Consider the following 121,731-nt stretch of genomic DNA (forward strand, 5'->3'; position numbering starts at 1 on the left):
CCGCTTAGCTTCAGAACCTTCTTGCAGGTGTGTGGCATTGTTGCAACAGCACAGCGTAACTCTGGGTGTCAGCCAGCATTATTAAAAATGAACTGAATATAGGAACTAGAGGTGTACACGAACAGGCCAGTTCGGTCCAGTACCCCCTCAAACCCCTCCCCCTCCCAGTTCCTTTTGGTACAGGAAGGTTAGTGGACCTTTTACTAAAAGCAAAACTTTTTTTAAAGCTTACCCCACCCTGGGAGGCTTCTCCAAGGTGGGGAGGGGGGCTCCCCTGCTGGCCCTCCTCTCAAAAACGGCCCCATTTGGGCATTCTTTGGCCCGTTCGGGCCTTTCATCCAGCACTGTGGCCATATTAGTGGCCACCACGCCTGTGCAATGGGCCTCTTGTTTAAAACAAAAGATTATTTTTTTAAAAAAAAACAACTTAATTTTAAAAAGATCCATGAACCCCCCAATCAGGCCAGGGAGGTTTGGTCCAGGGCCGAGCCAAACTGGGGGTGGTTCAGCTCAACCCCAAGCTTTCAAACCGAACTGGTTCGACTTTGAACTGGTTTGGTTCTGAACCTGCTCGCACATCCCTAACAGGAACTGCAAAGCAATACAGAAAATAATTGTGTCTAATTCAGCGTTTGTGCTCAGTCATTGATTTTGGAATGAGGAGTGAAGTGCTTGCTACCGCTCATCCTGTAATGTTCTTTTTTGCTAGTGCTATGCAATGGGCAGAAACTCGTGCATGACCTCAGTTCATGCCCTTAAGCAAGATCAGCTCTGCATGATCACTTTGTGCCCTCCAGCAAGAGGAATGAGAGCCCTTGTAGCTGTTACTTTTGCTGTGTGTTTGCTGATTGTACTTTTATTCATGTGTTCAGCCACATCCTGGGCAGAAGATGCTCAACAGCCTGGAAATGACTGGCACTCTCCTGCCTACTCTGACTGCACAACTGGAAAGCAGAGTTGATGAGATCCAAAGGAAGGTTCAGCCCAGCCGGCATTCATCAGCTGTCAAAAACCTGTCCCTGCTCAGGAATGGAAGGCCACAATAATCTCTCCCACAGAATGTTTTCTTTCATTTATTTCTTTAAAATATTTATACCCCACCCTTCCAGTACACTACTGCTCAGGGCAGCTCAGAACATTAACAAAACAGATACAATGTAAAACATGAGACTAAAAAATTAAACAAATTAAGTTAAACTTAAAAGCCCAAGTTAAAACAATTAAAATTACACTTCTTTAAGTTTCAAATTAAAGTTATATTAAAAGCTAGAAACTGAGAACTATAAAAAACTAAAGAACCTAGCAGATATAAGCAGCAGATAAAAGATTTAAAGGCCTCTTCAAAAAGATGTGTTTTAGTTGTTTCTTAAAAACAATGAGAGAGGGTGCATGGCAAAGCTCTTCAGAGAGGGTGTTCCAATGCCAAGGGGCCACAACCGAAAAGGCCCTGTCTCTAGTCCCCTCCAACTGGATCTCTAGATCAAGTTTCAGCTTGTTTACCCCCCCCACCCCATTCAGTCCAGAATAGCTTCCAAACCCCGGTTCAGAGCATCCACTCCCTACCTGGTATCTGCTGACTTAAAAGATAGGTAGAGCTGGGTGTTACAAGCATATGATGACACCGCAGCCCACATCCCTGGATGAAGTCTCCCAGAGGCTTCATGTAAATGTTAAACAGCATAGGGGACAGAATAGAACCCTGTGGTACCCCCACAGGCCAAAGGCCACGCGGTGGAGCAGGCATCCCCCAGCACCACTTTCTGAGTAGGAGCAGAGCCACCGTGTAACCGTGCCCCCAAGTCCCAACCTGGAGAGACAACCCAGAAGGATACCATGGTAGATGGTACTGAAAACTGCTGAGAGTCACACTCCCTCTGTCTGTCTCCCAGGGTAGGTCATCTACTAGGGCAAGCAAAGCAGTTTCCATTCCATGTCCAGATCAGAAGCCAGACTGGAAAGGATCTAAGTAATCAGATTCATCCAGGGCTGCCTGGAGCTGAGATGCCACCACACTCTCCAAGACCTTGCCCAAGCAGGGGAAGTTAGAAACTAACTTCAAAAGTTATTTAAATCATCTTGGTCCAATGACCCAGAAAGGGACATTTCAGCCTTCTATTATACCACAGAAATTATACTGAGGTGTCCCTTGTACACATTTTGTAAGGCTCGTGCATCCAGTGGAATAAAGTGTACTCTGGTTCATCTAGCAATATTCTTTCCTTCTTTTCTCTCTCTCTCTCTATCTCCAATCCATCCCATATCAAGGGAGTGGGGTTTGTCACCACACATTACCCTGGCCCTCTTTCTCTGCCACATTCTCAAGTGACAAAAATGGCCAATTCTAGCAATTTGGGGAAGCACACTTCCACATTTAGCCCTGTGGTGTAGTGGTTAGAGTGCTGGACTAGGACTGGGGAGACCTGAGTTCAAATCCCCATTCAGCCATGAAACTAGCTGGATGACTCTGGGCCAGTCACTTCTCTCTCAGCCTAACCTACTTCACAGGGTTGTTGTGAGGAGAAACTCAAGTACGTAGAACACCGCTCTGGGCTCCTTGGAGGAAGAGCAGGATATAAATATAAAAATTATTATTATCATCATCATCATCATCATCAAAGTGTTGCATGGACTGACTACAAGAAAGCCTTTGATTCATTGCCTCACACATGGATACTAAAATGTTTAGAAACAACTGGTGTTAGCAAAAACATTCAGATATTTATTTTAAAAAGCAATGAGCATGTGGAGTACACAGTTAACAATCAATGGCGAGACACTTTGACAGGTTAGCATTAGAAGAGGTATTTTCCAAGGGGTCTCACTATCCCCTCTGTTGTTTGTAATCGCCATGACCCCACTTTCACAAATACTAAACAAAACAGGCCTCGGATACCAAACATCTAAAACACCAAGTCAAATCAACCATCTGCTGTACATGGACGATCTGAAGATGTATGGAAAGTCCCAGTCAGAAATTGAATCACTGCTAAACACTGTCCGTATATTCAGTAGCTATATAGCAATGGAGTTTGGACTAGACAAGTGTGCTGCATTAATAATGAACAGAGGAAAAATAACAAAAACAGAAGGAATAGAAGTGCCCAATGGAAGCAAGATCAAGAACCTGGAAGAGAAAGAACTTTACAAATACTTGGGCATTCTCCAGGCTGATAATATTGCACACACTGAAGTTAAAAGAAAAATTGAAAGTGAATACATCAGGAGATTTAGAAAAATCCTCAAGTCCAAACTCAATGGCGGAAACACCATACAAGCCATAAACACCTGGGCTATACCTGTTATCAGATACACTGCAGGAATAATAGACTGGACCCAGGCAGAGCTAGAGACGCTAGATTGTAAGACCAGGAAAATCATGACCACCAATCATGCTCTGCACCCCCGCAGTGATGTCGATAGGCTATACCTCCCTCACAGCTCAGGTGGAAGAGGAATGCTGCAAGTCCATCAAACAGTAGAGGAGAAAAGAGGCCTGGAAGAATATGTCAAGGACAGTGAAGAAGATGCACTGAAAATGGTCAATAATGCGAAACTATTCAACACCAATGAAACAAAACAGGCCTACAAGAAAGAGCAAGTAAAGAACCGAGCAGAAAAATGGAAAAATAAGCCCTTGCATGGTCAATATTTGCACAATATAAGTGGAAAATCAGACATCACCAAGACCTGGCAATGGCTTAAGAATGGCAACTTGAAGAAAGAAACAGAGGGTTTAATACTGGCTGCACAAGAACAGGCACTAAGAACAAATGCAATAAGAGCAAAAGTAGAAAAATCCACAACAAACAGCAAGTGCCGCCTTTGTAAAGAAGCAGATGAAACCATGGACACCTAATCAGGTGTTTTAAAAAGATCGCACAGGCTGACTACAAACAAAGGCATGACAAAGCAGCAGGGATGATACACTGGAACATCTGCAAAAAATACAAGCTACCTGTAGCTAAAAATTGGTGGGACCATAAAATTGAAGAAGTTGAAGAAAATGAAGATGTAAAAATATTATGGGACTTCCGACTACAAACAGACAAACATCTGCCACACAATACACCAGATATCACTGTAGTCAAGAAGAAAGAAAAACAAATCAAAATAATCGACATAGCAATATCAGGGGATAGCAGAATAGAAGAAAAAGAAATATTAAAAAATCACCAAATACAAAGATCTACAAATTGAATGTGAAAGGCTATGGCAGAAGAAGACCAAAATAATCCCAGTGGTAATTGGCGCCCTGGGTGCAGTTCCAAAAGTCCTTGAAGAGCACCTCAACAACATAGGGTCCACAGAAATAACCATCAGCCAATTACAAAAAGCAGCTTTACTGGGAACAGCCTATATTCTGCCATGATACCTATAACAACAGCAACAACATTGACAATAAAATTCTGGCATCCCAGGTCCTTCGGAAGGACTCAATGTCTGTATAAAACAAACCAGTCAATAACACCTGTCTGTGTAAACAAGAAATAATAATAATAATAATAATAAATAACAGCACCAGCATTTCAGGAGATATCTCATCATATGGGACAAGGACAGTCATCCTGCAGGAACCATCTCTATAACACTAATACTCTATTATGGTCAAGGATGCTCACTCCTACTGAACAGATATATCCAAATAAAGAGGCTCTGGAAATAGCATGAGGCTCTGAGCATTTCAGACTTTCTTGGATGCAGGAGGAGAAAACTTATTTGAAATATAAACTACCCACAAACCCTTACTTGCTTTGCTGGGTTCCAAAGGTCTGGATGAGGTACCGCCAATAATCCAGTAGTTCTGTATACAACTCATAAGAGTTCACTCCATGATCCTTCATGTATCAGAAGAATCTTGCTCCATTCCCACATTCCAGGGCCCACATTCAAATCTGTGGCCCCATATACATGTAACAAGAAACCACAGTTAAATGGGGCAGAGGTTTGAATTCATGAACATCAAATGCATGCAACTGCAGTTTCGCGGCAAAAGTGACCTGCAGTTTGCCTTGCCAAACGCCAGTTTGAACCATGGGTTTGTAGTGAGTTTCTCCATCATAACCAGAGGGTTTGGGGCACCAGTGTTATGTCCAAACGTGGCCGCCGCCATTTGAACATGTCCATCTTTAATTTTGCCCAGAATGATGACCTCACTCTACTGGGGTCACAGACAACCGGGGCTCCCCTCGCCTGCGATTCCCTGTGGCAGAAGTCCTGCATATGGCGCAATTCCAGTCCCAACAATTGTGTCTTTTTTCACATTCAAAAGATTTTTGTTTGACATTTTTAAAAAAACAGAAGCCTGTCCTCCAGCCCTCTGTGCCCATAATATATTAGTATTAATATTCTCTGCCCAGCAGCCTACAGGCTCTGAGTGGGCAGGAAGGCACAGACTCTCGCCTCCTCCCTGCGCCTATTCACCCCCCACCCCCAACTGCAGCATTTTGAGGCCATAGCAAAAATTAACCCTAAACCCACTCACCCTTTCGCAGAGCACACACGCACAGGTATACTATGCTTTCCCCCTACATAATCTCAAGTCTAGGAATATAGGAATATAGGCAGCTACCATATACTGAGTCAGACCATTGGTCTATCTAGCTCAGTATTGTCTTCACAGACTAGCAGTGGCTTCTTCAAGGTTGCAGGCAGGAATCTCTCTCAGCCCTATATTATGCAATTCAAATGCCTTGGATGGTTTGTTTGCCTTTATTTTGAGGGCTTCATGGATGGGCCCAGGACAGATGTTCTCTCTCTCTCTCTCTCTCTCTCTCTCTCTCTCTCTCTCTCTCTCTCCTTCTTTGCAATGAAGATTGGGTCATATTGTGACTTCTAGCAGCAGCAGCATCACTTTTAATCAAACTAGGATTGCTTGCATCTACAATAGGTTGCGCTGGTGCCATAGGCTCCGATCTCTTGCAGAAATGTCAAAAAAATGTGCCCCAAAAATTGTGTGCCATTGTTGTCATCATCACTCTTTTACTTGTGTAGGTGGGAGGGGGGCAAAATCTTGCTGTTCCACCAGCAGGACGTTGTTTCGCACCCTTCCTTACTTAACCCGCTTTATGGCTGGATGCCACAGATGTAGCTGTGTCTGTTGCTTGTGGATGAAAAATGCTTGGGGGAGGGCAGGCCGGGCACATTTGATGCTGTTGTTGGCCCTAGTCTGCTGCCCTAGTCTGCTGCATCTGTGATATCACGCTTGCTTGCTTCCTTCCTTCCTTCCTTCCTGCTGGCTTCTGCTGTTACCCTGCATTGGGAGGGAGCGCGTGGGGCAGTGCATTTCATTGTTGTTTCACACTGTTGTATGTAGATCAATTGCACTTCGGCGGGGATGGTGGGACACAATGGATGTGGTGAATGTGTGACACAGTGGATGTGTGTGACCTTTGGAAACCTTGTTCTTTGCAAGGCTCTGCTGTCGTTGATGATGTGTACAGCATCCACCCTGTGGGACAATGGGGACAGACAGTACCCATTTCTGCCTGTGGGTGCCTCCTAGGAGTGCCACAGTGGGTTGGGTGGTAGTGCCCCAATGGGTGCCTGCTACCACCCAGATTCCAAAGGAATTGGGAAAGGGGGTGATTTTAAAAAGAATTTCTGAAGTTTGTGCAACTTTGGGGCAGATTCAGGGCAGAAAAGGGGGCTTCGGGGGCATAAGAGTGGGTTGGGTGGTAGTGCCCCAATGGGTGCCTGCTACCATCCATATTCCAAAGAATTTGTGAATGAGAGTGGATTCATTGTTTGTCACTGAAAATGAATCCACTCTCATTTGCTACCAGAGAATCTACTCTCTGAACACCTCAGAAACAACAAAACCTAGTACCCCATGTGCTTGTGGGTATGGGGGTGGTTGGCACCCTATGTGCACTATACCACCCCTCTCTCTGGGCCACCCCGGTGCCCCACAAGTGGAGTTATGGGGCTGCTGAAACCCCCATTGTACCCGATGTGCAGATCGAATCTGGAGTGATTTGGAGGGGTCAGATTCAGACCTAAAACAAATTGGAGGTGTTTCAATTTGGGTACAAATTGAAAGAAAGAAATCAATTTGTGCACATCCCTATTGGGAAACACTGTTAGGCTGATCTTTCGCTGCACTGGTGCATCCTTACGTCAGCTGCTATGTTTTGTGTGAAGTCTTCTGCTGTATCCGATTTTATGTAAGTGATAACATATTGTTCCAAATGCACTGCTGATTAAATATAATACTCTGACCCACTCTGTCTTCCACACTAAAGACCATTTTCTTTTCTTTAAAGACCACTGTCTTTCACACCATTTTAAAGTAACATGAAAGAGCAATGTTGGAAGTTTGTTTCTTGGCCAATACCATGTGGATGGAAAGATAAAAAGAGCAATGCAGATGTGGTTTCTACTAAATCGATGTCTCTGCCCTTTAAAATGATACCAAGCTCCCCAGACGTATGTCTTCCAAAGAGGTAATTTTTCCAAACTTGTCTCAGCAGACATTATTTTAAAACGTAGCACATGGGTTATACCAATGCTGATTTCTTCTAAGTTCAATATGCAGTCTGTGCAATGAGTCTCAATTTTGTTTGCATAATAGCAATGTGTGCATGCGTATTCAGCTAGCTATAAGGTTAGCACCTGATCAGTTCCACAATCTGCAACAAAAACCTTTAATAAGATTTACTCTTGGCTAATTCTTTTTTTCCTTTGAGGCTTCGTTATATAGCTTCCTTTGTGTTGAAATCAAAGAGATTTGTTATATAAATACAGCAGTAAGGTCCAATGAGGAATCATGTTTTGTAAACAATCTATGGGAACAGGTTTTTGTTGTTTTGTTCTTTGCTTAGTTCTCATTGCTACAAGAATTTGCCACCTTTCCCAACCTAATTAAGCTATTCTCTCATAACACGCCTCTGAATCAGACCTATGGTTCATATAGCCAGTAGCAATGGCAACAGTTCATATTTGCAAGTGGGAGTGCAGAGGGCCAACCAGTCTTCCAGTTCGTTGTCGCAACTCATACAGATCACAATATGCCATGTGCAATTACCTCCCATAAGCATGAAGTGAGCATATGCATACTGCAGCAAATGGAACTGTAGCCAGGGAACAATCTATACTGTGATTCAGGGGTATTAATTACATGTTGAGGTCATTCACAAAATCAACAACTGTGTTCTACCTGGGTTTGGGAGCTGTGTGTGCTCCCAGTTTTCAGCTGTGTAGAAGCAAGGTAAGAGGAAAACCTAGATAGAAGTTATTGTGTGGAAGCAAAGTAGGAGGAAAACCTGGGTAGCTTTTCCTCCTACTTTGCTTCCACATTACCAAACATTGGGAGCACACACAGCTCCCAAACCTGGGTAAAACACAGTTTTTGATTGTGTGTTTGCCAGTTAATGGTAACTCAGGAGAATTTGCTGGAGATAATTGGTAAGCCAGAAGGGATGCTTGAATCTTGACCCAGCCATGATTCTCCATCATAACCCCTTCTCTGAGGCTTTCTTGCCCCAGCCAGAGTTATTTCTGGCTTCAGTGCCAGTGGGGGGTAAATGGAGGGGGGGACTGTGGCAAGGTATTGTGGGGAAAATGTGGGCACAAAAAATGGTTTAGAGCCCTCTCCTATTCATGGAACTTTCCCTGAAAATGCACCCTGCCATTTCATTTGCATTGCAAGGTACATGTGAGGTTGAGATCTCTGTGATGTGTTGCTCCTATCCACACATTTGTAATGTTTTGTTCCTATCCACACACTACATGCAGAGCGCACTATATACACCCATCACATGTTATTCACATGCTTGCCTTGAGACTGAATCCCCAAAGCCTAGAAAACCACACAATCAAATTATTCTGCACACAAACATTATACACACACATTTCAAACAAGCCCAGGACATGTCAAACGGTACAAACAACACACCTCTTTCTTAGTGTTATGTATGTGTCAGGGCTGAGCCCTGGGCAGCAGCTACTGGGAGCACAAGGCTCAAAGTCAGGACCAGGAGAGCCAGAAAACCAATCAAGGCTCAGGGATCAAACCAGTAGCCAGATATTGGAAATGCATTAGAGACTGAGTTAAGCAGACAGTCCAGAATCAGGGTCAAACCAATAGCCATGGTCAAGAACACGGCAGAGGTCAAGTCAAGTATGCGGGTGAACAAAGCGAGCAAGAGCAAACAGAGCAGGAACAAGGAGATCTAGATGATCTAATGATCTAATGAGGCTCAGACAGAAAGCCTCTTATATCTGTCTGCTACAGGGGGAGCCAGTGGTTAATCCTCACCCTGCACCTTGCCCAGAACCTAAAGGCTTTAAAAAAACAAAAACAACCTGCTGCAGTGCAGCAAGCTGCCACATGGGGCAGCAGCGTGCAGAGCCTCAGATAAGGCAGGGCAGAAGAATCACCATCTTCAGATTTTTTTTATTTTTTTTTAAGGACAGCAGTACCCAAGGGTGTGCCTACAAGGCCCCTACCATCACTACAGTGCTGATGTGCTCAGAAGCTTCTCCCACACTGAACATGCTTGCAGCATTTGTCTGCAGAGACAAATACTGTAAATGCGGAAAATGTGGGGGGAAGGCTTCTGAGAAGGTCTATGTGAGGGTGGGGCTTGCATTTGCACTCTTGCTTACATTTTCAGATGCTGAGTTTAGTGTCATGTTGAGACAGTTCAAGCAAATGGTTTCCTGCATGAACTGACATGGTAGATTCAAGGCATATGGGGACTTCACCACCAAGAAATGACTGTGTTGACCCGTGAATCTGTAATTAATAGACAAATCCCTCTTTTCTCACAGGAGGATCGGTGAACTGCAACTTGCCTTTATAGACCTGTAATCCATTGTCATTATCTTGTCCAATACAGCCTCCACAGAAAAAAAGCTTAAGGCCAAAGAAGTGGAACTGAAAATAGCAAAGTAACATTTTAAATACTTTATAGCTGCAACAGCAGAAGTTGAAGATCAGCCTCCAGAGTACTTGTGAGACATGGAATTGAGAATAAGCAAAGCTCATCGAGTAGGAGGGTGAGCAATCAAATGAAGACAATTTCTTTGCCACGTGCTTCCCAGAATGGGTATCAAAATCACAGTTTTTAAAAAATGTTTCAATGGAAGGGACTGATGAAAGATTAATAATTAATTTTTGGAGTAGCGATACTGTATTTTTGAAATGTAAATCTGGTGCACAAAAGTGGTGCATGATGATAAGCAGGAGCAACAAGGGAGAATGGGATGCAAGAGGATCTATTGCTCAAAGACAGAACGTCAAGAAACTCTTAGATTGGGTCTTTATTCTTCTGTCTTTATGCAAGCTGGCAAGTGAAGGCCAGGATATTCAGCGGATGTTTCTGGGACTGCATCAGTGCAGCACAGAACAATATGAAGTACCAGGTCAGCCTTCATCCTTCCACAACAAGTTGCCTTCTCCTCCAGAATGCTGCTGAATTTATTTTCTGTCCAGTGGTGAAATTGGTTAGTGTATTAACTGGTCTCATTGTTGGCTAGTACTTCTATTTACATTATTTTTCCCCCTGCTTTTAAGTGAACCCCTTTTGAACTATCCCTTTTTGTACTTGGTGCTGAATTCTTACTCTTTTCTTCCCCTCCCTGCCCTGTTTACATGAGGACTTTGAAAGCCTCGTCACCGTAAGCTCTCCAGAGAGTTGTGCGAATTGCACTACTGCTTCATTTGGAAGAGACACTCATCTCTGGGGCCCCATGCTGTGCAAGAGTGCATCAAGGCCAAGTAAGCCCCTTGATGTGACCTCATGCTGTGTGCCTCTTTTGCACTGTGTCATGTGTTGTGGCAGTTTTCCCACAATGCACTCTTTAGTTCAGTGTCAGGGAAAAAGAACAAATAATCAGAAACCATCACAGGCAAACATGCTACCCGCATGGCAGAGAGCAGAGAAGCTTTTCTTCCAAATGCCCCAAATTTGCTTGCAATCTCCTGCCTTGGTCTATCTGAAGCATTCCACCCTTTACACATTTAAAACTGTTTTTCATATCAAATGCTCTGCAGTGTTTGGAGGGCTTAGAGAAACTTCAGAAAGCAGGGTAAGAAATTCAGTGTACTGTAGTTTTCTTATCTGGAGAGCTGATGGTGTGGTGGTTAGAGAAGAGATGTGGGTATTTATGTATATATCCTGTGTTTTAATTACAGGGGTTGCCAGGATGACTAAGAATACAGAGGTATACAGTCATCACTATAAAAATCAGAACAATAATTGACTCTGATCAAAACAGTCAATGAATTACAATTCAGCAGCTGCAGTAGCAACATTAAATCATTTTAAAACGTTTTTCATTTATTTCTTTAAAAAAAAATCAAAGAAACCTAGTGAACAGACAAGTGGATGGAGCTCTAGATACAAAGTGCTACAATATTTTAAAAAGCCGTTTCTTGTTGCCACCCACCTCAGCTCAAACGGTGGATAGCACTCTGAGCAGGGCCTCTGAAGATTTTAATACCTGGAAAGGTTTGTTTCGGTTCAGATTGTTGCTTGGTCAGGATGTGGGCATTTCATGGAGGAGAGGTCTATCACTACTAGTCTTGATGGCTATATGCTATCTCTAGGTTCAGATGCACTATTTCAGTGGCAAAAGAGGGAGTATGTCTTTATCTCCTGCTTGTAGACTTCTCATAGACATCAGCCGGCTGTAGAATCCTGAGGAAAGAGTTGTGGCACACAAGGACCAGGCAGAGTTGTGGCACACAAGGACCAGTCAGTGGAATATAATTAAGAATGTTAATAGTTTGATGAAATAAGTATGATTTACAGAAAGGCAAATAGACTGCTGTCTACCCTCCTCCTCCTCCTGCTAATCAAGCTGTTCCAGACAGTCTGATTTCTAAGGGGTGCAGGCTTGGTATCGACCACTCCAGGAACTAAACCATGGGTAGAAAATAAAGCCTCTTAAGCGACCAGGGAATGTATTTTAACCTATTTTTTAAATTCCTGGAGTGGCCGATGCCATGCTGGCACCCCTTAGCAATCAGACTGGCTGGAACAGCTTGATTAGCAGGCTGCTCTAGCCAATAAGACCGAGGAAGGGAGCCACAGGTGAGGGGGAGGGGAGGCAGGTTATGAGGAAGCTCTCTATTTGGAGGATTTGCTGCCTGCCTGTACTGGTAAGTTTGAGCATAGGAACATAGGAAACTGCCATATACTGAGTCAGACCATTGGTCTATCTAGCTCAGTATTGTCTTCACAGACTGGCAGCGGCTTCTCCAAGGTTGCAGGCAGGAATCTCTCTCAGCCCTATCTTGGAGAAGCCAGGGAGGGAACTTGGAACCTTCTGCTCTTCCCAGAGCAGCTTCATCCCCTGAGGGGAAGATCTTCCAGTGCTCACACATCAAGTCTCCCATTCATATGCAACCAGGACAGACTCTGCTTAGCTATGGGGACAAGTCATGCTTGCTATCACAAGACCAGCTCTCCTCTCTGCTTCACTGTTAGCTGGTTTGTTTTGGTGGCGGGGATGCAAGTTTGTTTGTTTTTGGTGGCAGGGATACCTGGCTTTAGCTTCCTTGAGTTCTCTTTTCTGCCCTTCATTCTCCTTTTCCCCTGCCCCTCATTTTCTGCTTTCTGCCCCTTCTGACTTTTAGCCCTGCTTTCTGCTTTCTCCCCACTTTCTGGTTTCTTCCTTTTCCCCTGCTTCCTGTTTTCCCCTGTTTCCAATTAATTCTTTTTGCCCGTGATTTTCTGCCTCCCTCCCTCCTTTCCTCCATATCGGTGGGTTTTTCCCCCACCATCATGGAGGAAAGCATGGGGAGGAAGCTCCCGCCTTGTTGAGTGGGCTCTCCTCTGCCCCCCACCCTAGCACCCACCATCCGCCACTGCTGTATATAATGTGTGTAACATTTCGGCCATAGGCTGCACCTGAAGAGAATTTTGAAGATCATTATAGCAGAGCACTACAATTTAAGATATGAGGTTTCACTGCCTTAAGGAGTGGAACCAATGAACTCTATAACTCAGTACTGACCTCATGGAGCACATTGCTTCTCTGGGATCTCAGGGTTTCCCAGCCCAGCACTCAAACTTCTTCAGCTAGCAATATCAGTGACAGAACCTGGAATGTGACACATTCAATGATATTAACAACTCAGGTTTCTGAAAGGTTAAGATCTATACCACCACCCATTCATCCACAGGTAGCTCAAACAACCACAAAGCTAACTTACCAGTACTCCTGACCTCTGCCTGGAACTTCCAGAAGAATCCCTGTCCATCAAAGAGCAAATAAGAACAGAAAAAGAAAGTTCATCCAAAAATAAGAATTGCCATAATGGAAGATAAATGACTTGAAAGGCAAAAAGTTTAAGCCACTTGGAACTAACAAGAATATTGATTATGTTGTTTTCAGGGGCAAAGGCTACAATGTACTTTAGAGAGTGTGGGGGGGGAGGGTTGAGATTTCTGCTCCAATGGCATCAGAAAAGTCTAATAAATATATGTTGGCTGATTGATCATTTCATGTTATTTTTGCACCCTGTAATACTGCAAATTATTTTCCTATCTCTATAAATATTCACAGTCCTGTTTTAATACAATATCTTCCCGTTTTCCCCTTCTACTGACTCCCATGATGCTTCACTGTTCTGGATCAAATATTTTTTTTAGAGGAACTTATTCCAGAGTAGTCACGTTTTTCTAAAGTAACATGTTTTGACTATGATTAGTCACTAAAAAGAGTTTCCAAGAAATTGCCTTTGGTATGTGTTACAACTTTCTCACTGTGTTGACCTAACCTGCCCTGTAAAATACAATAAGACTAATTTGCAGAAGTGCTAAGCTGAGGTCGTTAGATATGTTTACCAGCCATATTAGGTGTAACAAACATATTTACTTGAAGTCTTACAAAAACACACACACACACAGTTGAAACCATAACCAAGGACGACTCTTTATAATCACAACTAATAATGTACCATGTAATGGCAAATTCAACATAACATACTATAAAACGCTTTCCAAATGATAATGGCTAAATGATAAAAATACCTCTTTAAACCTCTTTAAACAAATAATTCAATGGGATTTAAAGACTTAGCTTTTCATGGATTAGAACCAATGGATACTATTCTTCGAAGCCCACTTTGGACGGCATGGCAACCCTCAGTTACACTCACCTGAGGTCAGCATTCTTCATCATCCAAATGCGGGATTTCCCCACAACTGCAGTTCTGTTGCCACCTTCAAACTGAGGATTGATCTCAGTTTGAAGCTGGATAGCTTGCAGGAACCAGAGCTCTGCTGACCCCATTGTAGTTTTTGAATGCAGTGACCTGGGGTTTCCGCTCAAGCTCCTCCCACATGTACATCCTCTCTCACACTGGGGCCAATGGTAGCCGGTAGAGATGTGCACAAGCTGTTCGTGCATTCCCTGGTGGGGCAGGCAGGGATGCCTAAAAAAAAACATGAATGGCATCAGCACGCACATGGCCAGGGCACACAATGCTGACCGTGCAAATGGCCAGCGCACCTGATTGAGGCTGCAGGAAGGAACACTGAAGCCATGTGTGGCTGTTTCTAAAATGAGTGCCAGTGTGGTGGAAGTAGCAGGGAGGGAGCAAGCAGGTAAGGAGCTCCTTAGGTGTTTCTTAAATGCACCTTCCTACTGTCCATCATGCCAGCTCAAAAGCCAGTGTTTGAACAGGTTTGGTGCTCCAGAAAGGGAGTGCCGAACCTGTTTGTGCACATCCCTAGTTGCCGGGCACTCAGAGGAAGAGGGAAGGGGGTTGCAGGTGGAGGCTTTGAAACCGCAGCTACCAGATCATCTCCATTATGATTCTTGGTCTTCGAGGTGAACCTTGGGTAAGCTTACCGTCTGTTTCACTTGTCGTCCAAATGGGCCCTTAGTGTTAAGCTTAACACCAGTAACATTACATTTTACTCTCATTTTACTGTAATGAAAGACACAGAGGACTGGGTCTCATGATCCGTGAGACCCAGTTTTGGGAAGTGAGTGGGAAGAGCGGGCTAAGCCCACTCTCCCCGCTCACAAGTGGGGAGGGAGCCCTGGGCAGCCAGATCAGCTGCCCACACAATGGCCGGTTCCAAGACAGAGCCAGTGGGGGCTGGGGAGCTCGGGGGCTGCACAGCCCCCGGAAGCCCCAGTATGCCCTGCGCGAGTGCACAGGGCATACTGGGGAGACCCCCAAGCCGGGAGGCTGCTTTTAAGCCTCCCGGCCAGGGGTCTACTCGTGAGTAGCCACGGCGCAGAGCCACACCATGGCTACTCACAAGCAGATAGCCCTGGTTTGAGGAGCACTCGCTCCACAAACCCGGGCTAAGGGGTGGGCTACAGGAGCGGGTTAGCCGCTCCAGGACCACCGGGCTCGGCTGCAAGCCCGGTGGTTCTTACGATCACAAAAATCGGGCTAGGATTTTCCTCGCCCAAATTTTGTGATCCTAAGAATAGCCCCAGAGCCTTCCTTCTATCACTGTTTTAAACTCTGGCACTGGAAAAACAGACTGTCCAGGTTTTTAAAAGAAACTTAAAAAGTGAGAGGTCATTGCTGAGAAAAAGTAATCTTCTGATGTTCTCCACTATAAATAACAAAACAAGAAACCTTTATATGTGCAGCCATGCTTGAATTGTTACAGTGGAGAAGTGTTTGACCTCTAAAGGTGTATGTACAAATAAACAATGAAGATTACGATGGCTGGCATCCTGACTAACACAGCACACGTGTAGTGCACTGCATTCCAGACAGCACAGCAGTGGGGAGAGGCAGATGTGGAGGAGGAGGAACTTTTTGAATTATTACAACCTGTTTTATGGTGATGAGTAGTTGTAGTGCTCACCACTAGCGATGTTTTGGTTACAGATAAAGTTCAGTAGGAGTCAATCACATTCATAGTGCAATCAACATTCATAATAAGTGATGAAATGTGTGTGACCCCTTTTCCTGGTTATACAATATTGTGATCTGAGAGTTGGAAAGATGCAACATTCCCACAACAAAATTACTATTACCTTGAAGAAGAAAATCTACATATCCGTTTTGGGTATTTTCGGATGCATGTATCCTTTCCATGCGGAAGAGCTAATGTCCCGTATTGAGGGAAGGGAAACTTAAAGGAAGAGCAAGCCTACAAGATGATAAAGTGCATGTATTTATTTGTACTGCAAAGTATGCCTGCCACAAAATTGCCTACTCTCCTATGAAACCTCTCCCACATCTCTTCCTTCCTTCCTTTTCTTCTGCTATTGGAACCTACTTTCAAGTACAGATGTGCAGTTATTGTGAAGGTATTAACAGATTTTTCAAAACAAAAATGCTACCTATCAGATTACTTTCCCATTCTGTTTCTTTGATCTTTCCTTTCAACAAGAGAACAAAATCACTGGTTCTTCTGACAAAAATGCTCCATTCATTGTTTTAGTTGTTGCTTTATGTGATTAAGACTAGCTAAGGCTATTCACATGCTCTCCACTCTGGGGAGCCCCCCCCCCCGATGTCAGGAGGCTTGTTGTAGCCTCCTTGTTGGGGGCTACTCGTGAGTCAGTGCAGCACAAAGCCATGACATGAACACTTAACCCGCTTTTCAGGTGGCTTTGCACCCAAAACCCGAGCTAAGAGACTGACTACCCAGGAGGGTTTGCCACTGCTCCACCGCTGGGAGCTGCACAGCTCCTGTTGGTCCACATGTGTGGTTAAAATCAGGCTGGGTTTCCCTAGCCCCATTTTTGCCGTGTGTGAGAATAGCCTCTCTGTGTTTTAGATGCACCCCTGGAGATTTTCATCTCCCACAATTATCAGTGGATGTGATACCCAAAGCATGAAAATAAGCTGGGGTTCTAAGCATCCATTTTTGCTGTATAATCTGCAAACTCGGGTCCATTGATGAGGCCTTTATTGAAGCTGAAGCCAAGTTCCTCTGGGCCAATGTTATTTTCACTTTTAATTCCAATTCTATTTTAATCTGGTGCTATCTAGATTTGGATGAATAGCTTCTTTCAGAGTAGAGATTATGAAAAGATGAATTTTGGACCACATTTTCAGATAGTCTAAGTCATTTATTAGGCCTGGAGTTTCAGATGCCCCTAATGCAGCTATGTTAAGCAATGTTTCAGCAGCAGATGCTGCTATTCAGCAGCAGGTGGGAGCCCATATTGAAGCATCTGGAAGGGTTTAAAATGGGAGTTGGATGTAATAAGCTGGTCAAGTTGATAAAGGTCCCTTTTGGCCCAACTGAACCATTTCATGGGTCTATCTCCTACTTTAACATGTGGGTTGCCCCACAGTATGCAACAAGCTATAGTGTGGGTAAGACTCCTAAGGCTAAGACGGTTTCAGTGAAGACGATTACTGCCTCCTCCACTTCCTAGACTAGCAAACTGGGCTGAGAGATCAGTGGGAATCAGCTGACTGCTGCAGCCTACTCAAAGCCCCGCAGCTGGGTGTGTCTGTTTCTTTGTGGGTTTTTTACCATATAAAAACTCTCAGCTACAAGACAAGACAAAATGAAAAATTCGATACAAAATCTTTCATTTAAAATAAATAAAAACAAGTCCACAATCAAAATGGCAATTAATTAAACAAAATCTAAAAGAAAACAATCTTATAACTCTGGAAGGCCAACTAAAAAGTGAGTCTTAAGGACCTCTTGAAGGCTAATGTTGTGGAGGCTCAGCTTTCTGTGGGGAGTACATTCCACAGCCTAGAAGCAGCTACAGAGAAGGCTCAGTCCCAAGTTGCCACCAGATAAACTGGTGCTGTTGGTGTATTGATGGAGCTTTTACCTTCACCATCCACCCACTTCAGAGCATGGCAAGCCAGTCCCCAAAAGGGATCTATTCCCATACACCTCCATGTCCCAAAGCCTTGAGACAAAGCTGGGGTGGGGCGCGCAGGTGCATCGGCAACTTCCGGTCATATCCAGAAGACGGGGGCGATGGGGAGGCAGGGAGGTATGCTGCCACCCCAATGGGCTTTCCAAAACACAGACACCAGCAGGGGAATAGCAGCTGGAGGAGTAAGTGCACCCTCCCCCACTCTTAAAGCAGCACCCACGCTGCCGTTGAACTGGCAGAACCGCCAGTTCTTCAAACCAGTTCGGAGGCTCATAAAGGGTCTCTGAACCCATTCTGTGCACATCCTTAGAACACATTACCACTAATCAGTGTATCCCACACTGATCTGGATGAGTGGGTGCCAAGCTAATTGATACAAAGGGACAGCACAGGATTGGTTTTATTTAAATAGTCCCATCTGATTATCATGACTTGGCCCAAGTGTCAGCTCATCAATAGTGCTGCAGCAGCTGCTGCTGCTGCTGCAGCATCTCATCTGCATTGATTACCAGGTACAACTCCCCTGTTCACTGAGACTGTGCTGGGAGCCAGGTGGAAGGAATAGCTTTCTCAGTGGACTGAAGCTTTAAAAAGAATGACAACAGTAAGTGATGTCTACATCTCCGTTCACAAGTGAGATCTAATAACGCTTTAGAGTTAAATAGAGGTTGTCAGGAATTCTACCCATGGAAGCATTTTCTTCATTTCACCTCCCTATCTTTCCCTGCAAATACTTCTGCCATATATATGCTCTGCTCTGCTTAGTGAATATAACATAGCATTTCTATGAAAAGTATTTGTTCCAAAACCTGCAAGAAAGGTATTGGGTCTATTAATTTTAATTTTTATTTTTATTTTAAAATGGCCAAGTCTAATTAAAGTTAGATGCATTTTAACATTGAGGATGATCTTCAATGTCCACTGCATGAGTCGTCATGAGACAGCAGTATAGCAGGGGAAGGTGGGGTCAGTAACAGGGAAACCCTTTCCACAGGAGGGAAAGGAAGAAGGCATACTTAGAGACTTGACCATCCCATAAATAATATAATTTGTCATCTCCTTAACTTCATCCCTTTGAAATCTAATGAAGTAAGGACAATGAGGGTGCATGACTGGACCTTCTCAAATGCATGTCTCAAAATCTGGAACACTGCCCAGGGGATACCAGTCTGCCATAAGTGATCAGCACCCTTACAAAACATTTCTTTTGACTACTATAAGTTTGAATTCTATGTTACTGCTTAGGTCAGTGGTTTCCAACTAGGGTTCCTCCAGATGTTGCTGAACTACAGCAGGACTCCCTTAGCCTGGTTTCAGCTGCTTATGAGAACAGCTTCATTGTTTTTATGTTTATAGTATGTATAGTACTATAGTATAGTAGTATACTCCAGTGACTGTTGCTGGTGTCTGTCTTATGTTTCTTTTTAGATTGTGAGCCCTTTGGGGACAGGGATCCAACTTATTTATTTATTATTTCTATGTGTAAACCGCCCTGAGCCATTTTTGGAAGGGTGGTATAGAAATAGAATGAATAGATAGATAGATATTTAGTGGATGGAAGCCACTCCCTGACTGAGTGGCAGATGTGGGGTAGAACTAATTTACAAATAAATGAATATTAAAACCAATGGTATCCATCTTATGGGATCCACCTTATTTATTTATTATTTCTCTGTGTAAACTACCCTGAGCCATTTTTGGAAGGGTGGTATAGAAATAGAATGAATGAATGAATGAATGAATGGAGAGAGAGAGAGAGAGAGAGAGAGAGAGAGATTTAGTGGATGGAAGCCACTCCCTGGCTGAGTGGCAGATGTGGGGTAGAACTAGTTTACAAATAAATGAATATTAAAACCAATGGTATTCAAATGGCTTAACCTTGGCTGAATTGTCTCCTACTTTAAGAAGAGAAGAGGAAGAAGAAGAAGAAACAATTTGAAAATGGACTTTTAACAAGTCACCAGCAATATTCTGGCAGAAATCACTGGCAACTTGGAGTAAATTCATGCAATCATTTAGAAACAAAACATTAAATAAAGGGCATAAACAAGAAATGTGTGCATGCAGTTCAGCTTTGAGTAAGCCTGCATATAGTAAGTACTGTAAACAAATTACCCTGCTTATAGAAAGAAACTGAGAACATGGATATGATTCCCAATTGCTTTAAAGCAGGTGACCAGCCTGGATGTGAAACAGAAGCCAATGGCCAGATTGAAAGCTGAAAGTTAACAGGTTTCAGAGTTGCAAATCATTTACTCAGTCGGACAGGACAATTAAACAGACAGCTCAAAATGAGGGAACCAAAGACCTGTGGAAATGGCACAATGATGAAAGAAACAGCCAAATTGTATAATTATCATGAAAAATAGCCCCTGGATATGGTGTGATTTTAGAGAACATGGTTTAATGTATTGCTAGAGAACCAGGCAGCAGGAATTCCTTCCCTGGCTGGACAAAGTCCAGATTCATGCAAGAGACTTTTATGATAACAGCATGTGCTGCCTGCCTCAGTGGAAGTTAAAGGAGATTGTCCATAGGGCAAGCGGTAGTTGAGTTATCTATAAACTCATTTCTCTCAGTGCTTTAGGGAGACAAAAATCCTTTTGACTTTATTGAATGAGCGTTTCTGTCTAATCCCCTGCCAGCCCATTGTTAGCATTACTAGTGGCTGCAGCGACGACCTCCGAGTTGACCTGATCTCCCTCTTTGGAACAAAGTCACAATTTCTAGAGACAAGATGTAATGATACTTCTAATAGTGGTTTGAAAGAATGAGGCCTTCATGTCAGCACTCTTCTGTGCAGGGAAGAGAAGAACCATATGGAAACTATGTGTGATTATTATAGCCTTTTAGGTTTTGAACAATTAAGACAGGCTCTTTATCTCTCTCTCTTTTTTAAGTGCTTTCAATATGGAATGGGAAATCTGTTGCGGGTATATACTCAAATTGCAATCTGAATACAGACTTTCTCTTTTTAGGGTACTTGTGTATGAATTGTGTATGAAGGGGATTTTCAAACTCATGTACCTCAAAACATGATAAGGTTGTTACCTCCCCCAAACTGGGTGCTCTAAGCGACTGGCTCAGTGTCTGATCAGGCTTCCTGTAGACACACGACTTGGACCCCAAGGAGAAGAGTGCACTCATGCCCTTTTACCTGGATACAAGCCTAGGGGAAAACTCCAGGCTACCTGGCAGGGCTGCGCCAGGATCAGCCTCGATCCCAGCACTTCACATGAGCAGCCCTATCCCAGTAGGGCTGCACAACCCTTGGTAGGACTGCTCATGTGAACAGCCTTGATATTTACCATCAGAAAGCCTAGAGTTTTACCATCATCTGGTGGTATTTTTTCCGCCATCAGCAGTCACCATGTACTGCCACTGGTTGTGTTTGGTGGTATCATTGTGGAACTGGGTAATAGAGTGGGTAATAGAGAGTTTGTCATAAAATTAGTGGCTGGCGTCCTAACTAATGGAGCACTAATTAGAAGCACTGGTGCTTTTGAAAAGTTCAACTAACTCAACTTCAGAGCTGGCTCAGCAGTGGGGCAAATGTTTTTGAACTCTTCCCCAGGAAACACTCTGTGCCACCTGCAAATATATCCCTGAAGGTCATGCAGCCCTCATGGACGTATTTTCAGATAAGAAAGAGGTCTTCTGGGGGAAGAAGAGGTAACTGAAATTACACACACACATACAATAGTATCAGTACAGCATTAGTCTGGAATTCTTCAGAAACACTGATGCAACACTGCTGATTCTCCTTTTGCACTTGAGCTTTGTTACAATGTCAGCCATTGTCTCTCTGGAAATGCTTTGCAAAATTTGCCCTCCTGCAAAATAATGAAATCACAGAACATGTGAGCCTCCATTATATGACTTGGTTCCAAACCGTTTCTGTCGCACAGTGGGAACACAAATAGTCTGAATCCATCAAGGCTGTCCCAAAAATTACATCATACATCTTTCATATTTCAGTGACTGATGTTGTCATGAGTAACAGTATCACTTTTTTCAGTTCTACTATTATGTTCTACTCTTTTGACTTTAAATGGACTTTGAACTCCTATCCTTTCTCACATGCTTTAAATGGTTAGAGTATTGTCTTTATCTCCATCCACTTTTTAAATGGGGAAATGAAACAAACAAACACTAGAATAGAAACTTGCCCTTTCATTTCATACACACACACACATTAAATGCTTGTCACAGATCCTTCTTAAGGACCTTATGTAAGCTTTCTGGACAACCAACAATGAGGCGCTTCTTTTATTGACTCTATTGCATATTCTCTGGTGACAAAAATTATAGGAAAGTAAATTAAGAAAGATACAATTTTTAAAAAGAAAACAGGTCAAGTGTCTCAAATGAAGTCTAATTAGAATAATGTCACACAAACCCTGAAATGAATCTTAGTCTTTAAGCAAATTACAAGAAGGCATATGGTGGGGTGGAGCAGAACAGAACAGAAAAGAACAGAGTATCTCTTGGCTCATACTACTATAATTAAAATGGACCTGCACCTTTTCTTTTGAGCATTTTAGGGATTTTCAAAAGAAGGAAACTCCTTTTACCCCAATTTTAAAATCTGATAGCTCCCCAAATACATGTCATCTAACAAAGGTTGAATATTAAAGGGCCCTTTTACACAGAGGAGGTCGTAACAATGGAGGCAACCTTGACTCTGAAGCCTATATTGCGTGCTGCAGCTGCGGGGGCTGTGTCTGCCAGGACTCCTTCAGAGTGCCTTTCCAGCCTGAGCCTCAACTTCAGGACACCACCGCTAAGAGATGAAAGCGTGAGAGACTTAATAACCATTCAATGCTTTTCCACTTTCCCCATGTATCACAATTACAGAAACACCTGTTCTAAATAACTGTGTGAGCTTATCGATGGTGGAAATGCACAGTGCTCAACAGCCCTCAAAATTTCTCATTTAACTTTTATGGTGGGTGGTCTGGCAGTAGCAAATTGGGTGCCGTGCAGGGCATGTTGGAGCGCAGGTCAATGGTTTGTTTACAGTGCCAACAAAATACATCTGTGTTCCTATTACTGACTATATGTTCCTGGTTCTCTTTATTAATAGTTGCCAGAATTAAATGTCCCAACAGCATTGGGGGTTTTTTAAGGAAACCCACACAGGGAAAACCTAGCATATATAAAATCCCAGAAAAGAGGAAACCTAGCATATACAATACAGACTGTATAAAAATCAGAGCAGGGAAAGCAAAATAATATAATCAGATATTTGTGTGAAATGTTATGTGTATTACTGGGTGAGAAACATGAGCTTTACCATTAAGGATCTTTTTAGACCTATTCATGCAGCAAAGTAAAAAAGACTGTATGGGTTAAAGGTGCACTGTTGCCATAAAACATGAGCAGTTAAACAGTGCTCACTTACAGAATCTTGCAGGACTTGAGCCCTTTTCACACTGGAATATATACATTCTCTAAACACATAAAGGGAGAGAAGGATCATGCCCAATGGCCCTCCCCAACCTCTACCTGTATGTCCTGTCAAATGTGTACATAGGGTTTTATTTCACACAATAAAACATTTTTTTTTAAAAAAAAAGTTTTATCTATATATGAATGATATATATGCCAGGCTAAAAAGATGGTTGATGGTTGGTGAATATGTGCCCCTTGTTGCTTTTGCTTTAACATATTCAATGCATTTGACCTCAGATTTGCATGCTTTAACTTGTAAGTTTCTTAACAATTCTTTTACTAATTTTGAAATGCATATCTTGCTTGGATGCCCAAATTGGCAATGCCATAAACTCATTCAGTCTTGGTGTGCACACTCACTCGCAACATTAGCTAGGTCTCTTTTGCAGTCTATTTCATACAGTTTATCATCTTTCAACAAGCCTTTCATCAGAAGTTTTCCTCTTTTGAAAATAAAGCAATGGTCCCTTCTGAAAAGAATTCTACATCCATGCCTTGTAGCTGTTTTTACACTCATTAAACTGTTTTGCAAACTTAGAACATAGTATGCCCTGGAATATATACTTCATTCACTCTATTTGCACCAAAATTACACTTCAGAAAAACTGTCCTTTTTCCTTCTGCAAAAATTTGCTGCACATTAGCAAAGTGTATAGGACTTTTATGTTCCATGCTTATTTCAGAGAAATCTTACAAATTATTGAAGAAATGTGAAGTAGTTCCACTATCCAAATATATTTTGTTTCTACTTTGTCTTGCATCAAATTATCAACTCTGTGCAGATGATTTCACACAATTTTTCATCATTATGAAAATGATGATTTCAACATTATGAAAATCAGTTCATCATTTTCATTGTTTTTGCTTTTGCATAGGCAAGTTTGTTTCTTAGAAAGTCCTTTTTTCCTGGAATTTAGTCTTATTTCCTTTTCTCTGTTGAGAATAATTCCCTTGCTTTTTATTAGGACATGTATTCCTTAAATGCAAGGTGCTTCCATATATAAAACATTGCCTACCATTAGCAACGCTGTAGGCTTGATTTTTAACTGATTCCTCCCTTTCTGTTTGCCTTTTCATATTAAATGCTTGCAAATGTTCCTGCACAAAACTCAAAGTTTCATTTTCTTTAATTTGCAGAAAATTGACAATATTCTCATATTCTTTAGGCATGGTATTAAGCAAAAGTTCAATTTTTGCTTGTTCAGGCATATTTATCTCCTTCAATTCCAGCTCTCTCAGTATGAAATGAGCAAATGTGCTGTTGCAAACTCTCTCCCTCATTGAATCTTTTGTTACACAACTTCAGCATGAGAGAAACTTGAGTATCCATGGTTCTTTGTTCAGGTTTGTGGCCAGAAACATCAGGTCGCTTTTCTAACAGAACTGAGATTTCCCACATTCGATTTATGACAATGACTATTTATATACCACTTTTCAACAAAAGGTTTCTAAAGCAGTTTACATAGTTATAAATAAATAAATGGAATGTCCCCAAAGGGCTTACAGTCTTAAAAAAAGAAACATAAGATAGACACTAGCAACAGCCATTGGAGGGGTGCTGTGCTTGGGATGGATACAGCCAGTTACTCTCCCGTGCCTAAATAAAGAGAATCACCACTTAAAAGGTGCCTTTTTGCTCAGTTAGCAGGGACCACAAACCCTAACCTCTGACATGTTTGCTTCCAGTTTGGTGATTTCAGCAGCACATAGTGCACATAGGGTGCCAACCACCCCCAAAAGGACAAGCCCATGGAGCACTGGGTTTTGTTGTTTCTGAGATGTTTTTCTGAGAGTAGATTCTCTGGTAGGAAATGAGAAGGGATTAAATGACAAACGTTGAATCCATTCACATTCCTACCAGAGAATCTACTTTCAGAAGAACACCTCAGAAACAACAAAACCCAGTGCCCCATGGGCTTGTTGTTTGAGGGATGGTTGGCACCCTATGTGCACTACACCACACCCTGCTCTGGGCCACTCTGGTGCCCACCAAGTGGAATTATGGGGCTGCTGATATCCCCATTATTCCCTATGGAGAAAAAGCTTAAAGATGTGCTTCAGAAATTCTTTTAAAATCATCCCTTTTGCCAGTTTCTTTGAAATCTGGTTGGTAGCAGGCACCCATGGGGGAACTACCACCTGACCAACTCTTCTGCCCCCAAAACCCCTTTTCTGCCCCGAATCTGACCCAAAGACATACTTTAAAAATCACCCCTTTGCCCAATTTATTTGAAATTTGGGTGGTAGCTTCCACATATTGGGCATAACCACCCACCCCACTTTTTTTGCCCCTGGGACCCCATTTTTGCCCCAAAGTCAATTCAGAAAATTCAGGTACAAATAGAATCTGGGTTAATTGTGGGGGCAGATTTGGACCCTAAACAAATCAGGGGTGATTCGATTCAGGTTCAAATCAAAATGAAAAAACCAATTTTTGGATATCCCTATTCATCAACATCTTCACACTGAAGGACAATTTTCTGTAGTTTGTTTCATTGAGCAGTGCAACAGTGGAATGCCTCCCCGCAGATAAGTAGTCATCTTGTCCAGCTTTCTTGCCTACAAACTCTTTGTTATCTCACAACTAGGCCCATAACCCAATGCTGCAGAGAAATTACTTATCCTCTATAAGTAACTGTATAGGAAGCAAATTTAACGGAGGAAGAAGAGCTTGATATTTATTACCAACTACAACAGGCTAAGAAATAATAATAATAAACAGACTAACAGTGTCTTATGCAGAGAGAAAGAACCTCTCCGTTTGAATTCAGGACAACAAGTGAAGAGCAGACAAACATTGTGACTCCACCCCCAATGCAAGTACATAGATACACTCATATTTAAGAAACATGGCCCATACAAATAATTGAGACAATGTCTATGGAAAAATCCCAATGCTTAAGAAGAGCCCTGATGGATCATACTAGAATGTGGTCTAGTCTAGCATCCTGTTTTCCACAGTGACCAACCAGATGCCTCTGGAAAGCCCACCAGTAGGAGCTGTAATTGTGCACATGGGTTCCAAGAATGAGCACCAGGCAGCAAACCCCCGGAGCCCCTTTTTTGCCCACCACACATGACACACGTGGCACCCCTTTTCTCCGTCATGCCTGTGGTGGCAGCAGCAGCCTCCCTGAGCAAGCAGCTCAACACTCAGCCACCACTGCTGCTGCCGTCATGCATGATAGGAAGAGAAGGGGCACCCTGCATGCATGGTATCAAGAGAGGGTGTGCTGCAGAGTGCTGTGGGGAGAGGTGCACCATTGGCAGCTGCCACAACCATTTTGGAAGAGGCCACCTATGCCCTCCCTACATGGGCCACCTAGGCCCACCCTACACTACAGAGGAGATAAAGACAATACCCCTCACTCACCACTCTCCATTATAATGATAGGCTAGCAACAGACCATGTGTGGAGTGAGGACCTGCTTGTGGCAAGGACCCATGAGGATGTAGTGCATCTCAATGTGTTCTGTATATACACCTTACATGTGTGCATCTGCATGCATGCACACAGACACACACACTCTCTCTCTGTCTCTCTGTCTCTCTCATGGAGTCATGGAATTTATTTATTTATTTATTTATTTATTTATTTATTTATTTATTTATTTATTTAATATACTGCCCTTCCAAAAATGGCTTAGGGAGGTTTAAGGACAGATCACCCCATGTAGGTGGATAAGTGGTTTTGTGCCCACCATAACAGTGGCTGTCATCCAGAATAAGCATTCATGCACTAGCCCTGTGTGCATTTACGGGTGGGGGGGGGGGAGGTGGCATTTTTATTTATCTCCCATTCTCTCTGAAGCCAATTGTGACTTCTGAAAAATGTGTTCCTCAGAGTTGTGTCACTGAAGATTTTCACGTGTCACAGTGGGCTTCAGAAGAAAGGGGAAATCAATGAAAAATGCCCTTCCACCTTACCAATACCCCAGAACCTTCAAAGTGTTAGCAGCATGAGTGCTGGATTAGTCTGGATGTTGGACAATAGCACCAAGCTCAATGCTTTGCTGTTTCCCATAGGAGTAAATGGCAACCATTCCCACACTGTCAATGTTGGAGAAATTAGAAGGGTGTACAGAGGGACATCTCTGAAGCAGTGACTAAACCATGTCCATACTGACCACAGCCACCAAGAATCAGCCTTGGATACATTCAGGTTTGATGGACTCTTGGGAACTGGCCAGGCAATGCCTTTAATGGGAATGCTTTTTTAGTCTCTTAAAAAGAAATTCAAGGCTGCAGTATTTTGAATAATGTCGTACCTTTGCCTCAAAGAACTTTCTCCACTTTCCTGGGTGCAGTTAAAGCCATCTGGTGTCAGCTAAGTACATGCCGGGGGCGAGTGGAGGAGTGCAATACAGTTTCTGTTACTTTGGCTTTTCTTAACACTTGGTCTTCACTTACACATTATGTTGATGGTGCAAACAATTTATAGACACATGACAGTAGTTCAGAAGAGTGAAAACTAAAAGGCATTCAAGTTGCAGACTTTTGTCATGTTGCAGACACACTTAGACAACAAAAAACATTTCTATTTTCTCCTTTCTATTTTCAAAAGTGAGAAAATTATCTCTTAGAAGGGCTTACAGTAAATCTAACACATTTTCAAAGCTCTGTTGTTTTTTTCATGCCTTTAAAATATAGTCCAAAAACCTTTTTTAAGAAATAACTTTGGTATGAGAATGCCAAAGTTCAGTATCTTAAGGCCCCGTTAATTTAATGGAAGAGAACTAAGCAGATGCACTTATTCTGCTTCAATAGGATGCATAAGTGGCTAGATCATATCCTTTAATTTCATCTCTCATATATCATGTGTATCTCCTTTTCCTACTCCAAAACTGTAAGTATATTATTTATAGGGCTGGTTCTCATGACCTAGGGTGGAGGAAATCCAATGCCTGCTTCTCACAGACTGGAATTGCTTCTCACACATATTCACTTCCTGGTCCTCTGCCTGACATTTCTGCCACCCATATATTCCATTTGCAGGAGCATGCATGATTCCAGAATCATGGTTGAGAGTGCCTCCAACCTACTTCTGAGCATGAGTGTGTGTGTGCGCGCACACGTATGCGAACTCAGTGGTGGCTGGTCAGTAAAGACAGGAGGGGCAGTGCCCTCCCCAAAACAAAAACAAACAAGCTAATAATGGATCAGATGTACCAGCAGCCAGGGAAACTCTGAGCAGGGAGCTTTTTCCAGTCCCTCCTCTCCTGCTTGTAACTTCTTGTTTTGGTCTTGCTGGCTGGAACAGCTGCTACTCAAGCTGCTCCAGCCAATCTGTTTCCTAAGGGGCTCCTCCTGGCATTGCCCCAGGAAGAACTAAAATAATGGGTTAAAAATGCACTTCCTGGTTGCTTCAGGGAGTATATTTTAAAATACATTTTCTCCTTCTTCCTGGGGCAGTGCCAGGAGGAGTCCCATAGGAATCAGATTGGCTGGAGAGCAGCTTGAGTAGCAGGTGTTCCAGCCAGTAAGACCAAAAGAGGAAGTTGCAGGCAGGGAGGGAGGGCCTGGAGGAATTTCCCTGCTCTGGAGGATTCCCTGGCTGCTGGCAAGTCTGATCTTTCACTATCTTGTTTGTTTGGTGGGAAGGGCCATGTGATCCCTGCTTTCTCCCTTCTGTCCGCCTTTGCCCTTCCTTTCTGCTTTTTGCCTGCTCTTCTCCCTGCTTTTTGCCCTGGGGTTGTGGGGTTGTTGTTTTTTTGTTTTTGTTTGGCTTTCTATCTTCTTCCCCTCCAAAAAACCCTTTTCTGTGTTCTACTTTTGCCCGTGCTTTTCTGACCTGCCCCCTGCCACTTCTGTTTTCCTCAATGCTGGGCGCTTGGGTAAAAACCCAAGCCTGCTGGTGTGGAGGAAGGCGGGGTAGGCTTCTGCCTCTGTGAATAGGTTCTCCCCTGCACCCCACCCCCCACAATAGTCCAAAGCCCACCAGCCACTACTGTATGAACTAATGGTGTGTTTTGATTTCTGGGTTTTTTCTCAGCCCTTATTGTAACTTACAATAAGGGCTGAGAAAAAAATCAGAAATCAAAAGTAACTTTTTGTGTCTTTATAAGCCACATATCAGGGCTGCAGTTCCCAGCCATCTTTTTTTTCAACCCCACAGTGCTGCATCCAACACTCTTGACAATTGTTTCTCTGGCCCTGCACAAATTCAGAATTGTTACAGCCCACTCTCCAAGCACTGATACATCCATTGGTAGGGTTTAGTTCTTTTGCAGGAGAGAGAGCCCTGGAAACTTATCGTGATTTTGAAACATCTATTAATTTACCATTATGCAAGCAGAGACCCTTGGAAGCAAACAGATGCCTAATACTGGCAACACAATTGCTGGTCCTGCATCAGATTCCCAGAGAGCAACTATTGCAACTCTGTTACCCAGAAGGAAGCTGTTGCAAGACATAGACCATACCCTGGTTTTAGCTAGCTCCAGATGAAACCTCCCAACTCTCTGCCTCTGCTTCCAGCTGTTTCTCTGCCCCACCCTCAAGCTCCAATAGGAGTGATACTCCAACACTGGAGCAATTAAGAAAATTCAGCCCTTTTGCAAAGCCCATGAAGATCCATCAAGTTAGCCATGGCAAAACCCATAGCCTGATCATTTCTTATAATGAATTTATTTATTTATCTAATATATTTTTATGCCTCCTGATATGTACATCTCTAGGCGGTGTACAAAATTTAAAACACAATATAAAATAGAGTAAAAGCAGTTAAAATCTCACAAAATACCGTGAAAACAATCTCATAAAACAAAAACAAATTAAATAGTTTGAAATTAATTTCAGTTTAAAGCCTGAGAAAGCAGGTGCATAATTGTGTGCCATGACAATTAAACCACCATCCTTATCATAGCATGTTGTCTGACATCCTGCAGATTTCCCTCACATGCTTAGCATTGCATTCTTGAACCCCCCCAAATATTTAAGGTTAAAAGCATCCACAAATCCTTGCTGGATTAAAGCCCCTACATTTACAGGGGTGTGTGTGTGTACATGCGTGCGCGCACGCACACACACACACACACACACTTTATAATGAATTTGTAAAAAACTTTCAAGATTTTAATCAAGTTACAGAAGACAAGTGCATCTATGCCTTGTTTAGAACTTTGTTTTATCTACCTTGATTTGTGATGTTATTATTCATTTATTATAAATAAATTACCATTATCTCCTAATCACTTAAATCATCACCTTTACTGCTCTCCTTCTATGTCTGTCTAAGACCTTGGGGACAGTGTTAGTAATTTGTCTGATACTCTCACAGCAAAACATTCCCGAAAATCCATTTTAAAAAATTATTAATTAGTTTTAAATGTTATCAGATTGTCGCAGTGTGACTGACCTATTGCTTTTTAATTACCTTGGCAGCTTCTGATACTATTAAGTATGACATGTTGCTGACCCAGTTATAGTTCCTTCCTTGGCTTTCATCAGCAAAACAAAATTAAAATGTTTTCCTTGAAAGGAACATCTTTCTTCTCCTAGATCATGAAAACAAAAGGACAGCATGAATTGGATCATGTCCATGACCTTGTTCTGTGATCCAAACTCTGAGTTCCATTCTTTCTAAAATGTCTGATGAAATGTATTGCATTTATCAAAAGAGCTTATTCTCAAGTGTTTCTGTCAGGGGCGTAACAAGGCTGGAGTGGGCCCAGAGACAAAATTTTAAAATGGGCCCCTCGCTGATACACACACACACTTCACAATATATAGTGCACTCACATCCCCATTATGCCAGCTTCTCTAGAAAACTCCACTCCCTCGCTTTAACCCCGTCCCTCCACCCTCCCTTGGGGAAGAGCGCTCCCTGCTCAGAGTTCCTTCTGCAGACAAGGACTTTGCTGCATGCATGCCGACTTTGCTCCGAACTTGGGGTTGGCTTTTCCACTGCACCGAAGCTCTGCAGGTGTTGGGGAGTCATGTGACTTGCCTCTGGGGGGCCCCTAGAGGCGTGGGGGCCCCCAGGCAGCCACCTCCCCTTGCCTAATGGTAGTTACACCCCGGTTTCTGTTTTTCTTAACTTCATGAAATCTCCCCTATTCCCATCATATCATGGGCACCTACAATATGATGTAGGAATTGACAATCATAAATGTCAATCATTATGAGAAATTCTCTAAAAATCTTTTTATGATTACATTTTTGCCTTTGCTCCAAGTAGCTCAGAGGAGTGATTATCTCCTCCCCTTTATCTCTTCACAACAACCCTCAGAGGTAGGTTTGAATGAGAGATAGTGGCCGCATTTGCACGTAACGTGGAACCAAGGGTCCAATGTCTGATGCACTAACCACTACACCACACAGGTTGTTAAGCTGCTGCACCTGAGATGTTTGAGTTCCTTATTTACATGTTGCATTGCTTTCCTGAATGCAGGTCCCATCAGTATGCCCAGAAGTGCAAAAAATAGTGTAGCATCAGAACTGGTTCTTAAGTCTGGAAAATATAAGGCCAGCCACATCTACCAAATTAATGTGCATGAGCCACAGCTGGAGCCACAGCTCAAACCGTGGTTCAAGTACTTTTTGGGCAGGGGGACTGGAAACTTTAAGAAAAAGGAGAGGAGGTTCCTAACTGCTAGTCACCATCCCATGGAGCTTCCTGTTGAGGTGGCACACATATCTAGAAGCTCCACATGGAATCAGCATGCACATGGCATCCACGCATGTGCAGGCACCATTTGCATGGTCATCATGGTGACCATGAAAATGGCACCTGCACATGTATGGACACCACATGCATGTATTGATGCCACATGGGGCTTCTAGGGACGTGTGCTGCCCCTGCAGGAAGCTGCTAGCCTGCTAGCCGCATGACAGTGGCTAGCAGATAGGGGCCTGCTCTCCTTTTTCTTAGAGTTCCCGGTCCCCCTGCCCAAAAAGTGCTCCAACCACAGTTCAAAGTGTGATTCGTGCACATCCCTATACTAAATAGTTTGGTTCAAAAATTGTCATTGCATACAGTATGCAGTAAGAGATCACAGCCTGCTATGACATTCCACATTGTTTGTGTCATGAGCAGACAGTAGGGAGGACCCAAGCAGATCACACTAGAGATTTGTAAGGAGCAAAACTTGCATGCAATGCAACAAACCAGTTTGGCTCAATTTGATTCAAGCAATGCCATATGCTACAGGGATGATGCCCTTCATAAAGCTGACACTATTTTAAAATGCCAAGATTTTCTGCCACTATAACTATTCCTGGGTAAATTACAGCACAGTATAATTCCTCTAATGGTTAGAAACATCAGCTGTGATGGATCTCCTCCACACACAAGAGGTCAAGTTCCAGGTAGAGCATGGAACACCCGTGAATGAAGGATGCATGCTGAGCAGGAAAGAAAGAAAGAGCTGGGTATCTTCTCCCTTCCTCCTCTCTTTTCCCTTACCACTCAGCCATCACACTTAAGAACATAAGAACAGCCCTGCTGGATCAGGCCCAAGGTCCATCTAGTCCAGCATCATGTTCCACATCATGGCCCACCAGATGCCACTGGAAGCCTACAGGCAGGAATTGAGGGCGTGCCTTCTTTCCTGCTGTTACTCCCCTGCAACTGGTACTCAGAGGCATCCGAATCTGAACCCTTAGTCAGTACTAGGATTTCAACAGTCAGCTGGCATTCTAAAATATTCTCATTCACATATTCAACAAATGAACAGTCTTTTTAATTGTGCAGCAGCAATTTTAAGAACATTTACTTATAAATAAGTTCCATGGGATTCCATGGGATTTACTTATATTTGAATATATTACTTCCAATTAAATATATTTCAGATCAGATAGTGAGGCTATTCACGTGTGTGCAAAACTGGGCTAAGGGAGCCCAGCCTGGTTTTGCACATGCACGTGAATTGCCGAGATCGGGCCCGATCCCAGCGGCTACACAGCAGCAAACTGACCAAAGTAGCCTCCCTCTAAAATGAGGTTAAGGGAGTGAGCGCTCCTTTAACTTCATTTTTTTGATTGTGTGTCAGCCATGTCTGCTTGCATATATCTGCTTGTATGGCTGCTTGCATACATCTGCTTGCATGCACTCGGGGGCGGGGGTGATCCCATTCACGTGGTGCATTATTGGAGCTCCAGGGGGCAGAGTGACACAAGTTGGCTCATCCCAGCAACCCGACCCCTGGAGCTGCTGGGCAAGCCACTGGTTGTCTGGGCAGGTGATCCACCCACCCAAGGAAGGCACAGAGATTGTCTTTGGGAAATTGTGAGAAGAGCTCCGGTATATTTATTTCATCCACAACAATTTCCATTACAAATGAAGGTGTCTTTGTCCTGTGCTTTCCAAGATCTTCGCAAAAGTAAACTTGAAATCCTTCCAGTGTTATTTCTGACCTGATCCTTTTGTTACATTTTCCATAAAGAAAATCAACTTAACATTTAAAAATACTTATTTAAATGTTCTTGTAGTGGAAGAGGGTAGGGGACCCACATCTATCTTAGTCACTACTAATAGTGTGTCTACCAAACATTATTTTGACTTAACCAGATGGGAAATGTATGCCTTTTCTCACATAGTCCTACTAGTAGAGTAGCTTTAAACCAGCCTTTCAAAGAAGAAAGTCTTGGGAGTTTTGTATGCACTGAAACTCAATAATAATTGTGTTATGTTCGCAGTCTGAGTTCCCCCAAAATATAGGTTAAGGACAAAAAGAACGCAGCACTAAAGTGTTTACAGCCTGACTTTGAAGAGGCAGCTGATGTAGTTCTGCATTTGAAGCTAATTGTCTATGGAACTTTTGACACTGAGGAGGGGAAAGAAAATCACAGAGGTTATATTTTGAATTTTCTCTCCTTGTTTCTTCTTCTTCTTCTTTTGGCAGGCTATTACAGTATATTTCTTTCAGAACAACAGAAGCTTCTTATATCCACACTCCCTTCCCATTATTGGTACATAATGAAATAAAAATTCCAAGGTGTGCTTTCATAGTGAAGAAAGCAGGACCTTTCCACTTAGCCTTATCATTGCTACCATCACTACATGCCTGCTGTCAGACTGTTAAAGAAAACATATTAAAATGCACCTCTAACTCAACAACTGTTGATAGAAGGAAAGGAACAAATGATGTCTCTCTCAGAGAGAAATTCATTCTTTTTCAGTGCAAATTTTCTAGAGATGGGATTACACATTTTGAGGTTATCCGTATTTTCACATAATTCCGTTAAATATCAGTATAACATTAAGAAGAGTACCTAGCATTGTGGGACTATCACATGAATTTCTCCCAAATTGCAATTATTATCCTTTTTTAAAAGTACTTAAAGCATCTGTATAGTTTCTGGGAAATATATACTCACTATACTCACAGGAAAATACTATACTCACAGGAAAATAAGCACACATTGAAGTTGGAGGAGGAGGAGGAGGAACATTTATAGACCACTTTTCAACAACAACTAAAGTTGTCAAATGATGTTTCCTTGGTCACAATCTAAAAAGAAACATAAGGCAGACACCCACAACAGCCACTGGAGAGACTCTATGCTAGGGCTGGAAAGGGACAGTTGCTCTCCCCCTGCTAAATATAAGAGAATCGGCACTTTAAAAGGTGCCTCTTTGCTCATTTAGCAAGGATTGATGGGCTTTAAGAGCTTAATTGTGTGCTTAAGTCCAAATTGATTTCCATGGGAACCAAGGATGGATAAATTTATCTAGATGTACCTTCTTTTCATCCCAGTTCAGCAATCTGCACTGGATATTAGAACTTTAATGAGTGTACTAAGCTCCCCTGTCCAGAATGGCTTTCTCATTCATTTCGGAAAAGGGGAGATGATCTACATGGATGGATCAGCTCCCTCCAGTGAGATTAATGGAAAAGCAGTGCAATTAATGTGCAGAAGCACATATGAATATATATATATAGAGAGAGAGAGAGAGAGAGAGATCTACAAATATGATGATCTCTGAATCCGGGCAGTTGCATCCAAAACCAAAAATACTTTATTAAGGATTTTAAGATTTTGAACAGAACTGCCTGCCGAATCCAGAGACCCATCTGTGCTCATATGTACTCACTGTTCTTCTGCTGCAAATCTAGTCAATCAACTATCCCCCATTTTACAGAACGCAAAAGGCACACTCCCTTTCTAATACAAGCAGAAGGCCTAGCATGCTAAAAATGAGAAGGTATCGCATTCTCCACTATCATATAGTTGTCAGGCATGCAAGTGGTTTAATTTTCTTTGGTCATACCCTATGGAACTCATGGGTATTAGCATCAGCTTGGTAAGGATCATAAATTGACCTTGACACCTGATTGCAATCGCAGTGACATCAGACTGACACAAATATGTGTCATAAAACATTAAAAATGTCTACAGTTCCATGTGTTTACCATCATCTTATCTTACAGGCTTGTATAAAGTTATTAAATATGTAAATCTCTTGTACTCATGGACTTTTATTTTCCTGTGTTTATTTATTGGCTTAGCAACCCAGCATTATTTAAAATACAAGCAGAACATTGGGAGTGGAACGGGAACGGATATATGGTGAGGTTATGATTTTTCATAGCAGAACACAACTTATGTTTGTCATTAAGTACATAGATAATCAAAGAGAAATGAAAATGGGGAGGCTTCTGGAATATGTGTCTTGCATTTTCCACCCACACAACTGCTACAATTCTGCAAGAAGAAGAAAACCAAATTATGTGACCAGAATACACTCTCTCCTCACCTAGGAATGGAAGACACGGGTCTCTGAACTGGGTTAAGCTAGATAAACTTTATTAAAGGCTGAGCTGCAGCAAAGACATGTTTATCTCAAGAACTTCAGTGCAGGTGATCTAATTTTTCAAGGAGACTTAGGCAAATCCTATTTAGTTTCTCTATCTGGGCAACCCCATCCTAGCTCCAAGTCTCCACACAGTCACATTACTGTAAACACTGGATGTCCTTTAGTGTCAGTTTACTCTTGACATCAGTTGCAAATGTTGTGGAAATGCCTGTAACTGCAGAACATGTGGATCTCTTTTGAGGGTCATGAACAGATATATGTCATAAAATACAACTAAAATGGTCAAACAATCAAAAAATATATTCAGTTCAGAAAAACATGGTGCATTCCATCACTTGTCATTTTTCTGGAACTATATCATTTCTACTTTTCCAGACTGTATAACTCTCAATAATTCAATAATTCAGAGAAATGTCTTGTCTTTCTATAGCTTGTGGGGTGGGGGGGAGTTTGGTTTTGTGGGGGGGACACCTTCATAAAGGTAAAGTGTGCCTTCAAGTAACACCTTCGTAGGTCTTCTTATAATATCCTTCCACAGACAGAAGAGCATCTATAACTTCCCTAGCAGCCTGCACTGTAATTTCCATTGTAGAGACATTTCCCAAGCAGAAGCAAACATCAGAAGAATGCTAAAATCTAATTGATTATCCACACAGTAATTTCATTCTATATTACACCTCTGCAGAATTATGTCACATTATGGTTATATTTAGATAACAAAATCTAAGGACTTCTATCCCTTGACAATGAATAAACATCAAAATTGAAGTCTTTTTACAACAGGAAATCATTAAAACCATTTTTTTTAAAATGGTGAGAGAGGAAGGATCTAATGTAGATTATATTCCTCCAGGTCATAACAGTAAAAGGTTTTTTTAAAAAAGAAAGAAAGAAAGAATCAGAGAGGCAGAAAGTAAAACACAATGATTTAATCAGAACATTGAATATGGCAGTCATCGCACAGCAGTTTATCTTGTTTCTTAGCTTTCAACAAATTTGAACCAGTAACAAGACCACTTGCCTTGATTCATGAGAAATTAGTAAGGAGGGAAACAAGGTCATTCAACATAATTTTTTTCCCTTCTGTTCCTTTCCATTTGAAATCAACACCTGGTGGGTGGTTTTTTTGGGGGGGGGTTCCCCCCTTTAACAAAAATCCCATAGTCCTTCTTGAAATCCTGGTAATCTGGGTTTGCTGAGGATGGTACATGCTGCCAAAGAATGAAGTGGTAGAGTCCTCAAGCAGTAGAATGGACTGCACCACTTCAGATACTGATCGTGATCATGTTTGAACACTTCCTCATACAGAAAAATCTCCCTGCAAGTAGTAACCTAGCAAACTAATACAGAAATGAGCTATAACACTTCTCACTAATGCACAGGAGGCTTCTTTGCCAAAGAAATGCTGTCATTGCAACATATTAGTGCAAGATGTCTCTCTGTATGCAGTATAATCTCAGAAGCCAGTAGAACCAGGAAGGAGTCACACCGGATTCTATCAAGTTCTTGATATAGTCTTCTGCAGGCAAAACTGCAAACTTGTCACAGATTCTACCCATGGCAAAATTTAGCTGAATAGCTTACTCTTACTCTCAAAATTATTTTCAGACAACAGAAGAGTCTTGTTTTATTGGCTGTTTAAAGGACGTAAGACATTTGACTTAGCCTTATATAGGCCATGCTCTAACAGTGATGGTTAGCATGATTACTGAGTCAGGATCATAGGAAGCTACATTATAATGAGTCAGATAATCAGCTCAGTGTTGTCTACGCAGACTGGCAGCGGCTTCTCCGAGGTTGCAAGCAGAAGTCTCTCTCAGCCCTGTCTTGGAGATGCCAGGGAGGGAACTTGGAACCTTCTGCATGCAAATGCTCTTCCCAGAGTGGCCCTGTCTCCTCAGGTTTATATCTTTCAGTGCTCACACATGTATCCCATTCAAATGCAAACCAGAGTGGACTCTGCTTAGCAAAGGAGACAATTCATGCTTGCTACCACAAGACCAGCTCTCCTCCCATTAAGTTAAGCCCCACGCACTGAGCCCCATGAGTTCCCACAACACATGGTGTGAGAATGCAGGATTTCCAGGCAATCAAAGTCAAATCGCTGCAGTTAAACAGCTTTTAACTGGAATTGAGGACCAGGATCCTTTAACTCTGCAACCACACTCACCATCATTATAAGAATGCACCCATAGTCTTCTGTTCATAACTGAATCTTTTGAAAAGCCACTGCCTGTTGATGGTGTGTGTCTATATAGATTTTATCTGTGGATAGTTTGCAGAGTTTTGCAGACAGGCAGGCAGCACAGAAGAGCACACAGTGATTGTTTAATATCAGGACCTGGGACAGCTCACTGTGAGAGCCAGACGGAAGGCCAGAGAACAGAGTAGTCTGGATTGTTGCTGTAGCACTATGGAGAGCTGAAATCTTGTTTCAGGGACATGTGTGTCCTAGGACATACCTCCCTGAAGCACCCTATCCCTCAGTTAAAAGGGCAGCATGCTTCTGAGACCAGCAGAAGTGTTTGCTGCTGCTTCTGAGACTAGTGTGCTGTTAAAGGCAAGATGCCATGGATCAAGGACATTTCTGGGATTGAGCTATCAGTGTCTGAGGATGATGGCAAGGAAACCTTCTCGAGAGCAGGGAAACTAGAAAATGTGGTGCCTTGTGCTGCTGCTTCCTCCTCTGCATCTAAGGAAGCCTGCAAGAGCAAATGCCTCAGTGGCTGCTTCCTGAGATGGTCCAAGGACAGTGTCTCTCCATGATGATGTCTCCTTGATGCCTCCTTTTTGGATGCAGAAGTGTCCACGGCTGACTCCTGGGCCATAATGGGCCTGGCTTAGAGAAGGACACATCAGATTGTTTTCTACCAAGTCAGACCATTAGTCCATCTAATTCAGCTTTGTCTGCACTGACTGGCAGTGGCTCTCCTGTGTTCCAGGCAGGCAGAAATCTCCCCATATTTGAATTCCTGAAAGAATATGAGACTTTTATTTATTTATCTATCATATGTTTATACTGCCTGATATACATCTCTAGGCAGTGTACAAAATCTGAAATACTTAAAAGTCATAGATTAAAATACATGGCACAAGAAAAATAGAATAAAATAGTTGTTAAAACAAGTTTTTAAAATTATTTAAATTAATTCTAATTAAAAGCCTGTGAAAACAGGAGAGTCTTGAGGTTCTTCCTGAAAACAAACAGATAAGGAGATGCTCTTATTTCAGCTGCGAACATATTCCAAAGCCCTGGGGCAGCCACAGAGAAAGCCCGGTCCTGGGTCACCACCAAACGAGCCAATGGCAACCGTAACCGATCCAAAAGATTGTAACAGGCAGCAGGGTTTATGACAAAGGAGGCACTCCCTTCAATAGCCTGGACCCAAGCTGCTTAGGGCTTTATAGGTAATAACCAGAACTTTGTATTTCACCTGGAAACATATTGGCAGTTAGTGCAGTTCCTTCAAAACCAATGTGGTCCCTCCGTGCTGTCCCAGAGACCAATCAGGCTGCCACATTCTGTACCAATTGTAGTTTCCGGACTGTGTACAAAGGCAGCCCCACATAGAGTGAGTGAGTGAGTGATGGTGTTGGCGTGTGTGTGTGTGTGTACGTGCACACATGTGCATGCTCATATGCACATGCCTCTGTGTGTGTGTGTGAAAGAGAGAGGAATTTTGAAATGAAAGACACATACCCCAGGACAGCAAATCCATGTGAACACCTGTGATTTCCTGAGCTCCTCTCAAAATGTTGAGGTGCTTCTGCAGAAGTTGCCTACAGTTGCAAACCATGGGCTACTTCATTGAGCACTCCACTGAAGTAAGGGACCCTCCGCAGGGGCTGCCAAGCAACTTCAGAGGCAGCCCAGACGGTGTAGTGACCAGGCAGCTGCACAAAGACATGGACGTGCTTCCAGGCAGCAGTACAGCGCTCCTCCGCATCACCGTTCCAGAAGATGGAAAGCAGCACTGCATTGCTACCTGGAAGTGCTTTAAAGTCTTTGCACTACACTGTAAAGGCTGCCTTTGAGGTTGTGCAGCAGCCCCAGTGGGCCCGATACCTTTGGGGTGGAGCTGTGCTTGTGCGCTTGGGTTCCAAGAACCCATGCGCAGCTGCTGTCAGGGCCATGGCACTCACTGTGACAGATATCTGGTGGCAGCCCTCCCCCCAGCCCCCCTTTTCTCCCCACTGTGTGCACGGCAGCTGTAGGAATAGTGGCAGCAGCCTCCCTGCAGGAGCAGTCTGCTGCTCAGCTGCCACCACTGCCACCGCTGGGCACGGCAGGGAGAGAAAGAGCACCCCAACCCATGCAGTGGAAAGAGGAGGGCTGCCACTCAGGAGAGTGCCACGGGGGGGGGGGCTCAGGGGGGCCAAGGGACTGGGTTTGGGGAGGCAGCTATGCCTTCCCTGCACTAATGCTTACCGTGATGGAGGGCTGCACAGAATGTAGCTCTCTGCCTTTAATATGCTAATATTTCTTCTATAGGGCGATGTCCTATGCTTATGCATACAACTTCAGCCAGCCAGCCATTTTTCCTTTCCAGCTCCATGTGTTCACTGGCTCTTTCATGTCATGTAGTTCCTATTTGCTATTTTAGTCCACTTTGACCTTCTTCAATATATAAAGGATGTCCCTATTGTTGCTGCAGTTATTTCAAAGCCCTCATATTTCCCAGATTTGTTTTTCCAGGAATAGGTTTCTCATTCAGTTTGCAGAGCTGCTAGCCAACTCATCTGGTGCCTGCCCTGGACTCAACGGGCAGCTAGCTGGTACTCTCAAAACGGTTGTCCTGAACAGTTACTGGAATGCAAGTTCATACCTGACAAGATGCCCCTATTTTCCCATTAACTTGAATGGGAAATAGGGACATGTTAGCAGGTATGCAAGTTCTATTTTGATCTAATTAAATCATGACAGCAACTATATTAGAGATGCTACATCTAAGTATACTTTGATTTATTCTTTGTTCTTTTACTTACATGAGCATGTTGGTATAATGTGATCATCATCCTAGACTGGGAGAGGCTGTCGCTGGGTAACAAACCACATGATTTACATACACAAGGTCCCAGGTTCAATTTCCAGGTGGGACTGGAAAAGACGTAGCCAATGCAAAGCTATAGCAGAGATGTGGTAACGGCTTGAAAGGTGTCTACCACCTCTAAAACACCCAGATGTCCCTGTGTGTGCAAAGCTGACATGCTGGGGAATGACATGCTTGTCTAACTTGATATGTCGCTAGGTTTCCATATGCACTGGGCTTTTGTCATTGATGTGTTTTCAGCTGAGCAATTCTCCATGTGCAATAGCCATACCATATGCCTCCCTGAGCCTTTAGTTTACTTCCCAGTCACTCCTGGGATCATCGTTTCAGAAAATCAAGGCAAGATAGAGAAGATAGATAAGATTATTTCTGTGGCTTCCTGGTCTCCTCCCCTTCTCCACACCAAGGGCAACATTGTTTCACACATGTGGTGGCACTGCCAAGTTTCTTATACATGAATAAACTTGCTCTCACACTTGCCTACTTCCACAAGGATGGAAGCAGCAGCATGAAAACTGGGCCGACACAAGCAGCCCCTTACACAGCATTGTGTGTTTCTAGGCATCACAGAGATTCCAGAAAGGATGAATGACTGTGGCATTCAAAGTAGCTAAGTATTATTTCACTCCTGTAGGATAACTTCCTCCATACTGCACCAGTGGCAGGGGTGCAACTCCCCACCAGCAGCCCTATTTTTGTTGAAGTAGGCATGCACCCTAACCACACATCTGTCAGATGTCAGCTGCAGGAGGCATAGGCAGATGTGAAAATAGGGACATTCGGCCCCATTAACAAGGTGCCACAGTCATCGCTGAGTTTCCAGCCTGGCTGGGATTGCCTCTCGCTGCCTCCATTTCAGTCGGACTACTTTGAGTAGTTTCCCTCATTAAGTCAGCCATTTGCTGCATCTCCAGTTAAAGAATCTCAGGGAGTGGGGCTAGGAGTGCTTCCTCAGACCTGGAGACACTGGCAGAGCCTCCACTGTGTGCTCGGGTTCAAAAAACCCAGGCACTATCCTCCAGGAGCTGCCCCCACAGCCCATAGCCATGCCCCTTGCATCTGACGTTGATGCAGAGGGAGTGGCCAGATGCAGGAACAGGGCCATCCAGCCCCATTAGCAACGCATTTGAGCCAGCTGGGTCCTCAACCTGGCTGGGAGTGCCTCTCACTGGCTGCCTTCACACATAACACCAAACCATTGGTGAACAAGCCAGATGTTCAGTTTCATGCTCATCCAAATGCATGGACCCACGGTTTCATTACAAGAGCAACCCAAGGTTCCCCTTCCCATACTGTAATTTGAACATTAGGTTTGTAGTGGGTTTTGCTGTTCGTACCTCAGGTTTGAAGTTGGCATCATGTCATTCCAAATTCTGCCACCATCGTAACCTGTGCTGCGCAGTTTCATGCTGTGCCTGTTCCCAAAACCATAGGGAGGGAGACAAGCCCAGAAATGGGTCAGCTCTGCGCCTGCTGTGCTTCTTGCTGTTTGCCTCAGCAAATCAGTTGCCCCGGCCTCCAGAGTCTCCACACTCCTTCTGTCATTGCCCGGCAACAGGGATGCCACACTGCCACATCCCAATTTCAGTGCATGTAAAGGGAAAGACCCACATGTTCCCTCCTTTCTCTAGCCACACACAAAAGTGTTGGGATGACAAGACGGGGACAGCAGAAGAAGTTTCCATAAAGCAAAGGCTGCAGAAGTATTTGCACAAGCACATGGAGTCCCTGTGACACCAGGAACCAGGCATCTCAGTTTTTCCCCAAGTAGGATCACTCATACCAGAGGACGATATCAGAAGTTTGGGTGAAAAGATGGTCCCTAGGATGTTTGAGTGGTTCTATGTCTTGTATCAGTTTGTTGGGGAAGGGGGATCCAGCCCCTTCCCCTTGAGTGCAAGCATGCAATATCTGACATACCTCATGAGAAGAACCATCCATCTGAAGCATTATTCAATCCAATCACAGGAGAGATTCTTCCTGTGTGATGAAGATGGATTATTCTCTAGAGTGGACCACTCTCTCTCATGAAAGTGAAAGGCCATGGAGATGTGAATGTGGGCCAGAGGGCTGTTGCCACCCAGCCCAGTTGCAAGATCTCTGCAAGCCCAGGGAAGAGTACCCAGCAACACCTTTCCCAGTCCCAGTGACTGGCGGACAGCAAGAAACAAAGTGCTCCCTCTGGCCACCCCATAGCACATATGCATGTTTTTCTTTGCCCACCATGGCCACCTGGTTTGGCTGCGATTGCTGAAAACAGCGGCTCCCCTCACACATGATTTTCTGCTGCACCCGATCTACATAAGTGGCAACACAGGTCCATGCCTGGGAAATTTGAATGTGTATTGGGAGACATCCCCAATGCCACCCAGCTCTACCCACCCAGGAGTGCCCAGACAACAGAGCAACCTGGACTCCTTGGGAATCTGTAAGGGTTGAGTGGAGAGGGGAAGATACAGAGTGTGAGTTCTATTTTTAAACAGATACAGATACAGCCCCTATAGTTGGATGGGCTATCCCATGGGAGTGCAGTCTAATGGAGATCTGAAGCTCATGGAGCTTCTGGTTCTCCCCAGTGGACTTGCCCTCTCATGAGAGGGATAATCCCCAGCCAGCAAGCCCAACTTGGGGGCAGGAGTGTGTTGGGGCTTCCTGGACTGCTTGGCCCGGGTCTACAAATCCAATAATATTCTTTGTCATGGTGGACCCAACCCCAGGATCCTTTGCCTGCTCTCATAGACATATTCCCTTCTAGGAAGTCATCATGATCCCTTCCCAGAGTAACAGGAAATTAGTGCTCTTCACTACCCCCGGTACCAGTAGTTCTGCTTGTGCAAGACTGTGTGTCTGCTGGGCCCTTGTGAGGGCTGTGGTGCAAGTGGTTTGACAAAAAGTGTTTAAATGTCCTTCCCCTCCCAAGGCCAGCCAACTGATGCCGAAAAGGCACGATCATGCTTGGCATGCCCCCTAGAAAATTGTGGCCAATGATTGCAGCCCTACTGACATACTGATGCTTTGTGACTCACAACTTGCTGGAATTCAGCCAGGAAGAGGGAGGATCTTCTCTGTCCAGAAGGTGGAAGTTAGTGGACCATGGACGGGCTATCATCTATGGGATGATTCCCAGATTCACAGTTTCAATCCACAGTTTCACACTATGTCCAAAAGCGGCCTTTGTCTTGTGAGACAGAGAGAGATGTTTCCAGCTTGGCTGAAGCACTTTGCAAAAGGGGGAGAGTGGCCCCGTTTTTGCATTTGGCCACAACCACTTTGGACCAGGAAGAGGGAGGGGTTCCTCTGCCTAAGTTCTCCTTTTCATTTCAGTGGACCTACTTTGAGTACTTTCCCTCATGAGCCAGCAGGGATACCTGATTTCAAATTGCTGTTCAGCCGTGAATCTCACTGGGTGACTCTGGGCCAGTCACTTATCTCTCAGCCTAACCTAACTCACAGGGCTGTTGTTAGGACAAACATTACCAGGCACACTACTCTGGGCTCCTTGGAGGAAGAGCAGGATATAAATGTAAAAACAAATAAATAAAACATAATAAACTACAGGCAACTTCCATTGACACTTTGCTGCTGCAGCAGCTGGAAAGGGCTTCGTCTTCTTGTGTTCTTGCTGCTCAGAAACAGCATCCACTTCCCATTACCTTCTCATGGTACCCTCTATTGTTTGACAATTCTGAACCAAGTCTCTAACCATCACCATAGGGGGAAACGGCATTTCTCATGAAGAACCAGAACCAAGAACCAGAACTACATATGATGGAACACCTGCTTTGTTGTTGTTGTTGCTGTTTGTTGTTGTTTGTTGTTATAGTTGTCAGTCATTTAAGGATGATGTTGCCAGAAAGTCTCAAAGCTCTTTTGTTCAGTCAGTGTTTTGTCCCAGTCTGCATATCATCATATTAAATGTAGTTTGTGTCACAATATGAATTTGTAAATGCCTGGAACTCTATCTGTCATAAAACCTGATGAAGCAGCTGAGAATCTGCCAATGGTGAAAAAAGGAGCTAGTTTCCATTTGTCTGAATGTCACTATTAAAATAATCTGTTTCATGGTTTGCATCTGCCCCCATGTTTTCAAGTGCAAACACTCTAAAAAATATATGCTGCAGAACATCTTGTCCATTTTGAAAGGTGATGCCTCTTATTAGAATGATTACACAAATTGTGAAAGGTAGAGCATTATTCACTTTTTTCTTCTTCATGGATGTAGAATATCTATGTTATGTTGAAAAACCGTGTCAAAAGAAAACCTTGGCTGCCTTCTGTCGGAGAAAACCCCACAAAGCCCTTTGAAGTGACAACCAAACTGGGAAATATAACTGACTCACAGCCTTTAAGCGATCAAGAAGTGATCAAAGCTGTAACTCTGGAACTCAAGGGGGAAAAAACGTACATGCTTAGGGAAATGAGCAAAGCTTACTGCCAGCTGACACTGAAGGAAATAGAGAACAGAAACTGAAATGATTATGAAACACATCTTTTCATGCTGTGGCCACAATATAATGCATACAATGACTCTCAAACTTTTGATCAGTGGAAAACATGAGTTGGTTCCACCCCCTGACCATAAAATATCTGTGATACATCATTTGGAAAATGTTATGTGAAAGCAACTGCTAATGTTCAGCCCATGATTACTGGACAATATGCAGACTAGTTAGTCATGACAAAACACCAACAAAATTAGTCAAACAAATTAGCCATGACTAATTTAAGTCTCATTAATTTCAGTGGGACTTAGTCATGACCTTTGTATATAGTTCAGAAACTGCAACTGGTGCAGAATGCGGCAGCCAGGTTGGTCTCCGGGGCCACCCGTAGAGACCATGTTATTCCTATTTTAAAAGAACTACACTGGCTGCCAATTAGTTTCCAGGCAGAATACAAAGTGCTGGTTATTACCTATAAAGCCCTGAGCAGCTTGGGCCCAGGGTATTTAAGAGAGCGTCTTCTTCTTCATGAACCCTGCCACCTATTAAGACCTTTGTACATAGGTGGTGACCCAAAATTGGGCCTTCTCTAGGGTTGCCCCAAGGAACACACTCCCAAATGAAATCAGAATCTCCCCATCTCTGGTAGTTTTTAACAACTTTTGAAAACACACCTGTTTTAACAGGCTTTTAGTTTACGGTGTTTTAAAGTTTTATTTATGGTAATTTAAATCTGTTTATGTGGTTTTTAGGTTTTGATAAGATTGTAAACCGCCCTGAGATTTTATATAAGGTAGTATGTAAATGTGACCAGCAGATAAATAAATAAATAAATTTTACCACCATGGCTCATTGACGAGTTACTGCTGAATATGTATACCTACAATATGAGAGGTATTGTAGTGAGTGTTAAGGATAGTATAACCTGTCGCCGAGGACACACGGTTATTTTTCTGGTACAGGACATAGGGTTAGTCTGTTCAACCTTGCTTAAAAGCAGCAAAATCTGTTCATACAGCATAGAGGACTTAATTTTGAGGAAAAGTGAATTATGGGCAGTTGTGGGCTAGAGAATTTTAAGTTAGTCTCACACCTACATGCTTCCATAGGCCTAGTAGGAACAGTTCTACTAACAGCTTTCATCACTGCAACCATTAACATGAAATCATAATGAATGTAGCACAGTATACTAGTAATTGCTGCAGTGGTATCCAAAATAATATTGGCAAAACAATAGTTAGGACAAAGGATATGTCCCAATTCTAGCTAGTAGAATTGGGTAGCTGGAGGGAGAAGTGATTGTATGGAATCAAGACAGGAGTTAAAGCTGGGTAGCTTTTCCTCCTTCCTTGGTTCCACACAATCACTTCTTCCTCCTCCTTCCTAGTTGTTTGCACCCACACAACCAAAAATTGGGAGCAACACAGCTCCCATACCTGGGTAGGACATAGTTTTCAACTGTGTGAATGACCCCCCTCCCCAGTGTCTGTCTGTCTGTCTGTCTCTCTCTCTCTCTCTCTCTCTCTCACACACACACACACACACACACTGCAATACAGTAGCTGACTCTTTTAAAGAACAATCTAGCATTGTCCATTCTCAAAATACATTAATGGATTTCATGAGGGGTCCAGCATCAGCAAAGAAAATTATTTTACATACAAGCACAGCCTACTTTAGAAAGGTTATGTATGCAAAATTTTCTATATTTTTACTTCTGAGGCTGCCATGTCTTTAATAGTCACATGACAGGATGTAGGTAAACAAGAGCAACTTTTGCCAGTATGGAAATGCAGTGATGAAAAAACTTTACTTGTTAACGGTGACATTTCTGGCACTCATGCAGCTGTTACAGCCAAAGTGAAGGAGAGATGACAATCCAACCACCATACAACTAGTTCAGTTGCATGCACATTTTGAGCTAAGAATGAAAAGGGGCTTATCACAGGCACAGCATTCCTTCCTGCCAATATGCCCCGTTTCATCCCCCATCAGATCATCACCAAACCAAAGTGTCCATTGATGTTACAGTTGGATAAACCAGCACAGATGTTTATGGTCAGTGTGTTCGGACTCACAAGACAAGGTGACTGTGATCCTTATCATTATAGCGACTTGGTATCACAATCTGTTCCTAGATTTTAATACTCTGTAGTTAAGGGGTAAACACACAAAACATTAGGAAAGGAGCATTGCAGGTTATTAAGAATGAACCTCACTGACAGGTATCAACTTGCCATAGATATGCACTACAGCATTAATGTAAAAGAGCTCAAGGGTAGCAAAAGGATTTATCTAATAATGTGTTTTCAGAAGCATCCAGCATGCTATGCTCTTTTTACCAACATTGACAGTTGTGTACAGCCTAAGGGACTAATCCTGTTCTCCTTGAAGTCAATCAGAAATTTTCCATTCATGCTGATGAGTGAAGCAGTAACCCTTGAAATCCCTCTAAATGGCCTTATCACTCCACAGCAATCCAGGTGTGTGTGTGTGTGTGTGTGTGTGTGTGTGTGTGTGTGTGTGTGAGAGAGAGAGAGAGAGAGAGAGAGAGAGAGATTTCTTTTAACCAACTTGAGCAAAATTATTTCCTAGCACATAAACAAAAAACCATTCTCCTGTGTATCCTTCTCATTGTCGCTTAAAGCAAGTACTTGTGCCCTTTCAACATTTGTAGTGAGCAAAGCATATTCTTGTAGAATCCAGAGAGGGAAGAGTTGTAAGACACAAGGATGAGGCAGTGGAATATAATTAACAACATCAAGACTTTCATAAAGGAAGTATTTGGCAGAAGCGTAGGCTGTTCAACATACAGTATATGGAACTCCCTCAGAAGTCACTAAAGGATATACACCACAGATACAAGATAGCCAGCAAGACTGCATACAAATCGTGGGAACAACTGAATAAGGTTGTGCACATGACCAAAGCATACCTGGCCTGAGGAGGGCTGGGGGGAAGGCAGGAGTCATCCTGCTTTCCCCCACATGATGAGCACCACTCTCAGGTTTTCCAGCACTGTGCACCCAACACAAACAGCATGCGGCAGCTCCGGGAGTGGTAAGGGGGTAAGGGGAAAGCAGGCTGCGGCCTCTAGCATCCCACGGTGCACAGCATGAGGAGTGTAGTGCACTGGGGGATTTCCCCACCACTAGGCGCTCTAGCCACCCGACTCTGAGGCTGCCTGGGAGCAGGCACCCGAGCAGCCACATGGCCGGGGACTGAGGTAGGAGGGCATGCTTATGCCATTTGGCCACAGTAAAAGCCTGGGTACCCGGCAGGGCAGCGTTCAATCCCAGTGCTCCACATGAGCAGCCCTACCCGGTTAGGGCTGTGCAAGCCCAGGAAGGGCTGCTCATGTGAACAGCCTCCTAATCTCTTCATAGGCAAGTGATTGTTTATCCTGTTCAAAGCAAATGCTTGCCAACATCCAGCACAACATTATCTGCCTGTAAACCTGTCTGTAGCTCTGCACAGTGGGGCTGCAGTGCTGTTTAAAGACAGCATCATTGCCCTGAATGGGGAAATCTGCAGAAGTGCTGCTTGCAAAAGCATCCATCTTACACAGCCCCATGCTGCCTTTGAAGGCACATGCTTTTACACAGCCCCACAGAGTTGTGTTATGGAGACATTATGGACATATAACACTGTGTTGGGTGTCAGCCATTGGTGACAAGGTCTTTTTCATGTTTCTATTTTTCTGGACCAACATCTTTAAGCCAAAGATAGAGGACATAGTGGCCTCTTCCAGCCCGTGCATCAAAGTGACACATCAAACTCAAAAGACGTGTTGGTTTTCCATGTCCATGTTAGAGATGCTCAAAACATGTAATCACGGATTTGAACTCAGCTGAAATAAAATACCATAAAATAATTAACAGTTAAAACAGCTGATTCCCAGCTGTAGGGAGTATCATCACACCTGTCACCATTGCAAAGTTTTTGCTTGTAAAAGGCAAGATAAGCTTTTGTAGAGTACATAAGAACAGCCCTGCTGGATCAGGCCCAAGGCCCATCTAGTCCAGCATCCTGTTTCTCACAGTGCCCCACCAGATGCCACTGGAAGCCACAGGCAGGAGTTGAGGGCATGCCCTCTCTCTTGCTGTTACTCCCCTGCAACTGGTACTCAGAGGCATCCTGCCTTTGAGACTGGAGGTGGCCTATAGCCCTCCGACTAGCAGCCGTTGATAGACCTCTCCTCCATGAAGTTATCCAAACCCTTCTTAAAGCCATCAAGTACATATATGCAGTATACAACTCAGCAATGAATGTTGAGGAAGAGTGTTCAGGTAGCAATTCTTAGTGTAAGAATGAGGTTGTTATAAATGCACAAGACCATTCCTATTTTCAGTGGTCAGAATGTTGTCTCTTCTCATGAATAACTGGTTGATTTACTTCATTATTATTATTATAATCAGATTCATTATTATTATTATTATTATTATTATTATTTCTTGTTTACACAGTCAGACAGGTGTTATTGACTGGTTTGTTTTATCCAGACATCGAGTCCTTCCCAAGGACCTGGGATGCCAGAATTTTATTGTCAATGGTTATAGATATCGTTGCAGAATATAGGTTGTTCCCAGTAAAGCTGCTTTTTGTAATTGGCTGATGGTGATTTCTGTGTCCCCTATGGTGTTGAGGTGCTCTTCAAGGTCTTTTGGAACTGCACCCAGGGCGCCAATTACCACTGGGATTATTTTGGTCTTTTTCTGCCACAGCCTTTCAATTTCAATTTGTAGATCTTTGTATTTTGTCATTTTTTCTATTTCTTTGTCTTCTATTCTACTATCCCCTGGTATTGCTATGTCGATTATTTTGACTTGTTTTTCTTTCTTCTTGACTACAGTTATATCTGGTGTATTGTGTGGCAGATGTTTGTCTGTTTGTAGTCGGAAGTCCCATAATATTTTTACATCTTCATTTTCTTCAACTTTTTCAATTTTATGGTCCCACCAATTTTTGGCTACAGGTAGCTTGTATTTTTTGCAGATGTTCCAGTGTATCATCCCTGCTACCTTGTCATGCCTTTGTTTGTAGTCAGTCTGTGCGATCTTCTTACAACAGCTGATTAGGTGGTCCACTGTTTCATCTGCTTCTTTACAAAGGCGGCACTTGCTGTTATTCCTGCAGTGTATCTAATAACAGGTATAGCCCAGGTGTCTATGGCTTGTATGATGTTCCCGCCATTGAGTTTGGACTTGAGGATTTTTCTGACTCTCCTGATGTATTCACTTCCAATTTTTCTTTTAACTTCAGTGTGTGCAATGTTATCAGCCTGGAGAATGCCCAAGTATTTGTAATGTTCTTTCTCTTCCAGGTTCTTGATCTTGCTTCCATTGGGCACTTCTATTCCTTCTGTTTTTGTTATTTTCCCTCTGTTCATTATTAATGCAGCACACTTGTCTAGTCCAAACTCCATTGCTATATCACTACTGAATATACGGACAGTGTTTAGCAGTGATTCGATTTCTGACTGGGACTTTCCATACAACTTCAGATCGTCCATGTACAGCAGATGGTTGATTTTACTTGATGTTTTAGATGTTTGGTATCCAAGGCCTGTTTTGTTTAGTATTTGTGAAAGTGGGGTCATGGCGATTACAAACAATAGAGGGGATAGTCAGTCCCCTTGGAAAATGTCTCTTCAAATGCTAACCTGTCCAAGTGCCTCGCCATTGATTGTTAAGTGTGTACTCCACATGCTCATTGCTTTTTTAATAAATATCTGAATGTTTTTGCTGACACCAGTTGTTTCTAAACATTTTAGTATCCATGTGTGAGGCAATGAATCGAAGGCTTTCTTGTAGTCAATCCATGCAACACTTAGGTTTGTTTTTCTTCTCTTGCAGTTTTCTAAAATCATTTTGTCAATCATCATCATCATCATCATTATTATTATTATCATTATCATTATTATTATTATTATTATCAGATTATTAATCAGATTTCTATCCCCCCCTTCCAAAAATGGCTCAGGGCAGTTTACACCGAGAAATAACAAACAAATAAGATGGATCTCTGTCCCCAAAGGGCTCACAACCTAAAAAGCAACATAAGATAGACACCAGCAACAGTCACTGGAGTTACTGTGCTGGGGGTGGATGGGGCCAGTTACTCTCCCCCTGCTAAATAAAAAAAAATCACCACATTAAAAGGTGCCTCTTTACCAAGCTTGCAGGGGTTAATCACATTAGCTCTATCCAATATTCTGCATACTACTTTCTGTAGCATTCGTCTTCTGGTACTAGGCTGTGGCCATTTTAGCTGCTATTATGAGATATAAAACCAAATGATAAACCAGCATGTCTTTGTACATCTCTGACGTTTGCCCATATGTCATGACTCCAGTCCTGAGCCGAACCTTGACCTAGGAGCACTTGCGCCAGGCTCAGCCAAGATGAACCAGACCCAGGCCCAGGAGCCTGAGTCTGCCAGCTGGGAGAAGCAGAGATCCTAGAACTGGTGCACTCTGAACCTGAGCTACCTCACATGACTGCTGCTCCCCCAAGTCTGCACTCTGGTGCCAGCAATGGGCCAAGAACTTGCAGGAGTGGAGAAGAAGTGCTAGACTCCAGGCCAGAGGGCTGCCCCTTTAAATTGCCAGGCAGGGAGGTGGAGCTGAGGGGGCTCCATAAGACCTCATCCCATCTCTAGCCCTTGTTGGAGCAGGCTGCTAACTAGGGATGTTGCAACCAACTGGCTTGCCTTGCTAGCTCCTGATCTGGGGACAGTACACCAGGAGATATCTCCATGCTGGTGTGCACGAATGAAGGGTAGTATAAAATTGGCTCAATAAATAAATCAGCCTCCCTGCCCAGGCGCGTAACAACGATAGGGCAAGGGGAGACAGTTGTCTGGGGGCCCCACTGCCTGGAGGGGCCCCCCAGAGGCACCTCACGTGACTCCCCATTGCCCCCTGCCCAGCCCCAAGGCCCCTCAGCCACTTGCCCTCTTCGCCGTCTCTCCAGCTTGTTCTCCTGGCCGGCAATTGAGCAGCAGACAGGCTGCAAAGAGCTCCTTTTCTCCCGCCTCTCAGCTGATCGGCGGGTGGGCGGGGCTTCCACTGAGGTCTGGTGTAGGCCTCTGTGAAGCCTGAACTCGAGTAGGGCCCAAGCCAGCCCGGAAGGAGGAGGCAGCCAGAGAGGCCTCCACTGTTCTCTGCAGCAGAAGACCCCTTGCTGCCAGGTAGAGTGTGAACTCCTTTTTGTGGTTACCTTCCCCACCCCCACCCCCCGGATATATAGGGATCTGCTTGCCATAGGGCTTTGATATGGGGGGGAGGGACTGAGAAGTCTCTGAATATTTATTTTTAAACAGCTTGGAAAATTTGCTGGCTTAAAAAAAACTATCTAAAAAGTCCTATAAGTGGCTTGTTTCATGGCAGAAAATTGCAAAAACTTCTGGAAGAAACAGTATTATATTTATTTTATTCATTCATTTATAAATGCACTTATGTTCAAGTTGTTTTGCAACCCAGAAGGTCTGAGTGAGAACTGTGAAGCGTGTCTTCTGCTTTTATTTTATTTTATTTTTCTTGTGTGTTCACTGCTCCCCAATAACTTGCAGGGACTTCAGGGTAAATCTGGCCAACATGTGAATGCAGCACCTCCATTCCAGAGGAGATGTGTCTTAAAGGGCTTTAAAAGCCTCCTGTGAAAAACCTCCTGCAATCAAACTTGACTGAATTTGTTCAGAATTCTGGGAAAACAAACATAGGCTCACCCTGCACGGTTGAAAGTCTCCTTGGCTAATCTGCAGCGAGGGGCCCATTTTAATCATTCATCTTTCTAGTGTGTTCTAGGCATTAAAAGTAAAACAAATGTATAGTACTCAATGTATATCACTATATATTGTGACGTGTGCGTGTGTGTATTCAGTGAAATGTATTTCCAGGCAGCATACTTATTTTGGAATATCAGACTTAAATCCTTGGGGGCCTGGGGTGTGCGGAGGCCCTGGACTTTGAGTGGGGGGGCCCCATTTTAAAATCTTGTCTCTGGGCCCACTCCAACCTTGCTACGCCCCTGTCCCTGCCTAAAGGCTTGTCTGCTTACTTGGCAGCACAAAGCCCTCATTTGCTGCACTGGCATTTCCTACCTCACACGACTAGTTCAGAAGCTAGAAGTATAACTCCCTGCCCCACAACACCTGGCATTGCAACATTGCCCCTTTTTATATCCTTAATACAGCCCTGACACTCCCCACCCACACCCAAAGCCTATCCACAGGAAGCTTGTGAGAGCCAGCTCATCACATCGTACTGTGGTAGGTCAGCATTCCACATGATTGTATCACAGTAGACTACAAGTGGCATGATCAAAATCCAAATTATGGGGTTTTAGAACATTCTTATATGGCTTTTGAGCCATTTTTATTCTTAAAAATCTCTGTACAGGTCAACTGTAGCATGTATCTTTCTGAAGAAGCAGACAAAATCAAACTGAGTCCTACTGGTTTTCAAGGAACAAATAGAAACAGGGGCAGAGCCAGGGGCAGAGGGAGACCAGCAGTGGCCCGGATTCAGCCTGCCACCGCAGCCCTAGCCCCACCCCCTGCATCAGATGCATCTGACGTCAGATGCAGGGGGCATAGCTTAGCTCTCAAACGGGGTCATGGGGCCCTGTTTATGAACAAAATCTGGCCAGCGTCACATTCGCAGCGTGGCCAGGAGCGACTCTCCCTGCCTTTCTCTCCCTCACTGGAGATAGAGGAAGGGAAATAAATGCACGCTGGCTGGGAATGAGCTCTGGAGGACTCAGGCTGGCCCTCTGGCAATCGGGACATGCCTGCATGCACATGACAGCACATGCAAGGGGCATCACTGGCATGTGTGGTGTGCACAAGGCAGGGCAGCCAGGGATGGGACAGAGCCCGTGCCTCTGTTCCCTGGCTCCACCACTGAACAGTAACCTATAATGGTATTGTGAGCAGAAGTTGTAGGATGAGAGTCCTCCATAAAAAAGAAATGCACAGAAGAAAATCTTGACTAGTAGCCATAGAAGCAGGAGAAAAATCTGGATAAATAAGTAACATCCACTGCAGCATCAGAGGCAGAAAATGACAGAACAGTAAAAGAATGACCAGTAATAAAGAATCACATAAAATCCTTTTATGATCACCACTATTCCCCTCTTTTAAAAGCAAGCAACAATAAAACATATTTTCATATATAGAAGTGTATATATTCTTCTCTCTGTGTTAAGTGCCATGTTCCATTAATTCAGCAGCAGATGTAACTCAGAATCATTTTCAGTATCAATCAAAACTGATGCTTGTGTGATCAGTGAAAGTAAGTACATTCTGAATTTTGATTCTGAGAGCTATAACAGTTAGAACATTGATTCTTTTCCCCCTTTAAAGTGATAAAAAAATCTATTTTATTTGAGTTTCTCTCCTTCCCCACCTCCCCACAAATCTACGTATTTCAAAGTAAACTGGAATTATTTTACTTCTTAATTTATGTTGTGAAAGACTTGCATTCATAGACATACAAGTCCCCTTTTATAGCCATCTGAGAGTTATGGGTCAGTGAGCATTCTTTTGCTGTGTTGTTTCTGGGATAAAACGTCAAGACAACACTTATCTCTAATGATGAGTCAGGAGCAGGGAGCAGAGAGAATATCTCAAGATTGTCCTGGATTCCTGCTAGAAAGAAAAGAAAAGGTTCTTTGTGAATGGGCTTCCAAAGGCCAGGCATAAAAATGTCCGTGGATACTTTACACCCAAAGCCACTGCCAAGACCGTGGGACACTGAGTCATCCTCTTTGGACTTCAGCTGCCTGCTGCAATAGGGACAACCTTCCTCCAATTATGACACTCATGCCTCCAAAATGAAAACTCCCAAATTAGCAACAGCCTCAGAGTAAACAGACTCTAATCCCATTGACATATCTGAAAGAAATGACTCGAAGGTCCAGCTAAGTGGCGTCATTTTGGACTTTCCCAGACTATTTATGAATCTTTGATCACTGGCTCGTGTATGTTGTTCCTTTAGAAAAGTGAGCAGAAAGACAATATGAACTCGCCTTCCAAAGAAAACTTGGCAGCTCGGCTTCTGCAAGCAGCACATCTAATTTATGCCGTGAATTTTTATGTGGCTTTTCCTCTTCCCCCTGCTTCTCTTCCCTGCTGTCCTTGCGCGCTTTCTTCTCCTCAGCTTTGAAGAGAGACTTATGTGCCTGAAGCAACATCCACAGAGGGCGAGTGTGCGTAGTAATGCCAATCCAGGCTTCCCCACAGTGGACTGCAGCAACGGGTGTGCTGCTTCAGCAGTACTCACTCACTTATAATGTCCCCCAGGAGCTGGCTTACCCCAGGGTCCTATCTAATCACATACCTTCAGCTTCATCTTGGACTCATCTTGCTGCCTACTAGACAGTACTCCACATTATATATATTCTGCCTGGACAAACAGGTAGTCTCTTACCATGCATGGGGGATTTTTTTCTCCCTGTAGGGTCAAGACTAAGGTTATCATTGCCAAGCTAGTGAAAGCACTTTTATCTCATCATTGTTGCTATGAGATTGGGTACAGAATATCTCAACTAGAGAAAGCTAATGATTTTGGCAAATTGGATTGGCAATTTTATACCAGCTGTGACAGGTCCTGGACATATTTATCTCTTCCTTCATTATAAGGGGGAAATGCATTCTAATATTTTGACATAACATATATACATAACTAGTAGCATATGCTCAAAAGCAACCATGGCGAGTTGGGGAATGCAAAGTGATGTGCGTGGTGTCTGGATGAGAAGCCTAATCAGCTCCTATTTCCCACATATAAATGAAAGGCTTGCCATGAAACTTGTTAATTTCCATCACATTAGTGCAGCGATCATATTGCAATATCCTTTTTCTGAGCTAGCCAGAACTAATTCTTTTAATCTCTGTTCTTCAGAGAAGTTTTCCAGTTATGTAATCCTTCTAGTTGCTCTCAGTTTGAATTTGTTAGTCTTGAACATGCTTCCAAAACAAGATGATCTATTGCACATGTAGCATCACAAATACCCAGAATGTCATCTAGGAAAGCAGAAGTCCCATCTCATATGGTTGTTTTGTTTCAGACCATAGGGCTGTTCTTACAACCGGGAATAGGGTAGGAGAAGCCTCTGGTCTTAATTTGGGAGCCATACACACTCAATTGGTCATCATGAGAATTCTACAAGCAAGGTAGGACGAGGGGGAAATGATAGTCTGTGGGCTGGATACAGAGGCAGGCAGCAGCAGCAAGTCCAAAACTTGTACCCAGCTCTAAAGTAAGAGTGGAAAGAAAGCACTTCTTGAGTCTTCTGCCTCCATACCCAGATTACAGATTATCATGCCCTTCTCCTCCTCCTCCTCCCTTGCCCGTAGATTTCTCATGATGACCAATTGTTGTGTTTGGTACATACTTGTGAGCCAATCAGGGTAGTGCCTGTCAGTGAAATCATAGTCATCACGCCAAGGGTCAAAGCCAGAAAGCCATCTGTAGGATAAAGCAAGATCAAGATCACACGTGCAAAGGTCAGTGCTGATGCAGTCTAATAGGAGTGGGCAAGAAGCATGGCCAGACAAGCCATGGGTCAGAAGCCAGAGGTAGTAGAGATGTGCAAGAACCAGGTCGGAGGCCCTTTTACGGACATCTGAACCGGTTCAAAGGTCTGGCGTTTTGGCCTGTTTGATGGGGGGGTTACATTTAAGGAGCAGGGAGGGTGCTCTCTCCTTCACACACACACACACTGCATCCCCCCCCCGTGCTGTATTTAAAAATAGTCCCCCAAGGTGGCAGCTTACCTCCTTGCCCCAGTGTGTGTCATATCAGAAGTGCCCGGTGTGCATGCACACGTCACGCACATACATGCGCACACACATGCACACCAGGCACTTCTGGTCCAAAGTACACCAGGGCAGCAAGGAGGTATGCTGCCATCCTGTGTGACCATTTTTAAATACAGTGCTGGCAGGGGAAATGCAGTGGGGATGTATCGCAGCAGGGGGGCAGTAAAAGTGGCAGCGGGGGTAAATGCAGCAGGAGTAAAGAGCACCCTCCCTGCTCCTTAAAGGTAACCCCCCCTGCTGTCAAACTCCAGGGTCTCCACACCCCCTGGAGACCCCCAAATCCTCCTTAGTCTTTCGCGGTTGGTGTGGTTGCTGCACTGCACTGGGCGGCTGAGAGTGACTGTGACCTGCACTGACCTCTGCTTTAGAGACCGAGGGGAGAGTGAGGAAAGAAATGTGTGGGGTGGGAATATGTTAAGTAGCATGTTGAAAAGTTTTTGCTAATACATATTTGCATAAATATACCTGTTTTATATTCTTACATTCTTGTGAGTTCAGTTGCTGTTTGTGCCCTCAAGAGCCCACATGTTAAAAATATTGCACATGTCACGGAGTGTGTGTGTGTGTGTGTGTGTGTGTGTGTGTGTGTGTGTGTGTGTAGGAGGAGGAGGAGGAGGATGCTTAACTTGCAGAGGGGGAGGCTCCAAGGCCTTTAGGTCCAGGCTCCAAAATTACCTAGATACACCTCTGTTCAGAGGCATCCTATCTCTGAACCTGGAAGCATCCTATAGCCAGCCAGACTAGTAGCCACTGATAGACTTGTCCTCTGTGAAATTGTCTAAACCCACTTAAAGCCATCCAAGCTGGTGGCCATCACACATCCTACAGTAGAGAATTCCATAGATTAAGTAGAAGATTTGCATGCCAAAGACACAAATCCTTTTGCTTATAAGGAGCGACTGATCTGATCTGTTCACCTTGCTATAGTTATTATGAAGTCTAACCTAGTAACTATAACAAATGTTCTTAATACATACCACATTGTTGTTTTTTACACTGTGCTCTTTAACAAATCCAGGAGTGGGCCTTTAACCCTTGTACATGCTTAAATCTCTCCCACTGAAACAAGTGGAACAATAGAGGAGTGGCTGCAGCACAGCACATCCTTTGCATATAGAAAGTCCCTGGTTCAATCCCTGCATCCTTAGCAGGATGCAGAAAGGACCCTGTCTAAACCCCTGACTAACCACTGCCAGTCAGCATAGATAATACTGAACTAGATGGATCAGTGGTCTGGCTCATTAGAAGCTAGCTTCATATGAAAAGACACAACTCTTGAGTATTTGCAGCAGTGAAAATGTGTTTAGGAGAACATACAAGAATAACCTGGAAAGGCTCTGGGTGAACAATGCAAGTTTGCTATATTCACATCAGTTGCCCATTTCTGAAACACTGACTTATGTTTGGAGGGTATGATAAAATATTTCAGATAATCAATAGGGCTGTGCATCACACTGAACTGACAATTAGGTTCAAGATGACACAAACCCTATTTTCCCTCCAGAAATGATTCCAGAGAAAAATTCCTCCACTTTCAGAAGCTGATACAGTACCATACCAAATTGTATGGAATGGATTGGAGGGTAGGGGTGGGGGTAGGGCATACCTTAAGAGAAGAATCAGTTTCTGCAAAGCAAGCAGACACAGCAGAAGCATTTCAGAATGCCACCTTTCGATCCACTCTACCAATCTCGAATGCAGCAGGGCAGGAAGCAATATCATGATATGGTGTTCTTTTCCTGCTGTGTTGCTTGGTTACATTACCTGCAGCATTACTTGTTACATTTCCTGTAACTATAGGGCCATTGTCTTATTCATTCATTCATTCATTCATTCATTCATTCATTCAACACATTTTTAATACAGCCCAAAACTTACATCTCTGGGCAGTTTGCAACAAAATAAAAACAGAAAAAGTAAAACATTAGTTAAAACAAAAACAAAATGTTTAAAACTTTACAACAATTTAAAAAATTTTAAACAATATTTTAAAACAGCATTAAAACCATTAAAACAATATTAATTAAAAGCCTGGGTAAGCAGACGCGTTTTGATTTTAAAAATCTGTCAGAGATGGGGAGGCTCTTATTTCACTAGCAAATGCACTCCAAAGCCTCGGGGCAGCAATGGAGAAGGCCCTTCTCTGAGGAGCCACCAGACGAGCTGGTGGGAAATGCAGACGGACCTCTCCTGATGATATCAATGGGCGGTGGGGTTCATGACAAAGAAGACGTTCTCTTAAATACCCAGGGTCCAAGCTGTTTAGGGTCTTATAGGTTATAACCAACACCTTGTGTTTTGCCCAGAAACATATCGGCAGCCAGTGTAGCTCCTTAAGTACAGGAGTAATATGGTCTCTCCAAGATGACCCAGAGACCAACCTAGCCGCCGCATTCTTGGCCAACTGTTGTTTCTGAACTACATAAAAAGGGCAGCCCCACATAGAGCGCATTACAGTAATCCAGTCTGGAAGTTACCAGCAGATATATCACTGTTTGGGGGTCATTCATCTCAAGAAATGGACACAGCTGGCGTATCAGCTGAAGCTGATAGAAGGCACTTTTGGCCACTGCCTCAACCTGGGAGAGGCTTGTATCCAGAAGCACCCCTAGACTGTGCACCTATTCCTTCTGGGGAAATGTGACCTCATCCAGAACAGCCAGATAAAAATCTTCTCTCAAGTTCCGACCCCGCACAATGAGTACCTCTGTCTTATCTGGATTCACTCTCAGTTTGTTATCCCTCATCCAGCCCATTACTGACTCCAGGAAGGCATTTAGGGAGGTTATGCCCTCTCCTGGTGATGCTGACATGGAGAAATAGATTTGGGTGTCATCAGCATACTGATAGCACCCTGCACCAAATCTCCTGATGATCTCTCCCAGTGGTTTCATGTAGATGTTAAACAACATCGGAGACAATATGTAGCCCTGAGGGACACCATACAAAAGTTCAGATTTGGAAGAACAGCAGTCTCCAAGGGACACCATCTGGAACCTGCCCGAGAGGTAGGAGCGGAACAACTGCAGAGCATTGCCTCCCACTCCGAACCCCCTCAGACGCTCCAGAAGGATACTATGGTCAATAGTATCAAAAGTCACCAAGAGATCCAAAAGGACCAACAGAGTCACACTTCCTCTGTCAATTGCCAATTGGAGATCATCCATCAGGCCGACCAAGGTAGTCTCCACCCCATAGCCAGCCCGAAAGCCAGTTTGAAATGGGTCAAGATAATCAGTTTCCTCCAAGACTGTCTGGAGCTGGGAGGCCACCACCCTCTCAATTACCTTGCCCAGCCACGGAAGGTTGGAGACAAGTCTGTAGTTTCTCAACTCTGAGGGATCCAAGGTAGGCTTCTTCAGAAGCGGTCTAATAATTGCCTCCTTAAGACAAGGAGGCATCCTACCTTCCCTCAGAGATGCATTTATAATCTCTACCAGACCTTCTACAACAACCACCCTGCCAAATGGTATAAGCCATGTCGGGCAAGGGTCAAGAGAACATGTGGTAGGCCACACCATTCCAATCAGTTTGTCCACATCCTCAGGAGTCACAAACTGGAACTGATCCAACCTAATCCCATAAGAGGAGTCACTGGACACCTCCACTGAAGTAATTGTGGAGAGGGAGTCTAAGTCGGCCCAAATATGAAATATTTTCCCCCACAAAGAATTCATTAAACATATAACAGCAGGTAATCAATGGTTCCAGATTCTGATTCAAGGGAGGAGGGGCACGTATTAGCTCTCTCACAACCCTGAACAACTCCACCAGACGTGCACTTGCAGATGCAATACTGGCCAAAAAGAATCGCTTCGTTGCCGCACATATTGCCTGAGCATAGGTCTTCAAATGAGCTCTATGTTCCAATCTGTTGGACTCAAGCCAAGTCTTTCTCCACTTGTACTCCAGTCATCTACCTTGCCGCTTCAGCCCCCATTGTTCTTCCGTATACCAAGGGGCCAGTTTTGAAGTGGGTCTGAGAGGATGCTTAGGAGTGATCATGTCTACTGCCCCGGTGAGTTTGTTGTTCCAGTTCTCCACCAGGGCATCAACAGGATCACCAGTAGAGCCAACACTAAATCCCTCCAAGGCTTCTTGAAATCTTATTGGATCCAATAACCTTCTTGGGTGGACCATCCTAATAGGTCCTTCACCCGTGCGAAGGTGGGAAGTGATTGTGAGTCCAACCTTAACCAGATAGTTAAGATGGTTTTGCCAATAATGCACCAGGGAAAGGATGCAATATCATCCTTTTGCTTTCTGCCCTGGTGCATTCTAAAGTGATAAAGTGGAAGGAAAGGCAGAGTTTTAAAATGAACACGGGGTACATAGGAAGCTGCCTCATACCGAGTCAGACCATTGGTACATGTAGTTCAGTATTTTCTATGCTCACTGCCAGCAGCTCTCCAAGGTACCCGGCAGGAGGCTTTCCCAGCTCTACCCAGACATGCCAAGAATTATACCTGGGACCTCCTGCATACAAAGCAGATGCCCAACCACTGAGCGATGGCCCCATTCTCAGCAAGGCAGCTGTTTTCTTCACAGAAACCAGTTCTTCACTGAAGGTAACCCCCCTAGTCCATCCCATGTATTGAGACAATAATGATTATAAGCTCAGTGACCACCCTCTGCATCGATAGCTCTATGCAAGGATGGCTAGGATCAACAGGCCAATAATTCAACCCATGCACAGGCTATGATAATTGGGCAAAATTATCAGAACAAACTTGGCTGGAGTAGACCTCAAGCTGTTACAATAAATATGGAACCTTGATATAGTAACCATTCCATTGGCATCAGTGGCTCTTGTTTTCCAGCAAATCACTTTGGGGTCGGAATATGACTACGGATATGACAAGCATTTATATTCCACTTTTCAACAAAAGTTCCCAAAGCAGTCTACATATAAATAAATAAATAAATAAAATGGCTCCCTGTCCCCAAAAGGCTCACAATCTAAATGCCAGGAAATATTTTCAGTTGTGGTTGTAGTCATCTTATGTATACCTTTTGCCAGGTTGGTATATAGAAATGAGTTGTGATTACAAGTTGCTGGAACATGTGCAGGCACTGAAACAGTCCAGACAGTTGGGCTAGAAAGAGATGACTTAAGGTTCGTATCGAGGGTAAAAACAACCTTGAGTATACAGTAAAGGGGTAAGAACATCCATAATCATTTCAGTGCTTTTCAAATTGCTATTCAGAGTGATTCTGCTGCACTCAGAGTAGAATTACTGTGAGAAAAGTGAATTCCATAAAATAAGATTGTACTAGCATAATAGTAGCAATTTAGTCCAAGAAGTTTATTCACTCTTGTAATTTTAGTAGGGTGTTTATGAAGACATTCACGTTTAGAAGGAAGTAAGCAAATATAGTTAATTAAAACATATTATAAACAGAGTTTAATTTCTAAAACAATAGAGAGGTGATGAGGTTCATGCCTGGCTGGAAATCATCCCATTTTATGCTCTCTAATCTCAAACTGGGCATATCTTCATACTCCGTGATGGTTGGTACACTCTCTGCATAGATTCAGAAGCCCTATTCAGACATTGTTGTATATGCAATCAGGTGTCCTTATACATGCATACATTTTTGTGTGAATGACTTTTGTGTGAATGACCTGGGTACACTCCCTCTCAAATGCAGGGTAAAGATCAAAAGTATATTACTGTATGAGTATTGAACATAACATGTGAATAACTGTACAAGCACAAAGATCTGTGCATTTCATACTGTGCACAGAGTGTACATGTGTGAAACATAACATGTGAATAAAGTTAGAGTCCTGCTGCTGCCTTGTACAAATAGGTCACATTTTCGAAGGCTGAACCCTGGTGCTGATAATCCACCTATGGGCTGAGCCAATACACTCTAAGTTATATTTTCTTACAAGAAAGTTCTGTCTTGTAAGAAAAGAATTCTTACAAGCATCTCAACAAAATTATGCCACCTCTTCCTTCCCCTGCCACAAAAGCCAAGTATTTACCTTTGGAGCTGGACAGAGAGGAAGGACAAAAGCAGACCTTCCCACAGCCCTGATGCAATCTCCTTTCCCATCAGAACTGAGACTAGAACTTTCAGTTCAGAATCCCAAGAGGGAATGGTGCTATTTTGCATCGTTTGTTCCAGGAAGAGAGCCTTTGGAGGCCTTCTGCCTTCTCCCTGGTGCAAATGATGTAAATAGCATCAATTTCCCACCAGGACGTCCAGAATTCCCCAAGCATGGCAGGGGAAAAACGCCCTTTAGGGATGTTCTGGGTTCCCACTTCCACCTTCCCTTTCCTTAAAACTTAGCACTTGGCTTTTGAATCAGGGGAAGGGGGAAATGGTGGCAGCCTGCAAGACTGAAATGAGTACATTATATACTGCTCTTCAACCAAAGTTCCCAAAGTGGTTTACATAGAAAAATAAATACATAAATAAAATGGCTCCCTGTCCCCAAAGGGCTCACAATCTTAAACAGATGGTTGCAGATACCAGCAACAGCCACTGGAGGGATGCTGTGCTGGGGTTGGGTAGGGCCAGTTTCTCTCCCCCTGCTAAATAGAAGAGAATCACCATTTTAAAAAGTGCCTCTTTGTTCAGTTAGCAGGGGTACTAATACTATCTGTGCTAGTTTTGATCCTGGCCATAAGCATTCTCTTTTTTGAGTGTTCCTGAACAAATGCTCACAACATCTCTAAGCCAGGGGCGTAACTATAATAGGGCAAGGGGAGATAGTTGTCTGGGGGCCCACTGCCTTGTGGGGGACCCAGAGGCAAGTCACATGACTGACTCCCCCAGCCGCGCACTCGCCCGGGCTTCCTTCAGTTGTATCCATCCTCCGAAATTGATGTGAGTGTTAAGACCTGGAGCGACCAGAACAGCATGTCTTTCTCTAGTACCATTAAATGATTTGCATCGTCCACAATTTATAAAACCTTTTTAAAAACAGCCTCATTTAAGATTTCTTTACTTTATGAGATGAGCTTCAGTGAGGGGGGCGTATTTTAAAATCTTGTCTCTGGGCCCACTCCAGCCTTGCTACGCCCCTGCTCTAAGCTGCACTCAGTGAACCTAAGTTTTTTTTAAAAAAAAAAAATCCCCAGGCCAATGCATGGGGAAAGTAAAAAAAAAAATCCTGCTTGACCTTGAAGCAACTGGTTAATCTTGCACAAAAGAGCAGATGATAGCTGCTTCAGTTCTCAAACTGAAGCAGGGTGTCAGGTCTGTGACCCTTTATGTCCAGTCAAGCTCTGCCTCCCTGCAGCCCAAGCCACATGGGCACATGCAACATCACCACCCTCCTTACTGGGGAGGCAGGGCCAGCAAGGTCATCCCACACACCCATCCCCTGTGCATCCTAAAGACAAAAGATAATGGCTGACATGATGAGTAGTCTACAATCTCCATAATGAGCCATCCCAGGGCTGCTAGGATTCTACTTTGAAGTAGTGATTACAGAAGTGGTGTTTCCAGTGGTTTCCCCATTTTCAATAATGGTGAAAACAGCACAAATGCAGCGTCCACAGTCACTTCCTCAAAGCAGCTCTGAAATCCACAGCAGCTCCAAAATGGACCATTATGGACATAGTAGATGGCAACTGCTGCTTATTTATTTATTATTTATAAAATATGTATATCCCACCCCTCCAGTACAGTACTGCTCAGGGCAGCTGCCACTGCCAGCAGGTGTTGAACAACATCCTTGAGAAGAGCTATCAGTCCTCCTGAGTAGAAAGAACATAAAATTGCAACAGTGTGTTTACATATATACACCCACATCCCACACTTTCCCTCGTCCCCCTGGGTGAGCAGGAGGTAATGGTCCCCCTGGTGAAAGTTTTGGCAGAGAGGAAGCCCCAGAGAATTGGGAATCTGCTGCCATATGGACACAGAAATACAGCCATGACTCTAAACATTGCCAGGACTGCCAAGAGTAGGCCAGTCCACCAATGGCCACCATAACTATTTCCTGCCCACTTCCCTGGCCATCTGCATACCCCACTTTCCATGAGCTCCATGTTTGTCCCCTCCATTCAAACACCTGCAAACCTATTTTAAAGTGCAGAATTTATTCCGAGTATAGGATTTGAAAGGAAAGCTGTGCAAGAGTGCACCAAACTCAGCCTTTTGCATTATCTAATCCACTTCCTTTCCATATTATTTACAGTATGAGAAGTGCTGCAAAATGACACATGCATTTGGTCTGGGATCACCAGCAATTATTGTAAAGGTGAAAGCAGATACTACAAATTTTAACAAGGCTTTTTGTGTAAACTAATTGCATTAGAATACATTAGTAAGAGTGCACATTGTAGGTTTTCTGTTTCCCTGGAAAGGTCATCCTAGATTCTGGTTACATAGCTAAAGAGGAAACTGTATTATCATAGTTATCCAGTGAGCAACTGCATGATAAGTTTCTTTTGATTTGCATTATCTGATTGTAACAGAGTCGTTTTCCTTCTGCTAAATGAGTAGGGAAAGACCTCCAGTGACAATAGGGAGAAGTTCAAAGCCTTTGAGTTTTATTACAATGCACTCATTTTCTACAACTAGGCTAGTGACTGTACAGTCCTGACAGGACGCTGGCATGCTTTCTATAAAATACTGAACACTCAGTGAAAGTTTCTCTTATTTTGGCAAAAGTCAACAGGGTTTCTGCTTCTTCAAAGATACATCAACCCCCTGATGAGCCACAAAAAGAATGAGCTCTCTTGCTCGCTCTCTCCCCCCCCTCTCTCTTTCACTCTCTCTCTCTCTGATTCCTAAGTGGAATCTGAAATTGTAAGCTGCGCTTTCCTGTACAGAAAGACTACTGGCCTATATCAGAGACCCAAAGAAAAGTATTACACCAGCCTAAAATGCAATTCAAATGCATTTTAAAAGTAGGAAGTTTGCAGGGAATTTGAATATAATATTGATGGCATCCCATATCTTTCCATTTTGGCCAGTAATAAATATATCCCATGCCGTCTTTGTGGTGAAATAGATTTGTGCCCAGTGAACTATGCCAAGAATCTGTGGACACAAATGTTGCGAAATTCATTGATGAGTGAGAAATCATCTACCTCACAAGCTGTTCATCTAAACAGTTGGCCTGGTGACTAAGGGTATACTGAAACCACAGATAAAACCAGTTGAATAATTATTTTTTCTCTCTCAGCTCTGGGAATTGAGAAAGATATCTAACACATTCTCAGGACCCTCACACCAGGCTAGTTTGAATAATACATCCAAGTCAGCTCCCCTCACACACTATTAGGGATGTAAACAGATACCTGTATATCCCCCTCCCCTCTAATGGTATACTTCCTCTTCACCTAATTCCCTTTCTCCTAATATAACATCTTAACCATTTCATCACACACAATTTAAATATTACATCAATGGAGGCTCCTCATTTGGGGCAGAGGGGCCCCCCTCTTGCCCCCCTCCAGGCACAACTTGGAAACCAGGGCAGTCCAGAATAGTCAAGTAGTATATAGTATAGAAGTATATAGTATATATATCCTCTACTATATAGACCTTATGTCAGGTTTTGTTTGCTGTTGGTCGGTTATTTTTAGGGATATGTGAGTCATCATGCATCAAGCCGGCCCAGTTCGGGCGGACCGAGTTTGAACCAGACCGCCCCCACCACCGCCCACCGCCCCCCAGTTCAAAGAACTGGCTCATAGGCCAGCTCGGGAGACTATGCTTGTAAAGGGGAATCCGGCTAGGATTACATGTAAAGGAGGATCCCTTAGACTAAACAGCGGGGCAGTGAAAGGGGAATATTTACATTTAGTTTCCCACTGAGGGGGATGGTGGAGTTTGGAGAGACATCAAAGGTGACGGTGGAGGCTCCTTGAACCCTCGCCCCCAGCCTCCCAGATGATAGGCCGGACCAGCTGCAGCCCATTTCGGGCCACATGCAGAGGCCCAAACCAGGCCTCAGCCAGCCCGACGTATTATTAGGGAGGCCAGCAGGCTCCTCCTGGGTTGGAGGAGCCTCCCATCCTCAGCAGCGGGAAACCAAAGGTAAATATTCCCCTTTAGCTGTCCCCGCTTCATAGTCTAGGGCAGGGATTCTCAAATTCGGGTCCTCAGTTGTTATTGGACTTCAACTCCCATAATCCCCAGCCTCAGTGGCCTTTGGTTGGGGATTATGGGAGTTGAAGTCCAATAACACCTGAGGACCCAAGTTTGAGAATCACTGGTCTAGGGATTCCCCCTTTACTTGTAAAGGGGAATCCTAGCCAGATTCCCCTTTACAAGTATATCCCCTGAGCCAGCTCAGCCAGCTTAATGGCTGAACCAGACCAAACCCTATTCATCCAAGCCCAAGCCTGCACTGTGTCAGCTTGGCTCACATCCAGTCCACATACACACCGAGCAGGCCAAATGGCCGGCTTGCATACCCCTAGTTATTTTGTGTATTATCTTTTTCCTTTTTTCTTTTTCGATGAGTGTTAGTAGTATTGAAAGGAGAAGTCCTCAGCATAAGTTATTTGGACAGGTTTGGACAGGACTTATATGGATTTCAAATCTGATAAAGGATTATTTCAAGTAAATGTTGCACAGAACTGCAGCCAATTCTATACAGTTTATTCCAAGTAAAGCCTTAATGAACTCATTGGGGCTTACTCCCAAGTAACTGCTGTGTGCATAGGATTGCAGCCTGAGGACATATGCCAGAAATGTTTATATTGTAAGAAAGGGAGACAAAAGGTTTGCTTTTTTAAAAAATGTACTGTATCTGCATATTTGTGAGAAGAAAGGAAGCTAGTGGGCTCTTTATGTGGCCAAATACACTGTGGTATTTTCAAGCAGTGTGAAACGTGTATATGCAGGTGCTAACTGCAAACAGATGCTCAAGTCTCCAACCCTTCCCCACTTCAGCTGATCTTCTTCGTCTACTCTTGAATGGGGTGAGGAGGAGAGGGCTGAGGAGAAGTGGAGCAATGCTGACAGAAGAAGGGATGGAGCTACTGAAGGGAAGAAGAGGCATGGGGACTTTAGGCAGGGGCACTGCTACTTTCTACACTGACACCCACCATGAACTACTCTAAGGGCAGGATTCCTTTACTCACAACCAGTCAAAGGGCAAAATTAGCACTAAATCAGCACTAAATAGCCAGTTGCCACATGCTGGTGCGAATGATGGAGATTTTGGTTGAGACTAGTAAATAACGTCTAGACAAAGCCATAGAGAAAACCATTGGCTGGTTCTTTCTAATAGTAGAAAATGCCTACTATTAGCCCCACTTTTGGCTACCACGGCTCCCTTCCCTCCCCTCCCCTCCCCGCTCCCCACCAGGCCCCAGCTCCAAGAAGCAGCCACTGCCACTGTACTACATTAAAGCAGCATTTTGATTGGGGGGAGGTAGCTGTTTGGACCTGACACAACCACATGATTAGGAGAACGGGAAAGGTACTCTGGGAGGGGGAAGGGGACATGCTCTTTGATGTCCCTGAGTCTTAAATGTCTTCCATTAAATGAGAATTATTATTCTCTTGTTTAAATAGTCAGACAGGTGTTATTGACTGGTTTGTTTTATCCAGACATCGAGTCCTTCCCAAGGACCTAGGATGGCTGAATTTTATTGTCAATGTTGTTGTTGTTATAAATATCGTCGCAGATATCCATAATTCAATTGACTATTTTTCTGTGGGTAGGAAAAAAATATTTATATATTGCCTTTATGGACCTATTGTCCTCTTCTGACTTAATCAACTGGTCGGCTATAGTAAAAACTCAGGGCCAAACTGGACATAACAATGAAGATACATGAAAGCATTTGTGTTTCTTTACTTTTTTTTTTTAAGTAGCAGGTGCAGGAGGGATGATTGAGTTCAGGGCCATGGCATGGGGCAGCCATGAACTATACTGCCCCCATGCCACTTTCACAATGAAAATCCCCTTGCCCAGAGCCGCTATTTGCCCTGTTAATAAAAGCTAGGGGCATGGCCTGTGTCTCTGCATGTTATACTAACAGGGCAAGTAGCAATTTAAAGGAATCTCATCAGGAAAACAGTGCAAAGAAAAAGAATTAACTCTCTCCTCCTACTATATGGTATCAAACCAGATGGATGCCTAAGTGTCTGCTATAAGAAAAAAATGTAATGAGTTAAACATGTTTTCATACATCTGTATCACAGTGTATATTTTAGCTCTGATCCATAACAATGACAGTTATTCTTCCTGGTTCAAGATTTGTACTCTGACATACATCTTATTTTTATGTTGTTGTTGCTGCTGCTGCTGCTGATGATGATGATTCAGTTAAAGCAAAAAAACCTTTGATTTACAGGATAATTATGAGTGTGGTTGCTCCAACTGGGCTCCAAAAAGCGAGGCAATTTGATGGCCCATGATGTTCATGCCATGGTGGAATGAGACCTGATCTGAGATCTTGTACTGGCTTACAAATCATAACCATGGAAACACAATTTGGCTAGGTCCTTCACGCTCCAGTCCACGATCTACGTAGGCTGGTGGTAACAGAAAAATCGGCAGATTAGTGTGACTTCAATGTTTAAGAAGAATTTGGTAGCATATACCTCTGGGCATATGGTAAGTGCTGTTACCAATGCAGGAAGTGGACTGGCGTATGGAGGAGTTAGCCAAATTGTGTTTCCATGGTTATGATGTTGTAAGCCAGTACAATATCTCAGACTGGACATCAGGTCTCCTCCCCTCATGGCGTGAACATCATGGGACACTGAAACTCCTTGTTTTTTTAGCCCAGTTGGAGCTGCCACACCCATAATTTTCCTGTAAACAACCTAGTGGTTGTTGGTTTTGCATTAACTGAATTTTCCTGTTTTGTTTAAAAAAAAAAAAAAAGGTCAGAAGTAGTCTGTGTTCAATAAAAAGAAAGAGGCCATTTTACTTCTTACTGGCATGCAAGATGGCAGGCAAGTGGGGTAGCAGTGGCAGCAGTAACAAGAGTGGGGTGGTGGCAGTGGCACAAAAGTGGAGCTGGTGGCAAGAGTGGCAGAGGGTGATTGAGTGGGCAAAACAGCGAAGAAGTGGCAGGAAGAAGAGCAGAAGCAGCCAAAGTAGTCCCAAGGCAGTCCCATGGCCACTGCAGTGGGGCGATTATTCACTTCAGTTCTGGCTGTCAAGCTGCTGAAGTCCCAACATAATATCAGCAGGTGCTACTTGCACCCTTATATTCTAGCCAAAGTTGCAAGTGTCTACCTGTCATGTCACTGTTAAACATCCTGGGCCCTCTGGCTAGGCAGCCCTTCTTCTCCCTTATGAGGGACAAGGTTGAAAGGTGGTAAAAGCTGTACAGGAGCACTGAGGCCCACCAGTTCTAAGGCAGATTGAAGAAAACAGAAGCAGCCAAAGGTTAGAAGCTAGGTCTGTGTGAGAGACCCTGTTCTCTTATTTACCAGTTACCAGATTAGCTTTTTTAAAGCCAAATTTTGAGTTACGGCCCATTTGACTCACGAGTATATCCCTCAGGTTCTGGCACTGCTGCCAGATAAGACTGTAATGGTTAGTGGTGAAATATTTCCTCAGCCAACCCCTTCAAAGGCCCTTTTCACAGCTGTTTCCAGGGAAACAAGGGCAGAACCTGTTTACTCCCCACTCCCTTCCCACTCCCTTTTTCTCCTCACAAACGTTCCAACTCTACCAGGTATGTGCAAACTTATTACAGGGCTCTCTTTGTTCTTAATTTGTAGAAATTCAAATTTAGTTTAACCTCTGAAAGTGTGTCATATGGAGGACAGGCCATCTAAAGAGACCTTTCCCAACACAATTGCTTCAGTTTGTGCTTCCCTATTTGGATGCAGACTATCCCATTATAAAGATAGCTGGGCGGAAAGACCCAACTGTGGTCTTGTAGTTTCATGTCTGCTTTTCAACTTTTATTCTTCATAACTTAGCCATTTCCCCACAGATTCAGTTTTTTAAAGCCTGGTGCACTTGTTGAGCAGGTGATTCTAGTATAATGCCCCTTCTAGCATGAATAGCATAAACAGAAATCTTTGAGAAGCCACAGAAGTTTGGGTGAGGGGTTGGGTAAAATAATATGATGGAACTCTTTTTTATCTCTCTAGTGATAATACACAAGTACTGTACTCTCGTGCCTATGTAATTATGATTAATTGTGTTGATTTTCAACATTAAATAATTACAAACAGAGACAAGGTTTCAGTCAGACACAAAACAAAAATTGTTTACTTCATTCCCACCCGATAACTCTTAAGGCCTACTCCTTAGGTCTTAAGGGGTTTCTTTAGGTCTGGTTTCTTTAACAGGTACTAACCTAGCCCATATCCCAGGAACCCACCATGGGCGGGGGGATGGGTCCCATGCTTCTGCCTAACAACATGTCTGAGAGTCCAACTAGGGAGCAATGTCCTGACTAGCAATAACATGGACATCCAGAAAGCGAGGGGCCAGTGGTGCAGATGGAGGTGACACTAGGCCCAAGCTGCAAACTCCCTGAACCTGAAACCTCCAAGCCTGGATGCCCAGAAACCGAAGCTCTTGCTTGAGCTTCCATCAAGGCACTAGAATCCTCAATCCAAGGGTTTTCTACTTTACTAAGCCTCTTCACCAACCCAGACAATCTGCCCAGCAAGAAAAAACAGAGAGGCAACAAAGTACCAGGAGCCAGACCAGAGTGCTGCCTTAAAAAAAGAAAGAAAGAAAGAAAGAAAGAAAGAAAGAAAAGAAAAGAAAAAACTCTGCAAAGAAGCAGTGTCCAAGAGTGAAAATCAGGCCCTGTCCTGGAAGTATAAAAAGACTGAGTTGTGGGAGCACGTTGTCTGCTCTCTGGGATCTGTCCAGGGTCCTGAAAGACCTGCTTCAGATGGCCCTCTCAAAACACACATATCCACCATGGTCCCAATTCACATTGGAGCAAAATGCACCTGCTAATACAGATGCACAATCAGACATGATTGACTTTGCATCTATTTGTGAAGCCAAATACCAGTGATAACCTCAAATACCTCATATATCAGTGCATCAGATATATGTGCTGAAATCTGGTGTTGTGGCAACACTGGGATCCTGGAAAATATCCAAAATAATTTTCTTAGATCCTTTTTACAACTTCTCCCAAGAACCCAGCATCTCAGGGTAAAAACTGGCAAAATACCTTTGGCTGAAGCCTGAATTTGGACAATTGGAATGTGGTTATAAATAAGCCAAATAAAAGTCAAGGTTGCAAAAAATATGTCTTCTGGGCCCAATTCCTCATGCCCGCTTATAGCATAAATGTATGTGGTATTCTAACATCATTCATTCATTCATTTATCCAAATATATCTGTCCCACCTCTTGGCTCTCCTGGCCCTACACCACAGGACCTGCCTCACAGGACCTGCCTCATGCTGTGAGAAGAAAATGAAGGCTGAGAAGAGATCTATGTATGCCACGAATAGTCCTGAGAGGAAGGGTAGAATAAAACTATTATTCTTAATAGTTAAAAATACTGGGGTTTTGGGTGTTTGTTTTTTTAAAAAAGACCCCAGTTCCTATATCCCCAATACATGGAACCTAGATTTGAGTTCCAGACAATGGCTATTAAATTGTTTATTAATGGCAAAACAGTTAATATTAAGGAGTGTGCATGAATCAAAACATGTGATTTGATTCAAGATCAAATCAAATCTCAGACCCCCAAATTGATTTGTCAGAAGCAGCTGGCTTAGCCCCCAAAATCACCTGAATCAATTTGGGTGATTCAGATGCTATTTTGAGGCACATTTTGCTGGGAAAACAGGCCTCAAAATGGCACTTTTTAAACAGGGAGAGCCGGTCTACAAATTGAGGTTAGCGGCTAGACCAGCCCTCCACTCTGGACTTAGTGCATCAGCCTGCCTCAGACAGGTCCACCCAGTCCACCCATGTAGACCTATCTAAGGTGGGCTGACATGCGAAGTCCGGAGAGGATGGCTGGTCTACCTGCTGATCCCAATTGGTGGATCAGCTCTCTTGTTTTTCCATGGAGAGCTGGTCTACGAATTGGAATCAGCAGGTAGACCAGCCATCCACTCTGGACTTGGCACATCAGCCTGCCTCAGAGGACAGGTCTACCTGGGGTAGGCCTGTCCTCTGAGGCGGGCTGATGTGCCAAGCCTGGGGAGGAGAGCTGATCTACCCACTGATCCCAACTGGTAGACCAGCTCTCCCCAGAAAGAAGTGCCACTATTTTGAGGCCCGTTTTTCCAGCCTCATAATGGCTGTTGAATTGCCCGAATTGATAAGGGTTGAATCGGGAGTGATTCTATTCGGCCCCAAATCTGGCTCTTTGTTTTCAGGGTGATTTGAATCGAGCTTGAATCATAGAATTGCCCCCAATTTGACCAAAATTGATTCATGGGAGAATTGAATTGCACATGCCTATTAATATCAAGGTGACTAATGCTCCTAAAGTGGAGGACTAGGTACAAGATTTACCTGATCTAGTTTTGCATGAAAAATTGGACTTCACCAAGGGTGATAAATCAGAAAAGTGGGTAAGAATTTGGCACAACTTCTAAAGTGTATTTGGCACAAATTCACAAGTGGATTTGGCACAACTTCCTAGAAGTGCGCTAAAAGACAATCATACATTTTCTAATCTCCTTATTTCTAATCCATCTAGGCACCCATATATTACAGTAATCCTCCTCCTCCTCCTATTCCTCCCTCTCCCCCACTCCTTTTTTCCTTTCTCTTTCTGGTTTCTTCTTCTTTCCTTTCCTTCATTGAATGAATATGGGAGTGGGTAAGAGGATGGGATACCATGATAATGGGAAACCAAATATGTTGTAAATGAGAAAACATGTTCAATAAACTATTAATACATTTTAAGAATCCACTTCCCATATTTTGGGAATTGGTCCATATCACTGACTAGAAATAATGCATTCCTGATATGAAATGATAGTATCCTCAAAGGAGATTTCTAGAAATTCCAGTCAGGACAAATATTTTTCTTCACCATCTGTATTCATTCATCAAGATGAGCTCAAAGTTCAGGATTCACCTTTAACATACATCTCTGCTAACTGGGCAAAGGAGCACCTTTTAAAGTGATGGTACTTATATTTAACACCTTTTAAAGTGATGGTACTTATATTTAACAGGAGAAAGAACAACTGTCCTTATTCAGCACAGCACAGTTTCCCTCCAATGGCGGTTGGTAGTGTCTCAGCCATGCATGAATGTGCAAGGGTGGCCCTTCCATAAGGCAGAATAAGGCAATTGCCTCAGGCACACACACAAGGAGGGGCAAGGGGCAGCGAGTGCCAGCCCCCTCCCACCATGGGGACCATCCCTGCCACCTACTGCCATGGCCCTTTCTATCCCAATTGGGCCATGCTGTTCATTTTCCCTGCCTTGCCCAATGGGGTATGCTTTGCTTCACTCAGAAAAGTGCCTTGGAGAGAGAGAGAGAGAGAGAGAGAGAGAGAGAGAGAGAGAGAGAGAGAATGTGCATGTATGCAACTGTGACCCCCTTTGGGACACACCTTTTCTTATGTAAACTGCTTTGAGAACTGTTATGTTTAAAAGCAGTGCATAAATATTTGTAATCATGATATATCAAAGACTTCAACACTTCAGGTTATCTTATCCTTGAGCATGAGCTAGCGCTCATGCTCGCACTCGCCCTCACGCTCTCTCTGCCCTCTCACTCTCTCGCTCTCTCTCATATGCACCAAAAACTCATTGATTTCAAAGTTATAGGTCTGAGGTTTTTCAAGGCTAGCAATAACCATGTATTTTAAAAGCCTTTACAGGGTTCAGATTAATAAAATTACTGTCAGCCTTACTTTATGATCAGCTGTAAATCTTGAACACCAAGACTAAATCAGAACTGTCTTCCCACCCGGAGAGTAGCTTTGCTCCTGCTAATTCTACATAAAACAAATTACTGCTTCTTTTTACCTGTCATTCTGGCTCTCTTCTATGCTTTTTTAAGAATAAAGACTAACTCTTCTGTAGAACTTCGATAAACTTCTATACGGCCAGCAATATGGACACATTTCTCCTAAGTGGCCATCCTCTCCAATTCCATGACTTTTTAAAACCAAAACTACTGAGGCTGCAGTTTGAAGGGAAAGGCCAGTGGGAAGACGGAAGGGCTTCTCAATCCTTTTCTTTTGCCATTTTCCCACCCTAAATCCTCCTCGGCTGCTTTAAAGGAGTTTCATATCTATGCAGAAAATTACCGGGGGCTAGTGCAAAGGCTTAAGAAGCAGAGATGATCCTTTCAAGAGGTGGGATTAGGAGGTTGCTTCAGATGGCAGGTTACTGAGGCGCCAGTAGGGTTAGGGCCTATGATAGCGGTTGCAGGGAGTACATCGTACCCAGGCCTGGGGTCCAAAAGGGGGCCCGGGAGCCAAAGAATTAACTGTAACTTATATTACATGTTATTGCAGCAGTTCATAGCTTATCTGTAGAAGTTTTGTGGCCTAATGATGATAGCTATGATCACCAGCTCATATAACTATGATCGCCAGCTTGGCTAAACCAATTCAAAAGATCAGGCATCACATATTGTACGTTCTGATAAGCCAATATCTCACCATGTCTGAAAGTGATGTGGAGAGAAAAACTTTATCTTTATCAGAGCAATATCCTGCTGACCTTAACGGTGATGATTTTGGAAAAGAAATGCAACATTTACCCTCAGTACATGAAGCAAATTTTATGCTTTATGCACAGTTAAAGCCATTAGATCTGTTGAACTTGTGAACAGAGTACAGACTTGGTGACCTCTTTCCAAATGTTAACAACACTATTAACAATTCCAGCAACAGTAGCTTCTGCAGAGAGGTCATTTAGCAAACTCAAGCTGATAAAGAATTATTTAAGGTCTACAATGTCTCAGGAACGTCTTGTGGATTTGGCCAGGCTAAGTATTGAAACAAACAATGCCAGAACAATTAATTTTCATGCTGTGATTTGAAATTTTTCACAAAAAAAGGCCAGGAAAGCTCTTTTTAAAAAAAGTAAATTCTGAGTCTATCTACTTTTTTTTTTAACTTTTTATTAATAATTATGTCTTCTGATGATCTGATGTGCATAGCAATATAAAAGGATGTTTCAATGTGAATTCTTTTTCCTTATCTATATTGTAACATAAACAAAGATGTTCAAATCAAATGTGCTTTCTTCTCTCTGATCCTCCTTTATTTTATTTTATTTATAGTTATCATGGAGGGAGTATAGGAGCATAAGGCCTCAAATGCAGAAAATCAACAGAGCGCTCCATTTCACCCCTCTCTCATCCATACCCTTTTTGGCCTTACAGGCTACAGCTCATGGCATAAAACCGTAGTGGATAAAAACAGGATGACTAATGAAGAAGGGAAGGGGGCCTGAAAGAAACTTTGTACCCCCTGATAAAAATTCCTCTCAGAGGCCCTGCCAGTAGGGTGGCAAGATGCCCACTGCCACCCCACTGAAGCAGCTCTTCAGGGTACATCTTACTCTTGCTAATTTTAGAAGGGGCACAGAGGAAAGAGAGAAGACTGCCCTCCTCTCCTCACACTCCTTGCAAGGCTTGTGAGAAGCATGAAAAAAGGCTTCCTTCTTGGCAACCTTCCTTCCTCCCCTTGCCATTTTCAATAATGATTGAAAGTTGATTGATTGATTGGATTGATTGATTGATTAAGTGCCGTCAAGTCAGTGTCAACTCTTAGCAACAACATAGATAGATTCTCTCCAGGATGATCTGTCTTCAACTTGGCCTTTAATGTCTCTCAGTGGTGCATTCATTGCTGTAGTAATTGAGTCCATCCACCTTGCTGCTGGTCGTCCTCTTCTTCTCGTTCCTTCAACTTTTCCCAGCATAATGGACTTCTCGAGTAAACTGGGTTTTTGCAGAATGTGTCCAAAGTATGATAGTTTGAGCCTGGTCATTTGTACCTCAAGTGAAAATTCTGGATTGATTTGTTCTATGTGCCTCTTCCTATTAATAATAATAATAATTATTATTATTATTATTATTTATTTATTGCTTACACAGTCAGACAGGTGTTATTGACTGGTTTGTTTTATCCAGACATCGAGTCCTTCCCAAGGACCTGGGATGGCTGAATTTTATTATCAATGTTGTTGCTGTTGTTATTATTATAGATATCATCACAGAATATAGGCTGTTCCCAGTAAAGCTGCTTTTTGTAATTGGCTGATGGTGATTTCTGTGGCCCCTATGTTGTTGAGGTGCTCTTCAAGGTCTTTTGGAATTGCACCTAGGGCACCAATTACTACTGGGATTGGTGATGTTTGATTTTACAGTTATATTGTGCAAATATTGACCATGCAGTCAATATTTTTTCCATTTTTCTGCTTGATTCTTTACTTGTTCTTTCTTGTAGGCTTGCTTTGTTTCATTGGTGTTTAATAGTTTCTCATTATTGACCATTTTAAGTGCATCTTTTTCACTGCCCTTTATATATTCTTCAAGGCCTCTTTTCTCCTCTTCTACTGTTTGATGGACTTGCAGCATTCCTCTTCCACCTGAGCTGCGAGGGAGGTATAGCCTATCAATATCAATTTCCCCCAGAATTGCACTGTTTCTTCTTTATTTGGTGTTTCTAGGTTTCTTGCAGTTTCTCCTTCTTGGCTTTGGTAGAAAGGTCTCTGATTCAACTGGAATTGGAGGTTCTGCTTGTGTTGTGTAATTCTGGCTTCGTATCTGCTAATCTTCTTTGACACTGCTGTTATTTGCTGCTTTATTATTTCCAGGACTTCTCTAATTTTCCTTGAATCTAGGTGGTACTTTTGGATCAGATACTGTTTGGTGTTTTCATTCATCAGCTTCTTGTCTTTCATATCTTTCAATTTACTAGCATCTGATCTAAGCCTGGAGATTTTATTTTCTAATCTAATCTTCCATTTAGGTGATGTACTACTTTCTTTTATGACAGGTCGACTGATCTTATATCCGAGCTCTTGTGTTGTTATTGTTGCTGCACTGTACATTAGTTGGTTTGTTTCTTGCAAATTATTGGTTGTTATTTCTGCAAGCGCAGCATTGACATCTTTTAATGCCTGAGCAAGTTGTTCTTTGGCAACTGTTTTTAGAGCTGGAAGTCGAACCCTGGTGGTTGTTTGGTTCATGTGCTCAGTTATTTTTTGCTTTAGTTCTTGTTGCTTTTCTGTTAAATGGCATTCGGGTTTTTGAGGTGAAGGCAAAGGGGAGGTTGTCTGGTTTTGATTTTGAAACAGTTCAGCAACAGTGGCATCCTCTATTTCCAACACCTCTTCCACCTGCTCCTGAGCAACTTTTTCAGTTGGTGGTAATTCTTCTTCCATATCTTGAGCCTGTGTTGCTCTTTGCAGTTCTTCCAGCTCAAACCCTGTGAATACTTTATTTCTTATTATGAATCTTCTCTGGTCTGCTAGCCTTTGTCCTGTTATTTCTGTATCTGGATGCTTCTCTTTCCAAATTTAGTACATTCTTTTTAAATAACCTTTTCTAGTTGGACTAGCCATTATTATTAATGGCATCATTATTTCCTTGTTGGTGTTTTTCATATATTTTTTCCGGTTAAGCGACATTTCTTCCAGTAACCCTGCAGTCTCCAGCCCTGGTTGCTCAACTGAAGATCCTGAGTCCTGTTGCCCACTTGCCACCAGATGTCCAGGGACTCCAGCACCTGGCGGAGTCCTTGTTGACCCGTGTGATGACCAATCCGGTATAGATTTGTTAAAGTTACATCTCATCATATTGTTAATGGGAGAAGCACTCTTCGTCTGGCTCCTCTGATGAGACTTGTCCAGTATGATTGGACCTCTAGCATAGCTCTCACCTTCCTCAGAGCATGCAAACCCCACAACCGTGCCAAGGTAGTGCCTCACTGGGGGATGATGATGATGATTAATAAACATTATTTTATTTAATAAACCCATAACAAATTGTTCTCTGGGTACCTCATAACACAATATTAAAACCTGAAATAAAACACACACAACACATTACAACACAGTAATTATAACAGAACAAAAGGGGGGGAAAGAATATACAAAATATAATATAAAGCAATTTTAAAACTCTTTGAAAATCAGTTAAAAATCAAATTTAAAAATCAAAATTTAAAAGTAAGCAAAAAGTCTTTACCTGCTATCTAAAATAACAAAGTGATGAAGCCATGTGAACCCCACTGGGAATGCTATTCCATAAATGCGGTGCAACCACTGAAAAGGCCATCTCCCTAGTAGCTACGTGCCTCACCTCGTTTGGCAGGGGCAATCAGAGGAGGGCCTCTGAAGAAGTTCTTAAGGTCCAGGTTGGTACATATGGGCCAAAGCACTCTCTCAGGTAACCCTGTTGGTTCCAAGCCATTTAGGCCTTTAAAGGTTAACATTAGCACTTTAAATTGGGCCCTGAAATGGACTGGGAGCCAATGCAGTTTCAAAGGTTGCAATCATGATCAATTTTGAATGGGGCTGACCAGAGGAGCTCTTACCCCTGGACTTTGGGGCTGAAGTCCTTGGCTCCCACAGCCCCTGTGGGCCCCCAAATTCTCTTTAGACTGAAGCTTAATTTGCAGGGGAGGAGGGCCTCCAAAGGCCTTTAGGTCCAGGCTCCAAAACTGCCTAGGTGTACCTCTGGGGCTGACCATAGCAAGTGCATGGGTCATGAAAGCTTATGTCACTAATATATTTGACCAGAGAAATTGAATGACAGTGCAAGAGAAATTGAATGGCAGTGCAATACTTGCTCTGTAGTTCCACTAGAAACCTGTCATATAATGGAGCAACATTAACAGCATGCACTGCAATATACTGTGCTGCATGAGGTAACATAGGAACATAGGAAACTGCCATATACTGAGTCAGACCATTGGTCTATCTAGCTCAGTATTGTCTTCACAGACCAGCAGTGGCTTCTCCAAGGTTGCAGGCAAGAATCTCTCAGCCCTATCTTGGAGAAGCCAGGGAGGGAACTTGAAACGTTCTGCTTTTCCCAGAGCAGCTTCATCCCCTGAGGGGAATATCTTGCAGTGCTCACACATCAAGTCTCCCATTCAGATGCAACCAGAGCAGACCCTGCTTAGCTATGGGGACAAGTCATGCTTGCTACCACAAGACCAGCTCTCCTCTCCAAAAAACTACCTCTTTGCCACTCACTGCCCATCTTTCTTTTTCTGCCCCCACCCACTGCTATTGCTGCCCCCTAAATAACCACTGCCCGTCTGCATGCCTTTTAGTTATCCCTGCCATTACACCTTTACTTCTCCCAGAACTAGGGCCACTAACCTTTCTTTTTAAAAACTACTTATGTGTTTTCAACAGCAGCCCAGCACGTACAGATTTATCAGGTTAACCTTTTTCTTAGCATCAAAACAACATTATACAACAAGCTTTACCCACTTAAATTTTAGGCTAGTCTTAAAGGCATTCGAGAAGCTGTGCTAGTAAAAACAAATAGCAACCCAGCCCATGGCATCTTTTGCTCCTTGCCCCTCTAGGCCACCTACTACCAGCCCCTTTGTATGCCCCCCAGGGATTCAGCACCCCCGTGGGACACCCACACAACCCCCTCCTCCGCATGCTCTCTGAACCCCAGGAAGCGGCCAATGAGCCACATTCTTACACACTTAGTCCCAGATCTCCCTTAATTTGCTGCAGTTTTAGCTCAGCACCCGTCTTCCTCCATTGTCTTTCCCATCTTACCGTTTTCTTTTCCTTATGTGTCTATTGAGATTATAAACCTGTAGGCAGAGACTTGTCATTGCTATTTATGTTTGGTGCCTTGTTTCTTAGGCACTTAAGAGATTAAATATGATTATTTTGCTTTTCTATCAAGGAGCTCAGAGCAACAATCCTGTGAGGGGAATTAGGGTAGGATACAGTGGCCCAGATGTTGCACAGCATTACAAGGCACAGCATTACAAGTAGCCGCAGTGAAGGGTTGCTGCATGGCCCAGTGTGTGCAGAGGGGGATGGGGAGGTGATTTTCATTTCCCTCCCTGAAAAAGCCCTTTTTGTTTTCATAAATATGTCCCTGAGAGCTGCTCAACCCTCAGAGACACATTTGTGGAAGCAAAAAGGGCTTTTGCAGGGTAAAGGTAAAGTGTGCCATCAAGTAGGTGTCAACTCTTGGCGACCACAGAGCCCTGTGGTTGTCTTTGGTAGAATGCAAGAGGTGTTTACCATTGCCATCTCCCGCACATGATGCCTTTCAGCATCTTCCTATATCGCTGCTGCCTGATATAGGAGTTTCCCATAGTCTGGGAAACATACTAGAGGGGATTCGAACCGGCAACCTCTGGCTTGCTAGTCTAGTCATTTCTCCACTGCAGTAAAAATAACCTCCCCATCCCCCTCCACGTGTAATTGTATGTGAACAAGCCTTTACTGCAACTACTCCCCAGTTTTTGTGAGGGTGCAGCTCTTCTTTCACCCTCTTATCACTGTGCAACATGTGGGTGAACGACTTGCCTAAGATCAGAAAGTCAGCAATGTAGCTGAGTGCAGATTTGAACCTGGATTTCCCATCCAAGCTCAACATGTAGGCAAGGGAAAGATTTAGGTGTCAAATGTGCAGGGGATGGATTAGACATGAGGCAATTCAGAAGGGTAAGAGGAGAGGGTAAGGAAAACATTGCAACTACATGTGTATCTGTAACATCAGACTGTGGTTCTGCTTCTTACATTTTAAAAAAACTTCAGCTTATCTGGCTATAAATTTTTAAGGTATATTTAATAGATCAAAAATATATCTAATAACTCAAAAAGAACAAAGCATAAAACAATGATTGCTTATGGGTTTAGAACACATACTGAAAATAAAAACAACCCCATATTTAATATTATTTGAAATGTCATAATATATGTGTCAGTCTCCCAGTTCTCCCAGTTTTCTGACTTCAAGAGCTTGGAACATTTGGCTGACAACATGAAAATAATTTTCATTTCAGTATCCTGTTAGAACCTAATGAAAATATTTTGCTGTATTGATACTGTAACAAACTGGTTGCTATCTAATATGGAGCTAATAGTGTTAGCTCTGTTGCTATAGAAGTATTGATTTGCTAAAGTTTTATATTAGTGCGTGTCCAAGAGTGAAGGAGGATTGCAACTTCAGGGGGGTCTTGTGTCAGATAATGAATGCAGAACTGAGGCTGCAATCCTGGGCACACGGACTGGAGGTTAAGTCCCACTAAGCAGAGTGGGACTTGTTTCCAAGTAAACATACATAGGCTTGCACTGTGAATCCTGCATATCCATAAAGGACATGTCTAAATCTTGGTAAATTGACAGATTTTTAACTACTTATAAAATACGTATTTTAATATATATTTGCTATATATTCAGTTTGGCATAGTCTTAAAGAGGTCTAAACCTTGGGAAACTTGCAGATAGTTAATGAAGTATTTATAAAATTGTGTGTGTCATATAACACACACACACACACACACACACACACACACACACACACATATATTTATTTCCAGCTTGGCAAGATGTATGTGATGTGATACATGTCAATTTCTGCACTTACCAACTGTGAAAGAAATTGTAGTAAAATGTTCTACAAAATGTCCTACTTCAGTAGCTGCACCACCCTGTGCAAAGGGTGGGCCAGCACAGTAGCAACCCGTGGCTGGGGCACTGGAAGGCCTACTTGTATTTCAAATCTCTCCCTGTCCCTCTCCAGCAAACTTAGAGTGACCCAGGACCATTCCCATTCTTTCCAGAAGTATCAATGGCTCTTTATCCTTTCACATATTTCTGCTTCATATTTCTGCCTTCCACCTTCTATTGTGCCTTGCAAGGAGTCAGCATCAGGAGCTGGCATTATTGGACAGCTGCTGAGGGCCCAGAAGGGCCAATGGCCACTCCCTGCCATTCTGTGGGCTTCATGTAGCAGTGATGGAGTGGCTCCCTCCGCCTGGAGAGCTGCTCCATTGCCTCTTCTCCCCCAGCCCATTTACAAATGGAAACTTTCCCTCAGAGGAACCTGCAATGATGCACTCATTTGAGATGAGGGGGTGCACCTGGAGGAACTAGCAAAGGAGCTCTATCATTACTGCCTCCCTCTTATTATGTCAGCAAATGGGAACGTTCCTACAGAGGCTCCCACATCACAGGGGCCTTAGAGGAAACTCCCCATTTGCAAATGCAGGATGCCAAGATGAGGAGGCAACACTGATGAGGAGACAACCCTTTCACATTGCTTTCAGCCCAACAGGGATGGTAGGGTTGGGGAAGGAAGCAAGTATAGAGGAAGAAATGTGATGCTGCCACACATGATAGCAGGAAACAAACACCTTACAACACCCCCCCCAAATGTAAGCCCCATCACAAACTTTTGAAAGTTCCACCCAAGTAAGAGGCAATAGAGGACAGTACTGAGGACTCTCTCAAACTTGGAGCTGGGGCTGCTATCCTACAACCTTGTTTGATCTCCCATATTCTTTTTATTATTATTATTCCTTGTGTGATTTTGAGCTGCCATTTGGAGAGAAATAGGGCTTTCACAAATGATCATTAGATTGCAGTGAACTTCATAGCAAAAGTAAAGTTAAAGTGTGCCATCAAGTCAATTTCGACTCCTGGCGCCCACAGAGCCGTATGGTTGTCCTTGGTAGAATACAGGAGGGGTTTACCATTGCCTCTTCCTGTGCAGTATGAGACGATGCCTTTCAGCATCTTCCTATATCACTGCTTCCCAGTATAGTACCAGTGGGGATTCAAACCAGCAACCTTCTACATGTTAATCAACCTTCTACATGTTAATCAAGCTGAGCCTCTTAAGGGATGTGCAAAATGTTTCGATGTCAAAACATTTTGACTCTAAACAGGCCATTTTGAATGTTTCAAGCTCAAAACAAAATGCCCTTTAAATAAAGGGCCTGTTTCACGCTCAGAATGTTTTGATGTTTTGAGCACCATTTTGGGGACCTGTTTTCCCCTTGCTGGTTGGTCTTCTGACATTGGCTTCTGATCCTATGGGGGTTTGGGGAAAAGGTTAAACATTTGTTGGAAATTGCCTGCTTGCTGATTGCTTTTGTGGGCTAGGTGGTAGGTATCATGCCCTACCACCCAACCCTCTTTGGTGTCCCTAGACAACCCCCATGGGGATCAATGGGGTGTTTTGAGTTTCCCCATTGTTGCCTATGGCCGAAACACTCAAAATGTTTTGTGTTTTGTTCCGTCTAAACAACCGGGTTGACTGCTGTTTTGACAAAACGTTTCAGCCATCTGTGTTTTGTTTTGAGCTCAAAACAAAATGCAGAATTCATTTCATGCACATCCCTATTCCCTAGACTATGAGCATGAATGGAGGCTTTTTGTTGATGCCCCCTCAAGACTAATAAAAACATCACCTTTCAGATTAAAAGAAAAGCAAGCTTCTAGATCACATGGTTGCAAAGCATGATGGCTTCTGTTGATGTGAAGAAACAAAGGTGACCAAATGTTTTTGTACCTCAAGTCACAGTGCAATCTTCCTTGTGTCTATCAGTCCTTATCTTTACAGGATCCCATCTTCCCCATCTCACCTTTTTTACCAACAACCAAAGTTCCTTTCAAACAAACATTGTCCCTTTAAGAGAGCCCTTAAGATTTATTTGTTTAGTCTGGCCTTCCAGGGTTTTTAAATTATATTAATTTAATGTGATTCCCCATTGCACATTGAGGTCATCTGGAGAGGTCTGTCTCCAGTTACCATTGGTACGTCTGGTGGAGACTCGGAACCAGGCTTTCTCTGTAGCTGCTCCTGGCCTATGGAATGCACTCCCAGCAGAAATCTGCAGTTTAGACTCGTTGTTGGCCTTTAAGAGAGCCTTAAAAACTTACTTGTTTGGCCAGGCCTTCCAAGGTTTTAAATTGTTTTTAAGTATTTTAATTGGTTTTAAATGGCTCTGAATTGTTTTTAAATTTTTATATTGTTTTAAGCAGTGTGTTTTTAAAGGTGTTTGTTTTAATGTTGTTGTTGTTATTATTGTTTTTAAATTTTTGTGCACCGCCCAGAGCCTTTGGATGGGGCAGTCTAGAAATGCAATAAATACATACATACATAACATACATACATACATACTTGTTTAGATGTTATGGCTTTAAGTTTGATTTTTGAATTTTTTTATTTATTTTGGTTTTGTAAACCGTCCAGAGCTGTTGGTTGGGGCGGTGTAATTAATAAATAATAAAATAAATAAATGACACAACAAATGCAGTTCACCCAAACACCCCAGGCAGTCTGAATAAAATATCCATACATTTACATAATTTGCCATTTTGCCTAATTTGCATAATTCATTCTGGTTGCAAAATATTAATGTTCCTGTGCAAAACTCGTCCTCTAAAGCACAGAATTCTGAATCCCTGGTTACAACATTTAAATCAGTACATATTTGTTATTTTGTGTCATGGTTTCATGACACTGAAATATGAAACTCTGCAATACTGTACTTTAGAAAGCCAGTATAAATATTAGAATCACACAGGTTCTTTCAGTGTTAAGAGTTTTCTAATGATGTATGCTCCAGTCATAAAGGGCAAGTGAAATGCTGGTGTAAGAGATGAATTTTCTTCCTTTCAACAGACATTTCAAGCAGTGAACACCCCCCCCCCCCCCGCTGTGATGCAGAAATATCCATGCAAAAAGAACACACTGACTTATGAGTGCATGATTACTATTCATCTTTATCCTGATTAGTTTTATATCAAAGGGTTGATTTAAAATCAAGTAAAGAAAGCTCACATTTGAGTTTAATGATGAACATATCTTTAATGGCTTGGTTATATATAGATCTGAAATGGTTAAAAAGCTCCACTCAAATATGGAAATACCCTTTTAAACATTAAAGGGTTTTGTTAATACTACAACAAACTGGAACCAGTGGGAAAAAAGTGTCAGAAATGTCCTCCTTGTTAGCACTTCAGATGCTATGCTGATTAATAGGCAGTGGTATTAAGCCAAAGACAGGCATAAGAGTACCGTATTGTCTATAAAATAAACCCCAGACATAAAACAATTGGTATGACTAATTGAAAGTAGCTAAGTACTGATTTTAACCGAGGAGATTTAACTATATGCTATGCTTAACTCTCCCCTTTCATCATTGACATTTAAATACTTCACTTTGGCTATCTCATGCTGCATATTTCTGTGTGGCATGATTTACATACCTGTTTTATAATTATTATTTTTCATTTACTGGAAATTTTGCAAAAATAATGTTGATACAATCAATACTTTCCTTTTCTCCTGCTATCCTCACCAATTAATTGGAGAGAGAAAAAATGGAGGTTGTTCTCATGAGCAGCTCTACCCAGGCTAGCACAGCCCTACCCAGGTAAAGCTAGTCGAGAGAGGCGCTGGGATTGGTCCCAATCTCAGGGCTTCTCAGCCAGGCAGCCTGAGTTTTAAACATGTGCTAAAAGTGAGGAAGGAGGGTACGGGCGCACCTCCTCCCTCACTGCCCAGTTGTGTGGACACTCAGGCTTCCCATGGAGCTGGGCGGAAGGAGCCCCCGGCAGTGGGGAAAGCTCCCAATGCACTGCACTCCTTGCGCAGTGCATTGGGAGATGCAGTTGGACCCAGCGTGCATTTCACCCCCACACCCTCACTGCTCCCAGAGCACTCATGCACTAGTTGTGTGGGCACGTGGTGCTTCAGAGCCGAGGGGCTGCTGTGATCATGTGGGGAAAGGCAGGCAGGCTCCTGCCTTCCCCCTGCCCCCGCCCTCCCCAACCCCAGCTTGTAGGTCTTGTGAACGACCGTTCTGGTTGACATCCTAACAAAGTGCTTGAGTAATGAAGACAGCCAGCATGGTGTAGTGGTTAGAGTGCTGGACTAGGATCAGGGAGATCCGAGTTCAAATCCCCATTCAGCCATGAAACTAGCTGGGTGACACTGGGCCTCTGGGCCTCTCTCAGCCTAACCTACTTCACAGGGTTGTTGTGAAAGAGAAACTCAAGTATGTAGTACACTGCTCTGGGCTCCTTGGAGGAAGAGAGGTATATAAATGTAAGAAGAAGAAGAAGAAGAAGAAGAAGAAGAAGATCTAGAAATTGAAATTGAAAGGCTGTGGCAGAAAAAGACCAAAATAATCCCAGTGGTAATTGGCGCCCTGGGTGCAGTTCCAAAAGACCTTGAAGAGCACCTCAGCACCACAGGGGCCACAGAAATCACCATCAGCCAATTACAAAAAGCAGCTTTACTGGCAACAGCCTATATTCTGCAATGATATCTATAACAACAGCAACAACATTGACAATAAAATTCAGCCATCCCAGGTCCTTGGGAAGGACTTGATGTCTGGATAAAACAAACAAGTCAATCATCATCAACATCATCATCATCATCATCCCCCAGTGAAGCACTACCTTGGCGTGGTTGTGGGGCTTGTGTGCTCTGAGGAAGGTGAGAGCTATGCCAGAGGTCCAATCATACTGGACAGGTCTCACCAGAGGAGCCAGACAAAGAGTGCCTCTCCCATTAACAATATGGTGAGACATAACTTTAATAAATCTATACCGGATCGGTTGTCGCCTGGGTCAACAAGGACGGTGCCAGGTGCTGTAGTCCCTGGACATCTGGTGGCAAGTGGGCTACAGGACTCAGGATCTTCAGTTGAGCAACCAGGGCTGGAGACTGCAGGGTTACTGGAAGAAATGTCGCTTAACCGGAAAAAATATATGAAAAACACCAACAAGGAAATAATGATCTGCTATTACAAGTCTAGTCCAACTAGAAGAGGTTATTTAAAAAGAATGTACCAATTTTGGAAAGAGAAGCATCTAGATACAGAAATAACAGAACAAAGGCTAGCAGACCAGAGAAGATTCATAATCAGAAATAAAGTATTCACAGGAGTTGAGATGGAAGAACTGCAAAGAGCAACACAGGCTCAAGAGATGGAAGAAGAATTACCACCAATTGAAGAAGCTGCTCAGGTGCAGGTGGAGGAGGTGTTGGAAATAGAGGATGCCACTGTTGTTGAACTGTTTCAAAATCAAAACCAGGCAACCTCCCCTTTGCCTTCACCTCAAAAACCTGAATGCCGTTTAACAGAAAAGCAACAAGAACTAAAGCAAAAAATAACTGAGCACATGAACCAAACAACCACCAGGGTTCGACTTCCAGCTCTAAAAACTGTTGCCAAAAACCAACTTGCTCAGGCATTAAAAGATGTCAATGCTGCACTTGCAGAAATAACAACCAATAATTTGCAAGAAACAAACCAACTAATGTACAGTGCAGCAATAACAACACAGGAGCTCGGATATAAGATCAGTGAACCTGTAAAAAAAGAAAGCAGTACATCACCTAAATGGAAGATTAGATTAGAAAATAAAATCTCCAGGCTTAGATCAGATGCTAGTAAACTGAAAGATATGAAAGACAAGAAGCTGATGAATGAAAACACCAAACAGTATCTGATCCAAAAATACCACCTAGATTGAAGGAAAATTAGAGAAGTCCTGGAAATAATAAAGCAGCAAATAACAGCAGTGTCAAAGAAGATTAGCAGATACGAAGCCAGAATTACACAACACAGGCAGAATCTCCAATTCCAGTCGAATCAGAGACGTTTCTACCAAAGCATAGAAGGAGAAACTGCAAGAAACTTAGAAACACCAAATAAAGAAGAAACAGTGCAATTCTGGGGGAAATTATGGAACAATCCAATAGATTATAATAAAAAAGCAGGCTGGATGAAAGAGGTCAAAAAATGAAACCAACAAATGCAAGATCTAATAATAACACCAGAATTAATAAGTGAAAGAGCAAAGAAAATTAAAAATTGGACTGCACCAGGTGACGATGAACTGCATGGCTTTTGGCTTAAACACCTAACAAGCCTTCATAAACAACTATCAAAACAGTTCAATCACATGTTGCAAGGAGGTGATATTGAACAATGGCTAACAACTGGGAAAACTCATCTCATCATGAAAGATCCGGCAAAAGGTGCAGATCCAAGTAATTATAGACCGATAACCTGCCTGCCAACTATGTTCAAATTATTAACTGGAATAATAGCAGATGAAGTGATGCAACACTTATTAACTAACTAACAGCTTCCAGTTGAACAGAACGGAAATTGCCTGAACACCAGAGGCACAAAAGACCAGCTGCTGATAGACAAAATGATTTTAGAAAATTGCAGGAGAAGAAAAACCAATCTAAGTGTTGCATGGATTGACTACAAGAAAGCCTTCTATTCATTGCCTCACTCATGGATATTGAAATGTTTAGAAACAACTGTGTCAGCAAAAACATTCAGATATTTATTTAAAAAGCAATGAGCATGTGGAGTACACAGTTAACAATCAATGGCGAGACACTTAGACAGGTTAGCATTAGAAGAGGCATTTTCCAAGGGGACTGACTATCCCATCTGTTGTTTGTAATAGCCATGACCCCACTTTCACAAATAACAAACAAAACAAACCTCGGATACCAAACATCTAAAACATCAAGTAAATTAAACCATCTGCTGTACATGGACGATCTGAAGTTACATGGAAAGTCCCAGTCAGAAATTGAATCACTGCTTAACACTGTCCGTATATTCAGTAGCAATATAGCAATGGAGTTTAGACTAGACAAGTGTGCTGCATTAAGAATGAACAGAGGAAAATTAAGAAAAACAGGAGGAATAGAACTGCCCAATGGAAGCAACATCAAGAACCTGGAAGAGAAAGAACATTACAAATACTTGGGCATTCTCCAGGCTGATAACATTGCACACACTGAAGTTAAAAGAAAAATTGGCTGGACTGAGGCAGAGCTAGAGATGCTAGATCGTAAGACCAGGAAAATAATGACCATCAATCATGCTCTGCACCCCCACAGTGATGTCGATAAGCTATACCTCCCTTGTGGCTCGGGTGGAAGAGGAATGCTGCAAGTCCATCAAACAGTAGAGGAGCAGAAAAGAGGCCTTGAAGAATATATCAAGAACAGTGAAGAAGATGCACTTCAAATGGTTAATAATGAGAAACTATTCAACACTAATGAAACAAAGCAGGCCTACAAGAAAGAACAAGTCAAGAACCGAGCAGAAAAATGGAGAAATAAGCCCCTGCATGGTCAATATTTGCACAATATAAGTGGAAAATCAGACATCACCAAGACCTGGCAATGGCTTAAGAATGGCAGCTTGAAGAAAGAATCAGAGGGTTTAATACTGGCTGCACAAGAACAGGCACTAAGAACAAATGCAATAAGAGCAAAAGTCAAAAAAATCCACCACAAACAGCAAGTGCCACCTTTGTAAAGAAGCAGATGAAACTGTGGACCACCTCATCAGCTGTTGTAAAAAGATCGCACAGACTGACTACAAACAAAGGCATGACAAAGTAGCAGGGATGATACACTGGAACATCTGCAAAAAATACAAGCTACCTGTAGCCAAAAATTGGTGGGACCATACAATTGAAAAAGTTGAAGAAAATGAAGAGTAAAAATGTTATGGGACTTCCGACTACAAACAGACAAACATCTGCCACACAATATACCAGATATAATTGTAGTGGAGAAGAAAGAAAAACAAGTCAAAATAATCGACTAGCAATACCAGGGGATAGCAGAATAGAAGACAAAGAAATAGAAAAAATCACAAAATACAAAGATCTAGAAATTGAAATTGAAAGGCTGTGGCATTAAAAGACCAAAATAATCCCAGTGGTAATTGTCGCCCTAGGTGCAGTTCCAAAAGACCTTGAAGAGCACCTTAACACCATAGGGGCCACAGAAATCACCACCAACCAATTACAAAAAGCATCTTTACTGGGAACAGCCTATATTCTGCGACGATATCTATAACTGACAATAAAATTCTGGCATCCCAGGTCCTTGGGAAGGACTCGATGTCTGAATAAAACAAACCAGTCAATAACACCTGTCTGACTGTGTAAACAAGAAGAAGAAGAAGAAGAAGAAGCAAGGTTGCACCTGTGCAAGAAGATAGCATTTTTGTTCTAAAGCTCCATGATTTGCACAAGTATGCAGTTGTGTAATTGCACAAATATTCTCTTTAAAACAAATGAGACGTGCTGCAGTTGTGCACTGTTGCAAATGTGCAAGCATGCTTGCAGTAGTGCAACACTAGCAGAATAGAAGAAAAAGAAATAGAAAAAATCACAAAATACAAATGTCTAGAAATTGAAATTGAAAGGCTGTGGCAGAAAAAGACCCAAATAATCCCAGTAGTAATTGGCGCCCTGGGTGCAATCCCAAAAGACCTTGAAGAGCACCTCAACACCATAGGGGCCACAGAAATCACCATCAGCCAATTACAAAAATCATCTTTACTGGGAACAGCCTATATTCTGCGACGATATCTATAACAGCAGCAACAACATTGACAATAAAATTCAGCCATCCCAGGTCCTTGGGAAGGACTCGATGTCTGGATAAAACAAACCAGTCCATAACTCCTGTCTGACTTTGTAAATAAAGAATAATAAGCAAGGTTGCACCTATACAAGAAGATGGCATTTTTATTCTAAAGCTCCATGATTTGCACTAGTGTGCAGTTGTGCAATTGCACAAATATTCTCTTTGAAACAAATGAGACGTGCTGCAGTTGTGCACTGTTGAAAATGTGCAAGCATGCCTGCACTAGTGCAACACTAGTCTGGAATGCAAGCTAGCACAAGTAGCTAGTGCAACAGCACAGTGACTTCTGCAACCACTTAATTAGTCAGAATGTCAGCCACTGACACAATATAAAGTTAAAGGTAAAGTGTGCCGTCAAGTCGATTTTGACTCCTGGCGCCCACAGAGCCCAGTGGGGGTTTTTTTGGTAGAATACAGGAGGGGTTTACCATTGCCATCTCCCACACAGTATGAAATGATGCCTTTCAGCATCTCCCTATATAGCTGCTGCCTGATATAGTGCCAGCGGGGAGTCGAACAGGCAACTTTCTGCTTGTTAGTCAAGCATTTCCCCCTGTGCCACTTAAGGTGATCTTTCCCCATATTCCCTATCCCTTATCAGTTGTGTCTCACCCTTTTCTCTTCCCACTGCAATCAATATTGAACTCAAAGACTACTTCAAATAAAGGTTAGGTATTTTGAGACCTCAGTTCTTGCTGAAGACTAAGGAAAGTGAAAGAAAAAATGAGGTCAGAGGGGAAAGACTACGGCAATGGGAATAATGCATCATGATCCAGAGAGGCAAGTTTTGCAATGTAGGTAAATAAATGGTGAGTGATTAAACGAAGCAAGTTCCATCATCCAGCCTTTAGTTAGCATGCAATTCCAAAAAGTCTTGCTAGATGATGCTGAAGAGTCTCTCTTATACAATTCTCTTGATATACCTGTTCATATGAGGCTACATCTACAAAGCCACAAACCAATGGATACAAGAATTCTTGTATGGCTTCATTATTTTATTTATTAATTTTTATTTATTTTATTTATTTATCAAATTTGTATACTGCCCCAAACTTTCATCTCTGGGCAGTTTACAATAACATAAAACCAGTTTAAAACATATACAAAAACTTAAAAACAATTTAACAATTTAAAAATAACCAGAAATTAAAACCCAAGAATATTTGAAGCTGAGAAAGCTTGGGCGGAAAAATGGGTTTCCAGGTGTTTTTTGAAAATTGCCAGAGATGGGGAGGATTGTATCTCAGCAGGCAGCACATTCCACAATCTCAGGGCAGCGACTGAGAAGGCCCATCTCTATGTAGCCACCAAACAAGTTGGCAGTAACTGGAGACGGACCTCCTCAGATGACCTCAGTAGGCGGTGGGGCTTGTAATGAAGAAGACGCTCTCTTAAATAGCCAGGTCCTAAGCCGTTTAGCACTTTGTATTTTGTCCAGAAACCTATTGGCAACCAGTGTAACTCCATCAGTAAAGGAGTAATATGGTCTCTCCGAGATCACCCAGACACCAACCTGGCTGTCGCGTTCTGAACCAACTGAAGTTTCCGGACTACGTACAAAGGCAACCCCACGTAGAGCACATTACAAAAGTCAATTACTAGGGGCAATAGCACCACTATACAATTAAGAACAAAAAAAATTGAATATGACTTTGACAGAAGTTGGCTCCATGCACTAATGGTCTGTGGATACTAGAAAACTGTAGCCCAAGCTTCCATATACCCACTCAAATGGGGCTGTACTATGTCCTGTCTAGTGCATGCACATCCTCCAGGTGAGGTTAGATGGGGCCAACTGACTGTGCATGGAGTAATGGAGCAACGTTAACTCACCCAAGTGTGTCAGGGTTTGGGCTCAACAGCAAACTGATGAGAACTGGCATGCAGGTAGCAGGCAAGGCACAACTGTGCTTGAAGACACTTGCCAACATTGAACTGCATTTGCCACTTTGTCACCCACTCACCCAGTTTGGAGAGATCCTTTTGGAGCTCCTCACACTCCGTTTTGGTAGTGAAATCCAAAACAAAGTGTGAGGAGCTCCAACAGGATCTCTTAAAACTGGGTGAATGGGCAACAAAGTGGCAAATGCACTTCAGTGTTGGCAAGTGTAAAGTGATGCACATTGGGACGAAAAACCCGAACTTCAAGTATAAACTGATAGGATCTGAGCTGTCGGTGAATGACCAGGAAAGGGATCTTGGGGTTGTGGTGGACAGCTTGTTGAATGTATTGACTCAATGTGCGGCAGCTGTGAAAAAGGTCAATTCCATGCTAGGGATCATTAGGAAGAGGATTGAAAATAAAACTGCTAATATTATAATGCCCTTATACAAAACTATGTTGCGGCCACACCTGGAATACTGCGTACAATTCTGGTCACCACATCTAAAAAAGGACATTGTAGAACTGGAAAAGATGCAGAAGAGGGCGACCAAGATTATCAGGGGCCTAGAGCACCTTTCTTATGAGGCAAGGCTACAACACCTGGGCTATTTAGTTTAGAAAAAAGATGACTGCAGGGAGACATGATAGAGGTCCATAAAATCATGCATGGTGTGGAGAAAGAGGATAGAGAGAAATTCTTCTCTCTCACACATAACACTAGAACCAGGGGTCATCCCATGAAATTGATTGCCAGGAAATCTAGGACCAACAAACGGAAGTGCTTTTTCACACAACGCATAATCCACTTCTGGAATTCTCTGCCACAAGATGTGGTGACAGCCAACAACCTGGATGGCTTTAAGAGGGTTTGGATAAGTTCATGGATGAGAGGTCTAGCAACAGCTACTAGTCGGCAGGCTATAGGCCACCTCCAGCCTCAAAGGCAGGATTCCTCTGAGTACCAGTTGCAGGGGAGTAACAGCAGGAGAGAGGGCATGCCCTCAACTCCTGCCTGTGGCTTCCAGTGACATCTGGTGGGCCACTGTGTGAAACAGGATGCTGGACTAGATGGGCCTTGGACCTGATCCAGCAGGGCTGTTCTTATGTTCTTTAAGAAACGAGGGATCTGATAGGCAAGTAGAGCAGCAAAGTGGTATACAGGTAGTAGCAAGTCAGGGGGGTTGCAGGAGAGAGACCAGGAACCAGGCAGCTGTGTCTATAACTGGTCAAGACTGCAAAGGACAAGGTAGCAGGGGTGAAGACTAGGAGCTAGAAGAGTCTCTCCAATAGAGCTGTTGAACCAGCAAGGTACAACTCTGAAAAGGCAGTTTATATAGTTAGGGAAGAGTCACCCCTTCCTGCCTAGCCCAAGAGGTTCTACTCTCTAGGAGTCTTCAGAATAGGCTCACTCTGCTCCTGAGTAGACTCCCTTGGAGGACAAACCATGAACAACCATTTGTGCACTTCTTCATCAGTGGTGAGCTTCTTCCCGAGCATGGTGGCACCTCCTTTCCTAGGGGCTAGAAGGTGAGCCTCGGGGTTCCAGAGACACTGATGATCACCCCCTGAGAAAACCCGGGGCTTCAGCCCTGGAGAATAGCATGAAATCCATGGGAAGGGCCAGCTCAGATGTTGTCTCCTCATCACCTGGAATGGAGGAACCAGGTGGTGCCGAGTGTCTGGAGTCTGGGACCTCTAGAAATACCATGTCCTCGTCTAGAGGGGTGTGTAATGGGATTTACCCTTGAATTCCCTTTCTGGGGATTCTGGAAGACAGGCCTCTGAAATGGCTTCTTTCCCTGGCATATCCTTTTCCTCTCCTTTGGACTTGCTCATCACAGATTGTGAGTTGGGACTGGTTCTGACATACTATGATGTTGCTGGAGATGATTGTTAGGTTGATTGTTAAATAATGATACTTACTTGCTTATCAAAGCAATAAGTAGGGCTGCAGGAAACTTGAAAGGGCCTACTTTTAAAGAGAAGAGATTACAGCACCAGCCTAAGGATTCAAAGAAGCCCTTGTTGCTGAAACAAAATAAGCACTTTGGTAAAATAAACAAGTATTTCAAAAAATTCCTAGTTAGACCATGTTGTTGAATGACCAATTACAGCACCTGGAGGCTCACATGCTAACTCAGCTAAGAATACAAATTCAGCCAGCATCTAGGAATATCAATCACTTCAAGTCTTGTTTTCAGGAATTGTACACCAACTACTTTCAGTAGGCATACCAATGCCTAGTACTTCAGACTGAAGCCAACTAATGATATGTGCTACAACACCCAAATAACTCCTAAGTGCAATGCCCAGGCACACACTTAGGCAGCACACATTGGCATCACACTTTGGTGACTGTTGAGCTGAGGGCCCAGCTACTTCTGGTGATGAAAAAGAGAGGGCTTCAGAACACTGGAGTAGCTGATGAGTGGACTGGAACAGCTCTCCTGATCTTCCTCCCTGTCTGGGTTTATAGAATGCAGGGGAGATGGTTCAGCCATGAAATCCACCAGGCTAGGGTCTGGATGGACTAACACCTCTTCTGCTGCTCTCTTGTCCTATGATGCACATGTGAGGTGGGTTAGGCTAACAGATCATAACTTGCCTGGTGGATTTCATGGCTGAGCAAGGATTTGAACTGTCCATCAGCATCCCATTCTCTCTATCCCACTTGCACTGGTACAACAGTTGCTGAACTCTACAGCAACTGTTGTAGAGCACTGGTACTGAACAGTTGCTGTAGTGGTTCAACGGATTGCAGTTGCTATGTTAGCAAATAGTTCAATAACTATCCATGCATTTGAGATCTTTTCAAGTATACATGGTTAAAAGAAGAGTACACTGACCAACATCCAGACTAACAACAAATGTGTCTAGCGAATATACAGCACACATGTCAGGGAAGGAACAGTTTTTGATTACCTGTTCTTTCTGTAGCTGACTCTGATCCCTGAATATACATCACTGACAACTGTACAACCCTCAGGGACATAGTTTCAGGAGTCACCACTGGCTGAAAAGGGAAGGAGAGAGTCAGCAGAAATCACTTCCCCTGAAGCACATGTGCACCACTGCAACACATATAATTCATTAGTCTGAATTTCAGCCACTATCACAACAGCATCAAGACACTTATGTCAATTTTTAAAAGTCTTTAAAGACACACCTGTTCACCCAGGCTTTTAACTGATACTGTTTTGATTGTTTTTAACGTTGTTTTAGAATATTGTTTTAAAATTTTTAGTCATATTTTAAATTTCTTGTTTTTGTTTATAACTAATGTTTTAATGTTGTTTTTATTTTACATTTTTTTTATTTACGCAACCACGGCGGCTAGAATAGTATATGCGCAGAAATGGAAGGATAATGAAATGCCCTCAAAAGAAGATTGGTTGATAAAAAATTTGGAATATGCTGAGATGGCAAAACTTACAGTACTGATAAGGGATGAAAACTTGGAATCTTTTAAAGAAGATTGGAAACCGTTCTTACTATACTTAAAGAACTAATTTTCTAATATGGACCTTTCAGCAGGGTTTGAAATTTAGTAATAATAGCAGATTGGGTAGAGCAAAATCGAGTTTGCAATGTGTAGGATATAGGATATACTGTATGTTTTGAATTACTATAGCAATGGTTGACTTGTATAGTTAATGAATCATGCAGATTGATGAGCGGGAAGTATATATTTACTTAATTAGATCTAATGGGATTGTTAAGATTTTGTAAAAACCAATAAAAAAAATGTTGTTTTTATTTTGTTGTAAACCGCTCAGAGATGTAAGTTTTGGGCAGTATAAAAATATGTTAAATAAATAAATAAATAAATAAATAAAATTTCTCAGTGGCTCACAGCTATCGCTAATTTTCATTGTTGACACTTTGCCAAACTAATCATACTTGGTTTTGACACTTTATCATTTTATTTTATTTATAACCCGCCTTTCCACATCAAATGGTTCAAAGCAGTTTACATCCCACTGCTGAGTACATTGTACTCTGAAAGTGTGACAGAAACAATAGTAAGAACAAGCTAAGAACTTTTACCTCATAGAACAGCCCCACAACAACAGTCCTAGGAGGTAGATTAGGTCAGACAAATAACTAAAATATGCTATTAAAGAATTCCGGTATTATAAAAAATGATTGAAGCTGTTCTCACGATCAGCCTAGCACGGGCTAGGGTGGAGTGCCAGGATCCATGTGGAACCCAGCACTCCTGCCCAGCCTTACCCCTCTCCCAAATCCAGCTCTAAGCTGAGGATAAGGGAGCAAGTACTCCCTTAACCCGGCTCCTGGGCTCATGTGTTTCCATGAGCTGCACGCAGCTTGAGGAGACTCAGAGACAGACACCTAGAGTGCCCATCAATGCACCATGCTGTGTGGCGCAGTGTGGATCACCTGTGAGTGCAGTCCACGCTCACATCAGCATTTTTGTGCTCATCTGGGCAGGGACAGTGAATTTGAGCAGCCTCCCCGCCTCCCACCCACCCACCCAGTCATGTGAATTATCTATATTTGTGGCAACTAAATTTAAAAGTGTACTATGTATGTATGTATGTATGTGACAATACTTTACAAATACAAAGGGATAAATAACTGAATTTTGTCAGATCTCATTTCTTGGGCAGTGACTGAGATGAAAATGGGTTAAAATCATAGTTTGTACATAACAGTTTTCTTCTAATTTTAGCTGAAAGTGATGCTGGTTTTGAGAGTCTGATCTTTATAACTTAGATCCACGTAAGTATGCTTAGGAGCACAGCCTAATATGCAGGGACATAGGAGGTTGGAAGGTCAGGTCCCTGAACTGCTGCGATGCAAAGACTAGGCCTATGATAGATTTTCAGTAATGTGCCTGTTAAGTTTTAAGCTGATTCTAACTGTATTTATGTGCTTTGTCCCTTGAGTATGATAAACAGGTTAGCAATTAACTTTAGCTTTATGACCTCTAACTGGATAACTAGTTTTCTAATTGTATTTAGTGACAGTGGATGTTAGAATAGTGTGGTGTGCAATGTTAAGCACTCGAGATCACTCCAGTCCTAGAGAAAACACAAGGCTATAGGTGTGTCATCTAGTGAACACATTGTGACATCTAGGGAAAAGGCTGAAGAGTTGATTCAAGTTAATGGTTATAAACTTCCACTATGTAGGAGTAGGTGTGTAAGGTATGTGAAAGAACAGCTGACCTTTAAAATACTTTTTGTAACAGATTTATTTTATTTTTATTTTATTATTTTATTTATTTATCAAATTTGTATACCGCCCCAAACTTTCATCTCTGGGCGGTTTACAATAAATTTATTTAGATTTGCATGGCGGGTACAGAAAACTTTGGGTAGACACGAAGTTAAGACTAATGTTGTTTGTACAGTACCTATAACTTTAAAACAACATCTAGTTAAATCTCGGTTGAATGATAATAGGTGTGAAGTGAAGGATTGTTATATCTGAGGAGGATGAGGGTTGGTGTAAGGTGAAGGGGGTAGTGTATAAAATTGAATGTATGGAATGTAGAACTGTAGAACTGGAATGGAATGTACTGTAGAACTGTAGAACTGGAATGTAGACTGTAGAAACAGGAAGTCCATTAATGAAAAGATATAAAGAACATCTGGCTGATGTGCAGCATAATAAAAGTCAAACAGAACCATAGGTGATACATATGACAGAAGAATGGAAAAGTGAGCAAAACAAACGTGTCAATATTGGCTGTTGAAGGGAATGTAATAAGACGTAAGATCAAGGAAGCAATGTTCATAGAACAATTGAAACCTAATATTAATGTTAAGGATGAGATTAAGGAAGCCATGACATACATTGCTCATTGAAAGAGTTATTAGCTTATCTGCAAAAGATCGGCTCTCTCCTCCCTCGCGTGTTATCTATTATCTGTTTGCTGCTTTCGGTTCTCAGCTTCTGTATTTAAATGTCTTCAGCTGGCACGCTAAATGGAGCACTGAGGATGGTGTATTACCCTGAAACATTTACTTGGTTTTGTTTTAGCTTAGATCTTTTGTGGGGTAATCTGTATGTTATTTTAATATCTTGTATGCATTAAAGAGGTCGTTCTGAGGTTTGTCTTTGAAAACCAAAGAGCTTGTGGCACAAACCTCTGTGGCCACTGAGATTTTCTTTTCTACATCATGGACTCCTCTTGCCATTTTAGAGTTGCTCTTGTCACTCTAGCTTGCCTTTTGTGTGTGTGTGTGCTTACTAACTTGTGCTTACCTCCATGAGCCCAGAAGACTGAGCTCCATGCTTCAAGGTTACAAACTTAGACCACACACCAGCCTTTGCCTCTACCCTTGATCCTTGTTTGCTGCTCTGGACTTTGATTTCTACATGACTTGGACTATTCATATGCTTCAGACCCTTCTGATCCTTTGTTTGCTGATCCAGGACTCATCCCCTACTTGTTTTGGACTCTATACCCACTTCTGGCCCACTTGTACCGGATAACCAGCTCTCAAATTCCAGAACCTAACAGGAGCCAGACCACCACTGAGGCCTGAGAATGGCCTGGCCATTTGGCTGGAGGTTATTCCTTCCTTCCTTCCTTTTATAAGGAGTTCAACGGGAAGCAAAGGACAAGACTGACAACAGAAGCACCCACCCATTGTCTCTGCCTGCTGGACTAAACTCCAGGAACTATGAGTAGGCAGCCACTGCATTCTTGAACTTCACCTCTACAAAATGAAAAGGAGAGGAAGCAAGCAAGACCCTGGGAACAGAACTGTCAGCTTGGAATTAGAAGACGAATGCAGCCAAGTACATCGATTAATCCAAAGATGAGCATTTCTTTCCAGAAGGGTCTGAGAACAAGTAGGAAGGCTAGCAATCAGTTCAAAGGAGTGCTAAAGTTTAGTCTATTAATCACTTTTTGATCAACTAAAAAGGGGTCCCCCAATGTATCAGGCAGCATTTAGTTGGGGGGATAATAAAAGTACTTATCTAAATTCCAGATAACAAGCCTCGTTTCAGAAGAGGAATTCCTTTCTGAGTGAGAAAGAGTGGGGAATGCCTCTTCTAAGCTGATGTCTGCTGTGACAGATGTGCATCATTGAAAAACAAAATGTTGTGTTAAGAGCTATTCTTTAGAGCAGGGCTGCACAACTACAGACCTCCAGATGTTGTTGGACTACAGCTCCCATAATCCTTAGCCACAATGGTCAATAGTCAAAGATGATGGGATCCGCAGTCCAACAACAGCTACAGGGCTGAAGATGTGCAGTCCTGCTTTAGAACTATTGGGTTTTTCTCATATGTAAATATATTCAGAATGAATTGATTTGAATTGAATTGAATTGATTAATCAACTGAGAGCCAGCATGGTGTAGTGGTTAGAGTGCTGGACTAGGAGAACAGAGTTCAAATCTCCATTCAGCCATGATACTAGCTGGGTGACTCTGGGCCAGTTACTTCTCTCTCAGCCTATCCTACATCACAGGGTTGTTGTGATGAGAAACCTAAGTATGTAGTACACCGCTCTGTGCTCCTTGGAGGATGAGCAGAATATAAAATGTAAAATAATAATAATAATAATCCCCCAGTGAGGCACTACCTTGCCGTGGTTGTGGGGCTTGTGTGCTCTGAGGAAGGTGAGAGCTATGCCAGAGGTCCAACCATACTGGACAGGTCTCACCAGAGGAGCCAGACAAAGAGTGCCTCTCAATCAACAATATGGTGAGACGTAACTTTAACAAATCTATACCGGATCAGTCGTCGCCCAAGTCAACAAGGACCGCGCCAGGTGCTATAGTCCCTGGACATCTGGTGGCAAGTGGGCTACAGGACTCAGGATCTTCAGCTGGGCAACCAGGGCTGGAGACTGCAGGGTTACTGGAAGAAATGTCGCTTAACCGGAAAAAATATACAAAAAATGCCAACAAGGAAATAATGATCTGCTATTACAAGTCTAGTCCAACAAAAGAGGTTATTTTAAAAGAATGTACCAAATTTGGAAAGAGAAGCATCCAGATACAGAAATAACAGAACAAAGGCTAGCAGACCAGAGAAGATTCATAATAAGAAACAAAGAATTCACAGGAGTTGAGATGGAAGAACTGCAAAGAGCAACACAGGCTCAAGACATGGAAGAAGAATTACCACCAACTGAAGCAGTTGCTCAGGTGCAGGTGGAGGAGGTGTTGGAAACAGAGGATGCCACGGTTGCTGAACTGTTTCAAAATCAAAACCAGGCAACCTCCCCTTTGCCTTCACCTCAAAAACCTGAATGCCGTTTAACAGAAAAGCAACAAGAACTAAAGCAAAAAATAACTGAGCACATGAACCAAACAACCACCAGGGTTCGACTTCCAGCTCTAAAAACTGTTGCCAAAAAACAACTTGCTCAGGCATTAAAAGATGTCAATGCTGCGCTTGCAGAAATAACAACCAATAATTTGCAAGAAACAAACCAACTAATGTACAGTGCAGCAATAACAACACAAGAGCTCGGATATAAGATCAGTGAACCTGTAAAAAAAGAAAGCAGTACATCACCTAAATGGAAGATTAGATTAGAAAATAAAATCTCCAGGCTTAGATCAGATGCTAGTAAACTGAAAGATATGAAAGACAAGAAGCTGATGAATGAAAACACCAAACAGTATCTGATCCAAAAATACCACCTAGATTCAAGGAGAATTAGAGAAATCCTGGAAATAATAAAGCAGCAGATAACAGCAGTGTCAAAGAAGATTAGCAGATATGAAGCCAGAACTACACAACACAGGCAGAATCTCCAATTCCAGTCGAATCAGAGACGTTTCTACCAAAGCATAGAAGGAGAAACTGCAAGAAACTTAGAAACACCAAATAAAGAAGAAACAGTGCAATTCTGGGGGAAATTATGGGACAATCCAATAGATTATAATAAAAAAGCAGGGTGGGTGAAAGAGGTCGAAAAATGTAACCAACAAATGAAGCTCTAATAATAACACCAGAATTAATAAGTGAACGAGCAAAGAAAATTAAAAATTGGACTGCTCCAGGCGACGATGAACTGCATGGCTTTTGGCTTAAACACCTAACAAGCCTTCAGAAACAACTATCAAAACAGTTCAATCACATTTTGCAAGGAGGTGATATTGAACAATGGCTAACAACTGGGAAAACTCATCTCAGAATGAAAGACCTAGCAAAAGGTGCAGTTCCAAGTAATTATAGACCGATCACCTGCCTGCCAACCATGTTCAAATTATTAACTGGAATAATAGCAGATGAAGTGATGCAACACTTATTAACTAACCAACAGCTTCCAGTTGAACAGAACGGAAATTGCCCAAACACCAGAGGCACAAAAGACCAGCTGCTGATAGACAAAATGATTTTAGAAAATTGCAAGAGAGGAAAAACCAATCTAAGTGTTGCATGGATTGACTACAAGAAAGCCTTCTATTCATTGCCTCACACATGGATACTAAAATGTTTAGAAACAACTGGTGTCAGCAACAACATTCAGATATTTTTTTTAAAAACCATGAGCATGTGGAGTACAGTTAACAATCAATGGCGAGACACTTGGACAGGTTAGCATTAGAAGAGGCATTTTCCAAGGGGACTGACTATCCCATCTGTTGTTTGTAATCGCCATGACCCCACTTTCACAAATACTAAACAAAACAGGCCTCGAATACCAAACATCTAAAACATCAAGTAAAATCAACCATCTGCTGTACATGGACAATCTGAAGTTGTATGGAAATTCCCAGTCAGAAATCGAATCACTGCTAAATACTGTCCGTATATTCAGTAGCGATATTGCAATGGAGTTTGGACTAGACAAGTGTGCTGCATTAATAATGAACAAAGGAAAAATAACAAAAACAGAAGGAATAGAACTACCCAATGGAAGCAACATCAAGAACCTGGAAGAGAAAGAACATTACAAATACTTGGGCATTATCCAGGCTGATAACATTGCACACACTGAAGTTAAAAGAAAAATTGGAAATTAATACATCAGGAGAGTTAGAAAAATCCTCAAGTCCAAACTCAATGGCGGGAACACCATACAAGCCATAAACACCTGGGCTATACCTGTTATCAGATACACTGCAGGAATAATAGACTGGACCCAGGCAGAGCTAGAGATGCTAAATCGTAAGACCAGGAAAATCATGACCATCAATCATGCTCTGCACCCCCGCAGTGTTGTAGATAAGCTATACCTCCCTCATAGCTCAGGTGGAAGAGGAATGCTGCAAGTCCATCAAACAGTAGAGGAGGAGAAAAGAGGCCTTGAAGAATATATCAAGGACAGTGAAGAAGATGCACTTCAAATGGTCAAGATTGAGAAACTATTCAACACCAATGAAAGAAAGCAGGCCTACAAGAAAGAACAAGTAAAGAACCAAGCAGAAAAACTGAGAAATAAGCCCCTGCATGGTCAATATTTGCACAATATAAGTGGAAAATCAGACATCACCAAGACCTGGCAATGGCTTAAGAATGGCAACTTGAAGAAAGAAACAGAGGGTTTAATACTGGCTGCACAAGAACAGGCACTAAGAACAAATGCAATAAGAGCAAAAGTCAAAAAAATCCACAACAAACAGCAAGTGCCGCCTTTGTAAAGAAGCAGATGAAACAGTGGACAACCTAATCAGCTGTTGTAAAAAGATCGCACAGACTGACTACAAACAAAGGCATGACAAGGTAGCAGGGATGATACACTGGAACATCTGCAAAAAATACAAGCTACCTGTAGCCAAACATTGGTGGGACCATACAATTGAAAAAGTTGAAGAACATGAAGATGTAAAAATGTTATGGGACTTCCGACTACAAACAGACAAACATCTGCCACATAATACATCAGATATCACTGTAGTCGAGAAGAAAGAAAATCAAGTTAAAATAATCGACACAGCAATACCAGGGGATAGCAGAATAGAAGACAAAGAAATAGGAAAAATCACCAAATACAAAGATCTAGAAATTGAAATTGAAAGGCTGTGGCAGAAAAAGACCAAAATAATCCCATTGGTAATTGGCGCCCTGGGTGAAGTTCCAAAAGACCTTGAAGAACACCTCAACACCATAGGGGCCACAGAAATCACCATCAGCCAATTACAAAAAGCATCTTTACTGGGAACAGCCTATATTCTGCGACGATATCTATAACAACAGCAACAACATTGACAATAAAATTCAGCCATCCTAGGTCCTTGGGAAGGACTCGATGTCTGGATAAAACAAACCAGTCAATAACACCTTTCTGACTGTGTAAATAAATAATAATAAACTAAGACATAAATTAATCAAATCATATTATTTTAATCGGGTGACAGCTCTACTAAGAATCAATTGCTTTCCTATATATTTCTAGAAGCTCAATGAATAGATGATGGATATCCTACCTTTCTGCTTACATTCTTACTAGATAAGACTAATGTTCCTTGAGGATTTCTGGGATGAAAGAGGAATGTGGAGGGTTCTTGTCCCCCTGCACCATCAGTGTACATCAGTAGACCAGCTGAGCTGTCCATGGTTTCCTCCTCTCATTAACATGCAGAAGGAAAAATTGGGCAGGATCCAAACTGGTGTTGCTCTTGTATAATGCAATAAAATATATGCCTCTCAGTGGTTGCAAACTACTCCACAATTTTGGACAGCCACTAGTGAAAAACCTTTTCTGGAACATAGGTACGGCTGTGCAACATGTTATACAACAAGTAGCTAGTTCTCCATGTTGCACAGAAGTTGTGCAATACATAATGCAATATGTTGCTCAACGTATGCAACAATTAGCTAGTGTTTATAGCTAGAGGTACTGCATTGTGCTCTGCATTGTGTTATGCAGCAATTAGTAGTGCCCAGGTTGTGCAAAGATAGTGCAACAATTTATGCTAGTCCAAAACTAATCTGGAACAAAGGTTACTCTCTTCAGGCAACATCTACAGGTAACATCCTGTAGCAGATTAAAGCCTTTGTCTCAGAGCAAGCTCGCTTGAGGGAAAGAAATGCTGAATCATCCCTGCTTAAACTGCCTGGATAGGCTTCTTCTAAAACTATCCTATATTATCATAGGTTCAAAATGCTGCCACAAAGCACCCTAAAACTTGCAGAGAATCAGACCAGTGGATTGGATGCTGTAATCCAAGGTCTCTCTGTAACTGGGTAATGAGCAAATTAAAAAAAAAACAACCCCTTCCATGTGTAAGCTTACCCGGGATGAGAAAACCAATAGTTGCTGAACATCTGAGGATGTGTTTGCACCAGAGAAAAATCCCACTCCAGCCCCCACTTTTCCTGAATTAAAAACCAACTCAGAGAGGCTTGTGAAAAGAAAAGACTTTTTAAAAATGTTTTATTCGATTAGTGCAGACTGCTTCCGGCAGAAGCTTTCTGGCTTTCTTAGATACAGTTAAGAATACTTTGTAGAGTACAAAAATAGGTTGTTTTAGGCATGTTTAAATATTTATAGAGTCTTTTGCCCTAGGTAGGATGAGCGTAGGCTAGTGTTTCTTATTTCAATTACATTGCATATAAACTATAATAAAACTGTATCAGGAATATGCAAAATGCACACACCAAAGAAATATATGTTTCTAACACAAAGTCTGACTAAACAAACTTTCCCCTAAATTAATCTTCCCAAAGCCAAAGCCAAAGCTTCCTTTTCTCATCATCATCATCAATTTATTACAGCCATTGGCCAGCAGAAATAGAAATAACAAACATATCCAACAATACTAAAACACAATAAAACAAAATACAGTCATTCATTAAAAAAAAATAGTTTAAAAAGCATAAACAGTTCCCAGTTAAGCACTTAATTGAGACCTTAACCTAATGGCAATATAAAAAAATCTTGCTACAATTTTTGTAATCGAGCTTCCTTTTCTTTGAACTCACCAAACTCCAGATGAGAATTTCAGCTTCCTGCCCTCCTATCTTTCAATGATCTGCAGAGTCATTCTCCTGCAGCCAGCCTCCATGGTTACATGTCCTTCTCTAACAAAGAAACTTCCTTCTTCCTCACAACAGCTCTCTAGGTCCCTCTCACCCACCTGGTATGCTGATTCGCTGAGCCCTGGAGTTCACCAGCCTGTCAGTCAAGACAGGGTTCACCTCTGGTTAACTCTTTAGGGGGAGGGCAGTCTGATCACTACACATCCTTACACTAGTGAAATAATATTATGCTACTACAACACTAGTCTGGATACTGGTCCATATGATATTCTATGCTTGAAACACAACTCTAGAATTCAGCATCCAAACATAAATGATCAAGAATAAGCAAATCATACACATTGGGTCAATACTTTTAATTCTATTTTATTTTATTCATTTTAATGCAGACACATCAATCAACAGCAAGGTTATCTGAAACAGATTTATATATTTACATATGTATTTCTTATCCCCATTGTCGAATGTGTTATTTATACAGGCTGCAGAACTCAGCATTTCTTGGTGCAAAATTTGTGTTACCTTGATGCAGAATTTAGTTGGCGGGGAGGGTTAAGTGAAGAGTAAACTGAGTTTTGACAGGAAGATGTGCCAACCATACAAAGTAACAGAATGGAGAAAAGAGGATTGGCAATGTTTAGCACAAACTTTTTCCTGGCGCCAGTGGTTACTCAATTTATTATCCCTTGAAAAGCAGGATTCATTAAAAACCCTGATGATATGAATACTGGCCTCCTACAAATTGTGGAGCAAAGCAGAGAAATTCCACCTTCATGCCCTGCATCTGGGAAGACTGACAAATGTATGCTCAGAGATCTATTAAGGCTTCCACCTTATTTGTGAATAATACGTGCAGCCTAGCTGTTTTTTCTGTCCCACCAGAGCTAATTTGTAGCCTGGTGTATCTTGGTTGGTCTACCTCAAATGGAAGTCAGGCGTGTCATGTGCTTTTCACTTCACTTCACCAACTTAATTGGAAGAAATTTGCCAGTATCTGCTTCTTACTTTTGAAACCTAAATTCTTTAATTCAAGTGGAGCAAGACACTGTTAAAAACATCTAACCTTCATGTGTCATACTATAATCCCTACCTGGTAGTCATGCTATCTAAACTCAAAGTTTTTTGAAAAAAAATATCTTCTGGGACTATTTTTCTATCTACAAAGTTAAAATTCTTACCTTTTCATATTTAGTGATGAGATTTTTCATTTTTAAAAAATATATATTGTAAATCACTTAGGTTGAAATCCTGTACACATTTACTTGGAAATAAGTGGCTGATATTCTGACTAACAAAGCACAATGCAATGGGAGAAACACCAGTGCTTCTGAAGAGTTCTAGACTAATGCTGCACAGTTCCAGTGTGTGTGAGATATGTGGGAAATCTGAGCAATCTCTTCTTCCCCTTGTAAACTCTGTGCCACCCAAAAATATGTCCATGAGGGCTGCATGACCCCCAAGGACATATTTTCAGGTGGCAAATTGTGCTCCCTGGGGAAGAGGAGGTCATCAAAATTGGCCCCCTGCTACTGAGCCAGCAGTAGAACTGAGTTAGGTGAACTTTTCAGAAGCACTGATGCGTCTCATTTTTTACATTAGTCAGGATTTCAGCAAAGGAACCTTTGAACTCAATTGAACTTATTCAGTATGTATGTGTATGATTGCACTCTTATAACCCCATGCTAATGAGTAGTCTATAAAATGAATGGATGGATGATAATTTAAGAATTCTACAAGCTTCATAATTTCTTCTGAAGGAGGTATATTTCATTTCTATTGAAATACCTTGTTCTACTTTTTCCTGAGATGTTCATTGTTTTGTTAATGAAGACTTTTTTTAACATAGAAAAGAATGCTTTATATAATTTTATACCAAGTGTATTTAAAGAAAGTGGGCAACTTCCTGAATGGAAGACATTCTCCTTGCACAGGGGAGTGTGGGGAAGTGTTTGCCACTTCCCCTTGCATCTCCCAAGAATATGTCCATGAGGGTTCCCCAACCTTAAAGGACATGTTTTGAGGTGGGGCAGAGGAGCTGCTGAAAATAAGTGAGTTGGATGAATAGGGATGTGTGAACCAGCTCGATATGGAGCCAGTTTGACATCGAACTGGTTCAGTTTGATGGTTCGGGGTCAAACTGAACCATCCCCTGTTCAGTCCAACTCTGGACCGAACACCCCCCAACTGTTTGGGGGTTCATGAGTTGTTGTGGTGTGTTTTTTTAAAAAAAATTTAAAAATATTATGGCACTTACCCCCTCCAGGGAAATTGTTGGAGGCGACAGGGGGGTCCACGGAGGTTCCCCTTCCCCCCCAGGCCTCAATGCAGCCCAAACCGGCCCATTCAGCTGGCTCTTCGGCCCATTCAGGCCATCCCCCTAAGTGTGGTGGCCATTTGGAGGCTGCCACGCCTACACAATTGGCCTCTCCAAAATGGCCACTGCATCGAGGGGGAAGGCCTGAATGTACCTAAGAGCCGGCTGAACAGGCTGGTTTGGGCTGCATTGAGGCTGGTGGGGGAGGGGAACCTCCATGGAAACACACATACACCCCGCTATCTCCAACAACTCCCCCAGAAAGTATAAGTGCCATTAAAAAAATTTTTTTTGTTAAGCTCATGAACCCTCCCTGAACCAGACCGGGGTGGGGGGGTGGGCTCGAGTGGGTGCCGGATCGAACTGACCCGGTCTGGTTCAACTCCGGTCCAGACTTGTCCAGACTCGAACTGAACCAAGCCAGCCAGTTCCGTACACATCCCTATGGATGAAAATTGCCCGTATTCCTATTGCACAGGCAAAATGATTTCCACTCATGTAAGTACCAGTCAAGAGATGCTGCCCACTGAATATTGATTAAGCATTAGTCATGAATAATTTTTTACCATTAATTTCAATTGGACAGAGAATTCACTTTCTTTGGATGCACTCCTTTATTTCTTCCAATCATTCAACTGATTAGAACTGATTTTAAAACCTCAAGTTCCTTGAATGGAGCAGATTTTTTAAAATCCTGGAAGAGCATTTTAATGAGGTAGAGATGTTCCAGGGATGCTTCCCCCCACCAATGCACTATGCTCCACATGGTGACATATACAGCTGCTACTGAAGCTCTGCATCACCTGGATCAGCTTCCACTTTGTTACAGTATCTCAGAGACAACCATATTGTCATATGGCTGCATGGATCTGTGAATAACTCAGCTTGATCTTGCAACCAGCTTGCAATTCAGCATACACACAGTCCACATATTCAGCACCACCATTCAACGTATCTTCAGCCACTTTGCAGGGGTGCTGCAGATGTAGATGGCGTTATATGCTAGGCATTTGGTGAAACAACCACACAGGTGTTCCCATCACACTGATGAAGTCTGCATAGACCCCTTCATTGTCTACTCAACATAACAACTCAGGCAATGAACTGGTTTTCATAGGTATCTTCCTGCTTGGGAAATATATGTATATATATATATATATATATATATATATATATATATATATATATATGTATGTATATATATATATATACACAAAAGAAAATTGATTCACTGCCAAAAAATGGCATCTTACATGATGTATGTGTAATGACTTGATTAGACTGATTGACATCATCCTCTAAGGTAGTAAGAAGAATTTTGCCACTTCCCATTTCCCCAAATTTTGAATCAGGTGAAGATATGAAGTAAAATCCTCACCATTTGGCAGGATATTATGGATAATGCACTTTATAAAGAGGATACATGCACAATATAGTAAGTTGCTATCTACATTCCTTCCCCACTGCCAACCAAGAATCTGTGCTTAGACACTGGCCCATTGGGTTGCCTATTTTGTAAAGACGAATTCCATTTTTAAAATATCAATAAAATCCTCTCACTCCATATACTCTAAATATAGGCTTTTGCTTTTTCAAATACCAGGCTTCTTAAATGAACAACAGAATGAACGATGCTTGTGCAGAAATCCCAGAACAATGGAAGCAGAAATGGTGAATCAGTTGTCCTGGAAGATGAGATCCTGGAAGTATGCCTTACAAGAATAATCTGGCCAGAAACTAACAGGCAGTTGCTGTATGACACAAGTTCTAATGGATGACTCAAAAGCTTGCCAAAATTAAGTTCAGGTCTTAAGCAGCAAAAGCAAAAACAAACACAAGTAATTATATTGCTTGGATTTCTCTCTGGCTAACTGAAACTGAACTACATTTATGACAGGCTTGCCAGTCTGTAGATGTCACATGAAATTTGTGAAAATGCTTTATTTGTGCAAGAAACAAAGGTGTTGCTTTTGTTTATGCCTGCACTATTCCTAGTTCAAAAATTAGGCAACATTCTTGCTAGATTTCTGAATTAAGCCCAGTTTGTGAAATCAAGAATACTTTTAGAGCAATTCCATTAGTTGGAAACTCGCAAATTCTCATGAGAGCTGCCATGAATGGGATTAGCGACTGGAATGTTTAGGAGAATTATATATTGAAATTTTGTGAATAAAGCCTGTTTCCGTATAGAATACCAGGTATCACATATTGATTGCCATTCCCTTCATTTTAAATGTAATCAAGGTCATTCACACAATCAAAAAATGTGTTCTACCAGGGTTTGGGTGCTGTGTGTGCTCCCAATTTTCAGTTGTGTGGAAGAAAGTTTGGTGGAAAACCTGGGTAGAAGTGATCAGGGATGTGCACGAACCGGTTCACAGGCCATGTTAGAGGCCTGCAAACCGGTTCGTAGGTGGCCAGGTCCAGCAGTCCGACACCAGGGTGTGTGTGTTGCTTTAAGGGCGGGGGGTTGTACTTACCCCTCCCACCACTTTTCCCCCTCCGGCACTCCAGTTTTTAGGGAAATCTTCAGGGTGGCAGCGTTCCTCCCTGCTGCCCCTGCCCCCTTGTTGCCTGATAAAAGTGGAAGTAACTTCTGCGCATGCGCCTGCCGCTGACACATGCACACATGTCACGCATGTCACGGCGACATGCATGTGGTGGCAGGTGCATGTGCGGAAGTTACTTCCACTTTTAGCAGGCAACAGGGGGGCAGGGGCGGCAGGGAGGAACGCTGCCACCCCGAAGATTTCCCTAAAAACTGAAGCGCCGGAGGGGGGAAAGCGGCAGGAGGGGTAAATACAACCCCCCCTTAAAGCACCACATTCCCCTGGCATCGGACCGCACCTCCGCAGTCCGTGCACATCCCTAGAAGTGATTGTGTGGAAATAAGGTAGGAGGAAAACCTAGGTAGCTTATCCTCCTAACTTGCTTCTGTGCAATCACACTACCCAGGCTTTCCTCTTACCTTGCTTCCACACAACCAAAAATTGAGAGCACACACAGCTTCCAAACTCAGGTAGAACAGTTTTTGATTGTATGAAGAATGACCTCGCTATGTTCTTAATAACAGTATTCCACAGCTCATTTTTGTGGCTTTAACTTTTTGAAATTATTCATATTGGAAAACATTATATATATTGTATAGGCCATATCATGAATCTTCTGGTTTTTACTTTTAAAGATTGATTGTGGCCATAGACCAAGTCAGTTACTACTATTCAGATAACCTGAACAGATACAGCAGAGTTTATAAGACAAATTGGTTCTCAAGATAAGATCCATGGACCCAAGAAGATCTAACATTATACTCCCTGCCACTGTCACCGGTTGCTTACCACCACCACATCTAGCAATAGCACCAAATCAAATTTATTTATTTATTTATTTATTTATTTATTTATTTATTTATTTTATATACCACCCCTCCAAAATGGCTCAGGGTGGTTTACAACAAATAAAAACAATTAAAATCAATTTAACAGTTAAAATAAAAATGAAATCAATTAAACTATTAAAATCATTTAAACATTTAAAACATTAACATTAAAATCATTTAAAACCAGCATTAAAAATTTAAACCATAAATATAATTAAAAGCCTGGGTGAATAAATGTGTCTTCAGCACCTTTTTAAAAGTTGCCAGAGATGGGGAGACTCTCATTTCAACAGGGAGCACATTCCAAAGTCCATATGTCAAATAACAAAGTACAAAATCCAATAACAGCTGGTTTTAGAAAAGACGAATGTACTTTGCAGTCATTAATTAAATAGTATGCATTTTCTTCCCTCTTCCCATGCCTAACACTGCAAAGAACAGCATTCTGTATTGACAGTATCATTAACCCATTCAAAACTAACTTACTTGGGTGTAAGGATATGCTGAAATGCTCTGAGAAGTGTTTGTTGTCTGATAAAAATTTACTTGGCTTTCCTTGAAGATTTTCAGAAGTTTCTCTTTGGAAGAAACCCTGAAATTTGTTCCAAATTTCACTGTCAGGCCACATTGAGTGTAAGCTCAGAACTGGTGGCGGGTCTAAATCAGTGAGGTCTATCCGACAATAGTTTCCAGGATAAGAAATGTCATGGTCACAGTGTAAGCTGAGAGTCGATGTCCAGGGGTATGGTCAACAACTGAGTCCAAGACACAAGAGGAAATAGGAGAGCGGGATGCTAAAGGAAGCAAGCCAGACCAGAATCATTAGAAGAATTCCAGGACTAAAGCTGATCTGATCAGTATGCTATGTAGTTTAGGTCAGGGATTCTCAACGTTGGGTCCCCAGATGTTGTTAGACTTCAACTCCCATAATCCCCAACCAAAGGCCACTGGGGCTGGGGATTATGGAAATTGAAGTCCAAGAACATCTGGGGGCCCAACGCTGAGAATCCCTGGTTTAGGTGATACTCCAAACCACACCCATTCTGAATACATAAGGGAGGGAGAAGCATGACTGTGCACATCTTCCCCAGCATATTGCCTTCTAATTGTGTATGAGGGAGGGGATGAGAATTAAATACGAAATGCATGAATTAAATGCAGCATTACATTACTCATGAGATTAAGAGGTGGTGTGCCAGCACACCATGTGGGGTGGAGATATACATACCCATACTTCACCCTCACATGTTTAGGATGAGTGGTTCAGAGAATCATCTGAACCAGCCCAAAGCCAATCAGAACAATAGCCTCAAAACTAATCAAGGCTTGAACTAACAGGTCAAGCTGAGGCCCAAGTAGCTGAGGAAGGGCAGTATAGAAATTGAATGAATGAATGAATGAATGAATGAATGAATGAATGAATTTCTATCCTCAGATATGGATCCCAATAGGGACTAATGTTTGGCAGACAGAAGGAGTAGGAGGTGGCATTGACCCCAAAGGAGTAGGAGATGGCATTGACTGTGCACCCATCTCCAGGAACTGTGGTATTCACAGAAATGGTTCACATTTCTGTGAATTCACAGAAGTGTTTTAGACCTCTCTAATGGCGGAAGCAAAATAGTGGACCTCCTAAAACCTAGAGCAGGTTTTGCTATCCAGAGCAAACTCAGAACAAGTGCAAATATCTGCATTCCACTTTGAACCTGAAATAGAAACAGGGGAAGAAGATGGAAGAAGATGATTGAGTGTGTTTTCTTCCACGCTTCCAGTCTTTTGTTCATCAGGAAATATGACAGCTGCATCCATGTTGGGAGAGCACAGATCTCCTTACAAGAGAGATCTATGGATTTTCCCTCTTTGTAGGCTTCCAAGATACTGGAAGCCTGCAAAAATTAAATGTACAACATTTACACAACATATTGCCTAACAGCTGCACTATATGTGAATAAGCTTCAGGTTATGCTGCTACCTTTGACACTTTTAGGATAGGAAATAATGAAGTAACTCCCTGAACGCCTGACTTTCAGTAAATACATGACATGGTAAGTTACCTAGATCTAACTAATCCATTAAACAAAAGTATCAGCTTGGGGACTTGCCATTAAAGAAGAATCATGTGCTGATTTGAAATTATCCCACAGGCATATACAAACAATGTAATGTTTATTGCAGGAAGAAGAGAGAGTCGAATTGATTTCTACTGCCCTGCTGACATGCAGAAATGCATGTATTTTCAGTGTTATGAATGGAGAGAGGTGTTTAATTGAACAAACCCAGTACTTTCAGTTTAGAGATCAAAGTCACAGATATTCTCAGCAACACAATATATTTGATTGAATATTATTTCAGAAATATTCTATTCATCTTTGTATTTAATGGTTCCTTGCTTTAACAATTACCCTTCTGCTGAGCATCAATTATGGCTAGAGGGTGAAGGCTGCAATCTGAAGCACTCTGACAAGACAGTCTCTTGGAACTCAGTGAGACACATTTCTGAGTTAACATGGTTTTGGATTGCAGTGTAAGATCTTTTCCCCCCTCTAAAGCTTGTGATTTCAAGCCACTTACAAGAAAGCTCGATTGACATCAATAGGACCTCCCCAAATCCTAAAACTAGTCCAGGGTCTAAAGCCCTTAACAGTTTGAATCCTACATACCTGAAGAACTGCCTACTCCCACACTTTCTCCCTGCCTGACACAAGATAATCAGACAGGGCTCTGCACCATATGCTGACACTAAGAAAGGCTTGATTGCTGTGCGCATGGATCAGGGCCAGAGGTGCTCTTCCCCCTGGATTTCTGGGCCGAACTCCAGAGCCTCCACACCCCCTCAGGGCCCCCAAATCCTTTTTAGTCTGTCCCAGGTGCTGTGGTTGCCACACCGCACCGCTGGCCCATGCTGTGCCAGGTGGCCAAGCATGATCTCTGCTTTGGAGACAGAGGGGGGAGTGGGGGGGAAATCTGTGGGATGTGAATATGTTCAGTTGCGTGTTGAAATGCTTCCGCTTTTCATATTTGCATAAATATACCTGTTTTATATTCTTACATTCTTGTGAGTTCAGTTGCTTTTTGTGCCCTCAAGATCCCACAAAAGACTGTGTGTGTCATGATGTGTGTGTGTGTAGAGAGATGATGCTTAACTTGCAGTGGGAGTGGAGGCCTCCAAAGGCCTTTTGGTCCAAGCTCCAAAGTTACCTAGGTGCAACTCAGGACAGGGCTTTCTCAGTCACTGCCCCCAATCCCAAGCTTCAGAATATTCCCCAAATGGGCACCCACTCCTCAATCTCCCTCTCTGCCTTGTTCTCTAAATGGACACCCACTCCTCAATCTCCCTCTCGCCTTTAAGAGGCAGGCAAAGACCTGGCTTTTATGCAAGTATTTGTATGTATGGGGTGTGCTTTCTCCTTCTTTGTTATGGAAGCACTTCTGTATACTATATTTTTACTCTTTTATTGAATGTTTTTAATTTTTATAAATTTGTATTGTTTATAATATCTGGTGAATGGCTTTGGGAATTTTTTTTAATGAAAGGTTGTATATTTAACAATAGAATAAATATAAATATACATGAATAAATAGTATTAAGAGAGGCTTCATGCAGATAGTTTGTTTTCATGCCCAGAATCTAGCTGATCATAATGGAAGTTTTCCTTCAGTATGATTGGCACTGGATTTTGGGAGATTGTTTTGAGGGAGGATGGGTGTTTGGCTTATTTATTTGCCATACAAACACGGCTAGTACGTACAATTTTGGCTGCTCAGCCACTGTGTTGTGGCTGGAAGATGGGACTTGGGTATCAAGTACACATTAGCAAACTGTACGCAGAAAGAAGTAGGACCCTTCTTACTGCAATAACTCTTTGGCTTTCAGCCTATATTCTGTCTTTGAACTCACTTCAGTTGATATCCCATGACAGACCATCCTGTAACTCTGCCTCTGTCCTTAGGTTCACAACAGACCTGCAGCTGCTTTTCAGTTGTGTGTTACTTACTGCAATGCTGCAATGTATTTCTTACGTCAGTGCTGCAAGTGTGTTTCTTGGTAGGGAGTAAACCCCATGGAACACAATGGGACTTATTTCAGGATAAAATACATAGGATTGTTCCAATCTTATCTACATTTACTTGGGAGCAAATCCAAATCAATACAATTAAATTATCTTCTGGGTCTGTATAGGATCATCTTGACACAGAAAACAAGTGCTTTTTGATCATATTTTTGATGGGCAGAAGGTAGTTTCATGCATACCAAAAGAAAGCATAGACTTGGGTATGATTGCTTCTGTTCATGCAAACCCAACCCACCCCTAACATCAATGGCTATTCATCTGGATGCTTTCCAGATCACATGCTGTTCAGCAGTAAAGTGCAGGATCATTTTGAAATCACAAATAGCTTGTGCAACGCTCCTACAATGGGAAAATACAGCTATTTTTCTGCAATGGACTTGCAACATTGTAGGGCTAAAACGCAAGGATAATATCCAAAAGAAGGCACTGGAAATGTGAACAGCACCTTGCTGACAGCACCACGACAGCAATGTGGAAACATGGGCAGTATGGAAGCACACTTAACGGAAAGTAGTGACACTACTTGTTGTAGTAGTGTGCAATTTGGAAAGTGCCTAGGTCTAAAGCAGAATTGTGGTGAAGCAAACAGATAGAGTTAAATTAGGGTTGAAGCAAGGAGGGTTTGTTTATTATTATTTAATAATAATAATAATAATAATAATTTGATTTCTATACTGCCCTTCCAAAAATGGCTCAGGGCGGTTTACACAGAGAAATAATAAATAAATAAGAGGTATCCCTGTCCCCAAAGGCCTCACAATCTAAAAGAAACATAAGATAGACACCAGCAACAGTTACTGGAGGTACTGTGCTGGAGGTGGATAGGGCCAGTTACTCTCCCCTTGCTAAATAAAAGAAAATCATCACATTAAAAGGTGCATCTTTGCCAAGTAAGCAGGGGTTAGGGCTACCTGTTTACCTATTTTTCCTTACTTATTTTTATCCTTTGAGGTGTATTCCCCCTATATAAGGTCACTATAAGTACTACATTATCAATCTCATTGAGTGCCATCAAGTTGGTGTTGACTCTTAGTGACCACATAGATAGATTCTCTCCAGGATGATCTGTCTTCAACTTGGCCTTTAAGGTAATCTCAGTGGTGCATTCATGGCTGTCCTAATTGAGTCCATCCACCTTGCTGCTGGTCGTCCTCTTCTCTTTCCTTCAACTTTTCCCAGCATTAAGGACTTCTTGAGGGAGCTGGGTCTTCGCATAATGTGTCCCAAGTATGATAGTTGGAGCCTGGTCATTTGTGCCTCAAGTGAAAATTCTGGATTGATTTGTTCTATGATCCATTTATTTGTTTTCCTCCATGGTATCCTCAAATAAGTCTTCCAGCACCAAAGTTCAAAAGCATCAATACTTTTTCTATCTTGCTTCTTCAGAGTCCAGCTTTCAAATCCATAGAGTGTCACAAAAGAAGGCCATTGTCCAAAGGATTCTAATCTTTGTAGGTATCTAGGAGTATAGTAGGCAACTGAGTCCAGGATTCAAGGGTGAACAGTTGAGCAGGAGTAATAAAGACCTTCTGGGAACTTCATGAACTCTGACTTGAGTTCCACAATGAAGAATTTTTAAAAGGTAAGTTACACATGTAATATATATAAAAAGGTAGAATGAGCTGACAATTGTGGAGAAGTTAGTTGGAAGGGTTGCAATTCCTAACAAAGATTCAGCATCAGGCGTCCTCAAAAGTCACTGATTAAATGACATCAGAATTTAACCTATTTACTTCTGATCAGCAGGGCTGGATTATGAGCAAGAAAAAGGTTAAATGTTCTGCTGTGGCTTCATTTTAGATGCGGCCTCTGTTACTGTAAGTGGCAGTGTGTTGCTCAGAGAGTGAAAGCAGTGTTCTTTTAAACATATATATTTTCTTTCTTGTTCTTATACATAAAAAAGTAAGTGACATTTATGCAATAGCATCGTTTCAATGTGCTTTGATATTTCATACTTTCAGCATAATGCTCCGGAGTTCCTGTACAAATGGAAAGTCAAGAGGAACCCATCCTACAAAACTCTACGCACCCAAGTAATCTTTACTCTCCCGGGAGCACTTTCCTTGTGAAAGCAAATTACTCCGACGAGCATCAGACCAAAAAGCAGGAAATGTATCAATGCAGATCTGAAATACAGTGTGATCAGATGAGATCCAGGATATTGCAGGATACTAGCATTCATAATATGTGTGTTCTCAAATATATTGTAGTGGGAAGTCGTATGGTATTATAGTTTTTCTTGTAGGTGGGTGGGTCCAGGTGATCAGAAAATCCTAGTTTAGAGAAATCACAGGTTTAAAAAAATTGAGACTGGGGCCTTACCTGTCTTCAAAAACAAGGAGATTTATCAGTCGTTGCTCAGGTAATACTTCCATAGCTGTAATCCCTGTGCATGGGGGGTTTTGCAATTATTAACGGACCTACTTTCACATATTGTGAACATAAGAACAGCCCTGCCGGATCAGGCCCAATGCCCATCTAGTCCAGCATCCTGTTTAGCACAGTGGCCCACCAGATGCCACTGGAAGCCACAGACAGGAGTTGAGGGCGTGCCCTCTCTCTTGCTGTTACTCCCCTGCAACTGGTACTCAGAGACATCCTGCCTTTGAGGCTAGAGGTGGCCCACAGCCCTCCGACTAGCAGCCGTTGATAGACCTCTCCTCCATGAAGTCATCCAAACCCTTCTTAAAGTCATCCAGGTTGTCGGCTGTCACCAACAATGTGCTTGTGTCGAGGTAGTGGAAAGCGATTCTTACCTAGAAAGAAAAAACTTGAGCAGATCTCGCTAGTACGGTACAACTAAAGTTGCGATCCAGTGCACCTTTCCCGAGAAGTAAGCCCCAATGAATACAGTGGGATTTACTTTTGCATAAATATGCAGAAGATCGGGCTAGCACCGGTGTAAAATTTGGTTTCAGTGATCGTTTTCGATAACCGCTCGGCATCTAAGACAGGAAAATCCAGAGAGTTAGGACCGAGCAGTCGCACAACGCTCGGAAGCGCATTCTAAAACTGGAGTCTGCCTATAAAACTTCACGGCAAGGGTCTGTGTAATAAATCAAAGCAGCAGCGCTCGCTAGCGGGAGACACCATAGACCGCTGCACACAATGGGAGCCCGGGAAGAGCCGAGAGCGTCCTGCTGAACCCCCGGGGTGGGAGTGCTTGCGCAGCCCGATCGTACGGAGCCTATTCCCAAACAGGTGGGCATAAGACTGAGCCTTAAGGCACGCACCCTGATGAGGAATTAGAGCACTAGAGAGAAGCAGCATGAGAGAAAAGCTGGCTAGAGAATTGGTTGCGAGGCCCACTGGCTGGAAGTGCGAGCAACCAGACAGGAAGCAGGTGGCATCCAAAAGTAAACTGACAACAGGATAATCCTTCCTAAAATAAGTCCTCCGCACCGCCCACCAACTGGGCACCCGCCTCTTCTCCATGTATATCTCACTTTATTTTCTTCTGTGCTCCTCGTTCTTTCCTCAAATAGGCCGCAATGCACACACCTAGTAGAAGGAGGCAAGAATCGACTGCATCACTTCAAACTACAGGTGGGGCAACATTTTTATTTTTTATTTTTTAACGCTCTTGTTCAGTAAATTCTGCGTTAAACTAGAAAACCAGAATAGCAAGCCAAGAGCTGAACTAGAACCTTTACCCTGGTACTCAAAAGTGAGACCTGCTGTCTGAAGTGGTATGGTCCGTTCTACCATCTCATTAGATAGTAGAACCCAAGAGGTGAAGAGATACAGTCTACCCCACCTAAGGATTATACCACCCTGCCCATTCTACTTCTAATGTAGAGGGGGACTCAACAAAGTCCTTTGTCTGATTGGCTCTTCCTTGATGTTCTCGCGGAAGTGGCCTGTGAGCACAAGTGCCGCCAGTTTTTTACAGAGCCACAAAAATGTGGATTTTTGTCGCAAAGTATTTATGTTTAGAAAGATTCACGCTGCGACTAACAGCCCAGTCCTCTCCGAGTTCAATAAGGCCTCTTCATAAAGTGTGCACAGTGTTATTGACTAAAATACGTTTTCAGGCCATGTGCCTGATGTTTCCCCACACTCAAGAAGCTTTAAGTCCTACGCACGTTTATTTACGAGTAAGCATCCCGAGATCATTGATCCATAGAGTGACCGAGAGTCAGACAGGACTGAAGGGACAGAGAGAGAGGCATCCAAGAAGAATAGCATGGTAGGATCGGGCAGCACCACAAAATAGTTCAGATAGTGACGCGGTGTAGGTTTTCCTAATGTGCAATGAAAACCAGTTTTCCAGAGGTAAGAAGAAGAGCCATGACTGGTTGATGTTTGTAGTACAGAATCTTCCATGTGTCCCTGCAAGCAAGCGGATCCACTACGGCGTCCTTTCCCCGAGTTCCAGGACCTCCCTCCTGTCGGCGCACAGTTCCTAAGCAGCGGCACATTTCCCTTGTTCCGTTCTTTTTGTCCTCTCCCGTTCCCTTGGGCAAACTGTGCACAACCTCACACACTCCTTGCGCAATCTTTGGTTGCTCCTGGCTCTTTTTCTGCAGCCGCCTTGCTTTCTTGTCACATCGTTCCTTCCACATCCATGGTGCAGACCGAGCCTGACGCATGTTTACTCGGAGGCAAGTCCCGCCGCAGAAGTCAGCAATGCTTACTCCCAAGGGTGTGCCCGTGAGACTGCTGCGGCCGTAGGTAGAAGAGGACCTGCTGGGTGCCTAGAGCTGTTGCATGACGACCCAGCTGAGAAGCCTCTTAACCTGACGGCCACACGTGCCTGTGCACTGAAAAGGTGCGGCCCCGGGGCGCTCAGGAAGGAACGCACTCGCACGTCTCTTGCCCGTGGCAAGAGAACCTCCAGACCCGTTGTTCCACCGGCGGGCCTGACTGCAGTTCATGCCCTTGCATAAGGAAGAAGCTGCTGTGTCCCGCCTTCAAAAAGCTGAGGGAAGCCTCTGCCCCCAACCACATTCCGTACAGACCGAAATTGTGCCAGAGAGGGAGGTTAAGTGTGCCCTCAAGTCGATTTTGACTCCTGGTGCTTTGGTAGGATCCAGGAGAGGTTTACCATTGCCTCCTCCAGCGCAATATGAGAAGATGCCTTTCCGTATCTTCCTATATAGCTGCTGCGGGGGATTCCAACAGCAACCTTCTGCTTGTTAATCAAGCATTTCCCCAGCTGCGCCACTTAAGGCGGTCCTGCTAGAGAGGCAAAGGTAGGGAAATGTAGCATGTAATCTTTGGTTCAACCAGGGATGTAGCTATAATTGAGCCGACACACACACACCCAGCTCCTGAGGGCCTCCCAGATCCACCTCTCCCTATTTTCTTCATCATCTCCCTCACGCTGAGGGGCCGCCAGGGCCCCCTCTCCCCTAGCTTCGGCCCTGGGTTCAGCTGAACCTATGTCTGTCTTACGGAGCAACCAAGTCTATGGGTCGTCTGAAGGTGCAGTAGGAGAGAGCAGTGTCGCTCAGGAGGAGGTCTGGGTCAGTGCCCCCACGGCAGACTCAAGATAAGCGGCCTTGAGCGCCATACTAGCAAAAAGCCAGGGTATAAATTATAT

At 42.8% G+C, this 121,731-nt stretch overlaps 1 long non-coding RNA gene across 1 annotated transcript; it reads left to right on the forward strand.

Annotated features, from left to right (window-relative positions):
* The first annotated feature begins 52,608 nt into the window (after positions 1-52,608).
* On the forward strand, positions 52,609-118,377 carry LOC128333278 (uncharacterized). The gene is made up of 3 exons (XR_008310904.1): positions 52,609-52,679; positions 117,573-117,768; positions 118,148-118,377. It is a non-coding gene; the product is annotated as an uncharacterized LOC128333278 (long non-coding RNA).
* The last annotated feature ends 3,354 nt before the right edge of the window (positions 118,378-121,731 follow it).

The sequence above is a fragment of the Hemicordylus capensis genome, chromosome 1, assembly GCF_027244095.1.
Source record: "Hemicordylus capensis ecotype Gifberg chromosome 1, rHemCap1.1.pri, whole genome shotgun sequence".
In the NCBI taxonomy this organism is placed as follows: Eukaryota; Metazoa; Chordata; class Lepidosauria; order Squamata; family Cordylidae; genus Hemicordylus; species Hemicordylus capensis.